This window comes from Oncorhynchus gorbuscha, linkage group LG11 (genome assembly GCF_021184085.1).
Source record: "Oncorhynchus gorbuscha isolate QuinsamMale2020 ecotype Even-year linkage group LG11, OgorEven_v1.0, whole genome shotgun sequence".
Lineage (NCBI taxonomy): Eukaryota > Metazoa > Chordata > Actinopteri > Salmoniformes > Salmonidae > Oncorhynchus > Oncorhynchus gorbuscha.
The window spans coordinates 37,229,478-37,345,658 of record NC_060183.1 but is presented as its reverse complement, the minus strand read 5'-3'; the positions used below and the strand labels follow the sequence as shown (position 1 = coordinate 37,345,658).

Below are 116,181 nucleotides of genomic sequence, written 5' to 3'. Positions count from 1 at the left end.
AGCTGAATCAACTTTAGGAGACGGTCCTGGCGCTTGCTGGACTCTCTTGGGCACCCTGAAGCCTTCTTCACAATTGAACCGCTCTCCTTGAAGATCTTGATAAATGGTTGATTTAGGGTGCAATCTTACTGGCAGCAATATCCTTGCCTGTGAAGCCCTTTTCGTGCAAAGCAATAATGATGGCACGTGTTTCCTTGCAGGTAAACATGATTGACAGAGGAAGAACAAGGATTCCAAGCACCACCCTCCTTTTGAAGCTTCCAGTCTGTTATTCGAACTCAATCAGCATGTCAGAGTGACGTCAGCAGGTCTTTTTGTGGCAGGGCTGAAATGCAGTGGAAATGTTTTTAGGGGATTCAGTTAATTTGCATGGCAAAGAGGGACTTTGTAATTCATCTGATCACTCTTCATAACATTCTGAAGTGTATGCAAATTGCTATCATACAAACTGAGTCAGCAGACTTTGTGAAAATTAATATTTGGGTCATTCTCAACTTCTGGCCACGACTGTACACAGTTTCTGAAATGAGGCACTCACTTTTACTTCGAGGAAGTCACTTGTCATCAGCACAATTAATGTCACTTACAGTAACTGCTGGTTTACTTACAGTAATTCATCAGCACAACCCGTTAGTCACATACAGTTACCCTAGCCTTACTCACTGTATAGCCTCCATTTAAGCCACCCTGGACAGATGTGGGTGTGCAAAGCTGCTCTAGGGCCAAAACTTGTTTAACCTCGCTAGCGTCCCACCTGGCCAACATCCAGTGATAATGCAGAGCGCCAAATTCAAATAAATGACAATAAAAATGTAACTCATGAAATCACACATGCAAGACACCAAATTAAAGCTACACTTGTTGTGAATTCAGCCAACATGTCAGATTTCAAAAAGGCTTTACAGCGAAAGCAAAAGATGCTACTATCTGAGGACAGCACCCCAGCAAACATACACAGACAATCGTGTTTCAACCCTCCAGGCGTTACACAAAACGCAGAAATAAAGATATAATTCATGCCTTATCTTTGACGAGCTTCTTCTGTTGGCTCTCCAATATGTCCCTTATCACAAATGGTCCTTTTGTTTGATTAATTCCATCGGATATATATCCAAAATATCTATTTATTTGGCGTGTTTGATCCAGAAAAACACCGGTTCCAACTCGCGCAAAATGACTACAACATTTCTCATAAGTTACCTGTAAGCTTTGTCCAAACTTCTTTCCTAATACAACTTTAGGTATTTTTTGATGTAAATAATCAATAAAATTTAAGCCGGGATTCACTGTGTTCAATGCCGGAGGAAAACCATGTGGAGAGTGCTTTTCAGGTCATGCACCTCTAACAAAGAGTACACTCGAGCCTCGTTCCTAACAGTGCTACTTCTTAATTTCTCAAAGGAAAAACCTCAACCAATTTCTAAAGACTGTTGACATCCAGTGGAAGCGATAGGAACTGCAAGAAAGTCCTTTAGAAATCTGGATTCCCAATGAAAACCCATTGAAAAGAGAGTGACCTCAAACAAAAAATATTCTGAATTGTTTGTCCTCTGGGTTTTGCCTGCCAAATAAGTTGATTCAAACAGTTTTAGAAACGTCAGTGTTTTCTATCCAAATCTAATAATATGCATATCTTAGCTTCTGGGCCTGAGTAGCAGGCAGTTTACTTTGGACACGCTTTTCATCCGGACGTGAAAATACTGCCACCTATCCCAGAGAAGTTAAACGTTCCGGTTGAAAAGGATTTCACTGTGACTGTGAACTTGCTGTTGGCCTTGTCGTTATGGCTGTCCCTGGGCCACCTTCTGCTCCGTCTGTCTCTCTGTTGGAACAGACTAACTCCAGCTAGTAGAAATGACTGTCCCCAGCCTCCATACATATTAGTGTCTTTTTCATCATGTCCCCCCCCCCCCCACCCTCCCTCATCATCTCTCACTTCCTCCCTCGTCCCACTTCCCACAATCCTGAAATATGAATGAAATGCTGTCACAACACATGTGAAACTCAAATGAGTCCCCTGCGGCAGTGTAGCTAGTGACGAGGAGGCAATGAGAGGATATTGAAGAGGAGGGGGGGATTTCTCTCTGGTCTGATTTGTATCTCAGAGCACACGGATAGGCAGGGGACACATACTTGTTCCCTGGGACTGAATTAGTAGTTCTGCAAATAGTCTGAAGTTTAATTAGTGCAATCTCAATTTAGAAATGTTTAATTCGATGTTGTCACGTAATAGTGCAATAGGAGTTTTACAACAACTAAAATTAGGAGTTTGGTTAGATTTGGGGGTGATATGCAGCCAGCTGTGTGTGTGTGTTTTCTCATTAGGAACAGATCTGTGATCCTGCGCTAACTGCCACACTAAATGGGTAGTCTGATCAACTAATTGGCTGTTTCACAGCCCACACTATCCACGCATTAACGCACACACTCACACAGAGGGTTTATAATTAGACAGCTTGTCGGCCTCTACAGTTCAGTAAGCATGACGTTTCAGAGGGAAGGGAATGGGTGGAGGCTGTTCATGAAATATCGGAGCGCTTTATACCACTTTATACCACTGATCCATTCGACAGCAACTAATCACATTGCCTCATAAATAAATAAATAAAATAAAAACCCTGAAACCACCTACCTTCACGAACAAAATATATTATCTCTCTACCTCCACATATTCCCCTGGCCCTACACCTCATCTCCCTCTGTACCTCACACATTTAATTAGTCCTTTATGAGTTCCTCTGCTTAGTGGTAGGTGCTTACACACACACACACACACACACACACACACACACACACACACACACACACACACACACACACACACACACACACACACACACACACACACACACACACACACACACACACACACACACACACACACACGCGCGCGCACTCTGGCAGAGCCTAAACATCCATTACTCTTCCGCCGTCCACCGGCAGCCGCTCGAACTCTGAGATTTACCTCTGAAGAATGATGCGTCTGCAATCTCAGCCAGCCGTCCGGCCATTCCTGTACCTAGAAAAGCCCTGGTCCATTCCTGTACCTAGAAAAGCCCTGGTCCATTCCTGTACCTAGAAAAGCCCTGGTCCATTCCTGTACCTAGAAAAGCCCTGGTCCATTCCTGTACCTAGAAAAGCCCTGGTCCATTCCTGTACCTAGAAAAGCCCTGGTCCATTCCTGTACCTAGAAAAGCCCTGGTCCTTGTCGTAAATGGCATATTTTTATACAGAGGTTTGTTTATCAACGTAGCGTGACCGTAGTGGCTCACAGTCCACGTCTCTGCCCTAGTGTAAACATTCATCACTTTGACTGCTGCCAATGTAGCAACGCTGCGTTTGTGTCTTGAGGATGGAGCCTTTATTGACCTGTACCCGGAGACACTGACGCTGCCGCCGGCCCCGAAATGAGGAAGCCATCTCTATCTCAATTTTAGAGTGCAGTTACTCTTATTGTTTAAAATGATGTCCCCTGTCTCCTCCCCTTCTTCGGGCACTTGTTGTAAAGTATTTGACGAGTGAAAAAAACGATGGTAGAAAGTAATCGTTATGCTGGAGGAAAGAGGTGTACGAAGCCAAATGAGAGACAAGCGTCACAGTGAAAGAGGGGCTCCCTCTGAGCTCATCGTCTAGGCTGTTTTGGCCCAATAGCCCTGCAAGCCACGCAGCTGCTACCAATGACTACAGTCAGGGGCCCTTCAGTGATAGCCTGATCGCAAATTGGTTTGTGCTGTCTTGCCAGCTCCCTACGGTCATTGTCTAGTTTGGCAAGACTGCACAAACAGATCTGGGATCAGGCTACTTCAGTGACGAGGCCCTTTCCAGAAAGCAGATTGTGCGCGCAGAGGAGCTCATAAGGACAGACCCGGGCCCCAGTGTCGCAGACGACACCCAACCAAACCTGAACACTGTCCATGAAATATGAATGATGTTTTGTTTTTGTCTACTCGATCATGAGTGTGTGTTGTGCCGCGCTGCCTGTCTGACTTATATTGTCTGTGGTGGACTTTTCTCAGATGGACAGGTTGACTGCTAGGCACGTTGGCTGACGTGAGCTCTGCTGCCATTGGTGATTGACCGATATACTGTTGATTCACTGATGATCCCTTTCGGCAGTTGCTGGTTAGACCAGTTCCTGATTGACCCGGCGATTGGCTGATACGGGTTGATTGACAGCTGATTTGTTGACGTGGTGTTCTGTGTCTGTCCACAGTCGAGAGGTGCTACAGGAGATCCTGGATACAGACCTGAGTAACGAAGCCTTCCCTTTCTCCACACACAAAGTCTGTAACGCCGCCGGACACAAGGTAAGAGAAAGGACCCGTCTGTCTGTCTTCCTGGCTGGCTGGCTCCATTGGTCTGTCTGGCTAGCAGTTATTTTCCCCTTTCATTCCCACCCTTAGACACACACACACACACACACACACACACACACACACACACACACACACACACACACACACACACACACACACACACACACACACACACACACACACACACACACACACACACTCCAGCCTCATCAAATGTATAATTTAATCTGGTACACATGACTTTTCTTCACACAGTGATTTCAATTGCCAATGGAATTCAAGTAGTAAATTCGAATAAATGTACACTTCATGGCGCTGCTTGAAGAGGGGTGCTTTTCTCCTTAGTGTGCATGAGAGAGAGCAAGGAAAGAGCGAGGGTGCATAACTTTGCGCGTGTGCGTTCATGTGTGCACAAAGGTAGTTGTTGTATGTGCGCGCGTTTGCGTGTAGCTGCCTGCGTGTGTGTTTTGTTGTGTGTCTCGGCCTAGTTGTGTGTTGTGAGTGAGGAACCCGAGTGAGTGCACAGACCATACAAACGCTCCTCACCGCGTGGCCGCGTCCACCCTACTCTGGTGGTCCCAGCGCGCACGACCCACGTGGAGTTCCAGGTCTCCGGTAGCCTCTGGAACTGCCAATCTGCGGTCAACAAGGCAGAGTTCATCTCAGCCTATGCCTCCCTCCAGTCCCTCGACTCTTGGCACTGACGGAAACATGGATCACCACAGACAACACTGCTACTCCTACTGCTCTCTCTCTTCGTCCGCCCACGTGTTCTCGCACACCCCGAGAGCATCTGGTCAGCGGGGTGGTGGCACCGGGATCCTCATCTCTCCCAAGTGGTCATTCTCTCTTTCTCCCTTACCCATCTGTCTATCGCCTCCTTTGAATTCCATGCTGTCACAGTTACTAGCCCTTTCAAGCTTAACATCCTTATCATTTATCGCCCTCCAGGTTCCTCGGAGAGTTCATCAATGAGCTTGATGCCTTGATAAGCTCCTTTCCTGAGGACGGCTCACCTCTCACAGTTCTGGGCGACTTTAACCTCCCCACGTCTACCTTTGACTCTTTCCTCTCTGCCTCCTTCTTTCCACTCCTCTCCTCTTTTGACCTCACCCTCTCACCTTCCCCCTACTCACAAGGCAGGCAATACGCTCGACCTCATCTTTACTAGATGCTGTTCTTCCACTAACCTCATTGCAACTCCTCCAAGTCTCCGACCACTGCCTTGTATCCTTTTCCCTCTCGCTCTCATCCAACACCTCCCACACTGCCCCTACTGGATGGTATCGCGCCGTCCCAACCTTCGCTCTCTCTCCCCCGCTACTCTCTCCTCTTCCATCCTATCATCTCTTCCTCCGCTCAAACCTTCTCCCACCTATCTCCTGATTCTGCCTCCTCAACCCTCCTCTCCTCCCTCTCTGCATCCCTTGACTCTCTATGTCCCCTATCCTCCAGGCCGGCTCGGTCCTCCCCCCCCGCTCCGTGGCTCGATGACTCATTGCGAGCTCACAGAACAGGGCTCCGGGCAGCCGAGCGGAAATGGAGGAAAACTCGCCTCCCTGCGGACCTGGCATCCTTTCACTCCCTCCTCTCTACATTTTCCTCCTCTGTCTCTGCTGCTAAAGCCACTTTCTACCACGCTAAATTCCAAGCATCTGCCTCTAACCCTAGGAAGCTCTTTGCCACCTTCTCCTCCCTCCTGAATCCTCCGCCCCCCCCCTCCTCCTCCCTCTCTGCAGATGACTTCGTCAACCATTTTGAAAAGAAGGTCGACGACATCCGATCCTCGTTTGCTAAGTCAAACGACACCGCTGGTTCTGCTCACACTGCCCTACCCTGTGCTCTGACCTCTTTCTCCCTCTCTCCAGATGAAATCTCGCGTCTTGTGACGGCCGGCCGCCCAACAACCTGCCCGCTTGACCCTATCCCCTCCTCTCTTCTCCAGACCATTTCCGGAGACCTTCTCCTTACCTCACCTCGCTCATCAACTCATCCCTGACCGTTGGCTACGTCCCTTCCGTCTTCAAGAGAGCGAGAGTTGCACCCCTTCTGAAAAAACCTACACTCGATCCCTCCGATGTCAACAATTACAGACCAGTATCCCTTCTTTCTTTTCTCTCCAAAACTCTTGAACGTGCCGTCCTTGGCCAGCTCTCCCGCTCTCTCTCTGAATGACCTTCTTGATCCAAATCAGTCAGGTTTCAAGACTAGTCATTCAACTGAGACTGCTCTCCTCTGTATCACGGAGGCGCTCCGCACTGCTAAAGCTAACTCTCTCTCCTCTGCTCTCATCCTTCTAGATCTATCGGCTGCCTTCGATACTGTGAACCATCAGATCCTCCTCTCCACCCTCTCCGAGTTGGGCATCTCCGGCGCGGCCCACGCTTGATTGCGTCCTACCTGACAGGTCGCTCCTACCAGGTGGCGTGGCGAGAATCTGTCTCCTCACCACGCGCTCTCACCACTGGTGTCCCCCAGGGCTCTGTTCTTGGCCCTCTCCTATTCTCGCTATACACCAAGTCACTTGGCTCTGTCATAACCTCACATGGTCTCTCTTATCATTGCTATGCAGACGACACACAATTAATCTTCTCCTTTCCCCTTCTGATGACCAGGTGGCGAATCGCATCTCTGCATGTCTGGCAGACATATCAGTGTGGATGACGGATCACCACCTCAAGCTGAACCTCGGCAAGACGGAGCTGCTCTTCCTCCCGGGGAAGGACTGCCCGTTCCATGATCTCGCCATCACGGTCGACAACTCCATTGTGTCCTCCTCCCAGAGCGCCAAGAACCTTGGCGTGATCCTGGACAACACCCTGTCGTTCTCAACTAACATCAAGGCGGTGGCCCGTTCCTGTAGGTTCATGCTCTACAACATCCGCAGAGTACGACCCTGCCTCACACAGGAAGCGGCGCAGGTCCTAATCCAGGCACTTGTCATCTCCCGTCTGGATTACTGCAACTCGCTGTTGGCTGGGCTCCCTGCCTGTGCCATTAAACCCCTTCAACTCATCCAGAACGCCGCAGCCCGTCTGGTGTTCAACCTTCCCAAGTTCTCTCACGTCACCCCGCTCCTCCGTTTTCCACTGGCTTCCAGTTGAAGCTCGCATCCGCTACAAGACCATGGTGCTTGCCTACGGAGCTGTGAGGGGAACGGCACCTCAGTACCTCCAGGCTCTGATCAGGCCCTACACCCAAACAAGGGCACTGCGTTCATCCACCTCTGGCCTGCTCGCCTCCCTACCACTGAGGAAGTACAGCTCCCGCTCAGCCCAGTCAAAACTGTTCGCTGCCCTGGCCCCCAATGGTGGAACAAACTCCTCACGACGCCAGGACAGCGGAGTCAATCACCACCTTCCGGAGACACCTGAAACCCCACCTCTTTAAGGAATACCTAGGATAGGTTAAGTAATCCCTCTCACCCCACCCCCTAAGTTTTAGATGCACTATTGTTAAGTGACTGTCCCACTGATGTCATAAGGTGTTATGTGGATTATAATGAATGGATATTTTTGTAGGGGTTGACGCATTTTCCGTTGGGGCAAATCAAGTTTAAGTGGAAATTACGAACTTTAGAAGCCTTTTTAAACCTTCAATACACCACAAGTTGCCACAATCTGACAACAGTGATCAAATTAAGAGACTATCTCTATACATGTTTAGCTGTAATACATTTGGAGTGTTTAAAAAAAGAAAAACATCCAATACAGCTCTAACAATTACACTGTAATTACAGTACAGTATAAAACACTGGGTCCTCTGTATGTTTCCCAGTAGATGAGCGGAGCAGCGTTGGAACTGAGTGGCTCTCCTCTCCCAAATAAAGACAGCTCTATTTCCAACTAAGCCTGTGGCGCAGTGTCACTAATGCATTCTGTTTTGATTTTGCTGAATTATGTCATGGTTTTTTTCCGGATCCCCCTTGTTTCTTTGGCATCTGCTTCACTAATGCCCCATCCTGTCCTACATTAAGTACGGTCTTGATGGCATTTTAGCCCCGATGATGGTCTCACTGCCGTGCTGAAAAACACGGTCTTTGCCTGTGCCCCAACTCATTCATTACACATCATTCTCCCATACAGGTTTAACATACCGCGAGGCTGGTTGTTTGGCACACACCCACACGCATGCCCACCCCCACGCACACCCACCCACGTGCATGCATGCATGGGTGTGCGTGCACGCGGGTGTGCATGTGTGCCTGCATGTGCATGCATGATTATTATTTGTGTATGTGTTATGTGAGAGGTTCTTGGCCTAGTTCTGTCCGGATCCCTAGAGTTTCCTGCTGTGAGTGGGGGGGGATAAAGGGACCTGTGTGAGGCTGTGCTGGCCAGATGGTGTGGCTGACGGGGCCTCCTCTGGGGCTGCCTCTTCAACTATCCTTGCTGTTGTCACATCTCCTCAGCTTCTCCTCACATTCCTCCTGCTGTCCTGCTTCACCAGTCTCTCACCCTCTCTCCTTCTTTAGTCTCACATCTCTTCTTCTTTAGTCTCACATCTCTTCTTCTTTAGTCTCACATCTCTTCTTCTGCTCTTCCTCTTTTCTTCTCCCTATCCAGCTCTGTCCCTAACACATTTCTATCAGTTCCCACCCTGTTCCTTTCCCATGCTTCTGTTCATCCTCCCACGCTCTCTCTCTCTCTCTCTCTCTCTCTGTCTGTCTCTCTCTGTCTCTCTCTGTCTCTCTCTGTCTCTCTCTGTCTCTCTCTGTCTCTGTCTCTCTCTCTGTCTCTCTGTCTCTCTCTCTCTGTCTCTCTCTGTGCGAGGAACTTCTTCATTAGAATGTACGGCAGCCCGGCATACAGACCATGTCCTTGAAGACGTGGTGTGTGGGAACAGTAGATAGTAGGAGGGTTACAGAGCAGCTGTGCTGTTCTCCAGAAGGGTTCTCTCTGTCAGACTAGACCAGTGTGAGCTGCCTTCCTGCTCTCAAGGACAACTCGTACACAATTCCTCTATTCATTCCATTACCGATATATTACATAGGGTTCTGGCCATGCAATTTAAAGTCTCATTGCATACAGTGTGTTGGGAAGAGAACTATCGGTTGCAATTACTGTGTCTTATTAGAGCCCCATCATGTCCCAGGACATTTTAAATGATCACTTTCCTCATTCGCTCACTAACTCGCTCACTGTCTTTCACTCATTCAATCACTCGCTCATGAATTCTCATTCTGTCACCCCCCCCTCCCCCTCTAGGTGCGTGCCATGCGTCTGTCCTTCGTGGGCGAGCTGGGCTGGGAACTGCACATCCCTAAGGACTCCTGCTTGCCTGTCTACCAGGCTGTCATGGCTGCCGGTGCCAAGCACAGCATCATCAACGCCGGATACAGAGCCATCGACTCCCTCAGTATAGAGAAAGGTGTGTGTGTGTGTGCGTGCATGCGTGCGTGCGTGCGCGCGCCATCGACTCCCTCAGTATAAAGGTGTTTGTGTGCGTGTGTGTGTGTTTGTGCGTGTGTGTGTGCCAATGACTCCCTCAGTATAGAGAAAGGTGTGTGTGTGCGCGCGCCAATGACTCCCTCAGTATAGAGAAAGGTGTTTGTGTGTGTGTGTGCGTGTGTGTGTGCCAATGACTCCCTCAGCATAGACATGTACTTCAGCATCGAGAAAGGTAAAGTACAGCTCCGAAAGAGTTTGGTGGCAGAACAACAACTCAACAAAGTTTTTCCGGAACCAGCTGTGGTTTTCTGAGCTGAGGGGCTGGAGGCAACACAACCACCAGCTGTGCTTCAGCTATGACATGTTCCAGGAAAACATATTAGTGAGATGTGCCAGGAAAAGTTTTCTTCTGTAACTGCAGTGGGATAATCACACACACTACAGATTCTTATTAGCTTCGTTTGACACGGAGTACAAGGTGTGGAATTTTAGCTTAACTGACTAGTGCCCAGGCTGAGAGTACAGTAACAGTCCTATTAATGTTTTAACTGAATGTATAAACCTCCATAGGCAGCTGTACACATTTCCATAGGTATCAGTCGTAGTGTTGTCTCGATACCAGTATCGCGATACTAGGAAGCAAAGGAAACAAAACACGAAGTGGACAGAATTTCTCGAGGAAAACAGTCCTAATGTTGGAGAAAACTGCCTTATGTTGTCAAGCAGAGTCACAGAAGTAGATTTTAAAGGACCATAGAGTTTTGTCGGCTTCGTGTTTTATTTTTTTGCCACGGATAATCTGGTATGGTAAGTATCGCAATACTGGTGTCGTGACAACATGGAGCAGAGCTGTAAGTGAAACAGAGCGTGTTTGGTTCAATACCTGTGTCCTTGAGAGAACAGCAGTAGCATGACTAGCAGAAAAGAGAGACCCATTACAGTGGCTGTTTGACGTATCCGCAGGTAGAGGTTAGTTGCATGCCCGCTTGCCACTTGCTTGCATACTCTCGCTTACAGCTCGCTGCCGCCGGCTACCCCCTGTGGTGAATTGGGGAGAAGCTTCATGCACAAGTTTCCCCTTGCCGGTCTAAAGCCTCTCCGTGACAAAGACTCCTGTCGGGCCTCTTCGGGACGGCAGACGTTTACTGGTTGTCTTGAAACTCCAGTCTAACCGGCTGGGGACCTCGGGAGCAGCGGTGGGCCCCAGAGATGCATCTGTACAGGCCCACCTCTGTGTGGACAAGTCCTGGCAGCCATCAACCACTGTCGTCCCGCTGCCTTGTGGGTTAGTCTGGTACGACAACGGCTTGGGGAGCACGCCTTGAAAGAAAAGCGGCGTGCGGGTGGACGCCGACAGAATGCGGTTCCGGCAGCCTCCTGCAGCTGTGGAAGGTACTGGTTGTCCTGGGTTTCTCCCCTTGCCACTGGAATTTCACCTTCCTACAGTGAAGGCCTAGAAAACGGTGGCCTAAAAATTGCCCACTCACTCCAGCCTGGATAGGCTACCGCACCTATCGGGAGTTCCACAACATCGGTGTGGGACTGGCAATTAAGAACAGCCTTCTACCCAGCCTCACCGAAACACCTGTCGGTGAGGAAGAGAGAGAGACTCATGTCTCACCATATCCCCCTAGCCAATATGCATTATACTACTCTTCTCAGTGCATACGCACCAACGTTACCATCTGAAAATTAGGCAAGGACGGCTTCTACCAGTCACTAGATGAGGCCCTTCACCACATCCCCAGGAATGACAACATCTTTCTGCTGGGTGACTTCAACGCTAGGGTGGGACAGAACAACAGGATATGGAACAGAGTGCTGGGTAGGCATTGTGTTGGCCAGGTCAATGAGAATGGCTCTATGTGCCGAGCACGACCTCATTGTCACTGACACCCTTGTTCCAGCAGGAGAACAAATATAAGGCATATAAGGCACCCACGCTCCAAACACTGGCACCTGATGTACTACGTCATAGTGAGACGTTCTGGCACGTGCCATGCCCCCAACGCCTGCAGAGGTCCAGTAAGAGGCAACTGCACTGTTTCCGGCATGAGAAATCTGCAGCAAAGTATGAGTTCCGCCGCTCTCTCGCTGAAAGGCTGAGGGAGACTGAGCCTCTTCTGATCGCAGAGGACCCCGTGGATCAGAAGTTGGCATTCAAGGCCTCAACCATTCACCAACCTTCCAAGAGGTGTTCTCAGCTATCCATTCCCTCAAGAACAACGAGGAGACTCCTGGCGCTGACAGCATCCCGGCAGAGCTACTTAAGAAGGGAGGTTACTTCTGTACTAGAACGCTCCACCAGTACATCACTGAGGTTTGGGACCAGGAGATCGTCCCACAACAGTGGCGGGATGCAAACATCGATAAGAACAAGGGTGACAGCTCCATCTGTGGCAACAAGCGAGGGGGGTGTTGTTGTTCACCAGCCTGTGTAGGTGATGCTACACAGGCCGGTGAACAACATCACAGAGGAACTGCTGCCAGAGACAATGCGGCTTCAGAAAGAACAGGAGTATGGTCAACATGATATTCTCGGGACACAAGCAACTCCAAGAGAAGTGCCATGAATAACATCAGGACTTTTCATGGCCTTTCTCGACCTCTCCAAGGCCTTTGACTCTGTGAGCAGGAAACTACTATCGGGCATTCTACTCAAATTTGCCTGTCCAATTTGTCAACATCCTTTTCCAGTTCCATGATGGGATGATGGCTCTGGTGGCCATTGGAAGGCAGGAAACGGTGCCCTTTAGAGTAAGCATCGGTGTGAGGCAGGGGTGTGTGACTCGCACTGGTACTCTTTAACGTATTCCTCCTACGTGTCACCCAGCTTCTCCAGAAATAATTTGAGGACAGCAGGGGTTTTGCAGTGGACTTCAGGCTGGATGGAAATCTATTCAAAGTCAGGAGGCTCCAAGCAACCACCAAAGTCTTGACAGAATGGGTTCTTGAGCTGCAGTATGCTGATGACTGTGCTCTTGTGGCCCACACTCTGAAAGACCTTCAGTCTGTCTTGTAGCGGCTGTGATGGTCTATAGCAGGATGGGACTGTCTATCAACACCACCAAGACAGAGGTGGTCTGTCAATGGAGATCCAGCCCTCCACCCACCATGCCTGTCTTCACCATTGAACACAAATCACTGGCAATAGTTCTATCCTTCAAATACCTGGGTAGCATTCTTTCAGACTGCAGCATCGACCTCAAAATTCAAAATCGGATCAAGCAAGCATCAACTGCCTTCGGGAAACTCAGATGCAGGGTCTTCCAAAACAGGAATCTCCACCTCCACACCAAGTTTGCCGTCTGCATCACCAAGCCTGGGTCACTTAGTCGCCACAACATGCAGCTCGAGCGATTCCACATTAGATGCCTGCATTGCGTCCTGGGAATCCCCTGGTGCAACCGCGTGCCCCATACAGAAATACTTGCTAAGACCAACTGCAAGAGTAAGGATGCCATGGTCACTCAACACCAACTGTGCTGGCTTGGGCATGTCATTAGAAGCGCATGTCTCAGGAGCGCTTGCCAGGGAAGATCCTGTATGGCCAGCTACATCTTGGCCGGCCATATAGCTGTCTGCAGGGGACAGCTGAAGCTCTACAAGGACCAGCTGAAAACGTCACTGAAGAAGTGCAACATCAAACCCACAGACCTAGAGGATGCTGCTGCCAACCGTTCCACCTGGCGGCAGCTCTGCCAGTGCGGTGTACAGAGGCGGGGAGAGGAGCATAAAGAGACAGCAAAAACAGCTCAGGAGACATACAACCATGCCTGCCCCCCGCCAACACAGACTGCATATGCCCCACCTGCAATAAAGTTTGTGGATCTCTGATTGGACTCTACAGTCACCAAAGAATTCACCGTTAACTCAGAAGTGGAAGTGATCATCGAATACGTTGGACAGAGGATTCATTAGACACAGAAACATGAACGCATGCAAGCGCGCAGAGGTTAAGCACTCTCAAAGAAGTTGCTTATCGTTATAAGCAACTTCTTTGAGAGTGCTTAACCTCTGCGCGCTTGCATGCGTTCATGTTTCTGTGTCTAATGAATGCAGAGGAGGCTGGTGGGAGGAAAAATATTGTCTGAATTTGTATAGCTAACACATTAATCTCTTGCACCATAAGGTTTAGTCTGTAGCTCAGTTGGTAGAGCATGGCGCTTGTAACGCTAGGGTAGTGGGTTCGATTCCCGGGACCTCCCATACGTAGAATGTATGCACACATGACTGTAAGTCGCTTTGGATAAAAGCGTCTGCTAAATGGCATTTATTATTATTATTATTATTAGCTAAAGGAGGATGGGCTCATTGTAATGGCTGGAATGGAATACATGTACGTTTATCAAACGTATGGAAACCGCACGGTTGACTCTGTTCCATGAATTCCATTCCAGTCATTACCATCCTCCTATGGCTCCTCCCACCAGCCTCCACTGACTGAGCGTGAGTGTGTAAGCGTACATTACACCTGTCTCATCCATTCTGTGTCCTACCTCTTCCAAGGTTTGCAGTTTGGCTGGATAGTGACTCCCCTCCTCTCTCCCTATAGGCTACAGACATTGGCATGCTGACCTGCGGCCTGACGACACACCTCTGGAGGCGGGACTAGCGTTCACCTGTAAGATGAAGAGCACCATTCCCTTCCTGGGTCGGGCCTCTCTGGAGAAACAGAAAGCTGAGGGACTACGTAGACGCATTGTCTGTTTCACCATTGATGAGTGAGTGGTCACGGTCTTCCTCCTCCTTCCATGTGGGTCTTCGATGACTCCAGTTAGAACGGTGTGAGTTTCTCTTCTTTTTAAAGTCAACATGACCATGGCCTTAAAACCTCTTAGTCCGCCCCATCCCGGATCCGGGATCGTGACTACAACCTCAAGCTCATTACCATAACGCAAAATTAGCGATTTCTGAAAATTGCAAATTAAATGAAATAAATATGCCTATCCTCAAGCTTATCCTTTTCTTAACAATCCTGTCGTCTCAGATTTTCAAAATATGCTTTAGAACCAGAGAAAATCAATAATTTGTGTAAGAGTGGTGATAGCTAGCTTAGCATTTAGCGTTAGCATTTAGCACGCAACATTCACAAAAACCAGCAAAGGGATCAAATAAAATAATTTACCTTTGAAGAACTTCAGATGTTTCAATGAGGAGACTCTCAGTTACATAGCAGATGTCCAGTTTTTCCTGAAAGATGCTTGTGTAGGACACAACATTCCGTTTTGTTACTATGCATTTGGCTACCGAAACTAACCGAAAATTCAGTCACCTAAACGTCAAACTTTTTTCCGAATTAACTCCATAATATCGACTGAAACATGGAAAACGTTGTTTGAATCAATCCTCAAGGTGTTTTGTCATATATCTCTTCATTGAAATCCCTTCCCTGGAAGCGTGCATTCTTCTCTGATTCGGATGGAAAAATACTGGTACCTGACTTTTGCGCACCAATTTCCACGCAGACACCGTGCGGGACACTTGGTAATTGTAGGCTCTTATGGTCAATCTTCCAATGATATGCCTACAAATACGTCACAATGCTGCAGACACCTGGGGGAAACGATAGGAAGTGTCCGTTCATTCCTGTCGCATACACAGCCATATAAGGAGATCATGGAAAACGTGCCTCCAGAAATCCTGTTGATTTCCTGGTCACTCAAACATCTTGGTTTTGCCTGTAGATTCTGTTCTATGGCACTCACAGTGAAAATCTTTACAGTTCTGGAAACGTCAGAGTGTCTTCTTTCCAAAACTATCAATTCCAAGCATAGTCGAGCATCTTTTCGTGACAAAATATTGCGCTTAAAACGGGCATGTCTTTTTATCCAAAAATGAAATACTGCCTCTAGAGTCTTAACAGGTTAATGACAACCATAGAAATAGAAATGACAGAATCATATTTTCGTAACTTAGCCCACAAGTCTTCCCTGCCGTTAGTGTACTGTAGCAGACCTGGTCTAAATGTGGTCTAAATGGTGAGGGAATAAGTGATGTTTCCAGTCATTCACTAAAACTGCTGTGGTTCGATTAGAAAGGGATTCGGTAAGAAGTGGATTTAAAGGACTGTCAGCCTGACGTGATATCGTTTTCTGAGTTGATTCACTGAGACTACTCTGTCTGGTTCGGGTCTGAGGTGCAGATAGACATTCAATGAGTGGAGCTGACATGATCCCCTATTATACACATATCTGTTCTACACAAGACATTTCTGTCTGAACGCTTGAACGTTACATCACCTGAACAGGTCTGTTTGATGTAATGTGAGCCGTCTGTCTCTCGCTCTGTCTCTCTCGCTCTGTCTCTCTCGCTCTGTCTCTCTCGCTCTGTCTCTCTCGCTCTGTCTCTCTCGCTCTGTCTCTCTCGCTCTGGCGCTCTCGCTCTGGCGCTCTCGCTCTGGCGCTCTTGCTCTCTTTCTCTCTCTGGCTGGCTCACTCTCTCTCGCTCACTCTCTCTCGCTCTCGCTCCCTCTGGCTGGCTCTCTCTCTCTCTGGCTGGCTCTCTCTCTCTCTGGCTGGCTCTCTCTCTCTCTGGCTGGCTCTCTCTCTCTCTGGCTGGCTCTCTCTCTCTCTGGCTGGCTCTCTCTCTCTCTGGCTGGCTCTCTCTCTCTGGCTGGCTCGCTCTCTCTTTCTCTCTCTGGCTGGTTCGCTCTCGCGCTCTCTCTCTGGCTTGCGCTCTCTCTCTCTGGCTGGCTCTCTCTGGCTGGCGCTCTCTCTCTGGCGCTCTTGCTCTCTTTGGCGCTCTGGCGCTTTCTCTCTCTGGCTCGCTCTCTCGCTTGCGCTCTCGCACTCTCTGGCTGGCACTCTCTCTCTCTCCGGCTCTCTCTCTCTCTCTGATGTTCTTGCTCTCTGACGCTTTTTCTCTCTGGCTCGCTCTCTCTTGCATGCTCAGCCTTTCTCACGCTCGCTCAGCCTCTCTGGCAGTCACTCAGCCTCTCTGGCTGTCGCTCGGGCTCTATGGCTATCGCTCGGGCTCTCTAGCTGGCGCTCTGGCTCTCATTCAGGCTCTCTGGCTGGCGCTCTGGCTCTCGTTCGGGCTCTCTGGCTGGCGCTCTCGCTCAGGGTCTCTGGCCGGCGCTCTGGCTCTCTGGCTGGCGCTCTCGCTCAGGTTTTCTGGCTGGTGCTCTGGTTGGCGCTCTGGCTCTCTGGCTGGCGCGCTGGCTCTCTGGCTGGTGCTCTCACTCAGGCGCTCTGTCTCTCTCGCTCTGTCTCTCTCGCTCTGTCTCTCTCGCTCTGTCTCTCTCGCTCTGTCTCTCTCGCTCTGTCTCTCTCGCTCTGTCTCTCTCGCTCTGTCTCTCTCGCTCTGTCTCTCTCGCTCTGTCTCTCTGTCTCGCTCTGTCTCTCTGTCTCGCTCTGTCTGGAGCTCTGTCTCTCTCTGTCTGGAGCTCTGTCGCTCTCTGTCTGGAGCTCTGTCGCTCTCTGTCTGGAGCTCTGTCGCTCTCTGTCTGGAGCTCTGTCGCTCTCTGTCTGGAGCTCTGTCTCGCTCTCTGTCTGGAGCTCTGTCTCGCTCTCTGTCTGGAGCTCTGTCGCTCTCTGTCTGGAGCTCTGTCGCTCTCTGTCTGGAGCTCTGTCTCGCTCTCTGTCTGGAGCTCTGTCTCGCTCTCTGTCTGGAGCTCTGTCTCTCTCTCTGTCTGGAGCTCTGTCTCTCGCTCTCTGTCTGGAGCTCTGTCTCGCTCTCTGTCTGGAGCTCTGTCTCTCTCTCTCTGTCTGGAGCTCTGTCTCTCTCTCTCTGTCTGGAGCTCTGTCTCTCTCTCTCTGTCTGGAGCTCTGTCTCTCTCTCTCTGTCTGGAGCTCTGTCTCTCTCTCTCTGTCTGGAGCTCTGTCTCTCTCTCTCTGTCTGGAGCTCTGTCTCTCTCTCTCTGTCTGGAGCTCTGTCTCTCTCTCTCTCTGTCTGGAGCTCTGTCTCTCTCTCTCTGTCTGGAGCTCTGTCTCTCTCTCTCTCTGTCTGGAGCTCTGTCTCTCTCTCTCTCTGTCTGGAGCTCTGTCTCTCTCTCTCTCTGTCTGGAGCTCTGTCTCTCTCTCTCTCTGTCTGGAGCTCTGTCTCTCTCTCTCTCTGTCTGGAGCTCTGTCTCTCTCTCTCTCTGTCTGGAGCTCTGTCTCTCTCTCTCTCTGTCTGGAGCTCTGTCTCTCTCTCTCTCTGTCTGGAGCTCTGTCTCTCTCTCTCTCTCTCTGTCTGGAGCTCTGTCTCTCTCTCTCTCTGTCTGGAGCTCTGTCTCTCTCTCTCTCTCTGTCTGGAGCTCTGTCTCTCTCTCTCTCTGTCTGGAGCTCTGTCTCTCTCTCTCTCTGTCTGGAGCTCTGTCTCTCTCTCTCTCTGTCTGGCGCTCTGTCTCTCTCTCTCTTGCTCTCTCTCTGGTGCTTTCTCTCTCTCTCTCTCTCTCTCTGGCGCTCTCTCTCTCTCTCTCTCTCTCTCTGGCGCTCTCGCTCTGTCTCTCTCTCTGGCGCTCTGTCTCTCTCTCTCTCTGGCGCTCTGTCTCTCTCTCTGTCTGGCGCTCTGTCTCTCTCTCTGTCTGGCGCTCTGTCTCTCTCTCTGTCTGGCGCTCTGTCTCTCTCTCTGTCTGGCGCTTTGTCTCTCTCTCTCTGGCGCTCTGTCTCTCTCTGTCTGGCGCTCTGTCTCTCTCTCTCTGGCGCTCTGTCTCTCTCTCTCTGGCGCTCTGTCTCTCTCTCTCTGGCGCTCTGTCTCTCTCTCTCTCTCTGGCGCTCTGTCTCTCTCTCTCTCTCTGGCGCTCTGTCTCTCTCTCTCTCTCTGGCGCTCTGTCTCTCTCTCTCTCTCTGGCGCTCTGTCTCTCTCTCTCTCTGGCGCGCTGTCTCTCTCTCTCTCTGGTGCGCTGTCTCTCTCTCTCTCTGGCGCGCTGTCTCTCTCTCTCTCTGGCGCGCTGTCTCTCTCTCTCTCTGGCGCGCTGTCTCAATCTCAATTCACTTTCCTTTATTGTTATGACGTAACAATGTACATATTGCCAAAGCTTACTTTGGATAGTTACAATATTAAAATAATAGACATACTTGTCAAAGGGACAACATTAACCAAGGGTCAAAATAACCATTGAACAATAACAATATAGAGGACATGTGCAGCGCTCTCTCCGTCTCTTTGCACTGTCTAAATCACATACATAAAATATTAACATTTTCCCACCAGAGGTGTGTTTCCATCAAACGTATTTTTAGCCGATAAAAGGCTGTGTGTGATGACGTAGTGCACATAAAAGCTCTTTAGTGTATGTGTTCAGGTACCGAATAAAAAAACTGAAGTTTCATGTGTTTATTTGCAATTTCAACTCTGATGTTTTTGTCTCAAAAACTTTTGCAATAAATAGCATACCTCCTTGTCCAATCTGGTTTTGGTGCTCTAAAGACTACCGTTGATGATAAACTGAACAGGGTAGGTTATATGATGACATGGCTAAAAACAATATCTTTATATATAGATATATAATATATATATATCATACTTACAGTTGAAGTCAGAAGTTCACATACACTGTCTTAGGTCAGTTAGGATCACCACTTTATTTTAAGAATGTGAAATGTCAGAATAATAGTAGAGTGATTTATTTCAGCTTTTATTTATTTCATCACATTCCCAGTGGGTCAAAAGTTTACATCACTTAATTAGTATTTGGTAGCATTGCCTTTACATTGTTTAACTTGGGTCCAACGTTTAGGGTAGCCTTCCACAAGCTTCCCACAATAAGTTGGATGAATTTTGTCCCATTCCTCCTGACAGAGCTGCTGAAACTGAGTCAGGTTTGTAGGCCTCCTTGCTCGCACATGCTTTTTCAGTTCTGCCCACACATTTTCTATGAGATTGAGGTCAGGGCTTTGTGATGGCCACTCCAATACCTTGACTTTATTTTCCTTAAGCCATTTTGCTACAACTTTGGAAGTATTCTTGGGGTCATTGTCCATTTGGAAGACCAATTTGCGACCAAGCTTTAACGTGCTGACTGAAGCCTTGAGATGTTGCTTCAATATATCCACACAATTTCCCTTCCTCATGAATCCATCTATTTTGTGAAGTGCACCAGTCCCTCCTGCAGCAAAGCACCCCAACAACATGATGCTGCCACCCCTGCGCTTCGGTTGGTATGGTGTTCTTCGGCTTGCAAACCTCCCCCTTTTTCCTCCAAACATAACGATGGTCATTATGACCAAACAGTTCTATTTTTGTTTCATCAGACCAAAGGACATTTCTCCAAAAAAGTATGATCCCCATTTGCAGTTGCCGTAGTCTGGCTTTTTTATGGCAGATTTGGAGCAGTGGCTTCTTCCTTGCTGAGCGGCCTTTCAGGTTATGTCGATATAGGACTTGTTTTACTGTGGATATAGATACTTTTGTACTGGTTTCCTCCAGCATCTACACAAGGTCCTTCACTGTTGTTCTGGGATTGATTTGCACTTTTCACACCGAAGTACGTTCATCTCGAAGGAGACACGTTCTGTCTCCTACTGAGCAGTACGACGGCTGCGTGGTCCCATGGTGTTTATACTTGCGTACTATTGTTTGTACAGATGAACGTGGTACCTTCAGGCATTTGCAAATTGCTCCCAAGGATGAACCAGACTTGGAGGTCTATAATTTTTTTCTGAGGTCTTGGCTGATTTCTTTTGATTTTCCTAAGATGTCAATCAGAGGCACTGAGTTTGAAAGTAGGCCTTGAAATACATCCACAGGTACACCTCCAATTGACTCAAATGATGTCAATTAGCCTATCAGAAGCTTCGAAAGCCATGACATAATTTTCTGGAATTTTCCAAGCTGTTAAAAGGCACAGTCAAATTAGTATATGTAAACTTCTGACTCACTGGAATTGTGATGCAGTGAATTATGAGTGAAATAATCTGTCTATAAACAATTGTTGGAAAGTGACTTGTCATGCACAAAGTAGATGTCCTAGCAGACTTGCCAAAACTAGTTTGTTAAGAAGAAATGTGTGGAGTGGTTGAAAAACGAGTTTTAATGACTCCAACCTAAGTGTATGTAAACTTCCGACTTCAACTGTACGTACACACAGTACCAGTCAAAACTATGAGAACACATATGGAATCATGTAGTAACCAAAAAAGTGTTAAACAAATCAAAATAGATTTTCTTCAAAGTAGCCACCCTTTGCCTTGATGACAGCTTTGCACACTCTTGGCATTCTCTCAACCAGCTCCATGAGAAATTATTTTCCAACAGTCTTGAAGGAGTTCCCACATATGCTTGAGCACTTGTTGGCTGCTTTTCCTTCACTCTGTGGTCCAGCTCATTCCAAACCATCTCCATTTGGGTTGAGGTCGGGTGATTGTCGAGGCCAGGTCATCTGATACAGCACACAGTCACTCTCCTGCTTGGTCAAATAGCCCTTACACAGCCTGGAGATGTGTGCTAGGTTATTTTCCTGTTGAAAAACAAATTATTGTCCAACTAAGTGCAAACCAGATGGGATGGCGTATTGCTGCAGAATGCTGTGGTAGCCATGCTGGTTAAGTGTGTCTTGAATTCTAAATAAATCAGACAGTGTCACCAGCAAAGCACCCCCACACCCCATGCTTCACAGTGGGAACCACACATGCGGAGATCATCCGTTAACCTACTCTGCATCTCACAAAGACACGATGGTTGGACAGATTTACACCGGTCTAATGTCCATTGCTCGTGTTTCTTTGCCCAAACAAGTCTCTCTTTCTTTCTTTCTTTCTTTCTTATTGGTGTCCTTTAGTAGTGGTTTCTTTGCTGCAATTCGACCGTGATTTACGCTGTCTCCTCTGACCAGTAGATGTTGTGTCTGTTACTTGAACTCTGAATCATTTATTTGGGCTGTAATCTGAGGTGCAGTTAACTGTAATGAATTTATCCTCTGCAGCAGAGTTAACTCTGGCTCATCCTTTCCTGTGGCGGTCCTCATGAGAGACAGTTTCATTATAAGCGCTTGATGGTTTTTGTGACTGCACTTGATGAAACATTCACATTTCTTGAAATGTTCTGTATTGACTGACCTTCATGTCTTAAAGTAATGATGGACTGTTGTTTCTCTTTGCTTATTTGAGCTGTCATAATATAGACTTGGTATTTTACCAAATAGGGCTATCTTCTGTATACCACCCCTACCTTGTCACAACACAACTGATTGGCTGAAACGCATTAAGAAGGAAAGAAATTCCACTATTTTTTAACAAGGCACACCGGTTAATTGAATTGCATGTGACTGCCTCATGAAGCTGGTTGAGAGAATACCAAGAGTGTGCAAAGCTGTCATCATGGCAAAGGGTGGCTACTTTGAGGAATCTCAAATATAAAATATATTTAGATTTGTTACATTTTTGTTATTTTTGTCCAATGTAGAAAATAGTCAAAATGAAAACCCCTGAATGAGGTGTGTCCGGACTTTTGACTGGTACTTTATATATAATTGGCAGCCACGCCCCGATCATCATTCAGATGATAGCCTCCCCTCGATATTTATTGGAAATTTGCATGAAACTCCAAGTATATTTCAATTGTCGCATAATCTATTGAATTTACCAAAAATATATCCCACCTTGTCTAGTGTATTTTGTTTTGTCGACAAATTTGCTGTTTCCGTAAGGCCTGTCGTAACTTTTTCTTCATCCGCATGAAATGGTTGGCTGGAAACCTGGTTTGTCCCTCTTCTCCCAATTCTTCCTCTCTTTCTTCTCCTTCCCCGTCTCTCTAACATTACATCCTCCTGAACAGGTCTGTGTGATGTAGCTGAACCTGACACCTCTGCCTCTTCCTACTAACAGGAAAGTCCCGATGTTCGGCCTGGAAGCAATCTTCCGCAACAGCGTTCCAGTAGGCCATCTGCGGCGCTCCGACTACGGGTTCTTTATTGACAAGCAGATTGGCTACGGATACATCCGCAACCCTGACGGAGGAGTGGTAAGTAATATATAGTTGGCTACACACACACATACACATACACACACCATTCAACTCAGCCACCCACACAATTTCTGTCATCACCACAAGTAGACGAAACATTAACAGGCTTCTTTTTCTTCTTCGTTGTCAGATGGGATTTCTATTATAATTGGTGGTATTCTGGCCGTTACGCTCTTAACGATTGGCAGACAGGAAAACACTGCTTGTTTCCAGCTCTTTAGAAACGCTTCATTACGGCTCTGCTCTGCTCCTCCTCAGGCTGGGAAGCGATGACTCCTCTCAGAGCCCGCTGTGTGCGTGCCTGTGGGTGTGCACGTTCTGGGAACTGTCTCTTTCTCCTATTATCCGTCGTCATTTATTGGCTCTAGCCTGATCAACTCGGCCTTCAGACGTTCTCGCCCAAGCTTTTACTTAGGATAGACAATATTCATGGGCTCTCTTGTCCTCTCCTTCTGTTGGAGCAGAGGCCCAGATTTGCATACAATTATACCACGTCATCATATCTTGCAGTTTAACAAATTCATATTTGATTCTGAGTGGCAATTGAGTCAGATTCCAGTACCAGGGCTTTGACACACACACACACACACACACACACACACACACACACACACACACACACACACACACACACACACACACACACACACACACACACACACACACACACACACCCCCCACAGGCGTTGGTTGCTACCTCGGAAACTGAGACAACTTTTTCCCCCCAGCACTTCAAAAGAAACCTTGAATCGTTAATTGGTGAAACTGCCACGTCTGTTTTTGAGATTACGACAACCAGAACATAATTGCACAGCAGAATATTTACAGCATTTTTATTTTTTTTACCGCACTGCCGAACAAAACAGTTAACAGTAAGGAGTCGCTGGGGTGGAGTGGTGCGGTTTCCCCTCATGTGGGTTACATTTTGAAGGGCTTTATACTTTCAAAGCTGTTAACCAGGGTTTCTGGGTGGAGGACGTTTATTTGTGTATCATATGTGTACATCCTGTGTTGTTTTCCTGTGTTGTCCCCCACAAAAATAAGACCTGTAGTAATAGAAAACCACCTCAGTGTGTCCTACCGGGCCGAGCAGGTTCTGACGCAGTGGGTGACCATTGCCTTGTTCAATGAGATGCTGCTGCACGGTGTGTGTGAGAGAGCGTATGTTACAGGGCTGTGTGCGATACGGAGTGTCACACCCACATGTCTAGGTCTCCACCTGTTCCACCCGATATATATATATCCCCCTGTCACTTATCATTGGGCTCACATCCCCTCCCATCACAGTAGCACGGCAGAGTGCGAAACAGACACACACATCCACTCACAAAGCCCTGGCTTTGGCCCTGCGCTACAGCGCTCCACGTGCCCTCCTACGCTGCGTAAAAGGGTCAGAAGCAGCTCATCACATGGCTCTGAAACCACCACTCAACCTCTCCTTGCCTGCTACTGCTGCTAAGGTCAGAGTGGCAGGGATGGATTCATCTGCCTCACTGATTACTGAGAAGCAGAGATGGAGGACAGTAAGGGAGGACGTGAAAGAACATAAGGAAGGCGAGAGGGAAAGTAAAGAAGGGAGGGATAGATTGAGAGGAAAGAAGGGAGGGAAGTAAATGGGGTAAGATAGAGGAGCGAGGGAGGGAGAAAACAAGTGAACGAATGAGAGAGATAGTAAGCAAGAAGTACTGAGAGAGAGAGAGACTGGGAGAGAATGAGGAGGGGGGGAAAGAGATGGAGTGACAAACTGCTAATGATTTGGGGAGAGCAGTCCAGGGGCTTGGCTAGGGGCGGGGCCGAGGGTTAGAGGCCAGTGGACTTTGACTGCGGTTGGGCTAGGGTACAGACTAGGAGCTGGGTTAGGCCTGCCTCCAGCCCAGCTCGTTTTTGGAGAGTTATAATTAGCCAGAACGGGGAAAAGCAGGGGCCACTGCGCTGCGAGGAAGGGAAGCAAAGGAACAGACTCATTGGGCCGGAATAGTTTTGACATTGAGATGTGAATGAACTGGCTGTTTCGTGACCCCTTATTACATTTGGGTTTCATTAACCCTATCCTCTTGTGGGAATTGGTCTATATGGATAGAAACAGTTTGGAGATGATGGGAAAATTATTAGACCAAAGATGAATACACAACTGTATACCTGACACAACTTTACACTATTGATTTTTACATGCATTTTACATGAACTGTACTTTTTGCCTCATTTGTTGATAACGAAATCTGAATATACTCTGGATACATTCAGTAAACGTAATAAGAATATTCCTGGAAAAGGTGGGGTAGGTGCAACATAAGACAAAACAATTACAAGGCTTTGAGTGCGAGGACTAACTGGTGTCTCCCAAGTGGCCACACACCTCTCCAAAGTGTGCACAGTTCCTAAGTCATTTCAATATACTTTTATGACTGCAAGAAGAGTCTTTAGCTAGAAGGTGTTTTTAGCTCTCCTATCTGTGCTGTTGAGGAACTAAATCTCAAACACGTTTAGTTTTGTTTGGAACACAAACCTGCATCCCTGCCATCACACAATTACTGTTGCAATCTAAAAACGGTTCAGATGGGCATCATTTTCAAGCTTGATCTATTGCTAATATGACTAGTTAAGCTATAAAATACGCTATTACAGTGTTAGGCTTTTACAATGCAATTCCGGGAAATTGATACCATCTTTGGTGTGCACGCAAAGGATCATGCATCCAGGCACATGTGACACAGCAAATGTTCCACAGAATAGACAAAACAGGCTCATTCTGTTCAGAACAACCCCAGGGTGTGACGCCATATAATCATTTTGAAACTGTATATCAAACATAGTGATCATTGACATTGTATATGACATGTGTTTTATGATCTCTGGAGAATAATGGAACCGCTGGAGAGCAATGGGTGAGCTCCGTTTGAGACTGTCCTATCGAAGTGATCTGAAGAACTGTAATATCCTATGTTTCTCAGTAGTGGCTGAACAAGGACATGGTAAATATGAATCTCTGTTTTTTTTCTGTACATCGGTAGGACCGAACAGTTGCATCAGGGAAGCTCAGAGGAGGGGACATGTGCCTTTGAGCAAACAACTTATGCGCAATCTCTAATATTAAGGGAGTCTCGAGATTCTGCTCACCTAAGGTAGAATACCTCATGATAAACTGTAGAACACACTATTTACCAGGAGAGTTTATCTGTATTTTTCGTGGGGGTCCATTTACCACCACAAACCGATGCTGGCACTAAGACCGCACTCAACCAGCTGTATAGGGCCATAAGCAAACAAAATGCTCACCCAGAGGCGGTGCTCCTAGTAGCCAGTGACTTTAATGCAGGAAAACTGAAAACCATTTTACCTAATTTCTACCGGCATGTCACCTCTGCAACTACAGGCAAAAACTCTAGATCCCCTTTACTCCACACACAGACACACACACAGAGCTCGCCCTCACCCACCATTTGGCAAATTTGAACTTATCTTCACTATCCTCCTGATATACGTAAAAACTCAAACAGGAAGTACCAGTGACTCGCTCAATACGGAAGTGGTCAGATAAAGCGAATGCTAAGCTACAGGGCTGATTTAATTTTGTGTAGCGCGAGGGGCTCAAGTTCAGAACGGCTTTCAATCAAACCCAATACAGCGCTGCAAAGTGCAGCTCTGACGTCATGTATAGCATATTACTGTACAGCCACTATGTTCCAAATTTAGCTGTTTACCAGTGGCCAAATCTGCCATTTCAACCCGTATATGGGTACAGGAAGGGAAACAATTAAATGCAGTATCTCAGGGGTCATCAACTAAATTCAGCCGTGGGCAGATGTAGTTTTTTTTCTCGAGAGGATGGTCGGGGGACAGAGTATAAATATAAAGTAGTTGTCGCAAGAAGCCCAACCAGATATTGTATTTGACTAAAACATAATCATTTCAAAGCTTGATATTAGTCTTATGTTGTTTTTTAAACGGCGCCGTATATGCCACTCCACTATCTAGAAAAAGCAGAGGAGATGCGCAATAGGTTTCTGAGAGGCTACTCGCCACAATGTGTGGATGAAGCTCTTAATTTGGCATTGGGGAAACCACGAGATGAACTGCTCCAAAAGAAAAGACCCACTAGAGCGAAAGAACACAACTACATATACTTTGAACTCGCTAAAAAGTGGGAGATGCTGGCATGTTTTATCGTCGGAACCCAGCTTTGCCTGCTGAATTTAAGAATCCACCACTCATTGTATGTAGGAGAGGTCGCAATTTACCCCATTAATTGGTCCATCCAACTGCCAGCCACACAAGAAGATGAGCCAGGCTCTTTTACGCCCGCTTGGGGATGGTAGCTATAAATGCAAAGGTTGTGCACAGTGCAACAATATGATGACGTGTGAACATTCCTGCCACCCACACACAGGAAAACGGTTCCAAATAAATGACATTATTACGCGCTCCACCACCCATGTTATCTACATTATGAAATGTCCATGTGGGCTGTGCTATGTCGGTACAACCTCTCCTTCTCTCAAACATAAACGTTAAAATCAGGAAAAATTACAGTGATTATCCAGTGGCAGTACATTTTAATGACCTAAAACATGACATTTCTACCTTTTTTTTTTTTTAAATAAAGATTTTGTGGCATAGAGAAAGTTAAGATGTCAGACAGAGGATGTGATATAAATAATGCTCTGAGCAAAAGAGAATGTTTTGGGATTTTCACCCTCCCAGACATTATTTCCTCAAGGTCTTAATGATGAAATGGTCATGCATGTTATGTTGTAAATGTGAACATGAATTATGCCCTGTTTTTGTCTTGTGTTGTACCCATTGATTTATGAAAACTTGCTTGGTAGGTCGATGTCCTCATTGTGGTTTTACAGACGTGTTTAATATGTTTTATGTACACACTTTATTTGAATATTTATGAAATGTATATTGTTATATTGGGTAGCACTTATTTCTTTTTCCGTTCGCCTCCATCCCCATTCGATGCGGGGAACTGATGTGGGTGGGGCTCGGTCTACATAAGGGTGCAATTTTTTTTTTACTCACAAAAGCTCTGACGAAGGCGATATGTAAACGTTTATTAAAGATCAGTGATACTATCAAGAAATACACTGCTCAAAAACATTAAGGGAACACTTAAACAACACAATGTAACTCCAAGTCAATCACACTTCTGTGTAATCAAACTGTCCACTTAGGAAGCAACACTGATTGACAATAAATTTCACATGCTGTTGTGCAAATGGAATAGACAACAGGTGGAAATTATAGGCGATTAGCAAGACACCCCCAATAAAGGAGTGGTTCTGCAGGTGGTGACCACAGACCACTTCTCAGTTCCTATGCTTCCTGGCTGATGTTTTGGTGACTTTTGAATGCTGAGGGTGCTTTCACTCTAGTGATGGCATGAGACGGAGTCTACAACCCACACAAGTGGCTCAGGTACTGCAGCTCATCCAGGATGGCACATCAATGCGAGCTGTGGCAAGAAGGTTTGCTGTGTCTGTCAGCGTAGTGTCCAGAGCATGGAGGCGCTACCAGGAGACGTGGAGGAGGCCGTAGGAGGGCAACAACCCAGCAGCAGGACCGCTACCTCTGCCTTTGTGCGGAGGTAGGAGGAGCACTGCCAGAGCCCTGCAAAATGACCTCCAGCAGGCCACAAATGTACATGTGTCTGCTCAAACAGTCAGAAACAGACTCCATGAGGGTGGTAATGAGGGCCCGACGTCCACAAGTGGGAGTTGTGCTTACAGCCCAACACCGTGCAGGATGTTTGGCATTTGCCAGAGAACACCAAGATTATGCAAATTCGCCACTGGCGCCCTGTGCTCTTCACAGATGAAAGCAGGTTCATACTGAGCACGTGACAGAGTCTGGAGACACCGTGGAGAACGTTCTGCTGCCTGTAACATCCTCTAGCATGACCGGTTTGGCGGTGGGTCAGTCATGGTGTAGGGTGGCATTTCTTTGGGGGGCCGCATAGCCCTCCATGTGCTTGCCAGGGGTAGCCTGACTGCCATTAGGTACCGAGATGAGATCCTCAGACCCCTTGTGAGACCATATGCTGGTGCGGTTGGCCCTGGGTTCCTCCTAATGCAAGACAATGCTAGACCTCATGTTGCTGGAGTGTGTCAGCAGTTCCTGCAAGAGGAAGGCATTGATGCTATGGACTGGCCCGCCCGTTCCCCAGACCTGAATCCAATTGAGCACATCTGGGACATCATGTCTCGCTCCATCCACCAACGCCACGTTGCACCACAGACTGTCCAGGAGTTGCTCCTCATCAGGAGCAAGCCCAGGCGTTGTAGGGAGGTCATGCAGGCACGTGGAGGCCACACACACTACTGAGCCTCATTTTGACTTGTTTTAATGACATTACATCAAAGTTGGATCAGCCTGTAGTGTGGTTTTCCACTTTAATTTTGAGTGTGACTCCAAATCCAGACCTCCATGGGTTGATATTTCATTTTCAATGATAGTTTTTGTGTTATTTTGTTGTCAGCACATTCAACTATGTAAAGAATATTTCATTCATTCAGATCTAGGATGTGTTATTTTAGTGTTCCCTTTATTTTTTTGAGCGGTGTATATTAAAAACATTTTTACTTACAGATTTTTCGTAGGCCAAAGAAAATCTGCCACGCACCACATTAGCGACACTGGGTGCCAGTTGACGAACCCTGCAGTACCTAATCAGGAATAGTGGTTTTGGAGAGAGGAGTCGGGTCATTAAGAACAGTCTACGGTTCCCTAAGCTTTCAGATCTCAGGATGGATTAGGAGCTTATTTTAAAGACTTGGAGTTCCTCCATCTCTGAGTAAAGGTGTGGATTTAACCATGTCTGTGTGCTCTCTTCCATTCTTTATTCTCTCTCGTCCTTTCAATCTCACTCTTTCTCTATCCCCCCTCTTGCGCTCTTGCTTTCTATTTCTGTCTCGCTCTTAGGTAAATGCTGACTTCATAAAGAGTGGGAAGTTCACTCTGGAGAGGATGGGTGTGGTGTACGAGGCCAAGCCCCACCTCAAGTCGCCCTTTGACCCCTCAAACAACCGCGTGAAAGGCATTTACCCCGACAACTACCACAACGTTTACAAGGCCAACGCACAATAATGTACATCGAGGTGTGATTGGACAATGTGACTGTTTGTTTTTGTCCCTGATCTCCCCCAGCATGTCCCCATGTTGGAGTCAGACCTGAGTCTAAATACTTTGAGCTTTTGTTCTAGCCTACCAGGAGTGCCGGTGGGCAGGATTTTAAAAGATTCTGGACTTTTCTATTGGTTCAATTGCAACAGGCAAGCTTATTCGAGCACAGCTAAAGTATTTGAAAGGACATGAAATAGTATTTGAACCCATGTCTGGTTGGAGTATCATGTGAGGTACATGTTTACTGTCTCTGTCTGGCGTAAAGCTTGAGGATAGCAGTGTTTTTAAGAGTCGCCAGTTTGGTACCATACCAAACTGCAGTACCATACCTCAACACCATGTTATTCTCATGGCTGAAGGCGAAGCTACCAGCTACTTCTGTAAATCTTAAAATCATCTCTGATTGTCAAGTAGAAAATATGATAAATTGATTAACAAATAGTTAAAGGGTAAATATACTGTACTTAACGTGCCTTGCTTTTTTGAACTACTAAAAAAAAGTGTATAAATTGGTGACCTGCAATATATTCTTAGTTTCATTAATGTTTCTGGTGCTGCTATTGGTGAGCATGTTTTAAGATCCCATTGGTTCAATTGCGCTTTTATTGTGTTCATATTAGTGTATGCTAACTCCAGAGTTGATACCAAATGAAATCTGATTGCTGATTTGGACTCTAATAATGCATGAATAAAATGACTTGTCTGTGAACAAATGAAGACTGCTCGCCTGTGAAATCCTCAATACACTTTATTGATTAATTTCAAATACAATCCATAGATGATGTAATTTGTTTTAGTGGTGTGTTTTTTTCTGTTCTTTGTATCCTGAACATAATGTTTCAGATGTTGCAAGGAATGCTGGGTCATGTGGTCTTAATGTTGTCTCACTTCTTCCTGCTTCAATGCAATCTTACATTTTCACATATGAAGAATCAGGTTAGTGACTTCAACGACCGCTTTAGAAGACAAGGTGGTGTAGTTTCCTGTTATTTTAGATCTCATGTATATGCAGTTATTGGTGTCAATGATTGCCATACAGCTTAAAATGAAAAACTATGCCGATTTAAAATCTAACTTAATTTCATATTTATCTGATCTTTCCCACAGATTCCTTTATGAATAAATATCTGTACTGGAGTAGGAATGTTTTTTTTATTCACTGTGAAAGTGAAGTGATCATAGAGATATCATAATGGAGTTATTGAGTTCTATTTAATTGTGTGAGAGTGAAGTGATCATTTAGATACAATAATAGTGTTCTCTTGAATTCTGTGAATGTGATTATGATATTGTGCTAGTACTGCAGTGGGCCTTCTTGATGATGACGATGATGCCATTGGATCAACTGGATGTGATGTGCCATCCCCCTCACTGCTTTGGCCAGGGAGTTTGTCGTCCCCTCCCACTCACACGGGTAACAGGGCCTCTGGAGCTGTAACATCACTACAGGAAGTGCCTGCCTCTCCCAGTCGCTCTGTCACAGGACCACAGAAACAGTCACACAAGGTGACACGTTGTAGTGTGATGACCTTAAATGTACTAAGAACTTTTGCCTGATCTCGTGTGATGGTTACATGCACACTTGAACCAATGAACTGTGTGTTTGATCGTGCGTGTTTTATGCATGGTATTTGTACATGTTTGTGCAGTGGTTCTCTATGTGTATCTGGTACATTTAGTCTCCGGTAACGTAGGTCCCTGACGATGGGCTGTGCCAGTCTGGCATACATATGCCCATCCAAACACTGTGACCTGGGTGACAGGGAGGGCAGCACGATTCAGCCTGAGACCATGGGCGCAGGTGAGGATGCCATGGTAAATTAAATACTCACCGACTCCCTCCCCTAACACTGTCCCACTGGCTATGTCTCTGTCTGTTACGATCACAGCTGCCATCAGCCAGTCAGAAACACACATCCACAGTCATAGTCAGCCATAGTAATACGGCACCCCTCGAGCAAATTAGGGCGCATTGACAGATGTCAGCTCAGGTATTCGAACCAGCAACCTTTCAGTGACTGGCCCAACGCTGTAACCGCTAGGCTACCTGACACCCTCATTTCATAGAGATCTGTGGTAAACTGTTACTGTACATTATAAAAACCGAAAGTATTGCTGCATGGACTTGCTTCCAGTCAGCCACGAGCATTAGTGAAGTCGGGCACCGATGTTGGGTAATTAGGCCTGGCTCGCAGTCGGCGTTCCAATTCATCCCAAATGTGTTCGATGGGGTTGAGGTCAGGGCTCTGTGCAGGCCAGTCAAGTTCTTCCACATCAATCTCAAGAAACAATTTCTGGAAGGACCTCGCTTTATGCACGGGGCCATTGTCATGCTGAAACAGGAAAGGGCCTTCTCCAAAATGTTGGAGCCACAGAATCGTCATTGTCATTGTATGCTGTAGCATTAAGATTTCCCTTCACTGGAACTAAGGGGCCAAGCCAGGCCAAACCACCTCCTCCACCAAACTTTACAGGTGGCCCTATACATTGTGGTAGGTAGCGAGTGAAGCGTGGGAATGTGTTTTCACCACTCCAGAATCCAATGGCTGTGAGCTTTACACCACTCCAGCTAACGCTTGGTATTGAGCATGGTGATCTTAGGCTTGTGTGTGGCTGCTCGGCCATGGAAACCCATTTCATGAATCTCCTTGACGAAAGGGTTCTTGGGCTGACGTTGCTTCCAGAGGCAGTTTGGAGGACAGATGATTTTTACACGCTTGCGGTCCTGTTTTGTGAGCTTGTGTGGCCTCCCACTTTGCAGCTAAGCTGTTGTTGCTCCTAGACATTTCTACTTCACAATAACAGGACTTACAGTTGACCGGGGCAGCTCTAGCAGGGCACAAATTTGACGAACTGACTTGTTGGAATGGTGGCATCCTATGATGGTGCCACGTTGAATATCACCGAGGTCTTCAGTACGGGCCATTCCACTGCCAATGTTGATCTATGAAGTCTGCATGGCTGAGCGCTTGATTTTATATGCCTGTCAGCAACAGGTGTGGCTGAAATAGCTGAATCCAATCATTTTAAGGGGTGTAAACATTATTTTGGCCATGTAGTGTATGTTAGACATCTATACTCCCATGTGGTTTATTGGTGACGCAGTATGCACTGCAAATACTTTTTTTCTGAATACGATTTCAAATCCAATTTTAATGGTCACATACACATATTTAGCGGATGTTATTGCGGGTGTAACAAAATGCTTGTGTTGCTAGCAGTGCAGTAGTTTCTAACAACCAGACACAAATCTAAAAGTAAAATAATGCAATTAAGAAATATATAAATATTAGGACAAGCAAAGTCGAAGTGGCATTTACTAAATACAGTAGAATAGAATACAGTATATACATATGAGATGAGTAAAGCAGTATAAACATTATTAAAGTGACCAGTGATTACATGTCTATGTATATAGGGCAGCAGCCTCTAAAGGGCAGGGTTAAGCAGCTGGATGGTACCCGGGTCGTGATGGATATTTAACAGTCTGATGGCCTTGAGATAGAAGCTGTTTTTCAGTCTCTCGGTCCCAGCTTTGATGCACCTGTACTAACGTCGCCTTCTGGGTGATAGCGGGGTGAACACGCCGTGGCTCAGGTGGATGATAGCAGGGTGAACAGGCTGTTGCTTCTCAGTGTGTATATGAAAAGTCTGTACGTAGTCTTTTACTGTCCGGTACGCAGTGAACTCACAGCGAATTGATTGGTGGCAGACTTGTTACAGGCCATGTAGATGCGTTCCCCCAGCAGTACACATTTGTGTTGTAACCCTGGACAAGAACACCTGTTTCTAATCATCAATCCCTCAATGAGTTGGAGGTGTGTTGGTCCAGGGCTACAGTGAAAATGTGTACTGTTGGGAGTACTGGAGGACCAGGGTTGGGAAACACTGATGTAGATGGAGGTGGAATTCTATAACAGGGTTTTCAGTTTTGTATTTTTGTCATGGCACTACGCAGCTGATTCAAATAACCAACTCATCAAGCAATAGTACTAACTGTAGTATTTGTGATGTGAATTCAGTATATAGTATACTAATTGGTCATAGTATGGATATAGTTAGTATGCCAAAAGTTCCTGGATGTCGAACTAAATTCACCAAAACACCCCCAAGCCTAGATTGATGAACAATTAATGGCCACCGGACTATTACACTGCTGCTACTTGCTGTTTATTATCTATGCATAGTCACTTCACCCCTACCTACATGTACAGATTACCTCAACTAACCTGTACCCCCTGTATATAGCCTCGTTATTGTGTTAATTTGTATTATTTTATGTTTTTACTTTAGTTTATTTGGTAAATATTTTCTTAACCAAATTGGCTACTAATACATCGAACTTTGCAGGCAGTAGATAAACTATCTGCTATTTAACAAACTACCCAGTGCTAATTGACTTGATTATTTAAATCATTCTTAGCTAAGAGTGAGGTGTTCTATTTTGTGTCTGGAAATAGCTAACCAACGTTAGCTTGGGTGCTTGACTGCCGTTGCGAGGTCAGAACGCCCGGATCAACCGAACTGTCGCGTCCAGTGTGCGCTCCGAGAGCGAAACTCTCTGGATTTACCAAAGGACAATATGACAATGCTCAATTTACGAACGCCCAGAGCACACTGTGTTCTTTAGCACTCCAGATTGAATTTACGAACATACCCTAAAATGAACTCATAGTATGTAGTACAGTATGTTAATATGTGCATTCGAACGCAGCTCAGGTTTATTAATATGAATCAGGTTAACATTTGTGTGTGTTGCAGGGCCCGGTTTCCCAAAAGCCATCTTGAACGTGGGTCACTTGATGTGTAGTGTTAGATAGAGGCGCGTGACCAGAAAGCATGCTTCAGTTTGTTTTCTTCCTGTATTGAACACAGATCACCCAGTCTTCAATTGTATTGATTATTTACGTTAAAAGGTTTACAGGTAACTTTTGAGATATTTTGTAGTTACGTTGAGCAAGTTGGAACCTGTGTTTTTCTGGATCAAACGCACCAAATAAATTGACATGTTGGATATATATCGACGGAATTAATCGAACAAAAAGGACCATTTGTGATGTTTATGGGACATATTGGAGTGCCAACAAAAAGCTCGTCAAAGGTAAGATATTAATTATATATTTTTTGTGTTGCGCCTACAGGGTTGAAATATGGTTTCTCTCTTTGTTTACGGAGGTGCTATCCTCAGATAACAGTATCGTTTGCTTTCGCCGAAAAGCCTTTTTGAAATCTGACATGTTGGCTGGATTCACAACAAGTGTAGCTTTAATTTCATATCTTGAAAATGTGATTTAATGAACGTTTGATTTTTATAGTAATTTATTTGAATTTGGCGCTCTGCATTTTCGCTGGCTTTTGGCCAGGGGTCCCACATAATCCCAGAGGTTTTAACAAACCATCGTACTAAAGTTGCACTTGAAATCGCTATTAACTGTCTGCCCCAGACCACTCGTTGAACAGTTACTGTAGCTGTAAGTGTGTCGGTAGATGCTTCTTTTTTTTGCCATTGCGCATCACTTTATACACAGAAGATCACCTCTGAACATAGAATCAGAATGTTTATCCGTCTTTCTGTGACCGCCTATAACCGCCTTTCTGTGACCGCCTATAACCGCCTTTCTGTGACCGCCTATAACCGCAACTTCAATACAGCTACGACCGCAAGTTATTTTTCTTGGCAGGTTCGGAGAGCATTTTCGCTAAATCTAGCTATTTTCCTAACCTTAGCCCAATTCTCCTAACCTGCTATGTTAATTATCCAAACCTGTGGCGTACGTTCCCATAACCTGCTACGAAAAAGTCCCTTCCAGCTGTAGCTATATTGAAGTGGCGTGTAAAGAGTGTTTCTCCGATAACTTCAGAACGAAGTTGGCAATGTCTTAGCAATTGTTACAAACAAGCAACGGATGCTTCAAATTGTAACAGATAACTGCATCAAAAGATAAATACAGTATAGGCTGCATAGGCCTATATAATGAAATCAAATTCATTTCATGTTCAATCAATTGAGTTCTATTTACAGTAGCAGTGTGGGGTACCGTCTGTCATTTTTGCTTCAATATAGTTCATGATGTGCCACATCTGTGATTTTGTGCATTATTATAAGTGCATTATTATAGGGTTGACCTAAGCATTAGAATAAGCCACCTCAATATCTGCAACCATATAGGCGATAATATCACACTAGGAGCTGACTCGTCATCCGCTGTTGTGGAGATATGAATGGAGAAAGCTGATCTGAGAGCAGTGCTGCCTTTCTTTCGATATCAATATCGACACATGCTCCAACGACGCAGTGAACTTTAGTGAACTTTCCTTCTGTGGTATTTTGGGAAACGCATATGACATCTTTGCCCATTAGAGTAATGATGCGTTGGTTAAAACACTCAAAACAACCTTTAATTTTCTTCATACTGAACACAGAGACATACAAATGGTATCCACAATTGACTCTGGGAAGTAGATAAAGGGCCTCATTGTCAAGATACCGAAGTATCCCTTTAAGTTCCATTGCCATCAGGAAACCAAGTGTCTTCTGCTGGTTAGTGTGATGTGAGTTGATTTAATCTGCTTAACGTAGTCCCAGTCAAACATTTGGACACACCTACTCATTCAAGGGTTTTTCTTTATTATCTACATTGTAGAATAATAGTGAAGACATCAAAACTATGAAATAACACATATGGAATCATGTAGTAATGAGAAAAGTGTCAAACAAATCAAAATATGTTAGATTTTTCAAAATAGCTACCCTTTGCCTTGATGACAGCTTTGCACACTCTTGAGCTCAGGTGCATCCTGTTTCCATTGATCATCCTTGAGATGTTTCTACAGCTTGGGAGTCCACCCGTGGTCAATTTAATTGATTGGACATGATTTGGGAAGGCTCACACCTGTCCTATATAAGGTCCCACAGTTGACAGTGCATGTCAGAGCAAAAAACAAGCCATGATATCGAAGGAATTGTCCGTAGAGCTCCAAAACAAGATTGTGTTGAGGCACAGATCTGGGGAAGGGTACCAAAAAATGTCTGCACCATTTGAAGGTCCCCAAGAATATAGTGGCCTCCATCATTTTTAAATGGAAGAAGTTTGGAACCACCAAGAATCTTTCTAGAGCTGGCCCCCCGGCCAGACTGAGCAATTGGGCGAGAGGTGACCAAGAACCTGATGGTCACTCTGACAGAGCTCCAGAGTTCCTCTGTGGAGATGGGAGAAACCTCCAGAAGGACAACCATCCCAAGCCACTCCTCCGTAAAAGGCACATGACAGCCTGCTTGGAGTTTGCCAAAAGGCACCTAAAGGACTCTGATCATGACAAACAAGATTCTCTGGTCTGATGAAACCAAGATTGAACTCTGGCCTGAATACCAAGTGTTACATCTGGAGGAAACCTGGCACCATCCCTACGATGAAGCATGGTGGTGGCAGCATCATGCTGTGGGGATGTTTTTCAGCGACAGGGACTGGGAGACAAGTCAGGATCGAGGAAAATATGGATGGAGCAAAGTACAGAGAAATCCTTGATGAAAACCTGCTCAGGACCTCAGATTGGGGTGAAGGTACACCTTCCAACAGACCCAAAGCACACTGCCAAGTCAGTGCAGGAGTGGCTTCGGGACAAGTCTCAATGTCCTTGAGGGGCCCAGCCAAAGCCCAGACTTGCACTCGATCGAACATCTCTGAAGAGACCTGAAAATAGCTATGCAGCAACGTTCCCCATCCAACCTGACAGAGCTTGAGAGGATCTGCAGAGAAGAATGGGAGAAGCTCGCCAAATACAGGTGTGCCAAGCTTGTAGCGTCATACCCAAGAAGACTTGAGGCTGCCAAAGGTGCAAACGTTTATTTAAAAAAAAATGTTTTTGCTTTGTCATAATGTGGTATTGAGTGTAGATTGATGAGGGGGGGGCTAAACTATTTCATACATATTAGAATAAGGCTGTAACTTAACAAAATGTGGAAAAAGTCAAGGGGTCTGAATACTTTCCGAATGCACTGTATCATAGTTATTGGAGGGAGACCGATTTACATCCAGATTGGTGTGTGTGTGTGCTACCTGTTAATGAACCTAAAGTACTTTTGCAAGTAGCCATGGTCCATGTTGCTCTTGCACAGCTCCAGTTGAGTTCGGGATAGTAGTTCACATAGTTATCACACATCTCCTCCATGATCCCAAAGCCTCCCTGGATCAACAGAAGGACAGAGAAATATAGAGGGAGAGAGTGGAGTCAGGTTCCTAGGTTTACCTCTATGTCCTAATAACATCAGAAAGAGCAGGCAGCTGTCAAGCAGCACTGAGAACTGTGTGTGTCTCTGTCTCTGTCTGCCCGTGCACGTGTGTGTGCAGTATCATCAGCCCAATGCGGCTGTCCACTGCTCTGAACATCACAGAGGAGAGTTAGTGAGAGCAGCATCATCATCCTCCAGCCCAGAGCCTGTGTCTGACCCCAGATTAGTGAAATCTGGGCTGGGCAGTAGAGCCTCTCTAAGTAGAGCCTTTCTGAGCCCTGTCTGTGGTTGGAGGATATGCCTACATTAAACCCATAGAGCTGCTTGGCTACAGTTAGTGTATAGAGGCTACTCATAACACTCTGTGTGCATGTACTGTACGTGCGTGAGGTGTGTCTCCACTTGTGTGCATGCCTGCGTGCTATATAAACATGTACAATATTCATTTTTAAAAATATATATTTTATTATTTGACCCTTTTCTCTCCAATTTCGTGGTATCCAATTGATATTACAGTCTTGTCTCATCGCTGCAAGTCCCTTACGGACTCGGGAGAGGCAAAGGTCGAAAGCTGTGCGTCCTCTGAAACACAACCCAACCAAGACGCACTGCTTCTTGACACAATGCCCACTTAACCCGGAAGCCAGCCACACCAATGTGTCGGAAGAAACGCTGTACACCTGGCGACCGTGTCAGCCTGCACTGCGCCCGGCACGCCACAGGAGTCGCTAGAGCGCAATGGGACAAGGACATCCATGCCTGGCCAAACCCTCCCCTAACCCAGAAGACGCTGGGCCAATTTTGCACCGCTCCGTGGGTCTCCCGGGTCGTGGTCGGCAGCGACAGAGCCTGGTTGTACAATATTCTTTATTGATACGCCTGTGTCTCCATGCATCGCTGCACCTGCAATATAAACATACTGTAGCATACTACTGTAGGATGGATCTTGTCCTCTGTGTTGTACTACACTTTGTCCAGAGGACATCACCCTGAGGGGAGGACAAACACACACTCAAATCAGGCAAAGTTCGGGCATACGTGTTCTACTTATAGTCAAATATGATAAACTAAAACAGGCAACTCTGCATCTCTGTTGTCCGGCAGCAGAGCAGATGCAGTGACAGACTGGAGCAGTAGTGTATATCAGCACTTTTGTTTTTCTTGTTATGCCCTCAGGCATTTCCTTCCTTTTCCATGTCTGTAATAGTCCCTTCTGTCTTTCACTGTTCCCATTCCCTTAACTGTGTCATCTTATTCCCCACACCCACCCCTGAACACACACATGCACGGACTCTCACACAGACACACACACAATGAAATGTATCTAATCTCATTCCACCACCACCGTAAAAGGATGAGCAGCACGGTCACCATCTTCTTTAGCATTCTGATTATCTGGAGGAGACGAGAACAAAGATACTTCACAAACGCATCCATTAGATTGTGCTGTGATTTGAGACCAATCCGCCAGTGTCTTGTTTTTATGTCTGTGAGCTGAATACAGGGCAGAGGAGAACGTCTCGCTTGACACCACCCATTGGGCACAGACGTCTATTCCACGTTGGTTCAACGTAATTGCATTGAGGTTACGTGGTAACAACGTTGACTCGACCAGTGTGTGCCCAGTGGGCAGTATCTTGTTTCTATACCACTCCGAGAAGTCTGGAACCTGCTTAGAGGAGCATGAGACATAGGAACGAGTTGTTGTATTACAGGCAGACAAGTGTCACGTGACACATTTGTATGTTGCTCGAAATTTCATCTAGTCTAGTTCGAGGGATGAAGTGTATACAGGAGCAGGGAGAGAGTTATAATACAGGCAGGCAGTGAACTTACTTGTCACCAGAATTTGTGTTCTGCAGAAGCCCAAAAGATGTCTTACCTCACTTAAGCCTTGAGCATTTAGCAATGCCCTAACAGATGCCAGACAGACAGTCAGCACTTACTAATACCCTACAGTACATTACCTGACCTGAAACTGACAGAGAGAAAAAGCTCTGTCCAGGTGTTCGTGGGTGGGTGGAGTGTGTGTCTGTGTGTTTCTTGTTTGAATGTGTTTGTTGGTGCATGTGTACCCTCTTACCTGATAGTGCTGAAATGCTTACCCTCCTGTTCTACCTCCACCTCTTTTTAATACATTATTTTATAGGTCATTTTGTTGCTTGCTTGAGTAATTGGAGATGGAAGGGTTCCATGCGATCATGGCTCTTTATAAAACTGTTGTTGCCGTGAATTCATTTTGGGCTTGGGGATTGTGAAGAGACCTCTGGTGCCATGTCTTGTGGGTTAGGTATGGGTGTTGGTGATTCATGTTCATTTGTTATGCAGACTATCTGGAGTTTTCATAACAGCAACACTGTATTTTTCAGAGAAACTAGAAGACGAGTAGTTCAGCTCCCGTCAACCCTCAACCAGGAAAGAGTGGCGTGCATGTCGTTGATGTTAGTCCTGTATGTGCAGTTAAGGGCAAGGCAAATCGTCTAGAATCTTACCAAACAGTAATCAAGATGGGACAAGACCAGAGCCTGAACAACTACTACGGTTAATTTTATTTGTAAAATACGCACACCATCTTTTTATACCCCTCTCCCCTACCCATATTCACAACGACTTTGTCAATATGACTTGTCCATTATAATTGATAGAATAATGTTATACTTAGGAGTTTAGCTTCCTCAACTTGCTCAATGAGCAATGTCAGAGTGGCATCGACTAAAATACAGTAGAATAGAATACAGTATATACATATGAAATGAGTAAAGCAGTATGTCAACATTATTAAAGTGACTTCTGTTCCATTATTAAAGTGATCAGTGACTCCATGTCTATGTATATAGGGCAGCAGCCTCTATAAAGTGTAGGGTTGAGTAGCTGGATGGTACCCGGCTAATGGTGGCTAATTTAACAGTGTGAATGCCTTGAGAGAGAAGCTGTTTTTCATGCTCCCGGTCCCAGCTTTGATGTACCTGTACTGACCTCGCCTTGTGGATGGTGGCGGGGTGAACAGGCCGTAGCTTGGTTGGTTGATGTCCTTGATGATCTTCTTGGCTTTCCTGTTACATCGGGTGCTGTAGGTGTCCAGGAGGGCAGGCAGTGTGCCCCCAGTGATGCGTTGGGACCTCCGCACCACCCTCTGGAGAACCCTGAGGTTGCGGACGGTGTCGTTGCCGTACCAGGCTGACCGGAGGCTCTCAATTGTTCACCTGTAAAAGTTTGTGAGGGTCTAAAGGGCCAAGACAAATGTCTTTAGCCTCCTGAGGTTGAAGAGGCGCTGTTGCGACTTCTTCACCACGCTGTCTGTGTGGGTGGACCATTTTTAAAATGGTCACTGATGTGTACGCCAAAGAACTTGAAGCTTTCCACCTTCTCCACTGCAGTCCCGTCGATGTGGCTAGGGGGAGTGCTCCCTCTGCTGTTTCCTGAAAGTCCACGATCAGCTTGTTCGTTTTGGTAACGTTGAGGGAGAGGTTATTATTTTTCTGCCACCACTCCGCTAGGGCCCTCACAGGTGTCGTTTCCTACCTTCACCACCTGGGGGCGGCCCGTCAGGTAGTCCAGGACCCAGTTCAGGGTAGTAGCCAGTCCTCACTACAAGCCCTCTGCCTCAGTACTGCATGTCCCATTCCTCTCGAGCTTCAGGTGACTCTTCAATTGATGTTTTCAAAAGATCAGGAACCAGCAGCCTGGTGAAACAACAACAAAAAACTGTCCAGAAACAATTAGCCAGCGAGCCCAAGCCGAAAAGAGTTGACCTGCCAGTCCCATCTGCAAATCTATGGGTCAGAACCACCACAACTATGCAATAAAACTCAATTATCAAAAACATAACTGCTGATTAAAAAAAAAAAACATTTAAAAAAAAAACGTACAAATAACTGTATATGTACATATTTACAGGAGCTCTCTGCTTCGGCTGCTGCTAGGGTGCCTTGGCAGCAACAACTTTTTAACTGACGTTTTCAAACTGTTGTGCAAGGATTGGCAATCTACCTGTTTTATATCAGCTTGTTGCGCTCAGAAGGGAGGAAATATTAGACGTGTGTCCATTAAACAAAGTGCTAATTTCAGGTAGCGCTGGTAGGGATTGTTAAAACCAACCTAAAGCTGGTTTTGGCAGTAATAAGGTTGCTTATGGCATGAATCTTGACAGCGGAAACGCCAGCCATGACGCACACTTATCATGTGCGCATGGAACAAGAGTAATTTAATCTTGCTTATTGACAATGTTTGGCATGTCTATGCTCAGCCATAGTGCAATTGACAGTGGGCCAAGCCCCCATATCAGTGTGAATGGTATGTATACACTGAGAGTACAAAACCTTTGAAAGTTGGTCTTTGGTTTGATGATCATGCAGTGAGCTATGCATGCCTAGTTTGCAAAAGCCTCGCTTGGTGACGCGGCATAGCCATACCCATTGCCACCTGTTAAGGAGCAGTCCAAGAGGATCGAGCATGTTTTGCAAGAAACACTATGCTCACATGCCTCTGACACATTACGAGGTATCCCGGTGAACTGGGACATGCTCTCACCCTATCAAGGGTAATGCCCTACGCTTTTTCTCTCTCCTAGGCCTGAAATCCCCAATCTAAGCAGAGCAAAGTAACCCTCGTCATCAAGCCCCTCCATGACCAGGGACAGCCTGGTTAGCAGAGATCACTGTCTTTATAACCAGGCCTGTAGCCACCATTACACAGGGATCTGCTGACCTAAACATACGGAGAGATTTGACAGCCTAACCCAGTAGCATGTGGGAGGATACATCTGAAATGCAACAAGCCGGCCACTCTCTTAAGATCCAGAGTTCCAGTGTCCCTCCGACACAAACAGGCAATGCGTTTTTGGGGAAGTGGTGTGACCTACACAGATGCTCTGCACCCAAGGATGATATGCCTCATTGCAGGACTTTTGGGGGACAGAGGGACGATCTCCAAAGGTCCAGTCAACGACAGTTGCACAGTAGGGTAGCACCCTCTGTTGTGTAAAGTACTTAAGTATAAATACTTTAAAATACTGTTGTTTTTTGTGGTATCTGCACTTTACCATTTTGATTTTTTGACAACTTTTACTTCATTACATTCCTAAAGAAAATAGTGTACTCAATGCATTTTACCTGACACCCAAAACTACTCATTAGATTTTCAATGCTTAGTAGGACAGGAATATTGTGAAATTCACACAATTTTATCAAGAGAACAACCCTGATCATCCCTACTGCCTCTGATCTTGTAGACTCACTAAACACAAATGCTTGGTTTGTATTATGTCTGAGTGTTGGAGTGTCCCCCTGCCTGTCGATAAATAAATACTAGATTAAAACGGTGCTCTGGTCTGCTTAATATAAGGAATATACCCACACTGGCAATCTGGTAGAATGTGAAATGGATCATGAGACAAAAACAAATTCATATAACATTGTAAATCTACTGAAAACCATCATATAGCCTCAGAAATAGTGACATATTATTGATACACATTCATGGATGTAAAGGGCTGTTGGTTAAGAGTTCAGAAATGTCCTTTGCTGCTTTGGACACCTTGGCCCTGTGGATCCTGGCCGTGGAGAGCTCCATAAGTACAACCAGAGTGGACACCTTGGCCCTGTGGATCCTGGCCCGTGGAGAGCTCCATGAGAACAACCAGAGTGGACACCTTGGCCCTGTGGATCCTGGCCGTGGAGATCTCCATAAGTACAACCAGAGTGGACACCTTGGCCCTGTGGATCCTGGCCCGTGGAGAGCTCCATGAGAACAACCAGAGTGGACACCTTGGCCCTGTGGATCCTGGCCGTGGAGAGCTCCATAAGTACACCCAGAGTGGATACCTTGGCCCTGTGGATCCTGGCCGTGGAGAGCTCCATGAGAATAACCAGAGTGGACACCTTGGCCCTGTGGATCCTGGCCCGTGGAGAGCTCCATAAGTACAACCAGAGTGGACACCTTGGCCGTGTGGATCCTGGCCCGTGGAGAGCTCATGAGAACAACCAGAGTGGACACCTTGGCCCTGTGGATCCTGGCCGTGGAGAGCTCCATAAGTACAACCAGAGTGGACACCTTGGCCCTGTGGATCCTGGCCCGTGGAGAGCTCATGAGAACAACCAGAGTGGACACCTTGGCCCTGTGGATCCTGGCCGTGGAGAGCTCATGAGAACAACCAGAGTGGACACCTTGGCCCTGTGGATCCTGGCCCGTGGAGAGCTCCATAAGTACAACCAGAGTTGACACCTTGGCCCTGTGGATCCTGGCCATGGAGAGCTCATGAGAACAACCAGAGTGGACACCTTGGCCCTGTGGATCCTGGCCGTGGAGAGCTCCATAAGTACAACCAGAGTGGACGCCTTGGCCCTGTGGATCCTGGCCCGTGGAGAGCTCCATGAGAACAACCAGAGTGGACACCTTGGCCCTGTGGATCCTGGCCGTGGAGATCTCCATAAGTACAACCAGAGTGGACACCTTGGCCCTGTGGATCCTGGCCCGTGGAGAGCTCCATGAGAACAACCAGAGTGGACACCTTGGCCCTGTGGATCCTGGCCGTGGAGAGCTCCATAAGTACAACCAGAGTGGACACCTTGGCCCTGTGGATCCTGGCCCGTGGAGAGCTCCATGAGAACAACCAGAGTGGACACCTTGGCCCTGTGGATCCTGGCCGTGGAGAGCTCCATAAGTACAACCAGAGTGGACACCTTGGCCCTGTGGATCCTGGCCCGTGGAGAGCTCCATGAGAACAACCAGAGTGGACACCTTGGCCCTGTGGATCCTGGCCCGTGGAGAGCTCCATGAGAACAATATCCTTTAATGTGAGCAGCCATTGTTGCAATGGTAACTGATGAGGTGGAATCCACTTTTCTTAGCAGCTGTGGTTCCTGCCAACCACACTCTCCGTTGGCGGAGTGCAAATCAGTCATCACAAAGCAACATCACTATTGGATTTAATTGCATTAGTTTATAAGTACAGCGATTACATCCTTGACTTTCCCCCAGAATTCAACCCCCCCCTCCCCCTTTTTGCCCCCTCCTTTTTGAGGGTGTACATCGCTTCCACAGAACCGGTCTTTAAGCATTTAGCGCGTCACTGGGACATGTCTATTGTGCTTGAGGCTTTCTCACGGCGGCCCCTTGAGCCACTGGAAAGCTAAGCGATGTAATGCTTCTCTGAAAACGTATTGTATTGGGGCCCATGTATCTAGTTTTGTATCGAATCGTCTTCATAGGGAAAGATGCACATCCCTAACGACGGTCTTGAGATGGTGGAGGCTATTGTTTTGGAAAGTACACGGAGTCTACAAAACATCAGTAGCAACTTCCTCATATTGAGTTGCACCTTCTTTTTGCTCTCAGAACAGCCTCAATTCGTCGGGGCACGGTCTCAACAAGGTGTCGAAGCATTCCACAAGGATTCTGGCCCATGTTGATGCCAATGCTTCCCACAGTTGTGACAAGTTGGCTGCGTGTCCATTGGGTGGTGGACAGTAGCAGTGTTTGGGTGAAATCAATGGGGAAGCCAAGCCAGGCAAAAAAAACAATTTTACAACCAATTTTGCGATAATTGTTTTGTTTTGTCCATAACCCGTTAGAAATGCATTTATATGGCACCGTGATAGCCAATTTAATGCCGGTAAGCCATAGCCTACATTGTTCCACAGACAGTTCCAAAGTACAAGTGTCACACAGTGGCAGAATAAATTCAACCACATCATATAATGTTATTTGTCACATGCGCCGAATACTACAGTACAGTGAAATGCTTACTTACAAGCCCTTAACCAACAATGCTTTAAGAAGTTAAGAAAATGCATAAAAATGAGTGTTAAGTAAAAAATAGATAAGTATAAAATAAAAGTAACAAATGATTACACAGCAGCAGTAAAATAACAAGCAAGGCTATATACAGGGAGTACCGGTACAGAGTCAATGTGCGGGGGCACCGGTTGTCGAGGTAATTGAGGTAGTATGTACATGTAGGTAGAGTTAAAGTGACTGCATAGATTATCAACAGAGAGTAGCAGCAGCGTAAAAGATGGGTCTGTGTAGCCCTTTGATTAGCTGTTCAGGAGTATTTTTGGCTTGGGGGTAGAAGCTGTTAAGGAGCATTTTGGACCTAGAGTTGGCACTCCGGAACCGCTTGCCGTGCGGTAGCAGAGAGAACAGTCTATGACTAGGGTGGCTGGAGTCTTTGACAATTTTTAGGGCTTTCCTCACTGCCTGGTATAGAGATCCTGGATGGCAGGAAGCTTGGCCTCAGCTATGTACTGGGCTGTACACGCTACCCTCTGTGTAGTGCCTTGCGGTCGGAAGCCGAACAGTTGCCATACCAGGCAGTGATGCAACCAGTCAGGATGCTCTCGATGGTGCAGCTGTATAACTTTTTGAGGATCTGAGGACCCCACATACATTTGCGTTTCATCCCAGTTAAAACTGGAGAGCAACATCTGTCCTGTTTTAAATCCACAAAGAAAATATTGCATGCAACAGACAGTGACCCACACAGCATGGTCAAATGCAAGTTAAAGTTAGTTGGCACAGCTAATTTCACCATTGGTTTACTCAAATTATAATAACACCCTTACTAAAAAAAAATCCGAAGCAGCCAGATTAAAAAGGCATAATGGGAAATACAACCGCAATGCACTTCATCTTTGACATGCTGTAGGCTAACTATAGGGATAAAGTCCCCCGGTGAAGCCCCGGAAAACCGACTCGGAGGACTCTAACTATTGATTGAAGACCATGGAGGTGTCGAAAGCGTTCCACAGGAATGCTGGCCCATGTTGACTCCAATGCTTCCAACAGTTGTGTCAAGTTGTCTGGATGTCTTTGGGTAGTGGAGCATACTTGATACACACGGGAAACTGTTGAGGGTGAAAAACCCAGCAGCATTGCAGTTCTTGACACACTCAAACCGGTGCGCCTGGCACCTACTACCATACACCGTTCAAAAGCACTTCAATCTTTTGTCTTACCCATTCACCCTCTGAATGGCACACATACACAATCCATGTCTCAATTGTCTGAAGGCTTCTGAATCCTTCTTTAACCTGCCTCCTCCCCTTCATCTACACTGATAGAAGTGGATTTAAAAAGTGACATCAAAAAGGAGTCATAGCTTTCACCTGGATTCACTTGGTCAGTTTTTGTCAAGGAAAGTCTTACAGCCCGGAAAGGCTCGTTCCACCAGAGGTATGGCTACCTCTTAGGCACTGTTCTAAGGCCTCTACTTATGGGAGATTTGCGCTATGTCATGTTGTGGTGGTGCACCAGTTTTATATGGTTGTTTCCCCAACTTCTTGTAGATTAAGAAAATGGCAGAAGGGTCAATTATTTTTAACACCCCAACCACTCCTTTCACCTTGTCAGCTCGGGTATTCGAACCAGCGACATTATGGTTACTGGCCCAACACTCTAACCGCTAGGCTACCTAGTCGTGGCAGTTTAACAGTCTGATGGCCTGGAGATAAAAGCTGTTACTCAGTCTCAACTTTGATGCACTTGTACGTTCTCCGCCTTCTAGATGGTAGCGGGTCGAACAGGCCGTGGCTCAGGTGGCTGAGGTCCTTGATGAGCCCTTCCTGTGACACCGGTCGCTGTAGATGTCCTGGAGGGAAGGCACCTAGTGATGCTTTGGGCTGACCGCACCAACCTCTGGAAAGCCCTGTGGTTCCGAGGGTGGTGCAATTCTCAATGGTGCATCTGTAGAAGTTTGTGAGGATCTTAGGGGCCAAGCCAAATTTCTTCAGCTGCCTTAGGTTGAAGAGGCACTGTTGCGTCTTCTTCACCACACTGACTGTGAAGGGACCATTTCAGATTGTCAGTGATGTGTGCACCGAGGAACTTCAAACTTTTGACCCTCTCCGCTGCGACCCCGTCTGATGTGGATGGGGGCGCGCTCTCTCTGCTCTTTCCTGTAGTCCACGATCAGCTCCTTAATTTTGTTGATGTTGAAGGGGAGATTATTTTCCAGGCACCACTCCCACCAGGGCTCTCAACTCCTCCCTGTAGGCTGTCTCATTGTTGTTGGTACTGGTACAGTACTGTGTGCATACTTTTTCGTACTTGTCCCCCGTGTGAATCGAACCCACAACCCTGGTGTTGCAAGCTGAGTCACATGGGACACCACAAAATTTCCCTGTATGCCTATGTAATTAACATTTAAGACCATACAATTTCCACTTCACAATAGGTGGTCTTCAATTAATATTTTCCAGGCAGTATTGATATGTATTAATTTGTGTTAGACCTGAGTTCAAATAGTTTATTTGTTCTTCTAATACTTTGAGCATTCGATTGAACCTACTTGGAGTGTCTGATGGGTGGGAATAGCACTTTTGGGAGTATTCTATTGGCTCTATTGCACCGGACAGGCTCAATCAAGCACAGCTAAAGCACCTGAAAGAAAACAAATACTATTTGAACCCAGGTGAGGTGTGCGCGTTCGTGTGTGACTGGTGCCGTCCCTGCAGTGTTTGGTTACCTCCGCTCCCATGGCCCAGGCAGCCAGTATGTGGCGGCAGTAGTTGAGGCCGGCTGACTTCATCTTGGACTCACAGGATCTGCTGTACTTGGGGGCCGTATCCATCTCAGGAGAACACTCAAACACCTCCATGTGGTGCACAATGGCCTTGTCACCTGGGGTTACCACTGACTTGTAATGGAAGGAAGACAGGGGGAGAAGAGGAGGAGGAGGGGGGGAAAATGCTCTGCAATGGACTCCATCGTGTTAACTTTATTCATTCCTTAGCCCGATTCCAAATCAACTCCTGGCGCCTATCCAAAAGATTGGATGGGGCTACGCAATAAGGTTGGGGAGGGGTATTGTCATATTGATTACACTTATCCACTTATCCGATTTTTCTTGGATCTATTCGAATGCTTAGGGGCTAGAGTACTGTTACCTGTTACCACCGATAAATCCACTATAATTGAGAATTCATATCGTCTGAGATTCCCATAGATTGGAAAGCTGCTGCGGTCATCCCCCTCTTCAAAGTAATTCCAATTCTGTGGAATTACTAACAGTAATTCTATTTATAAGGTTCCATCAATGTATAGGACTAGGTTTAGTGGTTTACCAACCATCACGATGTGGTTCTTTTGCCTGTTGGGGGGAATCTGGAAGATGTGACACCAGTAGGTGGTCTCCTGGGTGGAGATGTTGACGTCGGTGTTGCGGTCCTCCAGGGTGTGTATGTCCTGTAGCAGAGAGGGAGACTGGGTGTCAGGGCAGAGCAGGCGGGCTCTCTGCAACCCCGTCTCGATCTGGGACAGTTTGAGCTGTTGGAGCAAGCGGATTGGCCGATCCAACACTCCATAGATCAGGTGGACAGTGCCCTCCTGCCAATCACAAGCAAGCAGAAAGATCAGTATATATTATGCCTCTCTTTACCTGCTACTGTTCTATCTATCTCTATCTATCTAGTACAGAACAGTATAACAATATGATATCTCTGTGTTATTTCTCTGGGGTCACGGGTGCTTAAAAAAAAATGCTCTTACCACCTGCCACTGATTTGTCTCTCTCTTTCACCTCTATGATGTAGTCTTGTGGGTCGCAGGTGCTGAAGGGCCTCTTGAACAGCAGAGAGAATCCCTCAGGTGTCTGAGTGGCCGCCATCAGCTGGTAGTTCTGCTGACTGTCCAGATTCACACGGCCCTGACTGTCACTCCACACATCCTGGAGTAACACAGAGAGTGCGAGAGATGCGTACACACACATGTGCGCGCACAAACACACCTACATGAACACACACACACACAAGATGATGGTCAGATACTAGGTCCATTTTGTATGTTTCAGCACTATGGACAGCAGCCCACATGCTGGACAATTGCAATTCAAGAACCCCAGAGAAAAATGTACACAGTGGAAACATCTCATAGCCAACTAAGTATTTACAAAACATGTGTGACGTCATTCTGTGGATGCCTAACCCTACGTTCAGGTGAGCAGGCAAGATGCATATCCCGGGAGCCAACCGTAACAGCTGAGTCTGTCTCCTCCAATCACGTTGTCCGCATGTAACACGCCCTGAAATAGAACCCTCCACCCAAGACCAGTTTTCTCTTCTTGTATGATTGCTCTGGGAAGAGTAAAGACTCAAAAAAGCCACGCATTTAGTAAAAAGCTCAAATGAATCAGGGACGCTCCATGTGTCAGAGTTAGTTAGGCTCTGTGCACCTCAGTCTCCATTTTTGGAGCGGTTTCATTGTGCTGTTGTGACCACAGTGGTCCCAGGCTTTTAACAGATGTTCAGAGTTCTCTCTCTCTCGCCTTCTCATCCCTCACTCTCTCCCCTCATCCGTCCCTGTTGGACCTCCTCCCTGGTACAGGGATCAGAGGGGCCATTCAACATTTGTTTGGATAGAATGCGCAGCTAAGTAGCAGCTCCTCACAGAGAGGCAGGCCCGGGACGGGTCCAGGCAGAGGCAGGAGGAGTGAAAAGGGATGTATAATGTATGTGTGCTGCCCTGCGAGGGTTTAGAATAAACCACCAGATCCACTCACTGAGATCAAGAGGGAGCGAGAGATAGAGAGGACGGGGGTTGGGCTGGCACACCGTTGTGACCTTTCTTTCCCAACCAAGAGAGGGAGAAGGGGGTGGAGGAGGGGTAGAAAGAGTGATGGAGGTGGTCTGTAGGGAGGAGGGAGAGAGGAGTAAGGAGAGCAAGAGAGGGGAAAGGAGCTGGGAGGGAGGGCGGGAGAGAGAGAGAGGGAGTGTGCAGAGAATGATTGAGGTGGTGAGGTGGTCTGGAGTTGAGAAAGAGAGCCATGTCAGCCTGACCAAGCTTTAGATGGAAGGACGGTGAAGTGTAAGGGATGAAGGGAGGGATGGGAAAAGAGATGGAGGGAGATGGAGGCTGGGAGAAGTGTTGTGTGGGCGAGTGTTTTGGGATCATTCCTATAATCAGACTCCAGTCCTCGCATGGAAAGTGAGAGACGTTCTTTTGAGAGCACTGCAAAATGTAACTGATGTGAAATGTTTATTTTGAGAAAATCCGATTTTCCCCATGTTCATATCTGATTAGTCACAAGATGTATAGCTAACATTTGGATGATCATATGTTTGTAATAGTTTATTAAGTATACAGTATTTCTGGACATTTGTTTTCGAACTTGGCGTCTTCATGTTTCATCACGCAACATCTTTTGTTTTTGTCCATATGCATCTATCTAATCTTGTGAAAAATTCCCCACTTTAGGATGATCACAATGAAGGCACGTCCTGCCTGACTCTCTACCATCAGAATGAACCACCTCTACATACAAGCAAGCAATACAGCGGGTACCAGCTACAATATGGCAGATTTGCTTTTTCCTTGTTCAAGCTTGCCTCGTGGGCAGAAACAAATGGGATTGGTTAAGTTGAGGCAAGTTATCCCAATTGGTTAAGGTTAGAGCTGTGCTTTCTTTCATCCAACCAGTCACATTTGTTCTGCCTATCGGGGCAGAGCTGAACTCCGAGCAAGATTGACCTTATGCCGCCTATGCAGAAATCGAACCTGTAACCTTAGTCAGCATCACACTCTCTAACTACCAGAAACCTGGTGAAAAGTAGTGCACCCCATAGGAAATAGGGTTTGGGATACAAAGTAGGACTAGTGCCCTTCCTTACCCCAAAGTAGAACTAGTGGCCATCATCCTACAGGACCACTACGTCAGCGTTGGTGACATCCCCAGGACCAGGCCGTGTTTCATCTCGCTGCACCGCACCTCCAGGTACAGCTCCTGGAGGGGGTAGGAGAAGTTCCTGGACAGGTGGTGTCCACATGGGTCAAGGGGTAGGGCAGCAGCAGGGGGTTGGAGGTGGGTTGTGGATCCTCCCCAGGAGGGGCTGGTAAGCAGGATCTACCTGGTAGGATGTTACAAGGATCACCACCGGGATGGTTAAGACTGTCAGGAACACCAGAGTCACGTCCTGCAGCCACAGGTCCTTGTCGAGGAGACGCACAACCTGGGACACACGATACTCTGGATTGGTTGGCCGGTCAGTCGGTTGCTTGGTGAGTTGGTTAGTCGGTCGGTTGGCCGGTGTGTCAGTAGGTTGGTCTGTTTAAGGGTAACTCCGTCTTCCTCTTCTCTACCTTTATCTATCTCCTCATTCAAAGGACGGTCTGCTTTGTTATACGGACTGTCAATGCGGAAGTATTCCTCTTCCTCTTGTCGGTCTTCTGTTGTTCTTACACGTTCAGTCCATTACAGGTGTCTGTTTTTTTTCACAATTTACCATCCTTCGCTGTACTCTTCATCTCCAGGCGGTGTCTAATTCCAAAGTCTCAGTCTTTCACAGTATCCTGTCATCTTAGTTCATTTTTCTCAGCAGTCTTTTTCTCTTGATTTGAATTTTATCGAAAACCGAGGCGCCAACTCTTTTTGTTTTTTGTTTTTTTTGGTTGTTGTTTCTCCTTCGGAATGTGACTGTCTCTGGGTCCCGACTCGTCCCTCTCTCTACTCTTAAAAGGCGATCCCATGTGACCTCCGACTCTTTATTCGGCTGAACGACGTTACGTTTGTTGAGCAAAATGTGATTTGTTTTCTTTAAGCCCTCGCGTCAAGCCCGATTCTCGAAATCTGCCAGTCCGTAATTGATCCTAATAGACCATGGACATAATCAATGGCAATCCAGATGGACAAACTGAGTTTTATTGCCTATCCAAACTCCCCCCGGTTTTGGCCTTGTGGGCCAATTGGATTTTTTGCTAGATTTTAGGGTTGAAACGCTGTATCAATAAAATCACCTGGGAGTATGAACAGCAGAGTGCAGAGTTTTCCTTTTCATTGTTCATGAGTTCACCTACAGTCCATCACCTGCGAAAGGTACGTATGTGTGTGCGTATAGCTTTTTAAGTCTGGCACTGAATCTCTGACCTTCAGTCACTGTCTGTCTGTGATCACAACATGTACATGGGCCAGCTAGGAGTTGTTCCTGACTGCATGACTTGACCAGGCAAAACTCTGGGACCTTGTGCCATGACAACTGCTTTGAGATTATGATTTCAGGAAACGCAAAAATCTGTTTTAGTTTGGTTTTGGTTTGTTGTGACGTGAAATCATGCCTTTCTCCATGCAAGCCAGACACTCAATGATTAACTCCAGTTCGGACATATAAAGTTAGTATGTGAAAACCATTTCTGAGATGCGTACGTTCAGTGTTTCCGAACTTCACTCGCGCAAAAGAAGGAAGCTTGAGCTGCTGATGCTACCACACGTGCAGCTCAAATACACTCCGATTAAGGCGTTTGCATGTCCTAATCATTTGAAAGATAGCTTAGAAATCCAGGTGTTTTAATCGGCGTATGCTTACTTTGATTATGACCGTATGCCGATTTTTAAGATAAGCAGATAAGAGTACGGTGTTTACGTGACTAATGCCATAATCTGCCTACTGCCATAATCCGTTCCATAGCGGAAACCTTAGTGTGCATGTAAATGTATGAGTACATTTTCATGAACATGCCAGATGTAGTCCTTGTAGGGGGATAGAGTCATTATTTTTGTCTGGAGTAAGACAAAGATCTGTAATGAAAATAGTGTGTGTGTGTGTGTGTGTGTGTGTGTGTGTGTGGTAGATAGCTAGATGTGTGTGTACTTCTATCTATTTCTCCTAGTTCCTGAAACTTCACCAGGTGTCAGTTTTCTAGGAACAATCACCTTTATCCTGGCTTTGGAGGAAGCTAATTCAAACAGCAGGACGCACAATGTCTCTGAGGTAAAACAACATTAACTCCACTATTGTCCTGCTTTTCTGTGTGTCTCTCGCTCGCGTAACACCCCATTAACCCCAACAATTGTCCTGCCCATTCCTCCAGGGTTGAAGGAAGCAACAATCAGAATGCTAGCAAATGTGTTTCTCTACATCAAGAAACACAGACACCTTCTTGTTTGCTGAAAAGTTTAGCCTTAGCCCCCACGGCCATCAGGGTTTGAAAGGGTGAGGGTGTGAGCAAGGGAGGGATGTAGGGATGGAGGCAGGGGGAGGTTATGAGTGGAGCTGATAGCCACACACTCACACTCGGCTAGTGAGGCAGCATGAGTAACGTAATGAAGGCCCGAGTCCCTGAGGCCAGAGGTCTGCTGGGATTGATGCCCTCTCACTTTGTGAGACGTGACTATGCACCAAGCACACATGTACTGTATTGATTGTCTGACACTGTATTTATTCTCTTAATCCCTTACTGATGCAGCTGAGAGAGAGAGAGAGAGAGAGAGAGAGAGAGAGAGAGAGAGAGAGAGAGAGAGAGAGAGAGAGAGAGAGAGAGAGAGAGAGAGAGAGAGAGAGAGAGAGAGAGAGAGAGAGAGAGAGAGAGAGAGAGAGAGAGAGAGAGAGAGAGAGAGAGAGAGAGAGAGAGAGAGAGAGAGAGAGAGAGAGAGAGAGAGAGAGAGACCATTGCCCTTTATGGTTGTGAGGTCTGGGGTCCGCTCACCAACCAAGACTTCACAAAATGGGACAAACACCAAATTGAGACTCTGCACGCAGAATTCTGCAAAAATATCCTCCATGTACAACGTAAAACACCAAATAATGCATGCAGAGCAGAATTAGGCCGATACCCACTAATTATCAAAATCCAGAAAAGAGCCGTTAAATTCTACAACCACCTAAAAGGAAGCGATTCACAAACCTTCCATAACAAAGCCATCACCTACAGAGAGATGAACCTGGAGAAGAGTCCCCTAAGCAAGCTGGTCCTGGGGCTCTGTTCACAAACATTTACATTTACATTTAAGTCATTTAGCAGACGCTCTTATCCAGAGCGACTTACAAATTGGTGCATTCACCTTATGACATCCAGTGGGACAGTCACTTAACAATAGTGCGTCTAAAACTTAGGGGGGGTGGGGGTGAGAGGGATTACTTATCCTATCCTAGGTATTCCTTAAAGAGGTGGGGTTTCAGGTGTCTCCGGAAGGTGGTGATTGACTCCGCTGTCCTGGCGTCGTGAGGGAGTTTGTTCCACCATTGGGGGGCCAGGGCAGCGAACAGTTTTGACTGGGCTGAGCGGGAGCTGTACTTCCTCAGTGGTAGGGAGGCGAGCAGGCCAGAGGTGGATGAACGCAGTGCCCTTGTTTGGGTGTAGGGCCTGATCAGAGCCTGGAGGTACTGAGGTGCCGTTCCCCTCACAGCTCCGTAGGCAAGCACCATGGTCTTGTAGCGGATGCGAGCTTCAACTGGAAGCCAGTGGAGAGAACGGAGGAGCGGGGTGACGTGAGAGAACTTGGGAAGGTTGAACACCAGACGGGCTGCGGCGTTCACAAACACACCCTACAGAGCCCCAGGACAACAGCACAATTAGACCCAACCAAATCATGAGAAAACAAAAAGATAATTACTTAACACATTGGAAAGAATTAACAAAAAAACAGAGCAAACTAGAATGCTATTTGGCCCTACACAGAGAGTACACAGCGGCAGAATACCTGACCACTGTGACTGACCCAAAATTAAGGAAAGCTTCGACTATGTACAGACTCAGTGAGCATAGCCTTGCTATTGAGAAAGGCTGCCGTAGGCAGACATGGCTCTCAAGAGAAGACAGGCTATGTGCTCACTGCCCACAATATGAGGTGGAAACTGAGCTGCACTTCCTAACCTCCTGCCCAATGTATGACCATATTAGAGAGACATATTTCCCCCAGATTACACAGATCCACAAAGAATTCGAAAACAAATCCAATTTTGAAAAACTCCCATATCTTTTGGGTGAAATTCCACAGTGTGCCATCACAGCAGCAAGATTTGTGACCTGTTGCCACGAGAAAAGGGCAACCAGCGAAGAACAAACACCATTGTAAATACAACCCATATTTATGCTTATTCATTTTATCTTGTGTCCTTTAACTATTTGTACATTGTATATATATATATATATATATATATATATATAATATGACATTTGTAATGTCTTTACTGTTTTTAAACTTCTGTATGTGTAATGTTTACTGTTAATTTTTGTTGTTTTTCACTTTATATATTCACTTTGTATGTTGTCTACCTCACTTGCTTTGGCAATGTTAACACATGTTTCCCATGCCAATAAAGCCCTTGAATTGAATTGAATTGAATTGAGAGAGAGGAAGAGTGGGACTCCCATATCTACTGGGTGAAATACCACAGTGAGAAAGGGGAAACACCAGTGAAGAACTATTTGCACATCGTTACAACACTGTATGTAGACATAATATGACATTTTAAATGTCTTTATTCTTTTGGAACATCTGTTAATTTATATTGTTTATTCCACTCTTGTTTATTATCCACTTCACTTGAGAGAGAGAGTCACTCACTCCTGGAACATCCCGGCATTCTGTTCTCTTTTCAGACAGGACTGCATAGGAGAGGATAAAGCAGGATATGACAGGACACTTTCTTACTGGTCTGGACATGGGTATCAGGATAAGTTAAGACCCAGATGCAGACCGTTTTGAAGTAACGATGTTAATGACAGCAACAGAGGCAACGGTGCAGGACGGCAGGCAGGGTCAGGTCAGGCAGAGGTCGGAAAACCAGAGGAAAACCAGATGGAGGCAAAGGTACAGGGCGGCAGGCAGAGTGGTCAGGCGGGCGAGTTCAGGGTCAAGACAGGCAAGGGTTAAAAACCAGGAGGGTGGGAAAAGACAGGAGCTGACAGGGAAAACGCTGGTTGCCTTGACAAACAAGACGAACTGGCAACGGACAAACAGAGAACACAGGTATAAATACACAGGAGATAATGGGGAATATGGGTGACACCTGGAGGGGGGTGGAGACAATCACAAAGATAGGTGAAACAGAGAATGACAATGGGACAATAACATAATATAGAATAGCACAGTATATATTAGGAACTAATGTCGAATATAGTTCAGTATAGAATAGATACAATTTTTTGCCATTATTGTAGCATGAATTATAAACAGTATATGTGGCTGTAAGAAACACTGTCACAGTCACAGTGCAATATAGAGATATTGACCTCACGTGACTGCCAGCTGTGGTTCTGCTTCCTCATTGGGCAACATGTAGGAGGCCTGGGACCATAGAGGTTAACAATTACCGCAGGCTGTGTCCCAAATGGCACTCTATTCCCTGCACTATGTAGTGCACTACTTTAGACCAATATACCCGATAGGCCCTGGTCAAAAGTGGTGCACGACATAGGGAATAGGGTGCCATTTGGGGGGGGGGGAGACTCATACATAGAGGTTAATTAACATCCAGTACCATAAAGCAGTCCCAGAGGGGCCTGTGGGTTGTCTCTGTCTGTGTGGAAGGGTGAACTGGAGTAACAGAACAGAATAAAATAACCTCCCTTCTGTCTCCCTCCATCTATGAATAATACAGAGCCTTGTCACTACAACACAGCCCAATCTCAGCCTCCCTCCTGTAATATTTGGAGGTTGAATAATTAATGCAATAAAAAAACTTTCTTCCCTCTGAGATGAGCTCTGGGGGTGAGGAAGTGAGGTGGGGGGGTTGTCTGTGATCATCATCTAATTAAAGTTCTCCACCAGTCTCGTTTGCTTTCTCCATATTTTTCCGATCCTTCTTTGCTATCCAAATCGTCTCATATTATTGTACGGGTTGTCTATATCGGGAAAGCTGATGCCTAGTCAGCTGCACGACTGAATGCATTCAACCAAAATGTGTCTTCCACATTTAACCCAATCCCTCTGAATCAGAGAGATGTGTTAGCCAAATTCTAAAGCATTTATAATTACTGTAAACTGATTTGTGGGGCGAAGAGATTTTAGAGAATCCATGCATCTTTTACAAATGCATATTCCTGTCTTTCAATGAAAACCCATATTTTTGTGATCAATATTTTTTTCAATTTACATGATCAGGGAATACAGATGGTAAGGAATTAGACAGCAATATCTTATACCCCCCTCTACCTCCCCCCAACTTCCCATCACCAACCATCCTTTATACAAATGGTGTTCCTAACTACCTGCTTCCCAGTGGGGCTCAGCACCCGCTTAATAGACATATTGTGGTCTTTCAACGTTACAATTTGTAATAGGTTATGTACATCTGATCTGCCATCTCAGCAGTACCCAGCAATACCCTAGCTGCCCAGTGGGGCTCAGCACCCGCTAAGTAGCCCAGTCACTGATCATTACCATTCTGGCTGAAACTCCTGAAACAGCTAGGCCCACCAGATGGACCACTGCTTGTTTTGGCCCCCAGACACGTTGGTTGGTTGGTTGGTTGGGCTGGATGCGTTCTTTGTGTCCCCATCTGCTCTCTCTGTTTTCACTCTTCTGCTCTAGCTCTCTCTTTCTGTATGGTTCTCTAGCGCTATGCTCACTCTGTCTCTCTCTGCAATCTCTCTTCTCTCTCTCCTCTCTGCTCGCTCTCTCTCTCTCTCTCTCTCTCTCTCTCTCTCTCTCTCTCTCTCTCTCTCTGCCCTCCCCCCACACGTTGCTCTTCGGTTACACTTTATAATATCTGTTATGAATAAGCCATTATAAATGTGTATTAGTATATGTACATGTTTTATGCATTATTGTAAATGTTATATTCATTATGAATTGTAATGCTTATGACGCTTATAAATGTTTGTAGCTGCTGTCTAGGTGCTGAAACATACAAACTTCAATCAGTTGTGTGTGTGTCACATGTTGATGGGGCTGCTGTGAGAAATGTCAGAAATATAGAAACAGACTGTTAATACCTACCAAAGTGTACAGAAACGTGCCATGCCAGTAGCCTAGTCTTAGCCTGGTTGCCAGTCTGTTAGCTAACATTCCACTCCTTGTACTCCATGTCATGTGCCAAAGGAAACAGACTGGCAACCTGGCTAGTCTAGCCTATTAAATTGCAGTGGTTCATAACCGCTTCATGAAAAGTGGGCAATTCAACTGATGAGTAGATATTCTTATATAGTCCTCCTATCGAAGCTGAGAATGACAGAAGAGGTGGCAAATCTAACTCTCACCACGTCAACATCTTTCCGAAGCCTGAATCTCGAGAGTCGATTTCTTAAGGACTCAACTTGCCACAATCTTACCATTTCCATACTCTAAATGGACATTTGGGCATAGGACCGCTGATTTAAGGACTACTGCTCTCTGATCATCCGCGGTTTATCGGATTCAGCAGTGAGATTTCGTTTGTTTGTTCTGTCTCCATCTCAACGCCTTCGATTGGAACACCCCCAACGCCGATCATTTTAATGCCTACTGATCTTAATTTGATCTGCGAGCGCAAGAAAATAGGTTACAAAGCCAGGCTACAACGCGCAGTACACGACAATCAAAAATTATTGAGCGACTACCCCGCAGAAGAATCTGACCGAGTGTCAGCAACACGGGCTACAGTAGCTGGCTGCCTGGATTTACCAACTGCAACTACAGGCGCCCGTGCCCGTATTACCAGTTGAGCCAAGACTTGTAGGGGAAAAAAATAACCGATTCAAATCGTTGACTGTTATTTCTCAAAGAAGCTCCGAAGACTGGAAATCTGACCCTTTTTAATGGTGAATAACAGCTTCGTGATATGGAGCTGACGTGTTTTCCCCACATGACCGTTGCACTTGCTGTCCTTATATGCGTTATCGGTGTAGGGACGGTATTTTGAAGATACCAGGCAGTCACAATAGCCTACAACCTATGAAACTTCATCCAAGTGGACGCTGATGGTGCACGACTGCCTTGTAAAAACACAGTTTGTCGACTCTTTTGATGTAGGTTATTTTGAGATTATCATAAGCAGCTTTGGAGACGTTTAGATTTTTTTTGCGTTACATATGCATTGAAAGGAGCCTGGAATTGGACTTTTCTATCGCGAAATGAATGAGGATATAAGAGGAGAGCTACACAAGCAAAACAAATAAGCAACGTGAAAATAACTAAAGGACAACAGCGATTTAAACGTGCTAGCTTGTGTGGACTCCACACTATTTAATTTGAGGTATTAGGATTTTTATTGAGTTTTTATTTCGTTGTGATTTTTGTAGACATTATCAACTCATCTTTTACTTCTTCAATCCTTTCCATAGTTCGTATGACAGTTCTTCATGTAACGGTTTTGTGGACTGGTCACTTTGCTGGAAGGAAAGAGGTCATCATCACTGTTTTGGTTTACACTGAAGCAGTGGCAAGAAGCTGATCAGTATCACCTGAGGCTGCCCCGCGACCATTCGGTGTTTCATGTGCCAGCCTCACTGAATGGTCGGAATAGAGCTCTCACGAGCCATCAACAACTCAGATGCGACCCGGTACATTTCAAATATCTGCAAAGGTAAGGTGTTAGCCTTAACCATAGCTCCAGCAGCATGTTTTTGCCTAGAACGTGTGTCCTAATTGTTTCCTCCTGAAGTAGCTGTTGTTAGTTGTATAATTTCTCGACATTAGCATGACTAAACTTTATCTTTCTCGAATCAAGCTAAAAATGCAGTGTAGTTTTATGTTATGGAATGACGCTATAATCAGGTGTACCCAATGCTTTGTTGTTCTTTGGGTAGACATTTAGAGTAATTGTTGGCTATTGATTATCTCCCGAAATACACTGTTACACATTTCCATACAACGAATTATCCCACAGGCCTACGATCAAACAATCACAAGTTGGAATAATTGAAGTCTTGGGGTTTCGAGTTTCCTCTCTCACCAGTAGCGTTTAGCCTGCTGTCCATGGTGCTGAAGTGCACAAACTTGTATCTAGCGTCGACCTCCCTACTCTCTTTCTCTCTCCCTCTATCTCTCTCTCTCTCTGTGTGTGTGTACACGCTAGTTAAGCAGGGAGAGTTCATAGTTGGAGCGGTTTTGCAGAATGTACCCAGCTGTTTAGGGCTGGCTACTGACAAAACTTAAGTAGTATGATCAAACCAGACTCAAATGTCCTCCTCCTCCTCCTTGTGTGCTTGTCTCTGTCTCACTGCTGCTCTCCTCTCCACAAAATAGTCTGTATCTGATGCTGTGTTATGATGCAGCCCTTATGTGACAGTGGAACCGCCTGCAGAGAGGTCTGCATGGTCATTGGTCACCATCATGCTAACACAAGTCTACAACAGGCAGGGGAGGAAGGCTATGGAGACAAGACTACAGCAAGCTGGGCTAGGGAAGTCATAGACAAGAGAGTGGCTGGAATGGACGTTCCCATTGTATTTCCATGTTGGAAGGAGGGTCTGTGCCAGCATGGACACCATGCTAAAGCAGGCATGGGGCCTACAGCTGTGGAGGCCATAGCAATTATATCACTAGAACTGACATTCCCTATCAAGTTGACTTTCAGTGATGCTTGGACTGGCTTCTATAATGGTGACAGGCCGGGCCTGCACCAGCAGGGTTTCCATGGTACATCAGGCAGAGGAAGTCTGATGAAGGTTATGGAGGCAGTGTCTGCATTATACCTTGAACCCAGAACCTTGTTGTGTGTATGTGTGTAACAGTCTGTCATGAGAGCCCCAGCATGGTCACAATGTCTGTGAAGGACAGCAGGCAGGGGGTGATTAGGCAGGGTCTGCAACAGTCACCAGCAGTGATGTCATATGTCTTCCCTGATGCTGTGTCTCTCTGAGTGGAGAGGGAGGAGGGGCGGAATCTGTTATCCCCAGTGGTGACTCGTTCTGTGACCCTTCCAACACCCTTGGCCCCCTGGAAACAGAGCAATGAGTGACTGTTTTCCTGCCTCACTGCCTCCCTCCCTGCCTGCCTGTCTCCCTGCCTCCCTGCCTGCCTGTCTCCCTGCCTCCCTCGCTCCCTGCCTGCTTCTCTGCCTGCCTATGTCCCTTCCTGCCTATGTCCCTCCCTGCCTGATTCCCTCAATGCCTGCCTCCCTCCTTGCCTGCGTGCCTGCCCCCCTCCCTCCCTCCTTGCCTGCCTGCCTTCTGGTCTCGTACTCCCTTACTACTGATTGGGAAGGCTGACTGAATTGGGGGAAGGGCATATTCTCAATGATAATGTTAAACAGTGCCCCTCTTCTCTGTCCCTATTGTCTCCATCTCCCATCCCCCTCACACAGTGACACCTTTACACATTGTGCACACACACTAATGGCCAGAGCCGTCTTCATTGCAAGAGTGATTGCGATAAATACAAGCCCATTCCAAAGGGTCATCCCAGCAAGGGGGGAGGAGGAGAAGCAGCAGGAGGAGGAGGACACTGAGGAAGAAACGGTCCAGATCTCTGTGTTTTCATTCCTCCCAAAAGACTACTCATATCTGTAGTTATGCTGTCCATGTGGTGACAAGACAGTCCATTGGGATTTTCACATATTCTTATGTTTTCATACATATCACTTGTAGGCTGGGGCTGCCTGCATTCTTACACCACATACAGTAAATTCCATACAGGTCTATAGTAGGCTGGATCTACCTTACAAGGCCTGTACATGCATGTTCATCAAGGGAATAATCAAGAGTGGGCAGCACAGAACCATTGCCTCTAGAGTCTCTTGTGACAAACTTAACCAGCATGCACAGAAAGTGAGATTTGATTCTGAGTGCCAAGATTATTAACTCTGTTGTACTAGCCCAGTCTCTGTTATGTGATGTGTGTGTGGTGTCACCCTTTGCTATCGCTAGTGGGAACCATGCTTTACTCTCTGCTCCATTGTCACGTCCTCTTAATTCTGTCTTTGACTCCCATCTAAGCCCAGTAGGTTGAGAGAGCAGAGCAGCACACACATGTGATACCCTATATTACATCCCCACTCCCATTTTCACAAGTCCCCTGACACCACGACACCCTCCACCCAATCCCCACAGTTGGGGAAATAAGAAACACACACACATAAACACACACACAGGAGAAACACACACACACAGAATAAACACATACACGCACATGTAAACACACACACACAGATTGAGAGAGAAGAGCGCAGTAGTAACCCTATGAGCTACGCCATTACAGTTGTTTTCAATCACTTTGGACTTAGGTGCATTTTTTCAGATGTAAGTGGTATATTTAAATTTAAAAAATCTCAACTAATAACACATAATGCCCCCTGTTTTATACTCAGAACATTTGATATTGTGTTCATTGGAGTTAAACACATCTTTAAACACTCATTTATGCAAAATCAAAGTTGTCACCAATACATCAGATAGGCTCACCATTTAGTCATTTTAACTAACCATTTATTCTAACAGGGGAAAAAATGCATTTTGAAGTGTTGATTAGAAGGAATAGTAGATTATAAATATCATTTTCCATACAGTATTTGGATATAATTTGACATGCAGAATTTGTTTTTGCAAACCATATTTTTCGTCTTACAATTTCATTATCTATATCCCAGCGGCTCCCAAACTAGGGGTTGTGACCCCGTGTGGGGTAGCCTGATATGAAAATGTTGTCGCAGGAGAATTTCAAAAAGCCTGGTGAAAAAATCTATACAGATTATAATTTTTTTTTGATCAATTCTAATTTTATATTATATTTCTTATAATATTATTTTATATTTTTATAATTGTATATTTTATAATCTTGTTTTTGTACCTCAAAATCATTGTAATGTGGTTGACCTTAAAAAATCGAAATGAAAAATGTTTCTAAAATTATTTTTAAGAGATCAAATTCAAACCATGAGAGAGCGCTCTTAGATTGTGGGAAAAGGCTGTTGTACCATTGCATTTGAGTCACGGTGAATGGCTAGGCCTGCTATGCTTCTGCAAAATACACTGCCCACTATAGGCTAGTGGGATAGAATGGTGGGCTTTTGCACATATGGGGCTCCATCTATGGTGGGACGGCAGGTAGGCCTCCGAAACTCTGGTTATTGTGTCTCCCTCTGCCCTATGGACGCATTGTATGATCTACAGAGAGCAACTGGCAGCAAAAGAGCTGAGCGCAGAACTCTGAGATATACTGCAGCAGGTAACTTCGATTTAATATCAAATCACATCCAGTACGCCCACGCCTGTTCGCATTACTGTGTAGAGATATGGAACAATTGACTGTTTCACACCGAGTCTTGGTGGTTATCAGTGGAATGTTGTAAAGATTTTTGTAATTGACGGAGGAATTGTTGTCATCCGCAATGAATGTACTTTTTTTTAAATGTACATAAACTTTCTGTGTGAGGGAAATAAAATGTGTCTCCTTGCCTTCATAACAGATATCGGCTATTTGTAAAACTGAACAAACTGAACACAGACATACAGGGGAACTCCAAAAACATTCTACTGATGAGTGGATTCAGAGGAAAGACGCACACGCACGAAGAAACACACACACACACACACCACAGTCTCCCAGCAGCAGCCATCGTGCTCCCATCCTCCCAGCATGCTACACATGTCCCCTCCCTCCTCTCAACCTCCTCCTCCAGCCCCTCCTCCACTACCATCATCATGTAGCCCTGGCCTCAGCTTCAGTCACAGGGTGCTTAGAGACCTGGTTGCCATGCCTCCTTCAGCAGGGCCATGACCGAACAACATGAAAGGCTGCATCTGAAATGCCACCCTATTACAATACAGTGCATTATTTTTGACTGGGCTCTGGTCCAAGGTTGTGCACTATAGAATTGGGTGCCATTTTGGAAGACATCAAAGTCTCCACATTAGACTCAACAGCCCATAAAGAAAGGGACTTTGGAAATTAATTCAATGGAAATCAAGGCACTGGGATGTAATGTTCCCCGGTCTGTGTTATAACCCCGAATGTCACATGGTCTGTGATGTGTTTGTCGTACAGGACGAAGTACATACAGGGCATTTCTCAAGTCATTTCTTGGATGGTTCTTCACTGTTTTGCCCCGTTTATTAGGTTCACCACCCCGTTCATGGTAAATTAGAAAGGGCAAAACGTATGACCTAAGTGACTTTGAGCGTGGTACGATCGTATGGTAAATTAGAATGGGCAAAACATATGACCTAAGTGACTTTGAGCGTGGTACGATCGTATGGTAAATTAGAATGGGCAAAACGTATGACCTAAGTGACTTTGAGCGTGGTACAATCGTATGGTAAATTAGAATGGGCAAAACGTATGACCTAACTGACTTTGAGCGTGGTACGATCGTATGGTAAATTAGAAAGGGCAAAACGTATGACCTAAGTGACTGAGGGTGGTACGATCGTATGGTAAATTAGAAAGGGCAAAACGTATGACCTAAGTGACTTTGAGCGTGGTACGATCGTATGGTAAATTAGAATGGGCAAAACGTATGACCTAAGTGACTTTGAGCGTGGTACGATCGTATGGTAAATTAGAATGGGCAAAACGTATGACCTAAGTGACTTTGAGCGTGGTACAATCGTATGGTAAATTAGAATGGGCAAAACGTATGACCTAACTGACTTTGAGCGTGGTACGATCGTATGGTAAATTAGAAAGGGCAAAACGTATGACCTAAGTGACTGAGGGTGGTACGATCGTATGGTAAATTAGAATGGGCAAAACGTATGACCTAAGTGACTTGAGGGTGGTACGATCGTATGGTAAATTAGCGGACACTTTTATCCAAAGCGACTTACAGAACTGCCAGTTAACGGTGACGCATACAAAATATTCAGGATACGGCACACGTAAGAATCAAACAAACAACCTTGTTGATACCAGCATCATATGTTCTTTGCACAGTAGGCAGACAGGGTACATCTCAACTCCTTTCTTGGATGGCTGTTGGATGACTCTTGGAGGATTTAAATGTACCTTTGTTATGCTGTACTGGCTTAGCGGGAGCAATTTGAATGTGCATGTTGTTGTTGCTGTTGAATGTATGGAGAAAGACACAGCAGGTTACAACCGTGTATCTGTGTGTCAGAACATAGTGGTTAGTCCATATCCGACATTTCGCAGAGCGATGTTTCAATGCACCGCCGCCTACAGTCACCACAGCAACACAGAGGCAGAGAGAGAGAGAGAAAGGGGGCCGGAATAAATAACAAGAAAAAGACATGAATGGCGGCCTGCCAAAACAGAGGATGGAGATATAAAAAGATGAAGAAAAATCAACTATTTTAGTGGCGCTGACTGTACACGCTTGCCCTACAGAAGCCACTCTGTATAGAGGGAGAGGAGACAAAAAAAACATGCAACACAGCGTGTGCTGACAAAGGGTCTTTTTTATTTCATTCTGGTAAACAGAAGTTAGAGGAGACAACATTTCCAGTAAAATAGAAGGTAGAGCTCAGAGGTTAACGTTCAGCTTCTAATAAATGACCTCTGTTGATATTCACTCAGCCAACAGTCTCAACCTTCTTTTGTTACATGTAACCCAGGCTCCGGTTACATGTTGTTCTGCCTAGGGAGTACCCCCTCATGTGCAACTGGCCATTAGGACAAGGCCGTGTCCAAAATGGAACCCTGTGCACTACTTTTGGCCAGGGCCCATATGGATCAGGGCCTAATTTTCCAGTTGCATGTAACTTAAAGACATTATTCTGTACTTTGGCGACTAGTAAGTGTTTTCTTAAGCTCACACTTTGGGCTGGATGTGTCAATGTGTAGTTCTATGAGCAAAGTTACTGTCTCACCTCAATTAGCCAAGACATCCCTAGTTTGAAAGCAACTGTTTTCTAGAAGCTGTGTGGCACCATTTTCTTGACATTTACCCCCCCCCATATGGGCCAGCCAACTAGCAATTAGAGTTTCAGCCAATGAGCTTCAGCCCCTTGGCATTTGAGTGGCAGGTAGCATGAGGCACACACAGCAGAGAGCGCGAGAGCAATAATATCATGCCCACATTTGCGACTTAGTATGCAATTTTCTTGGACAAATACTGACTAAAAAGTATACAAAAGTACCAGAGAATTTCCCAAACAAGCAATCACGTAGAGAGAACGTTCACTAAGTGTGTCATTTGGATATTGATAGGATAAAAAGATCTCAGATCAGCTTTCTCCATTCAAAACGTACTTTAACTTATTCCACAATTAATTTTTTTTATTTGACCTTTTACTTTACTGGGCAAGTCAGTTAAGAAGAAATTCTTATTTTCAATGACGGCCTGGGTTTAACTGGTCTAGGAACAGTGGGTTTGTACCTTGTCAGCTCGGGGATTTGAACTTGCAACCTTCCGGTTACAAGTCCAACGCTCTAACCACTAGGCTACCCTGCCGCCCCAATACTGATGACCGATCAGCTCCTGACCTAGAGAGAAATTACCACCTATGGCTGTAAATAGGCTATTGAGGCAGCTTATTATGCGTACCCAATAATAATGCACTAAATAACAGATTGGACACATGTTTTAAAACATCATGGAACAGATTGAGGCAAAAATGAAAGACAGTAGTGTAGTTACAAAAACGTAATTGATTGAACATGACATTCATTTCAATAGGATTTAAATAGCCTATGTAGGCCCGTGTAGCCTATATTTTCATGCCATCATCAGTTTTCATTTTATCTTTCACTTGATGTAACAATTTCCAATACTTCAGCAACGTTGTATTTGTAGTCAACTTCGTTCTGAAGATATTGGCAGTCACAGTCAGACAGATGGCATAAACATATTGATTCCATGTTTAGCTGAGATGTTCTGTGAATAAAGTGATGAGGACGAGCAAAAAAAGCATCTAATGATGCACTTTGGCTGCTCTGAGTGGTCTGAATCGATCATAGATGTGCGAAGGTTACTAACGAAGGCTCATGGAAACACCTTGGCTCTAACGGGGTCTTAACGCTACGAAGGCTTTGGGAAACGAGACCCAGGTCAAAAGTAGTGTACTATATAGGGTGCCATTAACAAAAAATAATTTCACCTTTATTTTATCGGGGAGTCATACTGAGACCAAGGTCTCTTACAGATGAACCCTGAATTACATAAATAACAGAAAATACACACATCAAACTATAAATACAAAATGCAAGCAGAAAGAAAAACAAGGACACAAAAACAAACATTAATCGGTAATAAGGTCCTCAATCAGCTTTCTGAATTGCCCTAGAGGCACCAGCACATCACATTCTAAGAACATTTTGAAGATCGTTCCACAAATAAGGTGCATAACAACTAAAAGCTCATTTACTCCACTCAGTAGAGAACAAATGAATGTTTTTCAGGGTTAGCCGTCCCTGAGACCGGGTGTGGTAACTCTTATGTCTTCAGTTTAGTAACAATGTTAGATACAGTGGGGCTTTTTTTGCAAAAGGGCTTTATAAATGAAAACATAGCAATGTATCAACCGACTTGACATCAAAGTGGGTGAACCAACTTACTGGTAGAGAATGCAGTGATGAGTACTAAAACTGTTGCCCTTAATAAAGCGCTATGACAAACTGCATCTAACAGCTTTAATGAAGCGGCAGCTGCATTCATATAGATGATGTCGCCATAGGAACGTTGACTGAATAATCTGCTTTCTACAATTTAGCAGGAGGCAGGGCCTGTTGTTCTAGAAGACGGCCATTTTTATTCTTAGCTTCAACTCATGGATGCAGTCAAATGACCAAATTGTCCGCTATTTGCCTCATGGGCGTAATGTTATTAATATTTTTCATCATTTCATCATCAATAAACATTATTTCTGAAAACCCACTGAAATTCCGGCATTTCCATGTTAAACGGTTGTTTATATTTCAGTCTTCTGTGATCTATATAAAGTGTAATATTGGGATGCAAACTAAAAATGGTATACATTTCAACTCTGTATCTGACATGGTACAGGTGTCTTATTTTTTAAGCCCTTAACCATGTGTGGGAGGTGTATACTTTTGTTTCAAAGTAGATTTGTTCAAGATTACTGGGTCTGTGACCCTAATCTGGCCACTGCAGTAAAATGTTATTTAAAAAACAGCTTTTCATCTATCAAAGTGCCCAGATATATGTATCAGTGACACTATCAATATAGACATATATAAAGTACATATTCTTAAATCATCAGAGTTATTTTTATTAGTTTTTTCAATAATACAATGAAGGCAGACTGTAGTTCAGACAGAGCCTGGTCAACCGTGGGGGCAATAGCATACATAGCAGTATCATCGGCATACAGTAATTAATTTAGTAATTAAGTAGTAATTTATTTAACTTTGTCTCCTCTGTAAGAAAAGCACCACTTATTTTTAAAATTAGGAATCCAATGTGCCATTTGTTTATTTCTGTGTTTACGTGACTAATGCTACTACTTTTTGGAAAATGTGTTGTATAATTTCAACTACACTGATTGAAGTGGATTTAACAGGTGATGTCATTGTTAAGAGCCTCACCACGTGGTCTGATCGTTATATTTTTTTTACAGACATGTCAATATTGTTAATGTAAAAAGTATAGGACCCGGAATCAAGCCCTGCGGGACCTTTCATAATATCCAGGAAACCTGATATAACACCATCAGTATATATGCATTGAGTTCTATCTGTCAAGTTATTGTTAAGACCGTTACGTGCAGCCTGGTCTGGGCCAATTGAGAAAAGCCTCTGAATTAGCAATGCGTGAACAGTATCGAAAGCCTTTGACAGGTCAATGAAGAGGGCAGCACATTGTTGCCTTTTATCTATACAGTTAACCACACAATTTCTAATAATAATTTGTGTCGCAGCCCTTCTCTTATGAGTCTTCCCCACTTTGTACACTGTGAATAGGCCAGGATAGCCTTGTGAAACCAGGCTGACTGCTTTGCTCACGTTAAGTTCCATTTCCCTTTGAGCTGCTCTCAAGATCAAGCTGGTTTAACAAGGCTTAGTCTGGGGATCCTCAGGGGTACTAGCAAAGATATAGAATACTAGATAGGCTGATATTTTATAGCACCTACATTGGGGAGAACAAGTATTTGATACACTGCCGATTTAGCAGGTTTTCCTACTTACAAGGCATGTAGAGGTCTAATTTTTCTATCATAGGTACACTTCAACCAAATAGTAAGTTCTGCTTTTCTGATGTATCAAATACTTATGGCATGCAATATAATGCTAATTAATTACTTAAAAATCATACAATGTGATTTTCTGGATTTTTGTTTTAGATTCCGTCTCAGTTGAAGTGTAACTATGATGAAAATGACAGACCTATACATGCTTTGTAAGTAGGAAACACTGCCGATTTTTGCAGGTCATTAAATACTTGTTCTCCTCACTGTACATATGGTCTGTGGGTACTAGCAACCCACGTTTAGAACCAACAATGAGGTATAGCAGTGAATAATCAACACTAACAAGACAGTGAAGTTTCACACAGCACAGGCCAACTCTTCAAAGGTTCACAGACGATCAGATCATTGAATGCCAGACGTGACGTAACCCTGCACGGTGTACGTTCTCTACACATATATTCAGGATACAACAACAGTCATGTCTGTCTGATGGGGACGGTGATCGATGGTGTTCTTTTGTAATGTTCTCATTCCAGAACAGATCATGTGATTCCTTGCAATGTGGTGTTCTGGGTTTAGTATTGTATATATGATGGATGACAGTTTGGCAAGCTGAGCTCTTCTTATGGAGTGTCTGTCTGTGTGCTTGCCAGGATCTTTACGTTGACATTAAGCTGTCTGCCTTCTAGGCAAAGTGTGTGTGTGTGTGTGGGGAGTCCATCTGTCTGCTGACAATGTGCTACTTACAGTTCGATCTTCCCCTCCTGCTCGAAGAGAAAGGCCGTAGCCCACTTTTGGGGTCATTTGGAAGTGAGGACTAGCTAACAAGGTTTTCATGATGTAATATGGTTCTTGGATCTTTTCTCAGAAACCTACCCACTCATATCATCTTTGTTGCCTGCCTCTTGTGTATTATAAGGTTTGGCTGGGTACAGGTACTGTAGGTCAGGTGTGTCTGTGCGTGCTTCTATGTCTCTGTTTTACAATATGTATTAGTATTTGTGCATCTAAATGTCTGTTGTCTGTCTGTACAAACCCATTTCCTACTCTGCCTGGGGTGTCAACTGACATGACCCCGCCCTCCATGCTGAAACCAACCAATAACCATCAGTCTCTCTGATTGGGTCTGATTTGATTGGTCCTGTGTTAAGACGAAAAAGATTGAGGGAAAATCATTAGGGTTCTCTGATTGTATGGCATCGGGGAGCTAGTGTAATTGAATCATTTTTAATTCTACTGAGACTCCTGAGAATTAAAAAAAAAAAAAGTGAATTAAATTTGTTCCAGGGCAGTGAGTTATTATATCCTCAGCGTTCTGGTCCAGCAGTAGCATGGCTGTTTGTAAGATGTGTTAGAGAGAGACAGACACAGAGCTCAGTTGACAGTATTATTGATGGACGTAGACACACATGCGTAATGTAATGCTAGACTGAAAGCTTGTTTGCATAGTTATTATTGTCAGGCCCTGTTGCCTGCCTCTTGTGTGTGTTTTTCCATAGTCTCTCTTCATAAGAGACCAACTACAGTTATTATATCCAGTATGAGGCTGCTAGATATGATTAGAAGAATTCCTTGTGGCCACTGCTGATGATTCTGATGATTCTATATCATTGTGTTTACTTGATAGCTACCTACACAAATAGCTAGCTAGAACAAAGTGTTAATAAGATAAAACAATTAATTAAAAGGATTTAAAAGCAATACAAAGAAAAGTTGTCCAGTAGGCATCTACTGATCATATTATACTGTTGATGATTCTAGTCTTATTATACTGTTGATGATTCTAGTCTTCTTATTATACTGTTGATGATTCCAGTCTTTATATTATATAAACTGTTAATGATTCTAGTCTTCATATTATATATAGTGGGCAGAATAAGTATTTCATACACTGCCGATTTTGCAGGTTTTCCTACATACAAAGCATGTAAAGGTCTGTAATTTTTATCATAGGTACACTTCAACTGTGAGAGACGGAATCTAAAACAAAAATCCAGAAAATCACATTGTAAGATTTTTAAGTAATTAATTTGCATTTTATTGCATGCCATAAAAATTTGATACATCAGAAAAGCAGAGCGTAATATTTGGGACAGAAACCTTTGTTTGCAATTACAGAGATCATACGTTTCCTGTAGTTCTTGACCAGGTTTGCACACACTGCAGTCGCTCTGGATAAGAGCGTCTGCTAAATGACTTAAATGTAATGTAAATGCTTAAAAATCATACAATGTGATTTTCGGGATTTTTGTTTTAGATTCCGTCTCTAACAGTTGAAGTGTACCTATGATAAAAATGACAGACCTCTACATGCTTTGTAAATAGGAAACGCTGCCGATTTCTGCAGGTTATCAAATACTTGTTCTCCCCACTGTATACTGTTGATGATTCTAGTCTTCATATTTTATGAACTTCTGATGATTCTAGTCTTATTATACTATTGATTCTAGAGTCCATTCTAATATAGAGCTGTTAGTTATAGTGTTATTATGGCATCGTAATAATCCGTTTATAGTGAAAATGCACATGTCTAATCCTAATCCCTCTTGCATCATATGAAATAAATGGCCTCTATATACACTACTGTTCAAAAGTTTGGGGTCACTTAGAAATATCCTTGTTTTTGAAAGAAAAGCACATTTTCTGTCCATTTTAAAATAACATCAAATTGATCAGAAATACAGTGTAGACATGGTTAATGTTGAAAATTACTATTGTAGCTGGAAACGGCAGATTTTTAACAAGGACATTTCTAAGTGACCCCAAACTTTTGAACAGTAGTGTATGAGGTCTTCTTGGTTTTAGATGGAAACTCCTCTGCTCGAAGTTTAATTAGTGCCAGGCACAGTAAATGGATAACCTTTGGACTCTGCACACAATTTGCTCTCTATTCATTTTCCATCAATCGTCTTCCGTCCTGGAGGCATACGCTATGTGGGAACACAATCTGCTCCAGGTCAGGACAAAGCTTTGGTCAGCTGTCTGATGTCTGATCTATTTCCTGTTTTATCTCTGTTTTCCTTCGGCGGAGTTATTCACCATGTAGTCGTGTGGTGCCAGAGATCTCCCCATAGATTGGTTGGTGGTAGCTAGATGGTGACCCTTGTCAAGTCGGGTGTTTGAGCTATACGTGTCTGCCTCTGTCAGTGTTTCTTACTGTATGTCTTCTTGGAACAATGCTGATGAATCACAAGATCACAAAAGTGCAATTCGGGCTTAATTGAATTGTGTGTCTCATTTATGTGTGATTTGGTGCGTACCTTCTTGGCCCTGTCTTTCACACACACACTAGCTACGTGCATCACAGCACTATGGAATAATGCGTGGGTTGTAACGACTCGCCTCAGCCTCTCAACACCAGAAGCCAAGGGTACATGTTAATATGCTGTTGCCATGACTACAGGCTGACATTTTGTGCTCCAAGGGGTGGGAACTGATGTGTCTGTTATAGTAAGGATGTCATGTTGACCTGTCAGAGGGCAAGGTTGGGGACTGTTGAATGGGCATAGTATGATCCTGACGTACTGAATGTGTTGGCTTCTCGAGCTGTGTATGTTCTGTATACATAGACTAGCAGGCATATGTCATATAAGACATCATGTCGTATATGTTCCCAGACAGGGGGGCCACAGGCAAAACTAGTTTGTCTTTGTCAAAAGGATTCTCAGATACAGATCTGACTTAAAGGCGTTGCATGGTCAATCTGATGTCGGAATTGGCTGTACACCATTTACTGCGATGCCGCTCTCCGCAAACTTCGGGGCTTTCATACTTCTTGTGCTTAGCGGAGCAGAGCAGAGCTACTGTGAAGGAGGTTGTCAAGGAAGTGAGTTTGTGTTTATACATGACGTACCGCCCGCACCTACCGTCAACCAATCATGTAAATGCGGAGCTATACGGAGCCATCTGCATTGTTACAAAATTTGATTTGGCCTCCGGAGGCTCCACAATTACGCCACACCCTCCATACGAAGCCTCCGACCACATCTTTGGATCAAGCATAAATTGGCTTTCACAGTAAGTATATGGCTCAGTCCTTTTTGCCCCCTTGGAAGTTTAGGGTTGGGTATCCACCATGACACTTCACCTCAGTCTATATTTTACTGACATAGCTCACAAAAAAACATGTATAATGGAAATATATTTGTGCGTTATGTTAAAACTGTGTGCCATAGTTCTGAGAAATGTCCAGGTACATAGCAATAATTCATGGTGCGGCACCACCACATAAAAAATATGGAACTTGATGAAGTCCCAAGCCTGTATAACAGTTGGTTTACACTGTCTTGGTCAGTTGGGCATATTTTAGCTGTGTCACCATGTCACTGGCAGCATCATGTTTACCTGGCCCTGTGGTGTCTGCCTCTCTGATGATAAACTCACCCCCCCCCCCCCTTCTCTCCATTCTCACTCATTCTTCACCCCCCTCCGCCCCACCCTCTTTGTGTGCCTCATTTGTCCAGTCGTGGTAGGGATTGATGGACCTCTCTTTTTTCTCTCGGGTGCGTGCTCTCTCTTTCTCTATCTCTCTATTCCGCCACCTGCCTCACAACTGCACCATGCCTCGCAGACGCTGGAGGAGGGAGATGACGGGATGGTAGGAGGAAGAAAGAGGGAACTGTTGTGTTCATGTCTTAATCTTTAGCTAGATTTCCATCCAATTTGTGACAGATTTTCATGTGAATATTATAGAATTCGTTTTTTTTTTAAAGATGGACATTTTACCACCAGAGTTGTTTCCATCAGACTGACTTTGTTGCGGATTAAAGTCTGTACAGATATGGGATCTTAATTTGAGAAAATATGCAGCAACAGGAAATGCAAAATATTATGTTGATTATAATTAATGGGGGAAAAGGGGAAAAAAGTGCGAATTACAAACTTCAGACCCTTTTTTCAACCTCAAATTCACTACAAGTTGAACATTTCCTGCATTGCAGGGTAGTTTTCATGTACTAAATAAAAAACATAAGTTTAATGTGTTTTCCGTTGCTTTTTTCTACCGATAGTTGTCACACACATTGTTGCGATAAATGGCAAACTTGTCCGAACTTCTTAATTTTTTTTTCTTCAAAGGAACTCAGGCTTTAAACTTACTCTCGAAAGTTGTAATAGCAGAATGCACAAGGTGAGATTTCGAAATTGGGTAGTGCTTCATCAGTTCCTCTTGTCATGTTAGTCAATGGCATACCTTACAGAGCTATTTATAACTTGTCAGAAATGTCCAGATCAACTAGCCCAAGTCGGCTGTTTTTTTATTTAGTTTTTTTAGCCCATAGACATTGTTGTAAATTTTTTTAGTCACTCAAATATCGCATGAATACACATTAGACATGGCAAAATGTACAGAATTCAGTGGTGATTTTAGCATGTGGGGCAAAAAAAAAGAAGTGGAATGCATGCCAGCAAAGCCACTACACAACACTAAACAATACATGAATTGCACTATAACGGTGACAAACGGTGCCCACAAACTGTTGGGCCTACATAAAGCTTTCCCAACAGCAGTCACAACACCTTACCACTGTTACACCTTGCTATCAGCGGAGCCTTGTCTGGCAGCGAAACAGTTCATTCAGCCTCCTTTACTTCCTTAAAAAAACATAGCTTATATGGCTGACTTGCTTAAACAAATGTGCTTTCTAATGACAATTCAGATTACAAACTATGGCATAAGGGGATGACAAGCGGATAAGAGGCAGTCCGTAGTTTTGTTGACATTAATGAGCGAGCTAGGACGGACAAAGGCAAAATAACTATTTGTTTAGCACTTTTGAAATGTACAGCGACAGAATTCAGAACATGAGCCGTTCTTACAGTGCTCTCCCTGTACACTAAGTCAGAACCGTCGGATAAATAAAGGCGGCATATAACCAGATTATAGGCTACATGTGCACCACAAAGTCAGAACAGTAGGACAAATGAAGAGGGGCAAATAGACCAAATTATTATGGTGAAGCACACGGTCTACTAACATCTTACTACACTATATACATTTAGTATTACTTTTCGAAGCTACAGTATACATATCTCCCTGGCATATTACATCATTTATGTAGCAGCATACATTTTTGGACTCACCTTGTTGTGCTGTGCTCACTTGAACAGGAAGGTGGCACGGCGGTCCTTTGTGAGCAATTTTGTCATCAGTCTGTAATTCTCTGACTTTATGGTGCTTTCAAAACAACTGGGAACTTGAAAGAAAACAGGGCCCAATCATGATGACGTCATTGATCTCAGGTCGTAGCTCTAGAAAGAGGCCGGATTTACAACTCAAATCATGCTTCATTGACAGCATGGCCAATGTTGAATGTTTATCATTTTAAACTTGGAAAAGATCATCCGAGATAAGGGACCACACAGCCACTTCACGGTATAGCAGGCTAGTGATTATACTATATTATTTTCCACCATAATTTGCAAATAAATTCATTAAAAATCCTACAAGGTGATTTTCTGGATTTTCTTTTCTCATTTTGTCTGTCATAGTTGAAGTGTACCTATGATGAAAATTACAGGCCTCATCTTTTTAAGTGGGAGAACTTGCACAATTGGTGGCTGACTAAAAACTTTTTTGCCCCACTTTGTACACACGTACCTTTTTTCCCGTTCCATTGGTTAGAGCCTGTAAGTAAGCATTTCACTGTAAGGTATTCGGCGCACGTGACAAATAAACTTTGATTTGATTTTCAATACCCAAGCCTTTTTCTAAAATGTGTTTATGATATTAGAGAACACGTTGGGAGGGAGCTTAGACCATTCCTCCATACAGAATCTTTCCAAATCTTTGATATCCTTCATCTGCTCTTATGGACTTCCCCTCTTCAATTCAAACCACAGGTTTTCAATGGGGTTCAAGTCCGGAGACTGGCCATGACAAAATGTTGATTTTGTGGTCTATTAACCATTTTGTTGTGGATTTTGATTAGTGCTTGGGGTTATTGTCTTGATGGAAGATCCCCTTGTGGCCAAGTGTCAGCCTCCTGGCAGAGCCAACCAAGTTTTTGGCTAAAATGTCCTGGTACTTGGTAGAGTTCTTGTTGCCGTTGACCTTAACAATGGCCAGTGGTGTAAAGTACTTAAGTAAAACATACTTTAAAGTATTACTTAAGTCATTTTTTGGGGCATCTGTACTTTACTATTTATATTTTTTAAAACATTTACTTTTACTCCATTACATTCCTAAAGAAAATATGTACTTTTTACTTCCATACATTTTCCCAAAAGACACCCAAAAGTACCCACATTTCGAATGCTGCAATTGAGTACTTTTCCCACCACTAAGTACATTTAAAACCAGACTCCTTTAGACTTTTACTCAAGTAAAATTTTACTGGTGACTCACATTTACTTGAGTCATTTTCTATTATGGTATTTTTCCTTTTACATGAGTATGACAATTGAGTACTTTTTCCACCACTGGAAGCTAAATATCCCCACAACAAAGATCCACCACCATATTTTACTGTGTAAGTATGAGGTAGTTTTCTGCATATGCTTGTGTTTTTCAACGCCAAACCCACCACTGGTGTACGTGGCCAAAGAGCTCTATTTCTATGCCATATGACCGTAGCACCGGTTCCAATCCAAGTGCCAATGACGTTTTCTCAAACTCCAGGCGGTGCTATGGACAGATGACATGAGAATAGAGCTTTGGGGAGCAATTTCATTAGTATAAAATAATATTTCATTTAATATTTTATTTGATAGTCTTTCTTTTGCTCGTCTTCATCAAGGGTGCCAATAATTATGGACCTGACTGTATATAGCCTATACATACAGTGCAATCATATCATATATTAATTAGCTAGACATGGGTTGAATGGTTATATGGGTTGCATCCTAAATGGCATCCTGTTCCCTATATAGTGCACTACTTTTGAACAGGGCCCAGTGGGCCCTGGTCAAAAGTAGTGCATTATGTAGCGAGTACGGTGCCATTTGGGACGTATGCTGTGGTCTTATATAACAGTCCATTTCGCAATGTAGTCATGTTAAGTTGGTGAACTCAGTCACTCGTGTCCCGTCCGAGCACTTTGTGGATAGTCACAGTCACAAATTAACCTTGAGTCCATTGCTGCTGTTAGTGTGTTGAATCAGAAGAATGTTCTGTCACAACATTTAAATGTAAAGGCCATGGTGGAAGAGACAAGGTGTTAGCTTACTGGCTGTTATCATGGGTAGAGGTGAAACCCATGAGACAAGGATGTAACATGTTTCGTGTGAAAGGGAGAGAAATGAAGAGCAGGAAGCATAATAAACAATATCCTGGGGCTAGCAGACGCTCGCTCTGCTCAGTTACATTTTGTTTATCTTGATGAATTTCATGTTGCATTCTTCCTCTCTCGCCCTATCTCCTATCTTCCACTCTTCTCCTCCAACCCCACACGTCTAGTCAACACACACACACACGCTGCACCTGTATGCTGAAATAAGCTTGTGAATTGTTTCAGGTACTGTATCTGCTGGTTGCCATGGGGACTTTGGCAACCATCAGAGGGTGGGCAGAGAGAAACAGTGAAATAGAGAAGACAGGACCAGAAAGAGAGGGGGAGAGCTAGAGAGAGAGACGTAGATGAAAGGAGAGACACTGGACTAATGCTCATGAAAGTGCTGAGGTTCAAAGCATTGAAACTATGATTTAATTGTAGTATGTCAGAGCAGAGGGACAGGTGTCAGGGAGATGACATGGTGTCCTTGAAGAAGAAAATGAATGGGGGTTAGGAAAAAAGAGACTGAAGATGGGAGAAGTTTCTTTGAAGGAGGGAAAGTGGGTAGTTTTATAATGGATTGCATGGACAGGCTTTTATTAGAGCATCTTCATACCCAGGCTCAAGGAAGTGTCAGTTTAGAGTCGAATATTTCAGGGAAAAGCTGACGTTTTATTTATTTTAGTCATACGGTACAGCAAGGACGCTGGCTGCTTTGTGATTCCTTACCTAGGTCAGTAGGCCTGTATACTGGGACTTATTGAAAGATTGCAAATGTAGCATAATGTAAAGGTTGATCGTTAGAGTAAAAAGTGTTAGTTCATTTTTTCCCCCCAACTTCAGTCGGCTCTACGGTTCATGCAACTTGGTTTGGAGGCGAAGTAGCGGCAGCATTTATTTTTCATGCAATTAGGAAATCTGACCCAAGGGTTTTGTTACCTGGTCAGTCATGTGCTCAGCTGCGATTGCTTTTTTTATATATATATCGCCATCCTCAAGGGACTCAATTTCTCTGTAATAAAAACTAAAAGCGCAACGCCAAAAGGCTGCCTAATATCCCGGAATAAATCTACTTGAAGGTCTGAACAGGTGAAAAAAATGGACTTCGTGATCCATAAATCAAGAATATTCCCCTGGGTATATGTTTCTAAATTTAAAGGCATAGCGACAAAGCCTATCCTTCATTTACTAATGCTATTTGGTTAGATGGTGCCTAGAGAAGGGTTATGCAGTGCAATGTAGGGTTTTTGTCCCTATATATAACCTTTTTGAGGGTGAACCAAGCCATTGAAAACCTGTTTGGTTATAGCACCATTTCTTCTGGCATTTTATGGTGCATTAGGTGGGTTCTTGGTAAGATAGAGCTCCGGGAGGTTTGTACGGGGAGGCTAAAGTGTGTACTTTCTACGCCTTAGAGTGAAGAAGACAGCCATGCCAAGAACATTCAAGTTGTCGGGTTGTCACTAACCTCGTCCCCATGCTCGAATTGCGGGCGCATACAGCCTGATGACACTGTGCAGCAAAGTGGAACTTTAAAAGGGGTGTGGTTAAAATTGAGGCAGTAGAGGGAGTGAGCCCGCAACAGCTGTATTAGATGGGACTTTGAAAAATGTTGAAAATCTGCAATCAAAATCAATCTTATATCAAATTGACCATATTATTTTTGGAAAGCTGAAAGGATTCTAAGTTCGGGCATATAAAGTTAATATGGGAAAACTACTTTCAGATTTTCCAAACTCACTTCCTTGTTCAAATCTTCTTCTATGATATAATGGCGGGCCACAAACAAACGTTAAAGGTTCATGCCGCCACCTGCTGTGCTGGAGTGTGTGGTCAATCACAGTTTACAGCATATCTAAATCCTCCTACCAAACTCAGTACTTCTGAGAAAATTAAAAAAGAGCCCTACTAACTTCTAGTATACAATCTCCATCCCCCAAAACCCTTCCAAATCCCGTCCAACCTCAATGACCATACACTTCAGTGTTCTATAAACTATACACCCGTAATAAATTGTCCTGATCAGAGCTCTATAAATATCCATCAACGATTATCTATCAACACCCCATTCATATCCAGAGACCGAGAGCATAAGATTCACCACTTTCTTACACTTTGTTTCAAAATGTATGACATGATCTTTCCATATACAGTATATCACTTATTGAACCATAGACACAATTATTTGTACTTAGAAACACTCCCCATAGGCTGTCCATACAGAAACAACTGTATATTGTCATCAACTTTATTCTTCAACAAGAATATACAACATATTTCAACATCCACTATAGCTTGTTGAATAGATTTGATCACGAGATATATTCCTTCCCCTCTTTCAAATATCTCCATCATCAGCATATCAGGAAGCCCCAATACCCCTACCTACATTGAAAACACATTGTTAATCATAATGTTGAACAAAATAGGACTGATAGCACTGCCTTGAGGAGTACCATTGTCTACTCCATAGGCATAAGATGAAATGGATAGAACGATTGACCAGCTGGTTTGGGTAGCAATCCTAGATTAAATAAGAAGGCCAAACCCAGTTATATAATCTCCCACCAATACCAAGTATTTCCATCTTAACCTGTTGCGTCGAGCAATCCCGTATCCGGGAACGTAATTATAGCCTCAAGCTCATTACCATAACGCAACGTTAACTATTCATGAAAATCGCAAATTAAATGAAATAAATATATTGGCTCACAAGCTTAGCCTTTTGTTAACAACACTGTCATCTCAGATTTTCAAAATATGCTTTTCAACCATAGCTACACAAGCATTTGTGTAAGAGTATTGATAGCTAGCATAGCATTAAGCCTAGCATTCAGCAGGCAACATTTTCACAAAAACAAGAAAAGCATTCAAATAAAATAATTTACCTTTGAAGAACTTCGGATGTTTTCAATGAGGAGACTCTCAGTTAGATAGCAAATGTTCAGTTTTTCCAAAAAGATTATTTGTGTAGGAGAAATCGCTCCGTTTTGTTCATCATGTTTGGCTAAGAAAAAAAACAGAAAATTCAGTCATTACAACGCCAAACTTTTTTCCAAACGAACTCTATAATATCGACAGAAACATGGCAAATGTTGTTTAGAATCAATCCTCAAGGTGTTTTTCACATATATCTATCTGATAAGTCATTCGTGGCAGTTTGGTTTCTCCTCTGAAGCAAATGGTAAAATACACGCAGCTGGAGATTGCGCAATAATTGCAACGGAGGACACCAAGCGGGGCACCTGGTAAATGTAGTCTCTTATGGTCAATCTTCCAATGATATGCCTACAAATACGTCACAATGCTGCAGACACCTTGGGGAAACGACAGAAAGTGTAGGCTCATTCCTTGCGCATTCACAGCCATATAAGGAGACATTGGAATAAAGCGCATTCAAAATCTGGGGCATTTCCTGTTTGAAATTTCATCTTGGTTTCGCCTGTAGCATCAGTTCTGTGGCACTCACAGATAATATCTTTGCAGATGTGGAAACGTCAGTGTTTTCTTTCCAAAGCTGTCAATTATATGCATAGTCGAGCATCTTTTCGTGACAAAATATCTTGTTTAAAACGGGAACGTTTTTTTATCCATAAATTAAAAGAGCGCACCCTATATCAAAGAAGTTAATCAGTAGGCCTTCTCTCCACACAGTGGTGTCATGAGCATATTCAAAGTTTAAAAAAAGACAATAGCCATGACTTTTTAAAGTTATTTTTTTCAACTTCATTGCTCACCTTTTACTAATGCATCCAAAGTAGATCTACCTTTACGCTATACACTTTGACATTGACTCAATAAACCTTCATGTTCTAGGAAATATGACAATCATCTTTTCCATAAGTTTACACAAGTTTGAGTTAAGTGCTATTGGTCTGTAACTATCAGCACATGAAGTGTCCTTACCAGGCTTTACAAAAAGTAATATTACCGGACGTTTCCAACCAGAAGCTATAACCCCCTCACTACAAATCGTGTTAAATAATCTCAAGAGAACATGTATGACCTCATCAGGTAGATGAGCGGGGTGGCATGTAGCCTAGTGATTAGAGCGTTGGGCCAATAACCGAAAGGTTGCTAGATCGAATCCCTGAGGTGACAAGGTAAAGATCTGTCGTTCTGCCCCCTGAACAAGGCAGTTCCTAGGCCATCATTGTAAATAAGAATGTTTTCTTAACTAACTTGCCTAGTTTAAAAAAACAAGATGCTTAAACATTACTTTTGACCTGAAGCTGTATATCCACAACCTATTAAGGCTGAATGCATCTCATGTGTGGTAAAAACAGCATCCAAAGAAGAGTCAACAGTATCAACAGTATCCCTTTTCTTATAGACATAAACATTCCAAATCTCACACCTGTGTTGCTTATGTACTGCATCCAAAAGAATCCCACTATGTACCCTAGCAAATGTCTTCCCAACAAGTCAGCTTTTTCTTCATCAATTAGAAACGTTTTTTGACCCACAACCAAAACTCCAATTCGAGTGGACTTGCTTCTTCCAGTCTTCCAATCTTCCAAATCTTCCAATCTTCTTCAATATAGACCATACACCCCACAGCTCGGTACCCTCTGTCTATTGTAGAGCAGAACTGTCTCCATCCATTGCTCTTGACAGACTTAATGACCCTACGTACTAAAGCTCTCTTCCTTTCAAAATCAACTAGATTTTTTAGAGTCATATTCCTCTGTAAGCCCTATTTCTTTCTCGAATAGCACTCCTCGGTCCAACAAGGAACCTTCTTCTTTTTCTCACCCACTTCACTCACTGGTACATATAAATTCGCAGCACTCAAAATCAAGAGAGATCACAGAGGCAGCACAAACATCAATCGGCCTCTCGAAAGAACTCTCCAACAGACTTTAAGCAATGATCACCAAACTTTTCCCAGTCTGCTTTATGAAAGCACCCTCTTCTGAACTGTACCCTATCTGGAATAGTAACATCAAGGTTCGTGGTACACCAAATCAGGAAATTATCCAACAGAATCATTCATTACATTCCATTCACACGTAGATGCAATAGAGTTAGAAGCCAGTGCGGGGTCCAGGCAGTATGTCACCCCTCTAACAACATCAACTCCTGTACCACATCCATCGTTAAGACATACAATAGTACCATTAGCATCTGTATGTGTGCTTCCCCATAAACTATTCTGTGCATGGAAGTTGCCGCACCATGTCTCTTGATATTTCATCAAACATCGCTACAGATAGTTGACGACAAGGGTTGTAATTAAAAAACAAACACTTTAATATTACTAACTGGACTGTAGATTTCCGCCATCAAGCATTCATATTCAGATGGGACAGGTATATTACGATATACAAAACCTTCCCTTATGAATGTAGCACAACCACCACCCTGTCCAATTGATCTCAGATCTGATTGAGCAATAACCAGGAATAATACAAATCAAGATGTGGTATAAGCCATGTTTCTTGAACACATATCACATCCCGTTTGATCTCAAATTCTAGATGGCGATGGACTGAGAGATCAGCCAATTAAACCAGCTATTGTTTCGTATGCTCCTGCTATAGACTAATTGCCTGGCGCTATAGACTAACTGAATTATTCTACTGCTCCTATCGTTGGCTACGTAATTCAGTCTGAGACTACAATTGTTGAAGTAGATTGTGGTGATGTCAAAATGAGGGGTGTTGTACAAAGCAGAATCATCAGCGAATGGATCATCTTTAACCAATCAAAGTATCAAAGCTAATGATGAATAAAAGGACGTTTCCTGGGTAGCCAGGAAAATAGACTAACCTAACGTAGCAGCCGTAGAAAGATGCCTGAGCGGAGTTCCCACGTTTTTCCAGGGGAAGATCCCTGAAAGCCCGATGTTAGCGTTTTCTGTCGAAACCACATAGGCTAGCTAGAGACTTCCAGTCAAGTCCCATTCTGAGGCGCTGTGAAACCAGATGGTTCGTCAGAGAGAGAGAGAGCGAGAGACGGCCATTGGACAAGATTAGGTTGTCACCGTTAAAAATAAAGAACGCTATAGGAGTGAGAACACTTCTAGTTAATTATTTTGTTTCTCTGAGCTAGCTTGTTGAATCAGCCCCTGTGGTAGTGTCCCTATTTCCCGGTGCGTGTCTTTCACCCCCGCCCCTTGTATTCTCTCTCTCTCCCTTTTCAACTTTATGATTGTTGAAAGTAATTGGCAAGACTCCTATTGTGGTTTGTGCCATGTTACATTAACATACCAACTTATTCCTTCCGACCCACTGTCTGTGTGTGTTAGAGCTAGAACTACTGTATGTCAGTTTGTGTGTAGAAGAGAGTGAGAAAGAGGGATAGAGAGAGGGGAGGAGAAGGAGGGGAAGAGAGAGATGTGTGTGTCTATAGTCTGTTTTTTAGTGTGTCTCTGTCTCTGTACCACTGTGTGTACCTGTGAACATGTCTGCATTGTGTGTGTGTGTGCACTGTACACAACACCACCCCTTACATCTGTTATTCCATAAGACACACAGGAGCTGAGCCAACAAGATTTCTCCATTGTTGAACAATGGTGTGTCTCCTGTAGTTTGTGGCGGGACACGCTTTATGTTTTTCTGCTTACACGCCTTCCAGTGTGTCTGTGGTAAATAATTAACGCAGCACGTCGTGTTACGGCAACACATCTCTCGCACACTATCATTAGGTCATCCCTAGGGGACACTAGGGGTTACCCAAATCCCCACGGACCAGGAAAAGCTGATCAAGACCCCCTACTCACAGAAGACTGAGGGAAAAGGTATTTGCATTGGTAGCTTCCTCAATCTTCTGTGAGTGGGAGTCTGATCAGATTTTCCTGGTCTGTGTGGGGTTTGGGTAATTTAGTACCCGCAACATAATTAGCCACATGTCAGAGTATAGGGGCACAGGGTGAGACCCAGATGCAGACACGGGAGGCAGATGGTTCGAGTCTCAGATATGAATTAGTATCCAAGGGGCAGGCAAGTGAATGGTCAAGGACAGGCCAAAGATCATAACAAGGTCAGAGTGGCAGGCAGGCTTGAGGTCAGGGCAGGCAGTATAGTCACGCAGGCGGGTTCAGAGTGGCAGGCAGGCTCGAGGTCAGGGCAGGCAGTATAGTCAGGCAGGCGGGTTCAGAGTGGCAGGCAGGCTCGAGGTCAGGGCAGGCAGTATAGTCAGGCAGGCGGGTTCAGAGTGGCAGGCAGGCTCGAGGTCAGGGCAGGCAGTATAGTCAGGCAGGCGGGTTCAGAGTGGCAGGCAGGCTCGAGGTCAGAGCAGGCAGTATAGTCAGGCAGGCGGGTTCAGAGTGGCAGACGAACGGAGTAACACACTGGTTGACTTGACAAGACGGACTGGCACATACAGACAGAAAGCACAGGCATAAATACCCAGGGGATAATGGGGAAGATGGGTGATGCCTGGAGGGGGTGGTGACAAGCACAGGGACAGGTGAAACAGATCAGGGTGTGACACAGAGGTTAAACCTATCAGTCCTGAGACCCAGGACTTGGATTTATCTGCATGTCCAGCCCTTATATTTAGCCTCACAATGAAGTGTTTTACCATCTTCTTTTCAGGACAACCAGGACTGAAAGTAGAACACAAAACATTTTCACATAAATAGTTGCATTCAGGACTTTTGACAAATGTCACTTTTTTCACATTTTAACAACAATAAGGTCTGCCAAAACAAAAACCTGATAAAAAGGAATTTAAATGAACGCTGTAAGTACAGAAATTGTTTGCTCACTGGGAAATGTGATAACTGTGTGGAGTTTGGAGTTAAGGGATAATGCCCGAGAAGCTGGTGTTTGAAGAATATATTGGCACGGGTGTTGTTAGGCCCGAGACGAAGACAATGGCCAGCAAACCGTACCAATATATCCTCCAAATACTGGCTTTGAGGGCATTATCACTTTTATACAACAGGTTACCAACATATTAAAATAATGATCAACATATTTTCAAAAAAATATATATTTTGGTGAATTTATTCACACTATTCCATCCTTCCACAAGACATAGTCCCGACCCAAATCTAGGGTTGCTGGTTGTTTGTTCTACGGTTCTGTTGCTAGAGAAGCGACCCAGTCATCTTTTTGTTCTGTGTCCATTGTCGCGACCCAGTCGTTCGTTCTAAATGTTCCATTGCCATACTGGCTGGCAACGTAGTTATCCCTTGCTTGCTAGCTAGCCAACTACTGTAACTTAGTCACTTCAAAAAGTGCAGGCAGAATAATAGCAAAGTAGTCGCATTTGCGTTTGTTTAAGCTGTTTTCTAATGACTGATTTATTTGGGTACATCGATAACAATGAGCTAATGAGGCGTGATATCACCTGGCATAGAAAATGTGCTCATTTGTCAGGATTCGTCTGGATGCTGTTCTACAGTTGAAGTCAGAAGTTTACATACACCATAACCAAATACATTTAAACTCAGTTTTTCACAATTCCTGACATTTAATCCTAGCAAAAATTCCCTGTCTTAGGTCAATTAGGATCATCACTTTATTTTAAGAATGTCAGAATAATTATAGAGAGAATGATTTATTTGCTATCTTGTTATTAGTCCCACCCTTCAGCTCCATTCAACCCCTCCCATCTATCTTTAACACCATCCATTTTGGATTTCCATTTGCCATATATTTTTCAACTGTGCTGTGATGCTTCACAAAAGTACTGAACATTTCTATTCTCATAGATTCTACAGATTGTAAATGAATTAAACAATTATTATATTATTGTTAGATTGACTATGACTTTTTAAATCACCCAGTATTGCTATCTGCAGTGTTAGTTTTAGGTAAATGTTGCAATTCTTCAGCCATTCTTGGACCTGTGACCCAAAACAAGCTGCATATAAACAGTACTAAAATAAATGATCTAATGACTCTGCCTCCTCGCAGAAAAATTGGCAGAGCTGGGAAGATTGAATCCCCCATATATTAACATTCTATTGGTTGCAATACATTTTTATAATAATTTACATTTAAATCCAGGTTGCGTCACATCCGGCCATGATTGGGAATCCCATAGGGCGGTGCACAATTGGCCCAGCGTCGTCCGGGTTGGCGTCAATGAAAATAATAATTTGTTCTTAACTGACTTGCCTAGTTTGAAAATAAGGTTAAATAAAAATAGAACAAAAAATGAAAATGCTTGTGTTTTGAATCTGGCAACGTTTCTTAAACCATTCAACCACCATGTGCCATGGATTTGGTATATCGAAAATCTCTTCCGAGCTATTTTGCCATTTATATGGCACAGCTGTCAATTTTTTGGTCCTTAAATGAAACTAGTATGTATGCATGGATTTTTATTTCTCACAATTTTCTTGAACCATTTTTGGTCTTTAATTCAGGGCCGACAGACAAGTTCCTTACTTTTCCCCCTTCCACTTGCCTCTTCCATTTTTCTGGTAATGCTGCAATTAGTTAGTTGTGATTTTGGGTAAAGCAGACATTTCCATAAGTCTGTGTTACCTGCATGTGTGACATAAATCTACCAGTCCTATTTATGATATCATTTACAAAGATTAGACCTTTTTTATTTTATCGAAAAATACTTAATTTTTTCAAATCACTTTGTATCCTTGAGTTTAACCACAATATTTTTGTATTATTTGTTCTGTCTTTTCAGGTGGATTAAACTGAAATTGCAACCTATGGCTTGTTTAAAAAATAACAATATTTTGGAGATGATTTAGTTTTCAAATAACCAAAAGTGAGCGGTTGTAATCTGAATAAAGAGAAAAAGGCCATTCTTGAACATGGGGTGAGACATTCTTACTAATTTACTAGAGAACTATTTTGGATTTAAGTATAACTTTTGTATGACTGATGCCTTTAGTGAGAGGTCTAATGCTTTAATATTTAATAAGTTCTGTCTTCTGAATTCATATTCATTATATAAATAGGACCTTCTCATTTTGTCTGGTTTGCCATTCCAAATAAAATGGAATATCTTTTGCTCATATAATTTAAAAAGCAGGTCGCTAGGTGTAGGCAAAGCAAATAGGTAAACCGTGATGTGACTGAAAAGTTAATCAGGGGGATTTTCCCACAAGTAGACAGGTATTTTCCTCTCCATGGTAGCAAGATCTTAACTATTTTTGCTAACTTCTATTAAAATTTATTGGAGCGAGATCATTTCTTTCTTTCGGGATATGTATACCGAATATGTCCACATCCCCATCAGACCATTTTATTGGTAAACTACACGGTAATGTAAAAGGTTCATTTTTTTGTGATCCAATACGTAATATAGTACACTTTGGTTTTAATCCAGAGAGGTTAGAAAAATTATCTAGATCCTCTATGAGGCTGTGGAGGGATTATAATTGTTTTTAAGACATGGATTTCATTTTAACAGCTAACATTTCGATGCCAATAATAAATAGATATGTCTATAGTGGACAACCTTGTTTCGCTCCTCTTAACAGTTGAAAACTTTCTGAGATGTAGCCATTATTTACTATTTTACACCTAGCTTTACTATACATAACTTTAACCCATTTTATAAGAGATTTTCAAAAATTGAAACATTCATATATGAACTCCAGCTGTACTTGATCAAAAGCCTTTTCAAAGTCAGCTATGAAAACCAGGCCTGGATTCCCTAATATTTCATAGTATTCTATTGTTTCCAGTACTTGTCCTATATTATCTCCAATGTATTGTCCATGTAAAAAAAATCTGTCTGATTAGGATGAATAATATCTGACAAAACCTTTTCAATTGTATGCGCTAAGCATTTAGCTAGAATTTTTGCATCACAACACTGAAGTGTAAGAGGCCTCCAATTTTTTTAAATGGACTGGATCTTTATATATACCACTTGGTCCTGTTTCAGACCTTCTTGTTGCGCGTCCGATAATCTTCTGTTAATATAGGAGTGGTTAAAACATGCTAATAATGGTCCTCTGAGTATATCAAAAAAATGTTTGCTATACTTCCACTAATATGCCATCCAGCCCTGGAGTTTTCCCAGACTTTAATTGCATCATGAAGTTCCTCCTCTATAATTTGGCCTTCACATGAGTCTTTCTGTACAGATTTCATTTTACATTGTTTATAGGAAAATAATCCATACAATTAGCTTCGGTTAGTGGAGATGGAGGAGACTGAAGGGAAAACATTCTTAATAAATCTTCTTCAGGATCAGTGTCCCATCCAGAGGACGGTTGAGCTAAAGTTGGCTAATGTGATTAGCATGAAGTTGTAAGTAACAAGAACATTTCCCAGGACATAGACATATCTAATATTGTCAGAAAGCTTAAATTATTGTTCATCTAACTACACTGTCCAATTTTCAGTAGCGAGTATAGTGAAATAATACCATGCTATTGTTTGAGGAGAGTGCACAATTTTGAACATTAAAAGTTTTTAATAAACAAATTAGGCACATTTGGGCAGTCTTGATACAAACTTTTGAACAGAAATACAATGGTTCATTGGATCAGTCTAAAACTTTGCGCATACACTGCTAAATTGCACCTGGGCTGGAATAATACATTATGGCCTATCTCTTGCATTTCAAAGATGATGGTACAAAAAAAAAATACAAAAGAATGGTTGTTTTTTTTCTTTGTATTATCTTTACCAGATCTATTGTGTTATATTATCATACTTTCCTTTTACATTTCCACAAACATCAAAGTGTTTGCTTTCAAATGGTACCAAGAATGTGCATATCCTTGCTACAGGCAGTTAGATTTGGGTATGTCATTTTAGGGACGGATCCTTAAGAGGATCCTTAAAGTACTTTACTTCCTCTTTCAAATGATCATTCATGGAATCATGAGTGACTCAATCATTTGTCACAAGTTACAGTGAAAAGTTTTTGGTAGCATTTCTATGTTGAAGATTGAAAAATAATTTGTCTGCATTTTTCCCCATATTCCATCCAGTTAGCTTTATTTTTTATAATATATCACACTGGATCTTTCTTGAATAGGTTCTTCCATTTATTTTTGTTTTTCCTCTAACTTACACTGAGCCTCTATGGTACAGTTTTTATTGCTATCTATCTGTACTGTTAGTCCTTCAATTGTCTTTGTTATTATGGACTCTTTTGACCTAAATTGCTTTTGTTTTATAAGTGAGTACTGAATTGCATGGCCTCTAAAGGCACATTTAAAAGTGTCTCATACAAAAATGGGATCTGCTGTACTTGTGTTATGCAGGAAAAAGTCAGTTATAAATTCTTCTGTCCTAGTTAAAAACAAGTTATCATCCAGTAGGCTTCGATTAAATTCCCAATACCCTCACCCACGTGGAAATTCTGTAAGAGCAATATACAGTATATGCCAATTATGAGATGGTCCGACTGCATTCTGTCCCCTATCATCACTTTGTTTCAACTTTTGGTACCAGAGAGAATGACATAAGTAAGTAATCAAGACGAGTAGCTGTATTGAGCCTCCGCCATGTATATCTCACTAAGTCTGGGTATTTAAGCCTGAATATATCCACTAGTTCTAATATATCCATGATGTTCATGATTTCCTTAAGTGTCTGAGGGTGATAGTTTGTAGTGTGATTTCCTTCACGGTCCATAGAGGTATTTAAAATCATATTAAAATCTCACGATCACTTGTTAGTGTCTATAATACTGTAATAAGCTATGTCCTCGGATGTTCTATGATTGTCCACGTAGAAGAACCCCCTCAAATTCTAACGACTCTTGTGTAGCTTGTGAGCATCATAGAGCAAAACATGTGGTCAAGACATTCAGACTCAACAGACGTTTTTGGTTAAAAAAAAGACCAAGCCCTGGGCCCCTTGTCGCTCTAGCTCAGCCCCCGTTAATCACACAGACTAAAGGATACAGCAGAAATAGATGAATCCAATGTTACAACCCAGAAGTCTGTAGCCCAAACACAAAATGTTTAAAAAGGGGTTAGAAGTTGAAAACCTGCCGACGTTACGATGGGATTCATTGGGTTAAAGCGCATTGACCCAAAACTAGCTGGTCAGCACAACCAAGTCAGTACCATTTTTTAAATTGTATGATATAGCTAGAATAGAGTGATTTTATGTCTATGGTCAATACTCCCAGAGACACACACAGACATATTACCCAAAGATATTTGTCATATTTTGTAGTACAATACTCTTTTTATTATATATATATATTTTTTTAACTCTACCCTCTGTCCTTTCTGTATGAGACTTTTATTCTGTTGTCTTTTTAAATTCTCTTTTCTGTTTCTTCTCTTTCCCATTCTTAGCACAGATCTATTGATTTCATTTGAGGACTTGACCTGTAAATTAGATTTGTCAAATTAGAGTCCATCCGTTAGGTATGTGCTGTTTGTAGACAGCTTGCTAGATTGACTTTTCAGATCCGCCAGGCCAAACAAGGTAAAAAGGGCCTTTGGCAAAGACAGGTTCTTGCTCTCTCTCATTGGACCCAAACACACTGTAGCTGGACAGGAGAAGAGATTAGGTTGGTTGGACGGTCAGTGAGTGCAGTCTCAGATTGGTGTGTCAGTCAGTGCTAAGGTTGGTTGGTTAAGTTGTTACTTTAGCTGTTAATTCAGTTGTTATGATGTGATGTCTGGACTACCACCGTTGCCATTATAAACTCAGCAAAAAAAATAAACGTCCCTTTTTCAGGACCCTGTCTTTCAAAGATAATTTGTAAAATAAAATCGAAATATCTTCACAGATCTTAATTGTAAAGGGTTTAAACACTGTTTCCAGTGGTCAGGCGTGTACGTACTGGTAGCGAAGTCAGGTGCAGGAGAGCAGAGATTTGTGAACAGGCACACACTTCATTGAGGCAAAACGCGCAAAACAGTCACAGGAATAATGTTTAACAATAAACATCTTCGTGAAATACCACTGGGGAAACGAGAAACCAATCAGGCGCGTCAACAACAAACACGTAACACAAACATTCTTACACAATGATGACAATCTTACACATGATGGGGAACAGAGGAATAAATACATGTAGATTGATTGGGGAATGAAAACCAGGTGTGCAGGGAACAAGACAAAACAAATGGGTACATGAACAATGGAGTGGAGATGGCTAGAAAGCCGGTGACGTCGACTGCCGAAAGCCTCCCAAACAAGGAGAGGAGCTGACTTCGGCGGAAGTTGTGACACCCGTGCTTGTTCAATGAACCATAAATAATTAATGAACATGCACCTGTGGAACGGTCGTTAAGACACTAACAGCTTACAGGCGGTAGGCAATTAAGGTTACAGGTATGAAAACTTAGGACACTAAAGAGAACTTTCCACAGACTGAAAAACACCAAAATAAAAATGCCCAGGGTCCCTGCTCATCTGCGTGAACGTGCCTTAGGCATGCTGCAAGGAGGCATGAGGACTGCAGATGTGGCGAGGGCAATAAATTGTCTGTACTGTGAGACACCTAAGACGGCACTACGGGGAGAGGACGGACAGCTGATCGTCCTCGCAGTGGCAGACCACGTGTAACAACACCTCCACAGGATCGGTACATCCGAACATCACATCTGCGGGACAGGTACAGGATGGCAACAATAACTGCCCGAGTTACACCAGGAACGCACAAAAATCCCTCCATCAGTGCTCAGACTGTCCTTAATAGGCTGAGAGAGGCTGGACTGAGGGCTTGTAGGCCTGTTGTAAGGCAGGTCCTCACCGGACATCACCGGCAACAATGTCGCCTACGGGCACAAACCCACCGTCAAAAAGTGCTCTTCACTGACGAGTCACGGTTTTGTCTCACCAGAGGTGATGGTAAGATTCGTGTTTATCGTTGAAGGAATGAGTGTTACACCGAGGCCTGTACTCTGGAGCAGGATCGATTTGGAGGTGGAGGGTCCGTCATGGTCTGGGGCAGTGTGTCACAGCATCATCGGACTGAGTTTGTTGTCATTGCAGGCAATCTCAACCCTGTGTGTTACAGATAAGACATCCTCCTCCCTCATCTGGTACCCTTCCTGCAAGCTTATCCTGGCATGACCCTCCAGCATGACAATGCCATCAGCCGTACTGCTCGTTCTGTGCGTGATTTCCTGCAAGACAGGAATATCAGTGTTCTGCCATGGCCAGCGAAGAGCCCATAGATCTCAATCCCATTAAGCACGTCTGGGACCTGTTGGATTAGAGGGTGAGGGCTAGGGCCATTCCCCCCAGCAATGTCCGGGAACTTGCAGGTGCCTTGGTGGAAGAGTGGGGTAACATCTCACAGCAGTACTGGAAAATCTGGTGCAGTCCATGAGGAGGTGATGCACTGCAATACTTAATGCATCTGTTACTGTTACTTTTTATTTTAACCTCCCGCCCGTCCACAGAGGCACTCAGTTTAGATTAAAATACTTGTCAGGGCTTCTGTTTTCATTTGTTCCTGTATTGACCTCCGTGTAAGGGGGTCATCCATCCCTGACTGCCCAGTGGACCCTGACTTGGTTCTCCTCACACTCATATAATATATTATGTCATAGAGGTCACAGCTCCCTCTCATCCTCTCTTTTTAAAACACATCCCTTTACTGCTCCATCTCTCCAACCATCTCTCCTCAAACCTCTCTCTCTCTCTCTCTCTCTCTCTCTCTCTCTCTCTCTCTCTCTCTCTCTCTCTCTCTCTCTCTCTCTCTCTCTCTCTCTCTTCAACCATTTCTCTCTCTCTCTCTCTCTCTCTCTCTCTCTCTCTCTCAACCATTTCTCTCTCTCTCTCTCTCTCTCTCTCTCTCTTCAACCATTTCTCTCTCTCTCTCTCTCTCTCTCTCTCTCTCTCTCTCTCTCTCTCTCTCTCTCTCTCTCTCTCTCTCTCTTCAACCATTTCTCTCTCTCTCTCTCTCTCTCTTCAACCATTTCTCTCTCTCTTCAACCATTTCTCTCTCTCTCTCTCTCTCTCTCTTCAACCATTTCTCTCTCTCTCTCTCTCTCTCTCTCTCTCTCTCTCTCTCTCTCTCTCTCTCTCTCTCTCTCTCTCTCTCTCTTCAACCATTTCTCTCTCTCTCTCTCTCTTCAACCATTTCTCTCTCTCTCTCTCTCTCTCTTCAACCATTTCTCTCTCTCTCTCTCTCTCTCTCTCTCTCTCTCTCTCTCTCTCTCTCTCTCTCTCTCTCTCTCTCTCTCTCTCTCTCTCTCTCTCTCTCTCTTCAACCATTTCTCTCTCTCTCTCTCTCTTCAACCATTTCTCTCTCTCTCTCTCTCTCTCTCTCTCTTCAACCATTTCTCTCTCTCTCTCTCTCTCTCTCTCTCTCTCTCTCTCTCTCTCTCTCTCTTCAACCATTTCTCTCTCTCTCTCTCTCTCTCTCTCTCTCTTCAACCATTTCTCTCTCTCTTCAACCATTTCTCTCTCTCTCTCTCTCTCTCTCTTCAACCATTTCTCTCTCTCTCTCTCTCTCTCTCTCTCTCTCTCTCTCTCTCTCTCTCTCTTCAACCATTTCTGTCTCTCTCTCTCTCTCTTCAACCATTTCTCTCTCTCTCTTCACCCATCTATCTCTCTCTTCACCCATCTATCTCTCTTCAACCATCTTTCTCTCTCTCTCTTCAACCATTTCTCTCTCTTCACCCATCTCTCTCTCTCTCTCTTCAACCATTTCTCTCTCTTCACCCATCTCTCTCTCTCTCTCTTCAACCATTTCTCTCTTCACCCATCTCTCTCTCTTCATCCATCTCTCCTCAAACCTCTCTCTCCATCCATCTCTCCTCAAACCTCTCTCTCCATCCATCCCTCCTCAAACCTCTCGCTCTCCATCCATCTCTCCTCAAACCTCTCTCGCTCTCCATCCATCTCTCCTCAAACCTCTCTCGCTCTCCATCAATCTCTCCTCAAACCTCTCTCTCGCTCTCCATCCATCTCTCCTCAAACCTCTCTCGCTCGCTCTCCATCCATCTCTCCTCAAACCTCTCTCGCTCGCTCTCCATCCATCTCTCCTCACCCCTCTCTCGCTCGCTCTCCATCCATCACTCCTCAAATCTCTCTCTCTCGCTCTCCATCCATCCATCTCTCCTCAAACCTCTCTCTCTCTCGCTCTCCATCCATCCAGCTCTCCTAAAACCTCTCTCGCTCTCCATCCATCCAGCTCTCCTAAAACCTCTCTCGCTCTCCATCCATCCATCCATCCATCCATCCATCCATCCATCTCTCCTCAAACCTCTTTCGCTCTCCATCCACCCATCTCTCCTCAAACCTCTCTCGCTCTCCATCCATCCATCCATCCATCCATCCATCCATCTCCCTCAAACCTCTCTCGCTCTCCATCCATCCATCTCTCCTCAAACCTCTTTCGCTCTCCATCCAGCCATCTCTCCTCAAACCTCTCTTGCTCTCCATCCATCCATCTCTCCTCAAACCTCTCTCTCTCTCTTCAACCATTTCTCTCTCTCTCTTCACCCATCTATCTCTCTCTTCACCCATCTATCTCTCTTCAACCATCTTTCTCTCTCTCTCTTCAACCATTTCTCTCTCTTCACCCATCTCTCTCTCTCTCTCTTCAACCATTTCTCTCTTCACCCATCTCTCTCTCTTCATCCATCTCTCCTCAAACCTCTCTCTCCATCCATCCCTCCTCAAACCTCTCGCTCTCCATCCATCTCTCCTCAAACCTCTCTCGCTCTCCATCCATCTCTCCTCAAACCTCTCTCGCTCTCCATCCATCTCTCCTCAAACCTCTCTCTTGCTCTCCATCCATCTCTCCTCAAACCTCTCTCGCTCGCTCTCCATCCATCTCTCCTCACCCCTCTCTCGCTCGCTCTCCATCCATCACTCCTCAAATCTCTCTCTCTCGCTCTCCATCCATCCATCTCTCCTCAAACCTCTCTCTCTCTCGCTCTCCATCCATCCAGCTCTCCTAAAACCTCTCCTCAAACCTCTTTCGCTCTCCATCCATCCATCTCTCCTCAAACCTCTCTCGCTCTCCATCCATCCATCCATCTCTCCTCAAACCTCTCTCGCTCTCCATCCATCCATCTCTCCTCAAACCTCTTTCGCTCTCCATCCAGCCATCTCTCCTCAAACCTCTCTTGCTCTCCATCCATCCAACTCTCCTCAAACCTCTCTCTCGCTCTCCATCCATCCATCTCTCCTCAAACCTCTTTCGCTCTCCATCCAGCCATCTCTCCTCAAACCTCTCTTGCTCTCCATCCATCCATCTCTCCTCAAACCTCTCTCTCTCTCTTCAACCATTTCTCTCTCTCTCTTCACCCATCTATCTCTCTCTTCACCCATCTAACTCTCTTCAACCATCTTTCTCTCTCTCTCTTCAACCATTTCTCTCTCTTCACCCATCTCTCTCTCTCTCTCTTCAACCATTTCTCTCTTCATCCATCTCTCTCTCTTCATCCATCTCTCCTCAAACCTCTCTCTCCATCCATCCCTCCTCAAACCTCTCGCTCTCCATCCATCTCTCCTCAAACCTCTCTCGCTCTCCATCCATCTCTCCTCAAACCTCTCTCGCTCTCCATCCATCTCTCCTCAAACCTCTCTCTTGCTCTCCATCCATCTCTCCTCAAACCTCTCTCGCTCGCTCTCCATCCATCTCTCCTCACCCTCTCTCGCTCGCTCTCCATCCATCACTCCTCAAATCTCTCTCTCTCGCTCTCCATCCATCCATCTCTCCTCAAACCTCTCTCTCTCTCGCTCTCCATCCATCCAGCTCTCCTAAAACCTCTCCTCAAACCTCTTTCGCTCTCCATCCATCCATCTCTCCTCAAACCTCTCTCGCTCTCCATCCATCCATCCATCTCTCCTCAAACCTCTCTCGCTCTCCATCCATCCATCTCTCCTCAAACCTCTTTCGCTCTCCATCCAGCCATCTCTCCTCAAACCTCTCTTGCTCTCCATCCATCCAACTCTCCTCAAACCTCTCTCTCGCTCTCCATCCATCCCATCTCTCCTCAAACCTCTCTCTCGCTCTCCATCCATCTCTCCTCAAACCTCTCTCTCTCTCGCTCTCCATCCATCCATCTCTCCTCAAACCTCTCTCTCGCTCTCCATCCATCCATCTCTCCTCAAACCTCTCTCTCTCTCGCTCTCCATCCATCCATCTCTCCTCAAACCTCTCTCTCTCTCCATCCATCCATCCATCCATCCATCCATCCATCTCTCCTCAAACCTCTTTCGCTCTCCATCCATCCATCTCTCCTCAAACCTCTCTCGCTCTCCATCCATCCATCCATCTCTCCTCAAACCTCTCTCGCTCTCCATCCATCCATCTCTCCTCAAACCTCTTTCGCTCTCCATCCAGCCATCTCTCCTCAAACCTCTCTTGCTCTCCATCCATCCATCTCTCCTCAAACCTCTCTCTCTCTCCATCCATCCCATCTCTCCTCAAACCGCTCTCGCTCTCCATCCATCCAATCTCTCCTCAAACCTCTCTCTCTTTCGCTCTCCATCCATCCATCTCTCCTCAAACCTCTCTCGCTCTCCATCCATCCATCCATCTCTCCTCAAACCTCTCTCGCTCTCCATCCATCCATCTCTCCTCAAACCTCTTTCGCTCTCCATCCAGCCATCTCTCCTCAAACCTCTCTTGCTCTCCATCCATCCATCTCTCCTCAAACCTCTCTCTCTCTCCATCCATCCCATCTCTCCTCAAACCGCTCTCGCTCTCCATCCATCCAATCTCTCCTCAAACCTCTCTCTCTTTCGCTCTCCATCCATCCATCTCTCCTCAAACCTCTCTCTCTCGCTCTCCATCCATCCATCTCTCCTCAAACCTCTCTCTCTCGCTCTCCATCCATCCATCCATCCATCTCTCCTCAAACCTCTACCTCTTTCTCGCCATCTCTTTTCCCCGGGCGCCCGAAGACGTGGATGTCGATTATGGCAGCCCCCCGCACCTCTCTGATTCAGAGGGGTTGGGCTAAATGCGGAAGACACATTTCAGTTGAATGCTTTCAGTTGTACAACTGCCTAGGTATCTCCCTTTCCCATCTCTTTTATGAACCGGTCCCTCTACTCTCATCTCTCTCCTCAAAACCTTTCCACCCATCCTCTCCCTCTCCTTTTATTTGATCTTTTCCATCTTTCCATCCTACCAACCAACCTCACCGCACGGCTTATATTGACCTTCTTTCCTTCTATCACGCTGTCTTCCCATCTCTCCTCCCTTTCCTCTCTATCTCTCCTCTCAATCGCTCTACGCTCGGTCTTTCCACTTATACCTCTTTGCCCTCCGTCTCACTCTATTCATCTCCCTTCCATCTCTCCCTCCCTCCCTTTCATCCCACCTCTTTCATCCTTCTCTCTATCTGTCCCTCCACGACGCATTCTCCTGTTTCTTTATCTCCTCTATCTGTGTTTCAAGCAGTGAGACAAAGTCTAGATTATGTATAGGAAGGATAATTCAATGAGCGTTACTGGGGATGACACAGAGTTAATCCACTTAATGAACACAATGCACTCACTCTCTCTCTCTCTCTCTTGCTCTACCTCGCTATCTATCTCTTCACCTTTTCTTTCCCTCTCTCTTGTTCCATTCTCTCTCTCGCTCTCGCTCTCTCTCAATCCCCCCCCCTCTTTCATTCTTTCTTTTCTGTAGGCTGTTGATGGAGAGGATTTCGAATGACAGCCGGGACAGTGGTCATCACAGGCGGTATTTTAGCTACAGTTATCTTACTGTGCATCATCGCAGTACTGTGTTACTGTAGGCTGCAGGTAAGCCCCTCCTACAACCCTCTGGTCCTCTCTTCAGTGTGGTCAGGCCATGTACTGTCACTGAACATGTTACTCTCACAATAAGCATCAAGTCACTCTATACCTCTGATGGAGACCTCTGACTGGGTGCTTAGCAATCTGCTGAAAAGCCAAAAACAAAAAGGCTCAAATAAATGACACCACGTAATTCAATCTAGATCGAAAAAGCCTTTATTTAGTTTCCTTGTGCACTGGCGCACTTCAGCAAACGTGTCTTCATCAAGGTGTGCCCCTCTGGACTGTCCCCCTCTTCACCGAGGTCCGGCTATGTGGTACAGGAAGCCGTTAGACATCACAACATCACACCCCCCTTTGTATATTCAAGCTGCACATACTGACTTGGGTATGTTCCCCCTCGCACAGCTTGCTGGGTACGTGTTTCTCAGAGCATTCAGAAGTCTCTCACTAGACTATATGTTTTGACGCAGAAGGGTTCTTTGGTTCTGGAACACCTGATGGTTTTGTGATCATCAAACCTTCAGTGTGTAGATAGAACTGGGTAGGGGAGGGTGGCGTGTCTTGAGACAAGTTGTACAATGTGGTGTACAGAGGCTGTGTGAAGAACGGAGTAGGGGAGAGTGGGGTGTCTTGAGACAAGTTGTACAATGTGGTGTACAGAGGCTGTGTGGAGAACGGAGTAGGGGAGAGTGGGGTGTCTTGAGACAAGTTGTACAATGTGGTGTACAGAGGCTATGTGAAGAACGGAGTAGGGGAGAGTGGGGTGTCTTGAGACAAGTTGTACAATGTGGTGTACAGAGGCTGTGTGTAGAACTGAGGAGGGGAGAGTGGGGTGTCTTGAGACAAGTTGTACAATGTGGTGTACAGAGGCTGTGTGTAGAACGGAGTAGGGGAGAGTGGGGTGTCTTGAGACAAGTTGTACAATGTGGTGTACAGAGGCTGTGTGTAGAACTGAGGAGGGGAGAGTGGGGTAAATCTGGCCACTTTTGACATAAGGTAAAAAGACTTAGTGTGTTCTGGGTAGGGGAGAGTGGGGTATGTTTGGAACCTTGTTTAAACTGTAGTGTAAAACCTGGTAGGGGAGAGTGGGGGGTGTTGAGACATTTTTTCCATTACAATGTATTACCATAAGACAGTAAGTGGGTCAGAAAGAGATGACATTTAATTAACGAACCATCCATTCCTATTCCATTCAGCTAATAGACAGACATCCAGCTCCTTTTCTCAGAGTCATGTTCGTGTAATTGTATAAATAGTCGGTTAATCTCCATCTCATGCATGCTTACGCTCTATTCCTGACTCCCTCTCAGTGTAATGTCGTGTAATAGCTCAATGTAATGTTTGGTAACTGCTTACCAAACTTCAATGTGTGCCACATGAGACAGTATCATAAAGGCAGCAGAGATTTTTTTTTTTTAAAGGCCTGCCATCTCATTCAAGTAATGTAGCTGTACACTTTAATGGATTGCTCTTTGTGTCCTGAATGTTTTGCTGTCACCTGCACTTTGAATACCAATTATTGTTTATCTTCATGTTGGTAGTGGACTTTACAAAAGAGACTTTTAAGTCTTAAACTATTGGTTGGTCACAGATCAAATAGACCTAAAACTGTTTTATTTATTCTTAGTGACAGACATGCTGTGATCATTCATGTCCTTGTCTCCTCAGTCTCCCCTCTTTCCCTCTCTCTGACCTTATTATTGCTGTACGAAGGAGAGGATTTCTTCATCTCAGGGATATGCAGTGAATATTGAAGTTCTCCTCGTTTCTTGTCCCCCCGACAGTATTATTGCTGTAAGAAAGAGGAGTCTGAGTCGGAGGAGGAGGAGCCCGACTTCGCGGTGACGTCCCGCCTCCCGCCTGTACACGCCAACCACACCATCGTGGCGGCGTCGGCCGCCGCCTCCAACCCCAACGGCCCCGCCCTCTTCACCCCGCCGTTGGCGCGTAAACTGACGCGCTCGCAGACATTCTGCCCGTCGTGCACGCACCATGAGCTGCCCTTCTACCTGCAGCACCCAGACGGACTGCGGAACGGCGGAGACCGCATCAGCTACCGCAGTGTCCAGCAACACGACCTGGACCTGCCCTTAGAAATCCCCAGCTACCACAAACTCAACCTGACACGGTCGGTCACTATGAGGGACATGTTCAACCGCAGCTGCAGCATCAGCACTGACGTTTAGTGGCATCAGCGCCACCTAGTGGCATTGAGGACTCATGGAAATGGATGGATAATACAATTGGGACAGATAGTGGGACTGTGATTCTCCCATGAACCTCTGTCTTACGCTCAGTTATAACCACACATTAACTGGCGAAAAGATAAATCTGCGAGTTTGTCCTCTCCTCATTCTGCTTGTTCTGTGGGTACAGTAGGATGTTGACCCTGAAATACCATAGAGTTTCTACACTGTCTGGACTCATACTGTTGGATTACCTTAAATCTAAACCACCTTCTGGGATTACCTTAAATCTAAACCACCTTCTGGTTTAAGTCCACCAAATCAACCCAAGCTTTAAATGACAAAAAAACAGACTTTGCGTAGTTTCTGCTAAAGAAACCACCAGAGACTGTGTCTCTCCACCAATCCCCAGCCTGATCACCAGAAGGGGGACGGAGCAGATCATATCCCAAGTTATGGATTATTCATCCATCGCATCATGGTTTGGAAATGGAGGAAGAGAGGGGGAAGAACATGTCAAAGACCATAAAAACATAGGAGATAAAAGGCTTGGGTTGGAGAGTAGGGGGTGGAGTCCTCTGCTCTGTTTTCTACATGCAGTTTTTTTGGAGGGGGAGAGAGAGAGAGCCGGGTTGCTACGAGAGCATTAGAGACTTGCTGCTTCTCATGGAGGACCAACCAGTGGTGAATGCTTGATCTTTTCTTGTACATAAAGCAGGAGATTGGGATTCTGTTCTTAATCTCAATGTGGATCAAGTTAGGATGAGAGGTGTGTGTTTTGCATACCAAGGAAGTGATATCTGGACATAATCCGAGCCAGCGCTGTACACAACACGTTATGATACTTTTTCAGACTCGAATTGGGTTGCAATAACATTAAAAGGACACTAAAGGGGGGGCGTTTAAGTGAAGTTATTTATTAATGTGATTTACCAAACAGAATGTGTCCGGGGTTGGCTTAACCCGTTGGGATAAAAAAAAGAAGAAGCTAAATGGATTTTTGAAAATAGTTGTCCTTTTTTCAAAGTTTTACTTCAGTCGTTGTCATTATTGAATATTGTGAAACAGCATCCATACTATTTATGTCTGAGTGCTGAGAAACCATACAGACGAGAAGAAAAAAATATATTTTATACACTTTACTATGTAATTTATGGTTATCTTGTTCACTGGAGTTTCAAATCGTGGTATTTTCACCGGATTCCTAAGATCCATAGGCTAATAAATCTAAACAACATTTTGTGGTTTATCTTCATTCGATTGGATTGGATTTGGTTTAGCTCCCTCTCCACCCACCTTGTTGGACTAGGGGGATGAACTCTGCACTCGATTTAGAGGCCTGGGAGAGTATGACTCTTCTCTCTGAGCTCTGCAAGCAGGACTGAAGGAAGCGCTGTGCTGTGTGCGCAGTATAGTCAGGATGGGGATGGAGTTTGTGTTTTTATGCCCACGGGCCACTCTTTCTATCAGATTATTTACTGCAGAGATTAAATCAGAGTGGGTGGGGGCTGGCATCTGATTGGCTCCCTCATATTATTGTCCTCTCACTCCCTCATATTATTGTCCTCTCACTCCATCTGTACATTCAGTGGTAGTGGATGTTTTGCCTCTTTTTGTCTTCTTCCTTTTACCACCACCAGTTGACTAGCAAACACAGTTGTTGTTTTGTTTGTTTTGTCCCAGCAAATTAAACAATTTATCCAAACGGTATGGGCCTTTTTATTTAGTTGATCTATTGTTGCGTCATGTGTATTCCTGCAAACAAACACACAGGCACGCATACAGTGCATTCGGAAAGTATTCCGACCCCTTCACTTTTCACATATTTTGTTACGTTACAGCCATATTCTAAAAGGGATTCAATATTATTTTTTACCCAAAACAAAAATCTACACAAAATACCCATAATGATGAAGCGAGACATTTTTGCAAATATATCATTTTCTTTTGAACAGAAAACCTTACATAAGTATTCAGATCCTTTGCTATGAGACTCCAAATAGAGCTCAGGTGCTTCCCGTTTCTATTGATCATCCTTGAGATGTTTCTACAACTTGATTGGAGTCCACCTGTGGTAAATTCAATTGATTGGAAAGGCACACACCTGTCTATATAAGGTCCCACAGTTGACAGTGCATGTCAAAGCAAAAAACAAGCCATGAGGTCAAAAGAATTGTCCGTAGAGCTCCGGGGACAGGATTGTGTCGAAGCACAGATCTGGGAAAGGGTACCAAAAAATGGCTGCAGCATTGAAGGTCCCCAAGAACACAGTGGCCTCCATAATTCTTAAATGGGAGAAGTTTGGAACCACAAAGACTCTTCCTGGAGCTGGCCCCCAGGCCAAACTGAGAAATCGGTAGAGAAGGGCCTTGGTCGGAGAGGTGGCCTAGAACCCGATGGTCACGCTGACAGAGCTCCAGAGTTCCTCTGTAGATGGGAGAACCTTCAAGAAGGACAACCATCTCAGCAGCACTTCACCAATCAGGCCTTTATGGTAGAGTGGCCAGACAGAAGCCACTCCTCAGTAAAAGGCACAACACAGCCCGCTGGAGTTTGTCAAAAGGCACCTAAATGACTCTCAGACCATGAGAAACAAGATTCTCTGGTCTGATGAAACCAAGATTGAGCTCTTTGGCCTGAAGGCCAAGCGTCACGTCTGGAGGCAACCTGGCACCATCCCTACGGTGAAAAAGGGTGGTGGCTGGAGAATGTTTTTCAGCAGCAGGGACTCGTCAGGATTGAGAGAAAGATGAACAGAGCAAAGTGCAGAGAGATCCTTGATGAAAACCTTCTCCAGAGCTCTGAATGTCCTTGAGTGGCCCGGCCACAGCCCAGACTTGATCCCGATCTAACATCTCTGAAGAGAACTGAAAATAGCTGTGCAGCGACGCTCCCCATCCAAGAGGATCTACAGAGAAGAATGGAAGAAACGCCAAGCTTGTAGCGACATACCTCAAAATACTTGAAGCTGTCATCGCTGCCAAAGGTTGCTCTAACAATCTAGCAGGTAAAGGGTCCGAATACTTACGTAAATGTGATGTTTCAGTTTTTGTTTGTAATAAATTTGCTAACATTTCTAAAAACCTGTTGTTGTCATTATGTGTAGTGTAGATTGATGAGGGAATTTTTTAATTTAAAATCCATTTTAGAATAAGGCTGTAATGTAACGAAGTTTGGAAAAAGTCAAGGGGTCTGAATATTTTCCAAATGCACTGTACATACATAAATGTATGCATACATATTATCTTTCAACATTTTCTCTTCCTTTTAAAAACTGAGCCCCACAGGAAATGTAGTGTCATAAGGAATTGTATGAGAGACAGATATTAAAGATGGAATCGGCGCCACTGTCCGCCCCTCTACCGCTGGTATTGTTTTTGCTGCAGAGTTCAGGAGCTTCGCACAGCATACTAAGAAAATTGCAGTACATATTGTGCTCTTCTATCACACGTGCAAAATGATATCCGATGGGGAAGAAACGGTTTGTTGTTTACAGTAACTTATTTGTTGTTGTAATATCGCAAAAGGACGTGGTTGTTTCACCATTGAGGATTCCAGGTTTAAGTACATGATTATATTACATTTATTTAAACTTTTGTTATTATTATTTTTACAGTATTGGTGTTCTTTGCTGAACTACAGTATTGTTTTTTTTTCAGTATTTGCATTTTATGGTACACTTTTGTTGTTTCCAGCTCTCTATGGTAAAACATGTTTCTGTCATTGTTTCAACTGTATGACTAAAGAACACATGGTTACTAATAAAAGTTTGTGAAAATCTCTAGTATTTTATGTACATCTCTACTACTGTAGTTGTTACAAAGAAAGCAAATATACATTTTCTTATATTTTTTTATATAATTTTTTATTTTTTTTTACCTTTATTTAACTAGGCAAGCCAGTTAAGAACCCATTTTTTTTTATTTACACCGATGGAAATTTACTATGGACATGGCTAAGGACCTCCCCCTAAAGACCTCCCCAAATCGTATTTACTCAAGAGTTATACAACATCACATATTCATCAGCATCCATTATAATGTCCATTGAAATATGGAGAAAACAGTTACTGTAGGTGACATCAAATATGACCGACATTGGATGGATATACAAATGCATATAAAACAAGTCACTTCCTAAACATAGTTGAAGACCAGCGATGGGGAACATGGCCTCATGCTGCTACAAGTGTGATGGAGAAATCTCCTAAAAACTCAGGGTGTACTCTGTAAAGACCACAGCTATAAAGTCTCTTTCCAGTGCCACGGTCACACCTCTTTGAGATGATGGTGATGAAAATAAAATGTTGTTTTATTCTCCCCAGGAAATGACACTGACACACGTATTTTGCTGATAAAGCATTGAGTCGGGATAGTGTGGGGTGTTTTACACAGTAAAACGGACGATGCGAATTCAGAGGGAACTGCAATTACTCATAGGATGACTCAATCCTGGTTCATGTAAGAATTAAATAGACCTGCCACAATGGACAGACAGGACACCAATTATGTCATTGTCTCCTTTTTGTCTTTTTGTTACATCGAGGTAAAAAAAGTACCTTATAATGCATCCACATTGTTCTGCTATGACCAATAATTTGACATATTCAAATGACTGTAATCAGATTTTGTCACTGAGACTGTTATAAAGCCATTATTCACTGTAACTTCAAGCTATAATCTTTAGTTGTAAATGAACCTTCTACTGCACACATTTGTGACCGACCGCCTTGATTCAGGCTTATTTGAAATTATGTTTTTTACATTGGATAAAAGCAGACACAGAGTTATACAATGGTATATCATTTGAGGAACAATGGGAAAGTAATTCTGCTTTGAAAGTTGATAAACTTGTAACCTCACTTTTGAGAAAATGGCCTTTGAATGGTCTGGTACCTACTCACACCCTCTTAAACTTTAGCCACCACCCAAACTCTGACCATTTTATTCGCCCTAGCAGAGCTGGTTAGGCTGTTTTCATGTTATCCAGGGCGTTGGTGACTGTAACTGGGCTGCTGGCAACATTTTAATGACTTTTTTTTTTGCCGACGTTTACTGACATTGGCCATATTCAACGGGTGTTGAGTGTTCTTAAATTCATCAGTTATTCTGCGCTCTGGCACACTCAGACGAGAGTGCTCTGAAATTGGAGTAGATGGCCAGACTGAATTTACGAATGCAGCCGAAATGATTACTTGCATAGTGGATGGAGTCTTTTGTAAAGACATGTAGCTAGCTACCTAGCTAAACAATGAACCATAATCCCAACTCATGACGTTACTACCCTGCATGAATCTGCAGGTAACTAACCAACCAGGTTCAATGTTAAATAGCTAACATTAGGCTATAACTCGCCAAGAAAATGGCTTTGAGATACGAATAATAAGATCACGCACATAACGTTAGCAAGCGAGCCAGCTACATTTGAGTTTTTTTCTTTGAAAACAATATTCCATCCTATTTTTTTTGTTGGAAGATAATGTTTCAATAATAATTTACAAAATAATTTTCTTGAAGAATATAATTTAGAATATAACCTCAGGAACTACCCCATCACAACCCAAAATATAAGCTTGTTTTATCTACTCTGGTGTTTGTTAACAATGTAAATGTAAACCGCCATTGTATACAGTGCATTTGGAAAGCATTCAGTCCCCTTCACTTTTGTTGTTCTAAAAAATATATTTTTTAAATTGTCATTAATCTTCACACAATACTCCATAATGACAGCAAAAACAGGTTTTTAGAAGTGTTTGCAAATGTGTGTATATATATATATATATACAAAAACTGAAATATCACATTTACATAAGTATTCAGACCCTTTACTTAGTACTTTGTTGAAGCACCTTTGTCAGTGATTACAGCCTCGAGTCTTCTTGGGTATAATGGTACAAGCTTGACACACCTTTATTTGGGGAGTTTCTCCCATTCTTTTCTGCAGATCCTCAAGCTCTGTCAGGTTGGATGGGGAGTGTCGCTATTTTCAGGTCTCTCCAGATATGTTTGATCGGGTTCAAGTCTGGGCTCTGGCTGGGCCACTCAAGGACATTCAGAGACTCCATTCATCTTTCCCTCAAGCCTGACTAGTCTCCCGGTCCCTGACGCTGAAAAGATCCCCACAGCATGATGTTGCCATCACCATGCTTCACCGTAGGGATGGTATTGACCAGGTGATTAGCTATGCCAAGTTTCCTTCAGACGCTTGTCATTCATGCCATTCAGGTTCAAACGGACCAGAGAATCTTGTTTCTCATGATCTGTTTCTCATAGGTGGCTTTTGGCAAAATCCAAGCAGGCTGTCATGTGCCTTTTACTGAGGAGTGGCTTACATCTGGCCACTCCAAATCAAATTCTATTGGTCACATACACATATTTAGCAGATGTTATTGTGGGTGTTGCGAAATTCTTGTGTTCCTAGCTCCAACAATGCAGTAATATCTAACAATTCACAACAATACACACAAATCTAAAAGTAAAATAATGGAATTAAGAAACATATAAATATTAGGACGAGCATTGTCAGAGTTGTCATGCCCTGATCTGTTTCACCTATCTTTGTATTTGTCGCTATAGTCCCGCGGCTACACCCCCGGAAGCCGAGACCTTTCCCCCCCGCTCCAAGATCATTAACCCCTCTGCTGTTGGTCCTCTGTTGCCCTGTACCCTCCATATACTTCCTACCTTTCCTATGTCTTGAATCAAAACCATGTCTCACAGCCCTTTGACTCCTGAAGGTTCGACTAGGGGCAGGAGATTCCAGTACCTGGGTGACTGGGAGGGTTATTGCCCGGACGAAAGGTGCTGGGTCTCTGCTAGGGACATCCTGGACCCAGGCCTCATCTCTGAGTTACAACGCCGGCACCCTGCTCAACCAGGTATGCGCCCAGTAGGACGCGAGGTGGCGTCCCTAGAAGCGGGGGTACTGTCACACCCTGATCTGTTTCCCGTGTCCTTCCTGTTTCCACCCCACTCCAGGTGTTGCCCATTATCCCCTGTGTATTTATACCTGTGTTCTCTGTTTGTCTGTTGCCAGTTTGTTTTGTTTGTAAAACCTACCAGCATTTTGTTTCCCTGCTCCCGCCTTTGGTTGCTCCTGTTTTCTAGTTTCCAAGTTCTGACCGTTCTGCCTGCCTGCTGTCCTGTACCTTTGCCCTACTACTAGATTACCTACCTCTGCCTGACCTGACCTGTCATTTGCCTGCCCCTTTTGTAATAAACATTGTGACAGTCTGCATCTGGGTCTTACCTTATAACTTGATAGGAGTGGCATTGACTAAAATACAGTAGAATAGAATACATTATAGACACATGACATGACTAAAGCTGTTTTTAAACATTACTAAAGTGACTAGTGTTCCATTACTAAAGTGACCAGTGATTCCATGTCTATGTACAGTGCCTTGCGAAAGTATTCGGCCCCCTTGAACTTTGCAACCTTTTGCCACATTTCAGGCTACAAACATAAAGATATAAAACTGTATTTTTTTGTGAAGAATCAACAACAAGTGGGACACAATCATGAAGTGGAACGACATTTATTGGATATTTCAAACTTTTTTAACAAATTAAAAACTGAAAAATTGGGTGTGCAAAATTATTCAGCCCCTTTACTTTCAGTGCAGCAAACTCTCTCCAGAAGTTCAGTGAGGATCTCTGAATGATCCAATGTTGACCTAAATGACTAATGATGATAAATACAATCCACCTGTGTGTAATCAAGTCTCCGTATAAATGCACCTGCACTGTGATAGTCTCAGAGGTCCGTTAAAAGCGCAGAGAGCATCATGAATAACAAGGAACACACCAGGCAGGTCCGAGATACTGTTGTGAAGAAGTTTAAAGCCGGATTTGGATACAAAAACATTTCCCAAGCTTTAAACATCCCAAGGAGCACTGTGCAAGCGATAATATTGAAATGGAAGGAGTATCAGACCACTGCAAATCTACCAAGATCTGGCCGTCCCTCTAAACTTTCAGCTCATACAAGGAGAAGACTGATCAGAGATGCAGCCAAGAGGCCCATGATCACTCTGGATGAACTGCAGAGATCTACAGCTGAGGTGGGAGACTCTGTCCATAGGACATCAATCAGTCGTATATTGCACAAATCTGGTCTTTATGGAAGAGTGGCCAGAAGAAAGGCATTTCTTAAAGATATCCATAAAAAGCAAACTTTAGAGACACACCAAACATGTGGAAGAAGGTGCTCTGGTCAGATGAAACCAAAATTGAACTTTTTGTCAACAATGCAAAACGTTATGTTTGGCGTAAAAGCAACACAGCTCATCACCCTGAACACCATCCCCACTGTCAAACATGGTGGTGGCAGCATCATGGCTTGGGCCTGCTTTTCTTCAGCAGGGACAGGGAAGATGGTTAAAATTGATGGGAAGATGGATGGAGCCAAATACAGGACCATTCTGGAAGAAAACCTGATGGAGTCTGCAAAAGACCTGAGACTGGGACGGAGATTTGTCTTCCAACAAGACAATGATCCAAAACATAAAGCAAAATCTACAATGGAATGGTTCAAAAATAAACATATTTACATTTACATTTAAGTCATTTAGCAGACGCTCTTATCCAGAGCGACTTACAAATTGGTGCATTCACCTTATGACATCCAGTGGAACAGCCACTTTACAATAGTGCATCTAAATATTTTAAGGGGGGGGGTGAGAAGGATTACTTTATCCTATCCTAGGTATTCCTTAAAGAGGTGGGGTTTCAGGTGTCTCCGGAAGGTGGTGATTGACTCCGCTGTCCTGGCGTCGTGAGGGAGTTTGTTCCACCATTGGGGAGCCAGAGCAGCGAACAGTTTTGACTGGGCTGAGCGGGAACTGTACTTCCTCAGTGGTAGGGAGGCGAGCAGGCCAGAGGTGGATGAACGCAGTGCCCTTATTTGGGTGTAGGGCCTGATCAGAGCCTGGAGGTACTGAGGTGCCGTTCCCCTCACAGCTCCGTAGGCAAGCACCATGGTCTTGTAGCGGATGCGAGCTTCAACTGGAAGCCAGTGGAGAGAACGGAGGAGCGGGGTGACGTGAGAGAACTTGGGAAGGTTGAACACTAGATGGGCTGCGGCGTTCTGGATGAGTTGTAGGGGTTTAATGGCACAGGCAGGGAGCCCAGCCAACAGCGAGTTGCAGTAATCCAGACGGGAGATGACAAGTGCCTGGATTAGGACCTGCGCCGCTTCCTGTGTGAGGCAGGGTCGTACTCTGCGGATGTTATAGAGCATGAACCTACAGGAACGGGCCACCGCCTTGATGTTAGTTGAAAACGACAGGGTGTTGTCCAGGATCACGCCAAGGTTCTTAGCGCTCTGGGAGGAGGACACAATGGAGTTGTCAACCGTGATGGCGAGATCATGGAACGGGCAGTCCTTCCCCGGGAGGAAGAGCAGCTCCGTCTTGCCGAAGTTCAGCTTGAGGTGGTGATCCGTCATCCACACTGATATGTCTGCCAGACATGCAGAGATGCGATTCGCCACCTGGTCATCAGAAGGGGGAAAGGAGAAGATTAATTGTGTGTCGTCTGCATAGCAATGATAGGAGAGACCATGTGAGGTTATGACAGAGCCAAGTGACTTGGTGTATAGCGAGAATAGGAGAGGGCCTAGAACAGAGCCCTGGGGGACACCAGTGGTGAGAGCGTGTGGTGAGGAGACAGATTCTCGCCACACCACATGGTAGGAGCGACCTGTCAGGTAGGACGCAATCCAAGCGTGGGCCGCGCCGGAGATGCCCAACTCGGAGAGGGTGGAGAGGAGGATCTGATGGTTCACAGTATCGAAGGCAGCCGATAGGTCTAGAAGGATGAGAGCAGAGGAGAGAGAGTTAGCTTTAGCGGTGCGGAGCGCCTCCGTGATACAGAGAAGAGCAGTCTCAGTTGAATGACTAGTCTTGAAACCTGACTGATTTGGATCAAGAAGGTCATTCTGAGAGAGATAGCGGGAGAGCTGACCAAGGACGGAATGTTCAAGAGTTTTGGAGAGAAAAGAAAGAAGGGATACTGGTCTGTAGTTGTTGACATCGGAGGGATCGAGTGTAGGTTTTTTCAGAAGGGGTGCAACTCTCGCTCTCTTGAAGACGGAAGGGACGTAGCCAGCGGTCAGGGATAAGTTGATGAGCGAGGTGAGGTAAGGGAGAAGGTCTCCGGAAATGATCTGGAGAAGAGAGGAGGGGATAGGGTCGAGCGGGCAGGTTGTTGGGCGGCCGGCCGTCACAAGACGCGAGATTTCGCGAGAGCGAAGGTTGGGACGGCGCGATACCATCCGAGTAGGGGCAGTGTGGGAAGTGTTGGATGAGAGCGAGAGGGAAAAGGATACAAGGTAGTGGTCGGAGACTTGGAGGGGAGTTGCAATGAGGTTAGTGGAAAAACAGCATCTAGTAAAGATGAGGTCGAGCGTATTGCCTGCCTTGTGAGTAGGGGGGGAAGGTGAGAGGGTGAGGTCAAAAGAGGAGAGGAGTGGAAAGAAGGAGGCAGAGAGGAATGAGTCAAAGGTAGACATGGGGAGGTTAGAGTCGCCCAGAACTGTGAGAGGTGAGCCGTCCTCAGGAAAGGAGCTTATCAAGGCATCAAGCTCATTGATGAACTCTCCGAGGGGACCTGGAGGGCGATAAATGATAAGGATGTTAAGCTTGAAAGGGCTGGTAACTGTGACAGCATGAAATTCAAAGGAGGCGATAGACAGATGGGTAAGGGGAGAAAGAGAGAATGACCACTTGGGAGAGATAAGGATCCCGATGCCACCACCCCGCTGACCAGAAGCTCTCGGGGTGTGCGAGAACACGTGGGCGGACGAAGAGAGAGCAGTAGGAGTAGCAGTGTTATCTGTGGTGATCCATGTTTCTGTCAGTGCCAAGAAGTCGAGGGACTGGAGGGAGGCATAGGCTGAGATGAACTCTGCCTTGTTGGCTGCAGATCGGCAGTTCCAGAGGCTACCGGAGACCTGGAACTCCACGTGGGTCGTGCGCGCTGGGACCACCAGATTAGGGTGGCAGCGGCCACGCGGTGTGGAGCGTTTGTATGGTCTGTGCAGAGAGGAGAGAACAGGGATAGACAGACACATAGTTGACAGGCTACAGAAGAGGCTACGCTAATGCAAGGAGATTGGAATGACAAGTGGACTACACGTCTCAAATGTTCAGAAAGTTAAGCTTACGTAGCAAGAATCTTATTGACTAAAATGATTAAAATGATACAGTACTGCTGAAGTAGGCTAGCTGGCAGTGGCTGCGTTGTTGACTTTGTAGGCTAGCTGGCAGTGGCTGCGTTGTTGACACTACACTAATCAAGTCGTTCCGTTGAGTGTAATAGTTTCTACAGTGCTGCTATTCGGGGGCTAGCTGGCTAGCTAGCAGTGTTGATTACGTTACGTTGCGTTAAAAGAACGACAATAGCTGGCTAGCTAACCTAGAAAATCGCTCTAGACTACACAATTATCGTTGATACACAGACGGCTATGTAGCTAGCTATGTAGCTAGCTACGATCAAACAAATCAAACCGTTGTGCTGTAATGAAATGAAATGAAAAATGTGATACTACCTGTGGAGCGAAGCGGAATGCGACCGGGTTGTTGAGTGCGGAAGTTCTAATCAGTAGACGTTGGCTAGCTGTTGGCTAGCTAGCAGTGTCTCCTACGTTAAGGACGACAAATAGCTGGCTAGCTAACCTCGGTAAATTAAGATAATCACTCTAAGACTACACGCTCTAAACTACACAATTATCTTGGATACGAAGACAGCAAAGACAACTATGTAGCTAGCTAACACTACACTAATCAAGTCGCTCAGTTGAGTGTAATAGTTTCTACAGTGCTGCTATTCGGTAGACGGTGGACGTATGCTAGCTGGCTAGCTGCTGGGCAGATAGCAGTGTAGACTACGTTAGGACGACGAAATACGAAGTTGCAATAGAAGTGCTGACTGTTTCACTTTGTTGTCCTCTTTCTTTTCCTTTTTCTTCTGTCCTTCTTTTGTCCTTATTTTGTCTTCCTTTCTTCTGTTAACTAGATATTTTTTGTTGTTATTCTTTGTAAGCTAGCTAGCTTCTTCCAGGAGAGTCCCTAGCAACTGCTTAGCAACAAGTAAACAATTCTGCTAGCAATTCAGCTAGCTAAGATAACTGATAACATATCAAGGTGTTAGAATGGCCAAGTTAAAGTCCAGACCTGAATCCAATCGAGAATCTGTGGAAAGAACTGAAAACTGCTGTTCACAAATGCTCTCCATCCAACCTCCCTGAGCTCGAGCTGTTTTGCAAGGAGGAATGGGAAAAAATGTCAGTCTCTCGATGTGCAAAACAAAAGACATACCCCAAGCGACTTACAGCTGTAATCGCAGCAAAAGGTGGTGCTACAAAGTATTAACTTAAGGGGGCTGAATAATTTGATTTGTTAAAGTTTGAAATATCCAATAAATGTCATTCCACTTTATGATTGTGTCCCACTTGTTGTTGATTCTTCACAAAAAAATACAGTTTTATATCTTTATGTTTGAAGCCTAAAATCTGGCAAAAGGTCGCATAGTTCAAGGGGGCCGAATACTTTCACAAGGCACTGTATATAGGGCAGAAGCCTCTAAGGTTCAGGGTTGAGTAACAAAGTGGTAGCCGGCTAGTGATGGCTATTTAACAGTCTGATGCTCTTCAGATAGAAGCTGTTTTACAGTCTCTCGGTCCCAGCTTTGATGCACCTGTACTGACCTCACCTTCTGGATGATAGTGGGGTGAACAGGCCATGGCTCGTGTGGTTGATGTCCTTTATGATCTCTTTGGCCTTCCTGTGACATCGGGTGCTGTAGGTGTCCCGGAGGACAGGTAGTGTGCCCCAGGGAATGCTTAGTGCAGACCACCTTGTCGAGAGCTCTGCGGTTGCAGGCTGTGCAGTTGCCGTACCAGGCGATGATACAGCCTGACAGGATGCTCTTAATTGTGCATCTGTGAAAGTATGAGGGTCTTCGGGGCCAAGCCAGATTTCTTCAGCCTTCTGATATTGAAGAGGCACTGTTGAGCCATATTCACCACTTTCTTTGTATAGGTGGACCATTTCAGATCATCAGCCGAGGAACATGAAGCTTTCCACCTTCTCCACTGCGGTTCCGTCAATGTGGATAGGGGCGACCTCCCTCTGCTTTTTCCTGAAGTCCACAATCAGCTCTTTCATTTTGTTGACGTTGAGGGTTATTTTCCTGGCACCGCTCTGCCAGGGATCTCGCCTCCTCCCTGCAGGCTGTCTCGTCATTATTAGCAATCAGGCCTACTATTGTTGTGTCATCTGCAAACTTGACGATTGAGTTGGGGGTGTGTGTGGCCATGCAGTCATGGGTGAAGAGGGAGTACAGGAGTGGGCTGAACACGCATCCTTGTTGGGCCCCTGTGTTAAGGACCTGTGAAGTGGAGGTATTGTTTCCTACCTTCACCACCTGGGGGATGCTAGTCAGGAAGTCCAGGACCCAGTTGCACAGGGTGGGTTCAGACCCAGGACCCCGAGCCTACCCAGAGAGTTTTCATCTATATTCTTTGTAGTTGTTTACATACCAGGACAGTAAGAGGCTGACACTAAGATAACAACATTAAATGAGCTGTATTCCGCCATAAGCAAACAAGAAAACGCTCACCCAGAGGGGGTGCTCCTAGGAGCCGGGACTTAAATGCAGGGAAACTTAAATCAGTTTTACCAGATTTCTGACAGCATGTTAAATGTGCCACCAGAGGCAAAATAACTCTGGACCATCTATACTCCACACACAGAGATGCATACAAAGCTCTCCCTCACCCTCCATTTGGAAAATCTGACCATAATTCCATCCTCCTGATTCCTGCTTACAACCAAAAATTAAAGCAGGAAGCACCAGTGACTAGATCAATAAAAAAGTGGTCAGATGAAGCAGATGCTAAGCTATAGTACTGTTTTGCTATCACAGACTGGAATATGTTCAGTGATTCCTACAATGGCATTGAGGAGTACACCACATCTGTCATTGGCTTCATCGATAAGTGCACCGATGACGTCTTCCCCACAGTGACCGTACGTACATACCCCAACTACAAGCCATGGATTACAGGCAGCATCCGCACTGAGCTAAAGGCTAGAGCTGCTACTTTTAAAGAGCTTTTTAAGATATCCCGCTATGCCCTCCGATGAACCATCAAACAGGCAAAGCTTCAATACAGGACTAATATCGAGTCATACCACACCGGTTCTGATGCTCGTCGGATGTGGCAGGGCCTGCAAACCATTACAGACTACAAAGGGAAGCACAGGCGAGAACTGCCCAGTGACACAAGCCTACCGGACAAGCTGAACTACTTCTATGCTCGCTTCGAGGTAAATAACACTGAAACATGCATGAGAGCACCAGCTGTACCGAAAGACTGTGTGACCTCTCTGCAGCCGATGTGAGTAAGACCTATAGCCAGTTCAACATTCACAAGGCCGCAGGGCCAGACAGATTACCAGGACGTGTACTGCGAGCATGCGCTGACCAACTAGCAAGTGTCTTCACTGACATTTTCAACCTCTCCCTGTCCGAGTCTGTAATACCAACATGTTTTAAGCAGACCACCATAATGCCTGTGCCCAAGAACTCTAAGGTAACCTGCCTAAATGACTACCGACCTGTAGCACTCACGTCTGTAGCCATGAAGTGCTTTGAAAGGCTGGTCATGGCTCACATCAACACCATTATCCCAGAAACCCTAAACCCACTCCAATTTGCATACCGCCCCAACAGATCCACAGATGATGCAGTCTCTATTGCACTCCACACTGCCCTTTCCCACCTGGACAAAATGAACACCTATGTGAGAATGCTATTCATTGACTACAGCTCAGCATTCAACACCATAGTGCTCAGAAAGCTCATCAATAAGCTAAGGAACCGGGGACTAAAAACCTCCCTCTGCAACTGGATCCTGGACTTCCTGACGGGCTGCCCCCAGGTGGTAAGGGTAGGTAACAACACATCCGCTACGCTGATCCACAACACGGGGGCCCCTCAGGGGTGGGTGCTCAGCCCCCTCCTGTACTCCCTGTTCACTCATGACTGCATGGCAGGGCACAACTCCAACAGCGTCATAAAATGTGCCGATGACACAACAGTTGTTGTGCCGTGGGGGAGATCTTTGTGGGCTATACTTGGCCTTGTCTCTGGAGGGTAAGTTGGTGGTTGGAGATATCACCCTAGTGGTGTGGGGGCTGTGCTTTGGCAAAGTGGGGCATGGGTCCTCAGATCCTCAAACAGTTCTACAGCTGCAACATTGTATGGTTGCCTGGTATGGCAACTGCTCGGCCTCCAACCACAAGGCAGTACAGAGGTTAGTACGAACGGCCCAGTACATCACTGGGGCCAAGCTTCCTGCCATCCAGGAACTCTATACCAGGCGGTGTCAGAGGAAGGCCCTAAAAATTGTCAAAGACTCCAGCCAACCTAGTCATAGACTGTTCTCTCTGCTACCACACGACAAGCGGTACCAGAGCACCAAGTCTAGGTCCAAGAGGCTTCAAAACAGCTTCTACCCCCAAGCCATAAGACTCCTGAACATCTAGTCTAATGACTACCCAGACTATTTGCATTGCCCCCCC

The 116,181-nt window shown here is 44.6% G+C and overlaps 2 protein-coding genes and 1 pseudogene across 3 annotated transcripts in view; 2 read left to right on the top strand and 1 right to left on the bottom strand.

Moving 5' to 3' along the window:
* The window catches only part of sardh (sarcosine dehydrogenase), a 157,042-nt gene extending 126,186 nt beyond the window's left edge, over positions 1–30,856 (top strand). Inside the window, exons 18-22 of the mRNA XM_046369512.1 lie at positions 4,214–4,307; positions 9,524–9,686; positions 14,262–14,430; positions 22,456–22,591; positions 29,519–30,856. Of these exons, the coding sequence (XP_046225468.1) occupies positions 4,214–4,307; positions 9,524–9,686; positions 14,262–14,430; positions 22,456–22,591; positions 29,519–29,683 (727 nt within the window). The 3' untranslated portion in view covers positions 29,684–30,856. The remainder of the gene's footprint in view (positions 1–4,213; positions 4,308–9,523; positions 9,687–14,261; positions 14,431–22,455; positions 22,592–29,518) is intronic.
* Positions 30,857–46,741: 15,885 nt separating this feature from the next.
* Positions 46,742–73,396, bottom strand: LOC124047653 (annotated as a pseudogene).
* On the top strand, positions 58,682–102,300 carry LOC124048580 (protein FAM163B-like). 2 transcript variants are annotated; one of them, XM_046369511.1, is made up of 4 exons: positions 58,682–59,833; positions 59,922–60,163; positions 98,294–98,409; positions 100,191–102,300. In XM_046369511.1, exons 3-4 carry the CDS (start codon positions 98,317–98,319, stop codon positions 100,590–100,592), a joined length of 495 nt encoding a protein of 164 aa, XP_046225467.1. In that variant the 5' UTR covers positions 58,682–59,833; positions 59,922–60,163; positions 98,294–98,316; the 3' UTR covers positions 100,593–102,300. The 2 variants fall into 2 exon arrangements, with proteins under 2 accessions (XP_046225467.1, XP_046225466.1); XM_046369510.1 differs by having other exon boundaries at positions 58,682–60,163.
* Positions 102,301–116,181: the final 13,881 nt, after the last annotated feature.

Coding starts and splice junctions, on each gene's coding strand:
- LOC124048580 (XM_046369511.1), top strand. CDS start 98,317: ATGACAGCCGGGACAGTGGTCATCACAGGCGGTATTTTAGCTACAGTT. Junction 98,410..100,190: donor TGTGTTACTGTAGGCTGCAG/GTAAGCCCCTCC, acceptor TCCCCCCGACAG/TATTATTGCTGTAAGAAAGA.